Source organism: Malania oleifera, chromosome 2 (assembly GCF_029873635.1).
Source record: "Malania oleifera isolate guangnan ecotype guangnan chromosome 2, ASM2987363v1, whole genome shotgun sequence".
Lineage (NCBI taxonomy): Eukaryota > Viridiplantae > Streptophyta > Magnoliopsida > Santalales > Ximeniaceae > Malania > Malania oleifera.
This window is the reverse complement of record NC_080418.1, coordinates 70474668-70618846: the sequence shown is the minus strand read 5'-3', so window position 1 is coordinate 70618846 and position 144179 is coordinate 70474668. Positions and strand designations below refer to the sequence as shown.

At 36.0% G+C, this 144179-nt stretch overlaps 1 protein-coding gene across 8 annotated transcripts; it reads right to left on the bottom strand.

The window, feature by feature from the left end:
- Positions 1-52358: 52358 nt before the first annotated feature.
- LOC131148516 (uncharacterized) lies at positions 52359-141735 on the bottom strand. 8 transcript variants are annotated; one of them, XM_058098253.1, is made up of 5 exons: positions 141412-141735; positions 110963-111121; positions 108143-108361; positions 84468-84672; positions 79797-80389 (listed from the first exon to the last, which is right to left on the bottom strand). In XM_058098253.1, exons 1-5 carry the CDS (start codon positions 141586-141588, stop codon positions 80028-80030), a joined length of 1122 nt encoding a protein of 373 aa, XP_057954236.1. In that variant the 5' UTR covers positions 141589-141735; the 3' UTR covers positions 79797-80027. The 8 variants fall into 8 exon arrangements, with proteins under 8 accessions (XP_057954241.1, XP_057954236.1, XP_057954240.1 ...); XM_058098257.1 differs by lacking the exon at positions 141412-141735 and adding an exon at positions 109329-109721 and having other exon boundaries at positions 110963-111061; XM_058098259.1 differs by lacking the exon at positions 79797-80389 and adding an exon at positions 81693-83649.
- Between the last annotated feature and the right edge of the window lie 2444 nt (positions 141736-144179).

The following is a 144179-nucleotide window of genomic DNA, read 5'->3' as shown; positions in this document are numbered from 1 at the left end:
AATGCACAAATAAATATAATATGAGGAAATTTAAATCATGCGTGGCATTCAAAATATAACATGCACGTGCGGAAATATAAATTGTAGAAATATTAACAGTGCACACATGATATGTTATCGGGGTTTGGCCAACTGTTCGTATGTCCCAACCTTAGCTCACTAGTACAAGGATTCCATTAATGCTCACTTAACGGGTGGAGCGGCACTTGTTGCAACCAGGTCAATTCATGGGACTAACCTCAACCTAGACCTTACTAGGATGGTGCACCTAACTTTCCTAACTGGGTCTAAGCCAATCTAGGACTATTCCACAAGGCTAGTCTCCCTCTTCAGGCCCACACCTAGACTACAACTGATGTAAAATTTTATATACAAACAAATGCTTCTTACATAAGCAGATATGTACCACTACGCACAATATAATCAATGTACCTCAAGTATGTATGAACTATAAGCTCGGTGCTCTACATGTGCAATCAACACTCAAAGTTATGTTTATAAACAATCAAGCACAAGAGTGTTCTAACAAGATATTTCTTTGAAACTAGATATAATAAATCTCAATAGTTGATAAGGGTTTCAAAGATTCTGATCAAATATTCAAACTAACTCAAAATATTTTCCTTCAATGAAATAAGCACAAGAGTAGTTTGAAGTATATAACTTGTAAAAAATATTTTGAACACAAAAGATTATTGCTATAGGAATCTTTGCAATGACAAAGCAAAGATCCTTAAGCTAATGAGTTTTTCCCAACACTAGATTTATCAAATAAAAATATGTGGGAAAACTCTTGCTTGACTCCCCAAAAACAATAACAATCAATCAATAAAAACAATGGAAGTATAAGCAATTTATAACAAGCAATAGCACAATAAGAAACTCTCACAAAGCTAGGATTAATCAAGGAAATGGATGTATGAGAGTATTTGAAGTAAAAAAAGGCAAGATAAGCTTTTATAAATTGAGAGGATTTTTGACTAATTATCTTTCTAATATCTACTTAATCTACACAAATGAGGCTCTATATATAGACAAAGGTCAAATTATAATCGTTGGGGACATAGGTGTAACGACCTCAAAATTTACATCATCATCGTCATCATTTTTTTCCCTTATTATATATATATATATATATATATATATTAACTATTCTAATACCCTCTGCTATGAAACTCGGGCCTTAGCAGGCACTGGGGTAATCCTGTATACAGTATTCATACCTAGGCAGTAGAAACATAAACGATACATTCATACATACTATACAATACCAGAGTTCAATACATTCAGACCATAGTCATATAAAACAACTCCCTCCAATATCGCCTAACCCAAAATACAAAACTCAGTCACAAACTCATCCTAAAACCAGGGCTATCAAGAAATCACTCTATCTGCGAGCCTGATCTGCTCGCCTAGCTGGCTCACCTGAAAAATGGTAAAATAATAGGGTGAGATGACGCTCAGTAAGTGGAAATATGCTATTACTAGTGTGTGGCGACCGAGTTGTAAAACTATAATAATAGTATATAAAATTGCATGATCTAGTAAATCTTTAAAAACACATATATCACATGTATAGTAGCTTAAAATATATGTATCATCTGAACTTTCTATCATTCATACTGCTAATATCATACTATATACAAAAAAGCTGTAAAATTGTATACATATACATAACTGTGTTTTATCCCTATAACTGTGTATGTCATGATTTGATCCCTTATGACAGGGTTGTGCAGCCCGTAGGCGGGACTTAACCTAGTCGGCCCTCCAAGTAAGTCACTATACTCTACACTACCTCAGCCCAGCCAAATTGCATACTCTCCTAGGCATGGGACTGGCTGCTACCTCGTCAAACCGGCCCCCTCAACCCAGTGAACTAGGGAGCTGCATACTCTTCGAGCATGGTTGACGGTACCCACACACTATCTGAGATATGTGGTTGCACTCTATCTGTATTAGAAACAGTACCGTGCTTTGTATTCTTTATTTGTATATGTCTGTAATCATTCCTCGGGGATCTAATACTATATATATACATATATACTCTTTTACTGTTTTCATCATGTTTCCAAAATTACCATAACGCTATCTTTCTATACTATAAATTATGTAATCTCTGTATTCTATATCAGTAGCATCTTGATGCTATCTTTGTATATCTGTCTATAAAATATATATCTATATACTCTGTCAGTATATTCTGAATGTTATGGTAATAGGAAACATGGCATACTGTAAATGTTATATATGCTGATCTGAGTAAAATTGTAATATACTATTCTAGATAAACATCTGTAATATACTGATCTGTATAAAACTATAACATACTGATCTGAGTAAACATCTGTATACATATATATATATATATATATGTATGTATATTTGTTTTGTGAAACTATTTGAATAAAAGTTGTATATGTACGTATATCTGTCTGTACAATCCCTGTGAATATCTGCCTATATCTGTATGTTCTGTATAACTTCATATACTAGAAAAACTATATAAAGTTCTACATCAAATATTATCTACTCAGGCCACACATACTTTAAGAACACATATTTTGAAAAACTACATAAAATTGGTATACATACATGTTGGTAAAATTTCAATTAACATAGTCAAATTTCCTAGCATAACATATTTCCCTTACCTTATCTCTGAAAAGTCCCTACTATACTCTAGCCCTATACCCACAGGGTTATCCACTTAACATCCTAAAAACAACATCCCCCAGAGAAGGAGAGGGGTGTGTTTTAGAGAGAGAAAGGAAAGATTTGCGCTGGAAGTTTGTCAAAAATCTGAGTTTTAGCAATTTATAGAGCCGGATTTGTTGACGAGACATGTCATCTCGTCGATGAGTCTTTTAAGGAATTTTGTCGACGAACTTCCTCCCTCGTCGATAAATTTCAGACTGCAATAAAAACCTCTATCGGTATTTTCTCGTCGACAAGGCGTGGCTTCGTCGATGAGGCCTACTTATGCGCTCGTCGACGAACTCCCTGTGCTCATCGACAAGGCCCTGTGTAAAAATCTTCTGAGTTATTACATCTAAAGTGCAATGTCTCCTTCTATTTCTGTTTCCAATGCTCTCCCTCTTTATTATTTAAATACCATTATTCTTCGGGTAGTTAAAAAAGGGTCATTATTAGGAATGTTTTAAAACCAATTAGGAAAATTAACCCCATTTAATTAAATTTAACCCCGGTAACTCAAGAGGTTTCAGGTGGCTGAACCTTAGCTCAGTCACCCGAATAGACTTAGTTTAAAAATCTATTTTTAAACATTCGGGGGCCCGAGTCTTAGTTTGGTTGGCTAAACCAAGGCGATTTTCCTACAGTCCATGGTTCAGGTGCCCATTCTAATATTCAATTAATCGAACTAACGAGTTTGGTTGCCCGAGACCATTTTGAACGCAAAGGTTCGGTCACTCAGGCTGGTGAAAAGTACCCTAACACAAGTTCGGCCGCTTGAGGGAGATACGTTCATTACAGGTTCAGTCACTGGAAACTTGGTCAACCAGTTGACTTCTCAGCGGTTCGGGCACCCGAGGTGTTTTGAACACCAAGGGTTCGATCGCCCAACCTCTCACAGTGTTTTTCATTTTAAGTCCAATTTTGCCTCAATTCATTCCCCTGATATGATAAGTGATGTTGGGGACTATGTCCACTAAGTGTTGGGACCTAGGGTCTTTTCTAAGGTCTTTTTACCCTACTGAAAAAATCTGGCATTGGTCGATTATTCCCTAAGGTCATTTGGTCTTGCTGAACTTATAGATCCTACATGCATGTCATGCATTAATAATTATGGACCGTTCCTATATTACTATTACAAACCCAATATTAAACTTATAAAATTACAACAAAGAATCTTCTGGGTCTTCTTTTGTTTCAAGCCACTGTGTGCCGCATGTCATCAATATGATCTAGTTAGTATGTTCCTGCACACAAACTTGAAAGCCATAAAATACAAAGAGTATTTGTCATTATCAAAATCGGGTATGACCAATAGAGTCAACAGGTCAACTGAGCAGATTTGATCATGAAGGGCTCGGTCGACTGAGCTCAGTGAAAGCCTAAATTTTTGCCCAAAAGTTGACCCTAAAGTTTTTTAAAACCTTTGTATGATTTTAACTTTTATGAAAAAGATTTTCTATGAAAGTTTGGGTCTCCTAAGGTCAGTCTATGGCCTTTGATTCCCTATGGTCAGTCTATGGTTTGTCCTATCTGAGCATACGAGCATATCATGCAGATGCATACATTATTACAGATCAAAGATAAAAACTAAAGTGCATATACACATTAAATCAAATATATCTTATTCTTCTTCTTTGCTCTTCTGACTTCCATTTTCCCTTTGTCTTATGTGCATGCCAAAAGATAAACATGTTCAAGCACTTAAAACACAAATAAGACACTTGTGCTTTGTCGGCATCAAAATAGGGATTAGACTAAAAAAGTCAACAGATCCCACCTTTGTTTCAAGCTCCTTTCAACTTGTGTCATTTAGGTCGTCTAACTTCTTTTCGTATAACACCTTCACCATCCCTTGCTGCACTAGTAAGTCCTTCACCCTTCGTTGCCAAAGCTCGAAATTACCTGTTCCATCAAACTTGTTCACATCAAACTTAATCGAAGAGACCCCAGCCATTGTAGAACCAATAGCTCTGATACCACTTGTTGATGTTCGTTCAACTTAAACATGAGCAGCAAACACACACAATTAATCACAAAACAATCAACAACCACTAATGCAATCACTCAATGATGAAATATACTCAAGAAGCAATCAAATAATAAGAAGAAGAATAAAAAAAAAAGCTAGAACAAACAAGATTTATGTGGTTCAGCAATGACCTGCGTCCACGAGAGCAGCAACCTCGGTTTCACTATGATCAATCTCAAAGCTTGCACTTTTGCATTACAAATATTGTTTATATAGCAATCCTATGTGCACAGAAGAGTTCTAGTAAACCTAAACTACATTTGTATCAATCTCCCAGAGGAAAAACCTCCAGATAATCCCAATCTACAAGCCCCCGATTTGAAAATACATAATCTGCGTCGATGGTTTAGCCAAACCATTAATGGTTTTGTGCTGAGCAAAGGTCCTCCTGCATACTGCGTGAAACCTCTTCTCATGCAATTGTTCCTCACTTCACGTAGCTCTCTCTGGTACATATGATTCGCTCTAAATATGAGTCACATCTCCTACACTTTGTATATAGAATTTTTCAAGTACTTAAAACCTTTCTTCTCTCTTAATCTTTCTTGTGCCTTAACTTGCTCACGCATGAGAGAACTCTCCAAAAGTCTTGTGTCATCTCTTGCATATTTCTTTGGGAGTAATAAACTTGTTCTTCAATATGTAAAACCATCCATCTAAAGATAGGAATAAGATGGTTGAAAGAATATTAAATTTTTCATATTTAGGATTGATAGTTAGATTAGGAACAGTTTACATTGATTTTATCTCATTTATTTTCTAATTTATCTAACTAATCGGGAGTGGATATTATTTTGTCTTAATTTTTAATATGATTTTGATCTTATATTTGTGAAGTCCCTAATAGGTTAGGACTCTAGGAAAACTAGTATAAATAAAGGATAAGGGGTCTCATTTGTGAAGTATCTTCCTCTGAACACATTAATCAACAATTTAAAAGTGGTGGTCCTATGTCATTTCATCCTTGTTCTCTATCACCTCCACTCTAATTGTTTCACACAATCTCACCCTCAATCTCTCATTCTCTCCTTTCTTATCCCTTGTAATTTGGAAGTGACTACCTTCTTTCATCTTCCTTCATTATATAAATTTTATCTTTCTATGATTCTCATTATCTATGTCCCATCGCATAAGGAAGACCCCTTACTTCGTAGAGTACCCCACACCTTAGAGGAGTCGGTGTGAGTTCCCATTTCTATCGCTTACCACTTCTTGATACCCTTCACCTTTTAACAAGCATTTATTTTTTTATAAAAAGATGGTTATAAATTTAAAAATTTTAAATTTAAGATAAATAAAAACTAGCATTGAAATTTTGAAGGTAAAAGAGAACTAACCCTCAGTTTTTATATATAGAATTATATTTACTTATTTATTTTTCGGCATGGTGCATGCCTATTGTAAATTTTTTCTAGAATTTTGTAACTTTTAGATTTTTTAAATTATATGAAATAGCTTTTAAAATATTAAGAATAATACTTTTTGACTTTTTAAAGTGATCTTTTTAGCTACAAAAAATCTCTTTATTGACTATCTTACCAATAACAATGAAAAAAAAAAAGGGATAGGCTCTTGTTTGTTATTACAAAGTGGACAGGAAATTGTGAAGAAGTGCAATCATTTTATTTTGGTTAAAAATGCTTTCGGTTGCTAATTTGATGTAGTAGGTTAGATATATTAAAGACCTACAAGTCTTTTAACTAACAAGAAATGTACTTTAATTCATATTCCGTTGACAACTACAAATTAAATTAATGCGAGCTTTGCCTTCTCTTTTTCTTTATTTTTTGGTTATTGAAAACACCAGGATGACTTTGTGAAATGAAATTCAATCTACATTTGCAATATTAATTTGTCATATTTACTAATTATTCCTTATAAAAGGGACAACTTCTGATATATATATATATATATATATATATTCAAAAGTCAAAATATTTTTATAATAAAGAGAAGGCTATGGACACTTGCAATGAAGGAAATGGTTTAAGGGGTAAAGTGATTTTTAAAATTTTCTAATTTATTTTTTTTATTAAGTTCAAACGTTATTTGTGGCTCTTATACTTCTGTTTTGATAAGTAAAGAAGGAAGAAAGAAAAACATGAAGGCGACAACACAACAAGACTCGTTGACGAAAGGTGTATGCTTGTCGACGTGGGAACAACAGAGATTCGTCGACGAAGGCTCTGAAACTCGTCGACGAATAATTATTGAGAGTAGGAAATTTCATATGTCTGCCTTCCTCAACGAAAGCCCTGTATTCTTCGACGAAGGTTCTTCTTGGTCTCATCAACAAAGTCTTGTGTTTGTTGATAAGAGACGCCTGGGTTGCGGTAGTTTTCTGAAATTTTGAATTTTTGAATGTTGGGTGGTTGGGAAAATGGGGGAAACCTCCAAAGAAACTCTATATATGAAATCTGAGCATATTTTGAGAGAAAGAGTGATGATTAGAGAAGTGTATTGTGTACATTTTAATTTTCTTAGTGAAATTTGTATGTCATTGCTTCCGTGGATGTAGGTTTTTCCGAACCACATAAATCTTTGTGTTGATCTTGTTTTGATTGTGTGTGTTATTTACATTCACTTTTTGTTGTTTATTCCACTGTGCATCTTCATTATATGATCCATATCACAACAAATTGGTATCAGAGTGATTGTTGTTATGGCATCGGGATCGTCTTCTATAAGAATTGACATTGTCAAATTTGATGGAAATGGAAACTTCGGTTTATAGCAGAGGAGAGTGAAAGATATTCTTGTGCAACAAGGAATGGCTAAGGCTATGATTGATACTCAACCGGAAGAAATGGATGAGGCAACATGTTTAGATTTGAAAGTAAAGGCAGCATTAACAATACGCTTGTGTTTGACCGACGAAGTTCTCTATCGGGTGATGGAGGAGGATTCTCCAACAGCTATCTGGCGAACATTAGAAAGTCGGTACATGTCTAAATCCCTCAGAAACAAACTTTTTGCTTAAGCAGTGTTTATATTTGCTTAAGATGGTAGAAGGATCTAGTCTAGATCAACACATGAATGCATTTAATCAAATCATAAGTGATCTTATGAGAGTTGATGTGAAGTTTGATGAGGATGATAAGGCTTTGATGTTGTTAAAATCTTTACCCTCAACTCATACCTATGAAAATCTTGTGACCACTCTTACATGGGAAAAAAAAACACTTGATTTGGAAGAAGTAACAAGTACTTTGTTAAATTTTCATCAAAGGCTAAAAATATGTGATGAAAGGGAAGGACTTGTGGTAAAAGTTGTAATGAGTGAGGCAAAGGAAAGTTTAAAATGGGCCTAATCAGAAATCCCGGAATCAATCCAAGAAGAAGAAGAAAATTTGGTGCTATAAATGTGGTAAAAAAGGGCATGTGAAACCGGAGTGTAACGCCCTGGCCCTTTATGCGGCCCCGGAGTGCTACTACACCTGTATAATATACTTGTCTTTGATAAACATACATACATAACCCGCCCTAAATTGGGACATACAGGTGTTTTATATTGATCTATAATCTCATGCATAGTAAAAAACATAAACATTCATATGGAATCTATAAGACAAACCAAAGTTTATAACTGTATTCTCACATACATACAATCGTACTTAAAACATAACCTGTTCTTACAATCCCCAAAAATACATTCTAAACTAAGTTTATTACATATTAAAAACACTTATGTAATCAAACACAATACGACGCTCCAAGTCCCTCTAACAATTAGGACCGACGTCCTATAGGACCTGAAACAAAGGTTGTATGTTCGGGTGAAACACTTCTCAGTAAGGTGGAAGATATTACATCAGTGTGTGACAACATGTGTTTATTTTAGTTGAAAGCAATTGCATATAAAGCATATTCTCAATACTGTAATATAGGAGATATTTATATATTTCCTACGATAGATAGTTTAGCATCATTGCAAGTGAGAGTTCCCAAGGTTAGGGTAGGATACAGGTCCATACATTGTACAATCGCTCCGCCCGGTACTCAAACCTGTGACTTTGCCTATTTTAGTTTTTAAATCATGTATATGCATATTTAGAACACCGTCTAGCTTAAAAACTTCATAACTAATGCCAACACTACCCCGTGGCGCGTGTTGTGCGATTTACTATAGTCCGACTAAATCCACCTAGTCGATTAATCCACCAATGGCACACACTTACCCAGCCAACTATCTCGATACCCACACTGAAAATTAGATGTATGGTTGCACTGTATCCAAAGTTTAGCATCGGAACCGTGCTTAAGCTTTTTAAGGCTTCATATAACATTGAGCTTTTTAAGGCTCTCATAGTAACAAGTTGCGGTCCCAATATCATATATATAATTTATAATAAAATAAATTAACTTGTTTCAAATTCACAAATCACTTGTACAGTTCGAGTATTTTCACAAACTCATTCATTCATACGATGGTATAAACCAGCACACACACACACACACTCTCAGTTTAAACCTTTTTACATATAAAGCTCGATATATAACCAGAACCTGTTTTTCCATATTTTTAGATAGCAAAATGGAACTCCAGTTCCCATAGTTCATATACGTAATTAAACAAATTCACATATTCCATTTCATATCATATGTCTCACTCGTTTGGTCAAAATCTGCTATATAGTATATAACTCGAAAAAATAACATTTAAACGGAAAACAAAAGGGGTCCAAGCATCTCCTATGTAAGTTTAATGCAAATTAAGAAATTTTGAAAAGTTTGGAGATCATATGCCAAAACCCTCATTTTTACTAAAATCGTAAGATCGTAAAACTGGCATTTTTACCCGGTGAAACTTTGCAAATAAGCAGTCAATACGTGCATATAAACATAAGCTAACTTTTTAGTAGTTTAGTTTTCTAAAATGACTAATGTAAAAAAATCCCTTTACCTCTCCTCGAACTTCAAACATGAACCATACGGCTCCCAAAACAGCAAATTGAGTTCTCAGAACCTATAAACCACAGAATAGTACTTCAACACAATCCTATTTACTACAGATCTACCGAACCAAAAACAAACTTAGACCCTTACCTCGATTTCGGGATGAAACCCAAAAATCCTAAAAACAAAGATTTGATCTGCTATAATCATAGAGGTTTTCCTCCTATCCACGTGGTAATGTCGGATCGTGGATTTGGATGACAAACAGCGGAGGATCGAAGAAAGAGAGAGAGAGAGAGAGAGAGAGTTTCATAACCATGAAGCTATGAAATAGATATTTATAATTTAGTTGACCCAGCCAGACTCTTCGATGAAGTGGAGCACTCGTCGACGATCAAAAGAAGGGCATTCGTCGACGACGGAGTTGGCCTCATCGAGGAGCCTGAGATTACAAAATTTCATAAATCTCTCGGCATCCACTCGTCGACGATCCTTTAAACCTCGCTGACAAGCCACAGAAGAGACTTCACTGACGAGAGAAGGAGCCTCGTCGACGAACCCCGTTGTTTTCACCATTTTAAATTCCTTCCCCTTTTCTTATTTGTTTAATTCACATTTCTTGGGTCGGGTCCTTAGAACCTCCCCTCTTTATAATAATTTAGTCCTCGAAATTTGTTAACTGTTTCTAAGCATAACCTTACCTTATAACTTAGTTCTACAGAAGAGTCGGAAGTCACCCACATAGCAGCTCCGACCCAAGTTTATTACATACCCTCACATATGGCGGAGGAATACCGTGGTTACAACGTGGTGCTTCAGAAGATTACAATACACAAACAAAACTCTCTTGAAGACCATAACTAAAATAATCTGAACCACCTATTCTACCATACATACATACCTTCTTACTTACCTTTCTAACTCCATCTATCTCTAAATAACTGAGGGTACTTCTGGCATATCTCTAACTCTAATTCCCCTGAAGCTTCCTCCACTACGTGATTACACCATAATACCTTCACTAACGATATCTCCTTAGTCCATAAATGCTGCCCCTTTTGATCTAATATCTGTACTAGAACCTCTTTGTATGCTAATGCATCACTAATCTCCAAAGGTTCGTAACTCAGTACATGCAAAGGATCTGGAACATACTTCCTCAACACTGACACATGAAACACGTCATGAACTCTAGATAGTGTTGGGGGTAATGCCACTCGATAAGCAACCGGACCTACCCTTTCCAGGATCTTGAATGGTCCAATGTACTAAGGGCTTAGTTGAAGCAATCTTCAAGAATACCATATCTCCTTCCTCGAACTCTAGCTCTCGTCGGTGAGTATTTGTATAACTCTTCTACTGACTCTGAGCTGCCCTAATTCTCTCTCTAATCAACTCGACCTTTGCAGAGGTCTGTTGAATCAATTCCGTTCCTAGTATCTGCCACTCGCCTACTTGATCCCAGTACAACGAAGATTGACACCAATGACCATACAATGCCTCATATGGTGTCATCTCAATGCTAGCATGGTAGCTATTATTATACGAAAATTCCACAAACGGTAGATACCGTATTCAACTGTCCCCAAAATCTAGTACAATGCTTGCAGTATATCCTCTAAGGTATGAATAGTTCTTTCAGACTGTCCATCCGTCCGTTTGTGGGTGAAATGACGTACTGAATGTAAGTTGCGATCCCAAGGCATTCTATAGACTCTTCCATAATTGAGAAGTAAAACGTGAGTCTCGATCTAAACCGATAGAAACCGGGATACCATAGAGTCGTGCTATCCCTTGTATATATAGCTCTTCCAGCCTATTCAAAGAATAGCTGACTCTGATTGGAATGAAATGTGTAGTCTTTATCAGTCGATCTACTACAACCCATATAGCATTCTACCCATGCACTTCCGTAGGTAACCCCGATACGAAATCCATCAAGATATGCTCCCATTTCCACTTGGGAATGTCAAGTAACTAAAGGGGTGCTATTGGCCTTTGGTGCTCTGCCTTGCCCTGCTGACATGTCAAGTACTATTCTATGAAACGGGAAATTTCTCTTTTCATGTTAGACCACCAAAAAAGATTTCCTCAGGTTTCGGAACATCTTCATACTTCCTGGATGTATGATGTAGAGTGAACGGTGTGCCTCCTCTAGAATGACCTGTTTAATCACGGCGTCATTCGGTACACAAACCCTACTGTGGAATCTCAATATCCCATTATCAAAGATATTGAAATCCGGCTTTAAACCACTCTGTGCCCCTTCCACAACCTCTACCAGCTCTTCATCCTCCTTCTGAGTTATTCTGATCCTCTCCTGTAAAGTCAGTTGTACCACAAAGCTAGCAAGAAGAGCCTGGTGATTTCCTTCTACGACCTCTAAGCCCAACCTTTCCAGGTTCATATAGGTCTGATGTTGAACTTCCACTACTGAGACTAACGCATCATTATCAGAGCATCAACTACCACATTTGCTTTTCCTAGGTGATAGCTAATGGTACAGTTGTGGTCCTTTATCAACTAAAGCCATCTACCCTTCCTCATATTCAACTTTTTCTGGGTGAAAATGTACTTAAAACTTTTATGGTCGGTAAAAATCTCACACCTTTCAACTTACAAGTAGTGCCTCTAGATTTTCAATGCAAACACTACTGCTGCTAATTCCATATCATGTGTCGGGTAGTTCTTCTCATACTCTTTGAGTTGACGAGAAGCATAAGCAATCACTCTTCCATGCTGCATTAGAACACACCCGAGATCTTTCTTAGAGGCGTCACTAAAGATAAAAGATCCACCATCCCCAGATGGAATGGTCAAAACTAGATCAGAAGCCAACTGCTATTTCAGCTCTTGGAAACTCAGCTCGCACTCATCAGTCCCATCATACTTCATGTTCTTCCTTGTGAGTCGCATCAATGGACCTACTAAACTAGAGAACCCCTCTATGTACCGCCGATAGTATCCTGCAAGGCCTAGAAAACTTCTGACCTCTTGAATATTCTTCAACCTCGCCCAGTCCACTACCACTTCTATTTTACTTGGAGCCACTGATACCCCTTCTTTGGTCACTACATGCTCTATAAATGCAATATGTTCCAGCCAGAACTCGCATTTCTTCAATTTAGCATATAACCTCTGTTCCCTGTGCATTTACAGTACTAATCTCAAATGAACTTCATGTTCTACAGCACTCCTAGAATACACTAGGGTGTCATCTATAAATACCACGACGAACAGGTCTAAGTATTCATGAAAGACACTATTCATCGGATCCATAAATGCCACAGGTGCATTCATCAAACTGAAAGGCAAAACCATAAATTTGTAATGGCTATACCGAGTTCGAAAAGCTGTCTTCGGAACGTCCTCCACTTTCACCTTCAGCTGGTGATACCCAGATCGTAGATCGATCTTAGAGAAAATTTGTGTGCCCTGTAGCTGGTCAAACGAATCATCAATTCTGGGTAGAGGGTATCTATTCTTTATCGTCACCTTGTTAAGCTCTCTGTAGTGGATACACATCCTCATCGACCCATCCTTCTTCTTAACAAATAACACCGGTGCTTCCCAGGGTGAAACATTCGGTCGAATATACCCCTTGTCTAATAGCTTCTATAGCTGCTCCTTCAACTTTCTCAATTCTGCTAGAACCATATGATATGGAGCTTTTGATATTGGTGCCATACCTGGAACCAACTCTATAACAAATTCCACCTCTCGATATGGAGGTAATCTTGGAAAGTCCTCTAAAAACATGTCTAGGAACTCGCACACTATAGGAATCCCCTCCAGTTTACGTTCTTCTTCCGGCCTGTCTTTCAAAAATGCCAGGTACCCTTGGCATGCCTCCAGGAGTAACCTCCTAACCTACATAACAAAAAGGATCCGTAGTGCTAAATGCACACACGACCCAAAGAACTTGAATTCCTACTCCCTTAGCGGTCTAAACACGACCTCTCTCTTATGGCAATCGATACTGGCATAACTGGTAGATAACCAGTCCATCCCTAGGATGATATCGAAGTCATGCATGTCAAACACAATAAGACTGTCTGGTAGTACCCTCTCCTGAATTTCTATTGGAAAATCATAAATCACTTTACTACATACGACTACCGACCCTGATGGCATAGCCATTACCAGTTCATAATGTAGCTATTAAACCTCTAGTCCACACAGTTTAACGAATCCCCGGGAGATAAAGGAATGTTTTTCCCCTGAATTGAATAATATATACAACTTTATGACAAATCATGTAAATGATACTTATGACTACATCATCAGCGTTCTCTGTGTCGTCTGGAGTTAGGGAATACACCCTCGCCTGGGCTATACCCCCTTGTTGACCACCATGCTGTGCCTACGTACCTCCTTTGTATGGCTGTGGTGAGGCTTTGTTGTTCCCTGCATACGACAATATCTTATCCAATGTCCCATCTTACCACATCAAAAGCAAGCCCCTATACCCCGCCTACACTCTCCAGTGTGTCTAATACTACACGTAGCACAAACAGGAGTGGATGAGGTACTCTAAGATGTACCACCGCTACCCTTATTCCAGGTGCCCTACTTCGCACCAAAGTAAGAACTATGAGGCACTGGCCTCTTCTTCAGAACTTGGACCTCTGCGTCCTCATGTAAGCTCTCCTCTACTACAGTGGCTTTGTCTACCAAAGTAGCAAAGTCTTACAACTGTAAGATCGTTGTCTGCCTCCGAATCTCCTTCTTTAGACCCATCTGAAACTTTCAGGCCTTCATTACCTCATCCAGTATCATGAATGGATCAAATTAGTATAGCTCCTAGAATCTGGCAGCGTACTGCTGAAATGTCAATGACTCCTGCGTTAGGGTCATGAATTCCTCCATCTTTGAGTTTTTAACCGTGGTAAAAAAGTATCGTTCAAATAATAATTCTCTGAAATGGGCTCACGTCATTGCTACTAGTATTGGTCGGTGCTCCTTTATTATATTTACCGACACCCACTATCTCTCTGCCTCCCCTGACAACTTGAACATTGTAAAGATTACTTTCTGCTTCTCTGAGCAGTTCAGAACATCTAGGATCTTCTCGATCTCCTGGATCCAATTCTTAGCTCGAATTGGATCTACACTTCCTATGAAAACAGAAGACTTCAGTCTTGTGAACTAGTCAATAGAGCATCCCATCTCAACTGTGGGATGGTCCTGCCCTCTATTCGTTCGCACCACCTTAGCCATAAGCTGCTGTGCCAAATCCCGTAGTACACTCATGGAGTCACTGCTAGCCTCATGGTTGGCTCCCTCGCTACTACTGCCTCCCACATTGACAATATTATCCCTGGACTCCATCCTGAAGAAGCAATTTTAAGAAAATCGATTAGAATCTTAATAACTTATGTATCAACATATGCTAAAATGCTATAAACTCATTTCCCAAAATCCACATTCCTAACACCGACGTACTCCAATAATTTAACATTCCCTTTCTAACTCAAGTTCCGCCCCTCCACTCGAAAAAAAAAATCGTCGATGGATTGCCGTGATTTTCTAAACCTTTCGATTATTCCAGAAAATACACAGAAGTCTATCAATGGAGTTCCATCTCCAAGTCTACAAAGCAAAACTCAAGATCTTATTCTCATCCTAATCTCTGGTATAGTCTAATCTATAGAACCTAACAACCTAAGCTCTGAGCATTTCCATAACGAGGCAGTGTAATTCAGATCACAGTTCCGACTGGTCAAGGCTCTGATACCAAGTGTAAAGCCACGACCCTTTATACGGCCCTAGAGTACTACTACACCTGTACAATACACCTGTCTCTGATAAACATATATACATAACCCGCCCTGAATAGGGACATACGGGTGTTTCATACTGATCTGTAATCTCATGCACAGCGGAAAACATAAACATTCATATGGAATCTATAAGACAAACTATAATGTCTAACTGTATTCTCACATACATACGATCATGCTTAAAACATAACCTATTCTTACAAACCCCAAAAAGACATTCTAAACTAAGTCTATTACATATACAAAACACTTGTGTAATCTAACACAATACAACATTCCAAGTCCCTCTAGCAACTAGGACCGACGTCTTGTTAGACCTAAAACAAAGGTTGTATGTTAGGGTGAGACACTTCTTAGTAAGGTGGGAGATATTACATCAATGTGTGACAGCATGTGTTTATTTCAGTTGAAAGCAGTTATATATAAAGCATATTCTCAATACTGTAATATAAGAGATATTTATATATTTCCTACGATAGATAGTTCAGCATTGTTGTAAGCGAGAGTTCCCGAGGTTAGGATAGGATACAGACCCATACATTGTACAATCCCTCCACCCGGTACTTAAACCGATGACTTTGCCTATTTTAGTTTTTAAATAATATATATGCATATTTTAAACACCGTCCATCTTAGAAACTTCATAACTAATGCCAACACTCCCTCGTGGCGCAGGTTATGCAATTTACTATAGTCCGACTGAATCCACCTAGTCCATTAATCCACTAGTGGCACACACTTACCCAGCCGACTATCTCGATACCCACACCGAAAATTAGATGTGTGGTTGCACTGCATCCAGAGTATAGCAACAGAACTGCGCTTAAGCTTTTTAAGGCTTCATATAACGTTGAGCTTTTTAAAGCTCTCATAGTAACAAGTCACGATCCCAATATCATATATACAATTTATAAAAAAACGAATTAACTTGTTTTAAATTCACAAATCACCTGTATAGTTCCAGTATTTTCCCAAACTCATTCATTCATACGATGGTATAAACCAGCACACACACTCTCAATTTAACCCTTTTTACATATAAAGTTCAGTATATTACCGGCACCTGTTTTTCCACATTTTCAGATAGAAAAATGGAACTCCAGTTCCCATAGTTCATATACGTACTTAAACATATTCACATATTCCATTTTATATCATATGTCACACTCGTTTGGTCAAAATCCGCTATATAGTATATAACTCGAAAAATAACGTTTAAACAGAAAAAGAAAGGGGTCCAAGAATCTCCTATGTAAGTTTAATGTAAATTAAGAAATTTTGAAAAGTTTGGAGATCATACGCCAAAACCCACATTTTTACGAAAACCGTAAAATCGTAAAACTGAAATTTTTACCCGATGAAACTTTGCAAATAAGCAATCAATACGTGCATATAAACATAAGCTAACTTTTTTGACAGTTTAGTTTTCTAAAATGAATGATGTAAACAAATCCCCTTACCTTTCCTCGAACTCCGAAACAAGAACTATACGACTCCCAAAATAGCTAACCAAGTTCTCAAAACCTATAAACCAAAGAATAGTACTTCAACACAATCATATTTACTACAGATCTACCAAACCAAAAACAAACTTAAACCCTTATCTCAATTTCAAGATGAAACTTGAAAATCCTAAAAACGAAGATTCAGTCCGCTATAATCATAGATGTTTCCCCCCTAATCCACGTAGTAATGTCGGATTATGGATTCAGGTGACGAACAGCGAAGGATTGAAGAGAGAGAGAGAGAGAGAGAGTTTTAAGTTTCTTAACCATGAAACAATGGAATAGATATTTATAATTTAGTTGACCTGGGCAGACTCATCGCTCATTGACAATCAGAAGAAGAGTGTTCGTCGATGACGGAGTTGGCCTCGTCGACAAGCCTGAGATTCCAAAATTCCAAAAATCTCTCAGCATCCACTCATCGATAGTCCTTTGAACCTCATCGATGAGCCCTATAAGAGACTTCGTCGACGAGAGAAAGAGCCTCGTCGACGAACCCTGATGTTTTCACCTTTTTAAATTCCTTCCCCTTTTCTTATTTGTTTAATTCACATTTCTCGGGTCGGGTCCTTACACGGAGTGTCTGGATTGGAAGAAGGGAAATGCTAATAAGCATGAGGGGATTTCTAAATCTATGAATGTTGTTCAAGAAGAGGATTCAGCAAATGGTGATGTTCTATCAGTTTCAGTGGAGTCAGATAATCTAACAGACTCTTGGATACTTGACTCACCATGTTCTTATCACATGACTCCAAACAAGGAGTGGTTCAGCACTTACAGGTTAGTAAATTCCGGAACAGTTCTTATGGGTAATGATGCTTCTTGCAAGATCGTTGGCATAGGAAATGTAATGATAAAAATGTTTGATGGTGCTGTAAGAATATTGTGTAATGTAAGACATATACCTGAGTTGAGAAAAAGTTTAATATCTCTTGGCACTTTGGATTGTAATGGCTACAATTACATGTCCAAAGGTGGAGTCTTGATGGTATGAAAAGGTAATTTGACTATGATGAAAGGGTAGAAACTGGATGGGAATATTTACACGTTGCTGGGAACTACCATTGTAGGTGGAGTTGCAACTGTGGATGCTGAATCAGATGAGAACGTCTTGTGGCATATGCAACTTGGACATATGGAAGAGCATGACATGAGAGAACTACACAAGAGAAAATTGTTGAAAGGTTTAAAATTATGTCAGTTGGAATTCTACAGATTCTGTGTTCTTGGAAAATAGAATAGAGCAAAATTCAGTTTAGCTACTCCCAAGATGAAAGGAATTCTTAACTATGTACACTCAGATGCTTGAGGCCTAGTAAGAGTTGCATCAAAGGGTGGACATATGTACTATGTAAGTTTCATTGATGATTACTCACAGAAGGTTTGGGTTTACTTCTTGCGTCACAAATCTAGTATGTTTGCCAAGTTTAAGATTTGGAAGGCTAAAGTGGAAAACCTAATAAGGAGGAGAATCAAATACTTAAGGTCGGATAATGGGACCGAGTATGCTGATTCTCGATTTATGGAGTTTTGTGCGGATTAGGGCATCAAGAGACATTTTATAGTTCTCCAAACACCTCAGCAAAATGGTGTGGCGGAACAGATGAACCGGACTCTAGTTGATAGGGCTCGGTGTCTCAGATTGAATGCAGGGCTACCGAAGAACTTCTGGGTCAAGGTAGTTAGTATGGTTTGTTTTCCAATTAACTGATCACCAAGGGAATCACTAGTAGGTAAAGTGGTGCAAGAGGTTTGGACGAGAAATGCAGTAGACTACTCTGAATTGAAGGTATTTGGGTGTCCAACCTATGTCCACGTGTCTAGTAAGGAGAGTTCTAAGCTTGATCTGAAGTCTCATTATTGCATCTTCTTGGGATATCCAGAAGGTGTGAAGGGGTATAAGCTGTGGGACCCAGTGGCAAACAAGGTGGTGATCAGTAGAGATGTAGTCTTTGATGAGAAGGCTTTGGTGAAACGCACTCAAGAGTTTGATGAACAGAAACATGAGCTAGAAAGCTAGGGCAATGTTGTGCATATTGTGCAGGTGGAGTTGAAAGCCGAGGGCAATGGAAATGATCATATCCCCGCGTTTGCAGGGAGCTCTAACTTGTAAAGCCAGTAAGTCGATGATATTCCTTTAAGAAGATCTAGACGCACTATTTGGCCTCCTCCAAGGTTTGGGTTTGAAGAGTTAGTGTCTTATGCTTTTCTTACTAGCTGCAACGATCCAATTACATTTCAAGAGGCAATGCACAGCCAGGAGAAAGATAGACGGATGGGAGCAATAATTGAGGAAATGGAGTCACTACATAAAAATCAAACTTGGGATTTGGTGGAGCTTCCAGATGGGAAGAGAATGATTGGGTGCAAGTGGATGTACAAGAAGAAGGAGGCAATATCAGAAAAGGAATGTGAGAAATTCAAGGCATGGTTGGTGGCAAAAGGATACTCACAGAAGAAGGGGATATATTATGATGAGATCCTTTCGCCAGTAGTTCGACATACTTCTATCAGAATTATGTTGGGGTTGGTAGCTTATTTCGAGCTTCATTTGGAACAAATGGACATGAAGACAACATTTCTTCACGGTGACTTGGAGGAACAAATTTACATGGTACAACCGGAGGGATTCATTGAACCACGAAAATAAAATTTTGTTTGCAAATTGAAGAAATCTTTTTATGGATTGAAACAGTCTCTTAGGCAATGGTATAAACGGTTTGATTCATACATGATGAAGATGGGCTACAAACGGTGTGAGTATGATTGTTGTGTATATGTGAATAAACTTGATGAGGACTCACTTATTTTCTTGTTATTGTATGTCGATGATATGTTGATAGCTACAAGAGATTTAACTAAGGTGAATCAGTTAAAGGACCTGTTGCATAAGTAATTTGACATGAAGGATCTTGGTTCAGCCAAGAAAATACTTAGGATGGAGATTCGCTGAGACAGGATTACAGGGAGATTATGGCTATCTCAGGGTGGTTATGTGCAAAAGGTGTTCTAGAGGTTTAGCATGGCTGATGCAAGACCGATGTGTACACCTCTAGTGAATCATTTCAAGTTATCTACTACAGATTGCCCAAGTTCGGATGAGAAAATCTAGGACATGTCAAAGGTCCCCTATGCTAGTGCTGTGGGGAGTTTGATGTATGCCATGGTATGTACGAGACCAGATTTAGCTGCAGTGAGCATGGTGAGCAAGTTCCTCTCTAATCCAGGAAGGCAGCATTGGGAAGCCATAAAATGGATACTCAGATACTTGCAGGGTACATCGGGATATGGCATCATGTTCGGAAAGCAATAGGGTTGTCCTTCAGTTATGGGGTTTGTTGATGCAAATTATGCTGGAGATATGGATGACAAAAGGTCTACAACGGGATATGTGTTTACCCTTGTAGGAGGATCGATATGTTGGAGATCCATGGTATAGTCTCTAGTTGCATTGTCCACGACTGAGGCGGAATATATGGCAGTTGCCGAAGCTGCAAAGGAGGTTTTATGGCTTACTAGTTTAGTCAGAGAGATGGGGTTATAGCCAGATGGTGTGGTGCTTCATTGTAATAGTCAGAGTGCCATTTACTTGGCGAAGAATCAGATATATCATGCTAGGACCAAGAACATTGATGTGAAGTTCCGCAGGGTTCGAGAATTGATTGCTTCAAGTGAACTTATGTTAGATAAAGTTCACACATCTGATAATGCAACAGATATTCTGACAAAATCAGTCACTTCAGAGAAGTTCAAGCATTGTTTGGACTTACTTCATGTCTCCAAGTGATAGAAGGGAGACATACCCAACCAAGCGTTTTTAAGTTCAAAGTGAAGCAGTTCATGTTTTTGAGATTATAATTGCCAAGGTAGAGATTATTATTTTTGGCTCTTATACTTTTATTTTGATAAGCAAAGAAGGAAGGCGCAAAAACTTGAAGGGGGTAGCACAGCAAGACTCATTGACGAAGGGTCTATGCTTATCGACAAGGGAATAGCAGAGATTCATTGACAAAGGCTCTGAAGCTCGTCGACGAATAATTACCAAGATAAGGAAATTTCAAACTTTTGGCTTCATTGACGAGAGCCCTGTATTCATTGATGAAGGTTCTTCTTAGTCTCGTCGACAAAGCCTTGTGTTCGTCGATGAGAGGCGCCTAGGCTGCGACAGTTTTCTGAGAATTTGAATTGTTGAACGTTAGGTGGTTAGGCAAACGGGAGGAAACCTCCAAGGAAACTCTATACATGTCATCTGGGCATATTTTGAGATAGAGGGTGATCATTAGAGAAGTGTATTGTGTACATTTTAATTTCCTTAGTGAAATTTGCGTGTCATTGTTTCTGTGGATGTAGGCTTTGCCGAACCACGTAAATCTTTGGGTTGATCTTGTTCTGGTTGTGTGTGTTATTTACATTCACTTGTTGTTATTTATTCCACTGTGCATCTTCATTACACGATCCATATCACAACATCAAATTAATTAAAGTCACTAACTTTTTGTTATGCATCAATTAGTAGTCTATTATTAACTTTGTCCAACTAACTGCTATAATTAACTGAGTCAATTTTTTTGTCAAAATTTTGTTAGAACCATAATGGGTTAAATTCATCAAAAAACAATTTTTCCCTTAAAATTTAATACCTTAATTTTAATTCAATAATAAAAATATCAATATAGTGTTTGGGAGCAAGACAAGTCTTGGATTTGGATTTGTGCCGATTTGGAAGAAACTCAAAATAATTTTATATTATATTTGTAGACACTCCATTTTGTTCGGGGCTTATATAACACAAATTGGGAAAAAAATAAATAATTCAATAAATTAGAAAATATAGGAAAATTTCTGAATACATGGAAAAAATTGAATACATTAAAAATAAAAATAAAATAGAAAAATAATGAAGCAGAATATCTAGTGGGTCGATAGCTTCAAACTTGAAAATATAAAAGGAAAATAAAATTAGGCATATGGGAATTTACATGAGGAACAAGTGGGTGAAATTATGGTTTAACACAAGCATAAACTAATCAATTGAATTTAATTTTGATTGATCAAATTAGGTGCTAATTGATCAAAATAGAATTGAACGAATAGATCCCCCAAGCCTATAAATAGTGGGCTTCTGAGGAAGAGAGGGGACAAACATTGAGATTGGAACACAAACAGATAAAAACTGTGATCCAGAGTAAAGAAAAGAATTATTTGTTTAAGAATAGGGAGTTCTAAGAGTCAGAAAGAAGAGTTGGAGGTTCAAAGGAGGAGCAAAAAGATAAAGGGTTCATAAGCTTGAATTGTGGAGGTAGTGAAGAAACAACAGTGGAAGAGTTCAAGAAGACTCGGATAATAAGAATATTTGAAAAGTAAAGAATTTAAAACAAGTTGGTAGTTAATTTTGCATTGTTTTCTTTTCAAATTATTAGCAGATGCTGAGTTTCAAATTCTATAGTTAGTATTTTTAGAATGAAATTTTTTTTTCCTAGGAATATATCAAATAAGAATCAGGAATTTGACTTGAATATTCAGACCCGAAATGTTGACCCAGATCCAAGTACCCATACTCGATTACCCAAGATCCAAGCCAAACCAAGTCAACTTAACTCAGGTCCTAAATGGTTGACCCGAAGACCCAAGACCCATATCCAATCTAGACTTGGTTCCATTGATCTTTAACCCCAACCCAACATCCCAGTCATTTAGCCCAAAAACCTAACATTTCATAACCCAAACCCATGCTCCTGACCCATTAGCCAGCTAACTAACCTAACCCAGCCTTCAGCCCAAAACCAACTTAGGCCCAAACACTTAAGCCCAATTAAACCCAACATGTTTCAACCCAAACAACATTTAACCCTAGCTAGCTTAACCTAGCTCAAGCCCCTCCTAAATCTACCTATTTGTTTTCCTAGGAAATTCGAGAAACTTTCCAATGAAAAATCAAATTGAAAAAGAAAAAAAGAAAAATAGAAGTAAGGAAAAAGCGAATTCACCATAGGGTTCGGGTCTATGCTCAAGAAAGTAGGATTGATTGGTAGAGATCATGAAGCTCTCTGCCACTGAACTTCATTTTAGAATCTACAAAAGAATAAAGGGAAAGGGTTAGAAAGAGATCCAAGAAGAAGAAAGAAATAAAAAAAATAAAAAATAAAGAGTTGAAGAAAGAAAAAGAAGAGAGAGAGAGAGAGAGAGAGAGAGAGAGAGAGAGAGAGCAATTAGAATATGAATATATTTAGATAGAAGCTAGATGACGCACTAATACAACTCTCACGAGTAAAAAATGCATACAATCGAAAAGAAAAAAAAAAAACGAGCCAAAGGCTCCTAAGTTAGAATCATAGGAAGAAAAATAACAACTCGAAATAGAGTTTTAAGTGCCCAAGCCATAGAATATGTGTAGACACCCGAAGAATATTTGTAATTAAATAATAAGAGAAAAGGGAATTCTAAGGGATTTCTGTAGGGTCTCATCGACGAGCGCAGTGCGTTCGTCGACGAACAGGCTTATTGGGATCGTCGACGAAGACATGTGTCTCATCGATGAGGAATAACCGAGAGGGGTGTTTCAGGGCCTGAAATTCATCGACGAGGAGTAAGTGCTCATCGATGAACCTCCTTCTTGAGCTCGTCAACGAGATGATGTGGCTCGTCGACAAGTCTGCACTTTATAAATATGCTAAACCCGGGTTTGTAGTGAGGAATTTTTGCATGTAAGGTTTCTCACTCTAGGAAATTCGCCCTCCTCACCTTCTCTCTAGCTTTTCAGCCCGATTATTTGCTAGAGCCGCCACGCTACTCCTGGGAAGTTTCTCTTCATTTATGCAAGAGTAGATCGTTGGTTAGGCCAACTTGGGCACAATCCTAAAATTTGGGTATGTTAGTTAATCCCAGTTTTATTGGGTATTTGGTGTTTCTAGACTGAGGAGAATATGTTAGGTAAGATAATACTGAAGTTTGTTGGGGGGAAAATGTGAATTTCAGGGTGTTGCGCTGGGAACACTGTAGGTGTAGGATTGGGTGATTTGTGGGCTTCTCAGTAGCCAAGTAAGGGGATAAACTAAGTTAGAATTTTTCATGAAATTATTATTATTCTACAGCATTAAATTTCAAGAAAATATGTATATTATAGAATTATGTTTGGGAAATACTGCTATGAACAGGGATATGATTTAAACATGTTTTATCAGAAATTATGATTTTGGAACAGATTTTACATTCAGAATGTTACCCATTTCTATGTGGCATGATTTTAAATTTCCATGTAATTATGTATATTAGAATAATATGTTTTTCCCATATCAAGCATGATATGATAGTTTTCAGGGCAATTATAAAATAATATAGGAGCTATGATTTTATGAATATAATGTAAAACAGTACAGAGAAATCATGTTCATTATATTACGTTATACCGGCACAGATGCCGTGATTCATGTTGGCACAGATGTCGTGATTCATGTTGGCGCAGATGCTATAATCATGTATGATGAGATAGAATTCATGAAATATTACCATGTCAGATATTATTATGCAATATGAAATAGTTATGTTCAGTATATGAAACATACTATATGTTATCAGAAGCCGAATAGTGTGGTTTAGTTCAGTTTTCAGAAGCACAGTATCGCAACTATATGTTCATAATTATGATAGTACTACCACACGACCAGTAGTGTGGGAGATGGCAATTGATGTGGCTTCAGTGTAGAGTGGAGTTGTTCCCCTGGCAGTCCAGGACCAGGAGGGGCGGGCTCATCGTACTTACAGACTTATGATTGATCTAGCATGGTCGGCCAGCCATTGCTAGGTCCCGCCTTCGAGTTGCACAACCAAATTATGTAGGGGTAAAACATGACATCAGCTAACTATCCATCCTGCGTATTATTTCAGTATTGTATATAAGATGATTTTTTTATTGCAAGAAATCTAGTATGCCTTATTATGATATGACAAATTATGTTTTACTCAATTTTGCTACAGACAGGTTTTACCAAATATGCTTATTATATTGTTTATATGTATAACACGACTCCTGATGCCACACACTAAGTTTAGTTTATTTCCTTTACTGAGAGGTGTCTCACCCTAACTTTTCAAACATTTCAGGAAATCTAGGTAGAGGAGCAGATAGAGCTCCGCGATGGTAGAGTCTAATCGAGCTACCCTGTCAGAAGGGTGAATTGTTGAGCTAGGGTTAAATTTATTTTTGGGAAGTGACCCTAGGTTACTTTTTGATCTTTTGGTGGATGATTATATATATATAACAGATTTAGTAGGACTCTGGTGTTGTGGTTGGTTGGATGACATGCTTATAAATTACGTTTCCTGCTGCTTAGGTATCAAAGTTTTATGACAGGTTTATCCCTGGTACCCATGGTTCCAGGTTGATAATGATTACATCAATTTAGTAGGTGCTAGAGTTACTATGAGTATTTATTATGGGAAAAAAATATGGTAAATTAGGCAGGTCGTTACAGTTTGGTATTAGAGCCTAGGTTGCTAGGTTCTGTAGACTTTAGAATGCAGCAGAAACAATACCAGAGTATAGGAAAAGGATTTGAGGTTGTGTTCTATAGTTTAAAGGTAGGATTTCCATGATGATTTCTGTGCCTTTCCTGGGGTGACGATTTCACGAAAGTCATAGTAAACTATTGTCGAGTTATGTTTCTAAAGTGTAGGACTAAATCTTGAGTTAAGATATGGATGTTAAGATAGAGAGATAATATGAGTTTTGGATTAGAGACGTAAATTATAAGGACAGGGTTTCTAAGCCATGTTCTTGTCTTTTCAAGATGGACCCTAGAGGTAGTAGTGCTCATGCGAGTGGCAGTAATGAAGCTAGACCTTCGGGTGCAGGTGAAGGTGATCCAGATGCCATATTACGCAGTGTAGCTTAGCAGAACATGGCTGAGATTTCATGAAGCTTCATAGAATAGGGAGGTTCATCTGTAGTCCATGGGTGCACGATAGAGAAGTTCACCAAGATGAAGCCTCCGGCATTTTCAAGGGAAATTGATTCTGCAGTTGCCGAGAACTGGATGTAGAAAATAGAGAAGGTTTTGGCGGTGCTACAATGCACTGAAGAGCAGAGAGATTTATACGCCACTTATAAACTAATAGGGGAGGCTGAAAGATGGTGGACTGTGGTAAAATTATTGGAGAATCAGAGGGCAGTGCCGATAGAAATGACTTGGCACCATTTTAAGGATTTATTCTTCGACAAATACTTCCCAGCAATTGTCAGGGAAGCCAAAGTGGAGGAGTTCCTAAATCTGAAGTAGGGATAGCAGACAGTCCAGTAGTATGCGGCGAGATTTATCAAGTTGTCCCGGTTCGCTCCATTTGTCATACCCGACAAAGCAAAGAAAGTAAGACAGTTTGAAAGGGGTTTAAGGCGTCAGATCTACAACAAGTTATGGTGTTGAAAATACAGAACTTTGCTGAGTTAATTAATAGAGCAGCTTTGGGTACGGTCGGTGAGCGGATGGGTGCAGAGGAGCAGGGACAAAAGAAGAGGTCCACATCTTTAGCCTTCCAGCAGGGCTTTTTTCGGGGTCAGTGGAGGAAAGGAAACTATGGCAGAGGTCAAAGGTAGAAGACTTGGGATCATGAGGTTCGGGGTGCTCAGACCTACACTGTATGTCAGATATGGGTGAAGAGGCATCTGGGGGAGTGCCAAGCAGGGAGAGGTCTATGTTATCATTGTGGAGGATTTGGGCATCTGGAACGAGATTTTCCTACACCATTTGGTATCGCTCCTACTCCTAAGCAGTTTAGGGGAGGTTACCAGGCACCTTGTGGAGGTCAGCAGAGGAATGTAGCCCCAGCGTGAGTTTATGCTCTGATGCCAGGAGACGCTGAGACTTCCGCAAACATCGTGACAGGTACCCTTACTGTTTTATCATGCCAGGCTATTGTTTTATTTGATTTGGGTGCTACTCATTCCTTTGTGTCAGCTTCCTATATTAGAAACGAGACCCAATTATTATATATAGAGTTGTCGGTTGCTACTCCGACTGAGACAGTGAAGTAATGTTGTAAGGTGCTTAGAGGTTATCTAATAAAAATTCAAGGGAGAGTACTACCTACCAATCTAATTGTACTTGACATGCATGGGTTCGATGTAATACTGGGTATGGATTGGCTGGCAACTAACTATGCTAATATTGACTGTCATCCGAAAAAGGTGATTTTCAAACCACCAAGCAAGCAAGAATTCAGGTTTATGGGGTCACAAGTGTGTTCTCCACCTCAGTTAGTGTCAACTATGCAAGTGATAAGACTACTCCTGGATGGATGTTAGGGGTTTATGGCTTTTGTAAAAGAGGTGTCAAAAAATGAATTGAAGCTTGCCAGCACACCAGTGGTTAAGGAGTTTCTAGATATTTTCTTAGAAGAATTTCTAGGGTTGCCTCCCGACCGTGAGGTAGATTTCACTATCGATTTATTTCCCGAGATGGCACCGATCTCTAAAGCTCCTTATCGGTTGGCTCCAGCAGAATTGGGGGAATTAAAGGACCAACTGCAAGATCTATTGAATAAAGGGTTTATTAGACCTAGTGTATCACCTTGGGGAGCTTTTGTGTTATTCGTGAAAAAGAAAGACGGGTCTATGAGGATGTGCATAGATTACAGGGAAATAAACAAAGTACCAATTAAGAACAGATATCCTCTACCCTGTATAGATGATTTATTTGATCAGCTCCAAGGTACACGGGTTTATTCTAGGATCAACCACAAATCAAGTTATCACCAAGTAAAAGTTAAAACAAAATACGTCTCGAAGACAGCTTTTAGGACCAAGTATGGGCATTATGAATTCCTTGTTATGCCTTTTGGTTTGACGAATGCTTCTGCAGTATTCATGGATTTGATGAATAGAATCTTTCATCAGTATTTAGACTAGTTCGTTGTAGTTTTCATTGATGACATATTGGTCTACTCGAGGAATTTTGAGGAGCATGAGGCACACTTACGGCTGGTACTTCAGACGCTCAGGGAAAAGAGATTGTATGCTAAGTTCAGTAAATGTGAATTTTGGCTAGAGAAAGTTTCGTTTATGGGGCATGTTATTTTAGGGGATGGTATTTCAATGGATCCCAACAAGATTGAAGTAGTAGTGAATTGGGTTAGGCCGAAGAACGTTTAGGAAATAGAAGTTTCTTGGGGCTGGCAAGTTATTACCGTCGATTTGTTAATGGATTCTCAACATTATTAGGATCTCTGATGCGTCTGATCAAGAAGAATGTCAAGTTTGAATGGGATGACAATTGTAAGCAGAGCTTCCAGGAATTGAAGTAGAGGCTTGTCATTGCACCAGTGTTGATCATCCCATCAAGGGGTGATGGTTATGTTATTTACAGCGATGCATCCTTAAAAGGGCTTGGATGTGTATTGATGCAGCAAGGGAGGGTAGTAGCGTATGCTTCCAGGCAATTGAAAGAATATGAAAAGAATTATCCCACTCACGATCTAGAATTGGCTGCAGTGTTACACGCGTTAAAGATTTGGAGACATTACTTGTATGGTGAAAGATGTGAGAAATTCTCAGATCACAAAAGTTTGAAGTACTTTTTCATTCAAAAGGAGCTGAACATAAGACAGATGAGGTGGTTGGAACTTATTAAAGATTATCATTGCACTATCAGCTACAATCTAAGTAAAGCAAATGTGGTGGTCGATGCAATGAACCGTAAATCAAGGGGTGGAGCACAGTTAACAATAGTAATTCAGCACCTGATTCAGTTGGACTTGGAGAGGCTCGGTGTGGAATTAGTAGAAAGTGATCACCAGGCTTTTACTGCTAACCTGGTGGTGTAGCGTACGCTATATGAAAAGATTAAAGCAACCCAGAAGAATGACGTGGAGTTGGTGGAGTTGATCGAGAAGGTGCAGGACGGACAGGGGGAGGAATTTAGTATTTCTGATGACGGGGCCTTAAGGTTCCATTTCAGGTTGTGCGTGCCTGCAGATATAGACATCAAGAAGACGATCTTAGAGGAGGCTCATAGGTCCTTGTACACGGTTCATCCAGGTAGTACTAAAATGTATAGGGATCTGAGAGAGTTTTACTAGTGGAGCGGCATAAAGAGGAAAATTGTTGAGTTTGTGCAGTAGCGTCTAACGTGCCAGTAGGTAAAGGCTAAGCACCAGAGGCCAGCGGGCCAGTTGAAGCCGCTTTACATCTTAGAGTGGAAGTGGGATCATGTATCTATGGACTTTTTGATAGGTTTACTGCCAGCACCGTATGGTCAGAATGTTATTTGGGTGGTCGTTGATAGATTGACAAAGACTGCTCACTTCATTCCACTTAAATTCAACTACTCCATGGATAGACTGGCAGAATTATATATTTAGGAGGTAGCACGATCACATGGTGTGCTAGTGTCTATAGTATCATACCGAGACCCACGTTTCATGTCATGATTTTGGAGGAGCTTGCATAAAGCTTTGGGGTCTCAGTTATCTTTCAGCACAGCGTTTCATCCTCAGACAGACGTTCAAAATGATAGGGTGATTCAGATATTAGAAGATATACCATGGGCGTGCGTGCTGGATTTTGGGGGTAGTTGGACCCAGTATATGTCGTTGGTAGAGTTTACATACAATAACAACTATCAGGTCAACATTGGCATGGCACCTTATGAGGTGCTTTATGGTAGGAGATGTCGTTCTTCTCTATACTGAGATGAGATAGGTGAGAGATGAGTGTTGGGACCAAAAACAGTGCAGCAAGCCTATGACAAAGTTTGGCTCATTAAAGAAAGAATTTGTGTAGCTCAGAGTCGGCAAAAGAGTTACGCCGATCTTCACCGCCTGAAGTTGGAATTTGAAGTTGGGAATCATGTGTTTTTGAAGATAGCGCCATTGAAGGGAGTTATGAGATTTGCGAGGAAGGGTAAGTTTAGCCCTAGGTTCATTGGCCCTTTTGAGAAACTTGAAAGAGTGGGGTCAGTTTCCTACCAGCTAACTTTACCACCAGCCTTGTTCAGAATGCACGACATATTTCATGTCTCCATGTTGAGGAAATACATCTCAGATCCCTCCCACATGGTCAATTATATAGAGTTAGAGTTCGGAGATTCATTGGCTTATGAGGAGATACCAGTGCAAGTTTTGGACAAAAAAGAACAGGAATTGCGCAGTAAGAAGATTCCTTTACTAAAAGTCTTGTGGAGAAATCATGTGGTAGAGGAAGCCTCATGGGAGATCGAGGAGCAGATACGACAGAAATACCCACACTTACCGAGAGGGGTGTTTTAGGGTCTGAAATTCATTGACGAGGAGTAAGTGCTCATCGACGAACCTCCTTCTTGCGCTCGTTGACAAGATGACATGGCTCGTCGACAAGTCTGCACTTTATAAATATGCTAAACCCAGGTTTGTAGCAAGGAATTTTTGTATGTAAGGTTCCTCTCTCTAAGAAATTCTCCCTTCTCACCTTTTCTCTAGCTTTTCGACTCGATTCTTCGCCGAATTGATGATCCAAAGCCGCCACGCTACTCCTGGGAAGTTTCTCTTCATTTCTGCAAGAGTAGCTCGTTGGTTAGGCCAACTTGGGCACCATCCCAAAATTTGGGTAAGTTAGTTAATCCCAGTTTTATTGGGTATTTGGTATTTCCAGACTGAGGAGAATATGTTAGGTAAGATAATACTGAAGTTTGTTGGGGAAAAATGTGAATTTCAGGGTGTTGCACTAGGAACACTGCAGGTGTAGGATTGGGTGATTTGTGGGCTTCTCAGTAGCTAGGTAAGGGGTTAAACTAAGTCAGTATTTTTCATGAAATTATTATTATTCTACAGCATTAAATTTTAGGAAAATATGTATATTATAGAATTATGTTTAGGAAATACTGCTATGAACAGGGATATGATTTAAACGTGTTTTATCAGAAATTATGATTTTGGAACAGATTTTACATTCAGAATGTTACCCATTTCTGTGTGGCATGAGTTTAAATTTCCATGTAATTATATATATCAGAATAATATGTTTTTCCTAGATCAAGCATGATATGATTGTTTTCATGGCAATTATAAAACAGTATAGGAACTATGATTTTATGAATATAATGTTAAACAGTACAAAGAAATCATGTTTAGTATATTATGTTATGCTAGCGCAGATGCTATGATTCATGTTGGCGCAGATGTCATGATTCATGCTGGTGCAGATGCCATAATCATGTATGATAAGATAGAATTCATAAAATATTACCATGTCAGATATTATTATGAAATACGAAACAGTTATGTTCAGTATATGAAACATACTATATGTTATCAAAACTCGGATGGTATGGTTTAGTTCAGTTTTCAAGAGCACGGTACTGTAGTTATATGTTTAGAATTGTGATAGTGCTACCACACGACCAGTAGTGTGGGAGATGGCAGTCGATGTGGCTTCAGTGTAGAGTGGAGTTGTTGCCTTGGTAGTCCGAGACCAGGAAGGGCAGACCCATCATACTAACTAACTTATGATTGATCTAGCATGGTCGGCCAGCCATTGCTACGTCCCGCCTTCGAGCTGCACAACCTAGTCTTGTGGGGGTAAGACATGACATCAGCTAGCTATCCATCCTGGGTGTTATTTCAATATTGTACAATTATATAAGATGATTTTTTTATGTATAGAAATCTAGTATGCCTTATTATGATATGACAAATCATGTTTTACTCAGTTTTTCTACAGACAGATTTTACCAAATATGTTTATTATACGATTTATATGTATAACACGAAAATACTCATAATGTCACACACTAATATTAGTTTATTTCCCTTACTGAGAGGTGTCTCACCCCAACATTTCAAATATTTCAGGAAATCCAGGTAGAGGAGCAGATAGAGCTCTACAACGGTAGAGTCCAATCGAGCTACCCTGTCAAAGGGTGAGTTGTTGAGCTAGGGTTAAATTTATTTTTGGGAAGTGACCCTAGGTTACTTTTTGATCTTTTGGTAGATGATTGTATATATATATATATATAATAGATTTAGTAGGACTCTAGTATTGTGGTTAGTTGAATGATGCTTGTAAATTACGTTTCCTACTGCTTAGGTATCAGAGTTATATGATGAGTCTATCCCTGGTACCCACGGGTCCAAGTTGATCATGATTACATCAATTTAGTAGATGCTAGAGTTACTATGAGTATTTATTATAGGGAAAAAAATATGGTAACCTAAGGTCACTTCCCAAGTTACAACATAAGGAGGGGAGAAACAATTTAAAATGGGGTTTTAAGTGTTTAAAACTTAAGTAAAAAAAAAAAAAAAAAGTATGCATCAACACAGTTTTCATGGGTAAATAATGCGTAGGATCAAGTTGTATGAAAAATAGGCCTATTGTTCTCGAGTTGGAATACAGTTGAGTTTTTTTTTTTTTTTTTTAATGATTTCAGTTTTTTATTGTGTAACTTTTTATGTGTTTTTATTTTTTATTTTTTTGTTTCTTTTTCCATTGTAAATGTGGTAGAGTAATTGCACTTGGGGCAATGGACCTCAACTTATTTTGATTAATTAAGAACTTAAAAAATTTTCAATATTTTTATTAACATTATGGATGTTAACAATATTTTGAATATTTAATTTGATATTTAGATCTTATTTATGAATGTTGATTAAAAATATAAAAATGAGATATTGAATGTATTTTCAACCTTTTTAAAAGAAGGTGTTATATATTTAAGGTTAGTGATTTGAGAAATTTTATAGGAACTATATTTGATTTAGAAATTACCAAAAACAAAAAAAAAAAAAAAAAGATTAATTTGGTGATGACAAATCATTGTTGCTAAAAGTGGCATGAATTTTTCTAACAACTTTTCAATGATGAACTTTTTGTGTCTCTAATCCTATGCCAACAAGTATTTTTTTTTTCTTTTCCCCTTAAAGTTCTTTTGGGAATAAAAATATTTCGTTGCTAAAAGGTTTCTTAAGCTAATTTCATTTTTTTTTTTCATCTTTTTTGTCATTTTTCAATGAATTTTTTATGTTCCTTAAGATTTTTAGAGATAATTTATTTTGTCGCTAAAACTTAAACCTTAAGGGACGGACTTCTTTTGTCACATAAATTGGAAAATTTTGACTCCATTAGCAAATGAAAATATTTGTTCTCTAAAAAGTATCTCTAGCGAAAAAACTAGGAATTCATCGCTGAATACTTTCGGCTACCCAATTTTAGAGATGAATTTTTCAAACTCGTCTCAAAAAGTCTTTAACAATAAAGTTTAGACTTTTCACCCCTAAAATATATTTTTCTTGCAATTCTAATATCGACAAGAAACATCATTTTTAAAATGACAAAAAGTGATGGCTATTGCCATACACTAACAAATCACAACCAATGAGTGGTAATGAGATTTAGAATAAATTGTTACATCGACTATATTTTGCAAACTAATAAAGAGTTTTCAATCACAATAAACTTAATGGGATAGTTTTGCTATACGTGCAATACTCAACGCACCAGCTATTAACATCGTAAATTATGTCTTTCTGAAAAATATCATCATCCAAGGACGCCGGTCTCAATTTCTCCATCGTGCATGGGCTACTTTAGTATTAAAAATTATCAAATCTTATACGTAGGGTATCGTACAAAGAGGTGACACATATAGATGCCCTGCAATCAGAATCATAAATCATGGCTTCAATAAGCTCCATAATTTCACCAATTGGGCTTATGGAGCGGTAAAGGCGGACTTGTGATTTTGGTGATTTCAAGGCCACAGATTCGATTCCCCACTCATAGTTTGTATGATGAATTACCAACAGTGCGTCTATGGACGGGTGGCAACATTTCTACCCCCGTGAGTTTGGTGCCACACTAGAGACATCCAAATGACTCATTGGTGGCTAAAAAAAAAGCCCCATAATTTCTTTCCATATATATATATTAGCTGAAAGCTTTAAAGTGGTATTTATAAAGTCAGCAGGTGCCAGCTTGAATAGGCATACTTAATGGGGCCCTTTCTCTCTACTGGGCGGTTGAACAAAATGTTTCATAATTTTCTCTTTTTTAAAAAAACAAAAGAAAAATCAGAATTAGAATCGAATTACTTATTAATACATTGATTTTTTTTTTCAATGATTGAGTTTGGACAATATAACGTACAGCACATACATCATCTTTCGTCTCAAATACTTCATGATAATTTTGGAAATACAATGAGAAGCCAGCTAAGCGCAGCTGTCATCATCCAACTTGCAGGAGTAGTGTGTGTGTCTCCCGCTGGCCTTGCTGTAAAATATTATGATCGACAGTTGGGAGGTAGGAATTAGCTTAGCTAGTTAATGCGGTGAAAATTATTATGATTAATGGTTGGGAGGTAGCATTATTATTAATGAAGAAGGAATTAGCTAGTTAATGGGATGTAAGATATAATTATGTTTAATAGCATAATTAGTTTGGTGGCTAATGATTGCATGCATGGGGACGTGTATAATTTGGTTTCCCAAAAGGACACATGGCTGACCATTTGCTTCAGTTTGGAAGCATCGTGCATGCCACCTACACTACACGTCGGCTATTCCTCCAAATTTGCTGGAGGAACTGACGTGATCCAGAATGGATTGGACTGGCAACACGCACGCACCCGCCCACTAACCTTTTACTATTTCAATTAATTAATAGTTCAATTCAGAGTTTTTTCTCAATTTATCTTTTTTTTTTTTTTAAATATATTAATATCACGCTCCGAACCCGCGGATGGGTTACAGGTATGATTTTAGTGACTTAATCTATTTATGTATTATTTAAAACAAACATGATATTATACTAAATGAAGATCCGATCCCGTGAGGTACACGTACACCCTATACACATTCACATACATATTCATACTCATTAAATATACAGCGAAAATGTTCTTTCTATATATACATCATATCATACCAAAGTCTATACATAACTAGAAATATACATCCCAAAATATAGTACATACTCCGGGTGTCTACAAAACTCAACACTGACAACCGGTTACAAAACTCATACCTACACAGGTACTAAACGTAGCTAAACGACACCCCCACTTTCGAACGCTAGGATGGTAGTTTCGGCTACCCGAAGAACCTGAAAAACAGTTGTATATTCGAGGTGAGACACCCTTCAGTAAGGAAGAAAGCAGGTTATGTCAGTGTGTGGCATGCAAGTGTTAAACATAAAACATAACACGATACAGTTCCAGTATTTTTCACAATCCGTTCTAGTACAAATGATACCAAACATACAGTCAGTTTCATCACACTCAAGCGCCCGATACCCTGCAATAACCGAAGTCTCACAGCGATATCGTTGTCAATACGGTATAGCTCACACCCATTAGTGACCAACCACAAAGAACAGGTGATATTTCACACCCTCGGATATAGAGTTGGACACTCTCGTGCACGATAATTAGCCGAGACATTGCGTCAGCGTATAGTAATTAGTCACCCCTAGCTGATTCAGTGTACGGTAATTAGTCGCCCCTAACTGATTTACAAAATCTGGAACAATTTTGGAACTCATGTTCCTATACTCATCAGTGTACGGTAATTAGCCGCCCCTAACTATTTTACAAAACCCTGGAACATTTTACATACATCATTTCATTCCACATTTATTTGAGTATACAACAAATCATATCGTTTCAGTTCGAGAAATACAGTTTAATACAAATACAGGTATGGTCATCTCAATACTACAGTTTTATACAACATACAGATTTTCCAACAAAAATAGAGATGATACCCGAAACCCCAAATTTTCCCAAAAACTGTAACCCGAAAATCCCGCATCTTTATCCGATAGATTTTCCTAAATAAGTAACCAAAACATTCATACAATCATAAACTACATGTTTACCGATTTTGATTTCCAAAAATAACTAATATAAACCGAATCCCCTTACCATTTCCCAAATACCAAAATACAAACTCTACGGCTCCAAAACTACGAACAAAGACACCTAAACCTAAACATCCAAGAACTATACTTCACTATAATTCTTACTACTACACATATTCAGAAACGAAACTGAAATCAGACTCTTACCTTGTTTTTGGGTCAAAACTCGAAAATCCTCGAAACGAAATTCTAATCCACTATACTCGAAGAGATTCCTTCCCTGATCCACGCAGTAATGTCAGATCGTCAATTCAAGCGATGAATAGCGAAAAATCAAAGAGAGGGAGAGAGAGAGAGAGAGAGAGAGAGAGAGAGAGAATTTGAGGTTTCTTAGTACCTAAGCAATAAAATAGGATATTTATAGCCCCTTTAACCCAGCCAACCTCGTCGATGAGACGACACCTTTGTCGGCGAATCATTTATACATTTCGTTGGTGAATCAGCTCCTTCGGCGACGAACCCTATTCCGATGTTTTACAACACATTCGGTATTTCTTCGTCGATGAGACTCTAAATTTTGACAACGAAGAGTATGATGGCCTTCTTTGACAAAAACAATGGCTTCGTCGACGAAGCCTGCAAAATTTACCTTTTTACCCTTTCGCTATTTAGTCAATCTATATATCTCAAGTCGAGTTCTTACAACCTCCCCTCTTTACAAAAATTTCATCCTCAAAATTTGTAATCTCTCACTTACTAGTTAAACTACATACTCAAACACATACCCGACTCTAGAAAGAGTTGGCAACCACCCATATAGCAACCTCATCCCAAATACATACATATCCTCACTTATGGTGGAGGAATACCGTGGCTACATACATACACTATCTCGAGAGCTCACAATACTACCAAACTCTCCCAGAGACTAACCACACAACATTACTACAATAGCAGGATATTACATACATACATACATACACACCCATACCAATCCTGCTACTACACTACTACTAAGAACAACTATGGATGTTTTCGACATATTTCCATCTCTAACTCCTAAGAAGTTTCCTCAACCACATGATTCCGTCACAATACCTTCACTAATGATATCTCTTTGGTACGTTGCTTCTGAACTTTACTGTCTAGAATCTAAACTGGTATCTCCTTATATGCCAAAGCATCCCCAATATCTAAGGACTCGTAACTAATCACATGTGATGGATCCGACACGTACCTCCTCAACATGGATACGTGAAACACATCATGGATCCTCAAGAGCGTTGGGAGTAGTGCAATCCTATAGGCCACCAGACCCACTCGTTCCAGTACCTCGAATGGTCCGATATACCTCGGGCTCAACTTGCCCTTCTTCTCGAATCTCATTACCCCTTTCATCAGAGAGATTCTCAGAAATATCTTACCCCCAACCTCGAATTCTAACTCATGACGGTGAACATCCGCATAACTCTTCTACCGACTCTGAGCTAATTTAATCCTATCATTGATCAACCTGACCTTCTCAAAAGCCTGTTGTACGAGTTCGAGGCCCAATATCCACCGTTCATCGACCTCGTCCCAATACAAAGGAGACTGACACCTCCGACCATACAATGCCTTGAACGGTGTCATCCCGATATAAGCCTGAAAGCTATTGTTATAGGCAACTTTCACTAACAGTAGAGCTACCGAAGTCTAATACACAAGCCCGTAACGTATCCTCCAAGATCTATATCATCCTTTCTGACTGTCCATTAGTATGAGGGTGGAACCATGTACTGATAGTAAGCTTCGTCTCCAGTGCTTCCTATAAACTCCTCTAGAATTGAGAAGTGAACCTCAGGTCTCGATCTGAAACAATGGACACTGGTACCTCGTGCATTCCGACTATCTCTTACACATACAAACCTGCTAGCCTACTCAAAGAGTAGCTAACCTTCATCGGTATAAAATGAGCAGATTTTGTCAACCTGTCTATGATTACCTAGATGGCATTCTGCCCATGTAGTGCTGGTGGTAACCCGGTGACAAAGTCTATGGAAATATAATCCCAATTCCACTCCAGAATACTCAATGGCTGCAATGGCCCTATCGGCCTTTGATGTTCAGCCTTTACCTGCTGACACATCAGATATTGCTCCACAAACAGAGCAATCTCCCTCTTCATGCCACTCCATTAGAAAGATTCACACAAATCTCGATACATTTTCGCACTACCCAGATGTACCGTATACAAAAAATGATGCGCCTCCTCCAGGATCATCCTCCTTATCCCCTCGTCATTTGGAACACACAGTCTAGTCCCAAACCTCAGCACACCTCCCTTAGAGATGTTAAAATCTGCAGCCAACCCTTACTGTACCTTTTCTACAACCTCGACTAACTCCATATCTGTGATGACCCAAAAATATATATATGATTAAAGCACAATAATAATAAAATAATAAAAATGGTCATTAAGTTAATATCAATACAGAAGTGTTTTTCTGTAGGATCCTTGATTCCATATTGATGCCTAAGAAAGACCTTGTCTAAGCGAGTGCTCAGAGACCATTGCGGCTCAGTCGCTCCCTGAAGGTCGGCCTGGTCAAAATGGAATTTCATAGGATAAACAGGATAGACACTGTTTGTACACGTAAATAAGTATATATACATAAAATAGTGTTTTGACAGACATAATTTGTAGAAATACATAATAAGATGATAATAATATAGGTATCATATGTGGGGCACACAAGACTATGTGGGGTCCACATGAGTCCCGGAGCCACAAGACACTGTTTATATACGTAAATAAGTACATAAAATAATATTTTGACCGATATAATTTGTAGAAATATATGATAAAATAATAATAATATAGGTATCCTATGCGGGGCCCACAAGACTGTGTGGGGCCCACACGAGTCCCGAAGCCATACGGAGGTTTACACGAGTCTCAAAGTTATGTAGGATGCATAAAATCGTATGAGAGGTATTCGAATTACGTAGGATCCATTTGGGTCTCGAAGTTGTGTGGGGCCCATAAGACCATATGGGGCCCACATGAGTTTTCAAAATTCAAATTTAATTCTTATTCAATAAAATAAAATAAATAAATATTAAAAATAGTTTAAAAGTAATAACAATGATAATAATGATTAAGAAAAATAATGAAATAATAAAATAATTAATTAACTAATTGATTAATTAGGTAAGTAATTAATTAAAAATTTATTTAATGGGAATGGTGGCAAGCACTCTCACATGGCCTCCATCCCCATCCCATACTCAACCCATACCTTGCCTATCCTTTGCCCATTCTTTAATTTAAAAAAAAAAAATTATAATTTCACCCATCTCCCCACACTTTTACAAATTCCATTTATTCCCCAAAATTTTCTTATAAATAGGGAGCTCTCAACCTTCATTTTTCACAACAATTTTTTAAGGAAAAGAAGGATTAGTGAGTGAAAGAAATTATGGTGGAGAGAGAATTTTTGAATAAGTTCTCAATCACCCACTCTTTCCGATCTCATTGCTTAAAGATAGTTTTTGTGTTCATAACACACGGTAAAAGAAGAAGGTAAGTAAATTTTGATTATGTTAGTTTTTTTTTATTTAAAATTCATACCTGAATTTATTTTATAAGTAAATTTCAATTATGTTAATTAGTTCCACAAAATTTTCATGAGTTTATTTTTACACGTATTTAATTATACCAGTTCTATCTTTAATATACTTGTATCTATTTTTTTGGTTAAGAAATATTCTAATCCCCTCGGGTAAATTTTTAGCATTTATTTCTATTCAAAAATAAAATTATATATATTTTTAACACAAAAATTGTGTGGCATGAGTTTATTTTTACGTTACATTTTTTATGAAAATATGAGTAAAGATGAAATTTTCACGATATTATTTTAAATTACATAAATTATAATAAGATGATTTTAAAACCAATTATGGCAACGAAAGTTCAAAGTTACAGATGCTCGGTACCGCAGCTTAAAGTTTATACGGATCAGAGTGCACCCACACTGTTTACAGAGTGGTTATTTATGTTAGTGGATTTCTCCTAAGTGCACACCTGGTTCCGGATCAGGACTTAATAAGAAAAATCTCACTTAAAGTTTACGTACGTTGATTTAGTTTGGTTGGTCAGCCAGCTAAGTCCAGTCTTCAGACCGCACAACCCAGTCATGGGGGTAAACATGACTTACGGCAAACAGGCCTAAGGGTGGTTTTTATAATATATGTTTATACATATTTAATTACGTATACAAAGTTACTGATGATTTGAAGGAAAAATGTAAGTTTACGTGAAAAAGATCATTTTGGTGCTTAAATGACGATCTAAGGAAAACGTATAAGGAAAAGTATATGTATGTTTATCATTAAATATTTTTACAGTTTTAAAGTTAAAAAATTAATTTAACAGTTATAGTATATGATTGTAAAAATTTACTGTTGAAATTGATGACAAAAGTTTTATGCAGAAATTTTTAAATCTATATTTATTCTAAAAGCAGTTTTGAAGTTATAGTATTAAATATTATTTTACGAAATTATTTAAAAGCTCATTTTGGCCACACACTAATAATAATCTTATTTACTTACTGAGCGTCGTCTCACTCCAATCATATTTTTATTTCAGATAACTCTGAAGAGCATGTTGAAAATCAGGCTTAGCAAGCATACGAGTGGGGATAGAAAAATAAAGATTATTTAGAAATATTAGTATGATGCCAGATATTTATGCTTATGTAATTATTCTTCTTTTGAAATAAATGATTGTAATATGGATAATTAGCGCTCTGGTTTAATAATAATTGAGTTTATTTGCTTCCGCTGTAAATCAATGGTAAAAAGTTAATATCCCAGGCCCCTCGGGGTCGGGGTGTTACATTTGGTATCAGAGCAATAGGTTATAGGTTCTGTAGACTTTAAGAAATAATTTACCAGAGCATAGGATATAAGTTCTGCATACTCTAATATATAAATTTTACCAAAACTTAGATAAAACATGATTTGGGTAGGATTGGATAGTTTAGAATATTTATTTTAGTTTGTTATATTATTATACGTTAATAATAGATTTATGATTTTAAAATAACATTTGATCATTATTTAAGAATGGATCCTAAAGATAGTAGCATTGGAGGAAATGAGATTTACGTGAAGGCTCCCAAGGACAGGTAATAATTATAAATTCTCTAAGAAAAATAGTAGTATTATTAAAGACACGTTAATTAATTTAAATATGTTATTTATGTTTGTAAAAACACGTACCCATATTGATGATTCATAATTAATTGTCAAATGCATTAATAATTTAAAATTTTTATATATATAAATATAATAATATAATAATATCTGAGATTTATTTATTTTCTCTGTTATTATTTTCACTAAATATATAAGAAATAACTCATTAGACCCTACTGAGTTTAGAAGTGCTACACATACAAATAGATATGAACAAACGGTCTATTATGAAATCTGAATTTATCCTAAAAATTTCTTTGCATGCAAAAGTTGGATATGAATATGTATTTTTAAGTTACATATTCAGTTATCAACAAAACATTTAAGCTTAATTTAGGAATATATATTTTGACAAAATCTTTAATTTTAATTTTGTATCAGTTTATAAGGAATTAAATATAATTCAAATATTGCTTATTATATTTAAATTCAAATATATATATATATATATATATATATATATATATATATAAGTATAATCTCTTAGTATGTACAAGTTAAATATGTATATCTATTTTTCCCATTACAAATTCAATTTCCATCAAGTATCCAAGTTTGATTTAGGAGTACAAATTTTGACGAAATCTTTAATTTGGTATAAATTTATAAAAGTTAATACAACTTAATTTTTCTATATATAAAAAAAAAAATTCCATTAATGAAAGCGATATAAAAAATAACTAATTTCCTTTAAATAACTAACCAATGTCAAATCATCAATTGGCTAAACATGCCCAACATATATTTAATCATAATAATAATAATAATGTTAATGGAATATATATAAAGGGGTACTCTTGTAGTTAAAAAAAAAAAAAAAAGGCCTCATGGGTGAAAATCATCGGCTATAGCTCACTTACCCCCGAAGCAAGGTCAGGGCATGAGACCACTTGGGCATAGTAGGGACTCGAACCCATGATCACATGGATGCGCGAGCGGTTCCTTACCACTAGGCCACCCACCAAAGTGGTGATCTAAAGATGAAATTAATTATAGTTAAAGCATTAATAAAGATGTAAAAACATAAAAAGAACCTAGAGTCTGCAAATTTTGCAATACGTGTCGCTCGCTCAATTTTCGCGACACATGTCGCTATCCCTCGATTTGTGCAAAACGCGTTGCTCAATATCCGTGACATGCTTCGCTCTCTCTCGATTCTCGTGACATACGTCGTTCTCCCTCGATTTGTGCAAAACGCGTTAATCGATATCTATGACACGCGTCACCCCCTCTCGGTTCTCGTGACACACATCGTTATCCCTCGATTTGTGCAAAATGCATTGCTCGATATCCGTGACACGCATCGCTCTCCCTCGATTCTCGCAGTACACGTCGCTCTCTCTCGATTTCCACAACATGCGGTCATTCCCTTATAAAAAGGGTATGTCCTCCTCAAACTCTAAGCACCACAGTTTTCTACCATCTTGAACAACCACATTTCGGTTGAAGAGATTAGTTCTTCCCAACTTTTCTCTTAGTTGTCTCGTTACTCAAAAATGTTGCCAAATCAGCCAACTCCTCAAGCTGCTGAGAGCAGCACTAGATCGCCAATCCAAAGATGGGAACCTAGCAAGGCACAGCTGGAGATTTTAGAGGAGGCCTTCTGCAGCAGTCAAGGGGAACTCCCTTCTGTGGAGCGAACTATCTTACTTGCAGCACAACTTCGAAGGTATGGTCCAATTGAGCCGAGGAATGTGCACTTTTGGTTTGAGAACCGTAGGCGTAGGCGGGAATCAGTTGGAGAAGCCACTATCTCAACTACCGCCCCATCAATTCTTCATATTACCTCCTCCACCACTACTGACCCGAGCAGTGCCCCTGCCATTCTTCCAACCCTCTTCCCTATCGAGAATATTCCGACTATGAAACTTACAACTAATATCACACCAATGGGCCATACCCCTTACAATGGCAATATCACAGTCACCACACTAAGGGTTTCGGATAATGCTGGCCTACTCCACCATTTCCAGAAAATCCGATTTGCATTGAGACTCATATACGGGCCACCAATAACTTGGAAAGAGAGCAACTCTTCCTCCCTCGCCGAACAAACGGGCGTTCTCTCCCTTTTTCCGACCCAAGCCGGCGACATTCCAAGAGGTCTCTGCCAAGAAAGGACCTCGACGGTTAGCAGTGACACCACTAGTACTTTGATAGATGTTGACGTTGATCTAAGGCTCTAAAGGCCAGATCTCATATATATTTTTTTTAGGACGTGTATAATATATATACATATATATAATTATCCTTTTCCACATCTTCTGAATTTCTTTTCCATTTCAACCTCTATTAGACCGACGATTCACACTTCAATTTCCAAAATAAAATACTTCATCAAATTGACCCTCAATCTATTCTAAGACTTAGTCAAATCGTTAATACATGTACTCTTTTAAATAGCGCAACCAATTATACAGTACTCATTTTAAATTAGCAAATTTCGAGGACGAAATTTTTATGAGGGGAGATTGTGATGACCCAAAAATATATATATGATTAAAGCACAATAATAATAAAATAATAAAAATGGTCATTGAGTTAATATCAATACAGAAGTGTTTTTCTGTAGGATCCTTGATTCCATATTGATGCCTAAGAAAGACCTTGTCTAAGCGAGTGCTCAGAGACCATTGCGGCTTAGTCGCTCCCTGGAGGTCGGCCTGGTCAAAATGGAATTTCATAGGATAAACAGGATAGACACTGTTTGTACACGTAAATAAGTATATATACATAAAATAGTATTTTGACAGACATAATTTGTAGAAATACATAATAAGATGATAATAATATAGGTATCATATGTGGGGCCCACAAGACTATGTGGGGCCCACAAGACTATGTGGGGTCCACATGAGTCCCGGAGCCACAAGATACTATTTATATACGTAAATAAGTACATAAAATAATGTTTTGACCGATATAATTTGTGGAAATATATGATAAAATAATAATAATATAGGTATCCTATGCGGGGCCCACAAGACTGTGTGGGGCCCACATGAGTCCCGAAGCCATACGGAGGTTTACACAAGTCTCAAAGTTATGTAAGATGCATAAAATCGTATGAGAGGTATTCGAATTACGTAGGATCCATTTGGGTCTCGAAGTTGTGTGGGGCCCATAAGACCATACGGGACCCACAAGACCATGTGGGGCCCACATGAGTTTTCAAAATTCAAATTTAATTCTTATTCAATAAAATAAAATAAATAAATACTAAAAATAGTTTAAAAGTAATAACAATGATAATAATGATTAAGAAAAATAATGAAATAATAAAATAATTAATTAACTAATTGATTAATTAGGTAAGTAATTAATTAAAAATTTATTTAATGGGAATGGTGGCAAGCACTCTCACATGGCCTCCATCCCCATCCCATACTCAACCCATACCTTTCCCATCCTTTGCCCATTCTTTAATTTAAAAAAAAAAAAAATTATAATTTCACCCATCTCCCCACACTTTTACAAATTCCATTTATTCCCCAAAATTTTCCTATAAATAGGGAGCTCTCAACCTTCATTTTTCACAACAATTTTCTAAGGAAAAGAAGGATTAGTGAGTGAAAGAAATTGTGATGGAGAGAGAATTTTTGAATAAGTTCTCAATCACCCACTCTTTCCGATCTCATTGCTTAAAGATAGTTTTTGTGTTCATAACACACGGTAAAAGAAGAAGGTAAGTAAATTTTGATTATGTTAGTTTTTTTTTATTTAAAATTCATACCTGAATTTATTTTATAAGTAAATTTCAATTATGTTAATTAGTTCCACAAAATTTTCATGAGTTTATTTTTACACGTATTTAATTATACTAGTTCTATCTTTAATATACTTGTATCTATTTTTTTGGTTAAGAAATATTCTAATCCCCTCGGGTAAATTTTTAGCATTTATTTCTATTCAAAAATAAAATTATATATATTTTTAACACAAAAATTGTGTGGCATGAGTTTATTTCTATGTTACATTTTTTATGAAAATATGAGTAAAGATGAGATTTTCACGATATTATTTTAAATTACATAAATTATAATAAGATAATTTTAAAACCCCTTATGGCAACAAAAGTTCAAAGTTACAGATGTTCGGTACCGCAGCTTAAAGTTTATACGGATCAGAGTGCACCCACACTGTTTACAAAGTGGTTATTTATGTTAGTGGATTTCTCCTGAGTGCACACCTGGTTCCGGATCAGGACTTAATAAGAAAAATCTCACTTAAAGTTTACATACGTTGATTTAGTTTGGTTGGTCAGCCAGCTAAGTTCAGTCTTCAGACCGCACAACCCAGTCATGGGGGTAAACATGACTTACGGCAAATAGGCCTAAGGGTGGTTTTTATAATATATGTTTATACATATTTAATTACGTGTACAAAGTTACTGATGATTTGAAGGAAAAATGTAAGTTTACGTGAAAAGGATCATTTTGGTGCTTAAATGACGATCTAAGGAAAACGTATAAGGAAAAGTATATGTATGTTTATCATTAAATATTTTTACAGTTTTAAAGTTAAAAGATTAATTTAACAGTTATAGTATATGATTGTAAAAATTTACTGTTGAAATTGATGACAAAAGTTTTATGTAGAAATTTTTAAATCTATATTTATTCTAAAAGCAGTCTTGAAGTTATAATATTAAATATTATTTTACGAAATTATTTAAAAGCTCATTTTGGCCACACACTAATAATAATCTTATTTACTTACTGAGCGTCGTCTCACTCCAATCATATTTTTATTTCAGATAACTCTGAAGAGCATGTTGAAAATCAGTAAAGATTATTTAGAAATATTAGTATGATGCCAGATATTTATGCTTATGTAATTATTCTTCTTTTAAAATAAATGATTGTAATATGGATAATTAGCGCTCTGGTTTAATAATAATTGAGTTTATTTGCTTCCGCTGTAAATCAATGGTAAAAAGTTAATATCCCAAGCCCCTCGGGGTCGGGGTGTTACAATATCATTAGTCAACGCGGCTTTAATCCTATCAAATAATGTCGGTTGGATCACCAAGCTAGCAATGAAAGCCTCATGATTACCATCCACCAATTCCACGCCAAGACTCTCTAGATCCTGTCTGATATGATGCTAACCTACCACTGTAGATACTGACGCATACTCAAACTTCCGACTCAATGCATCGGCTACCACATTAGTTTTCTCCGGATGATAGCTAATTGTGCAATCGTAGTCCTTGATCAGTTCCAGCAACCTCTTCTGCCCCATGTTCAACTCCTCTTGTGTGAAAAAGTATCTAAGGCTCTTGTGGTCCGTGAAGATATCACACTGTACACCGTACAAGTAGTGTCTCCAGATCTTCAACGCATATATTACTGCCGCCAACTCTAAATCATACGTGGGGTAATTCTTCTCGTACTCCTTGAGTTGCCGAGAAGCATAAGCAATTACCTTACCCTGTTGCATCAACACACATCTCAACCCTTTCAGCGATGCATCGCTGTAAATCACAAAACCACTGTCCCTATTTGGGATGGTTAAAACCGGAGCAGTGACTAGTCAGTGTTTCAACTCCTGGAAACTCTGCTTGCACTCGTCGGTCCAATCAAATCTCACACCATTCCTCATCAACCATGTCAGAGAGGCAGATAACTTAGAGAATACCTCCACGAACTTCCTGTAATACCTAGCCAATCCTAGGAAACTTTGAACATCTTGCACGTGCTTCGATTTCACCCAGTCAACCACTGTTTCTATCTTACCAGGATCAACTGAGATACCACCCTTCGACACGACATGGCCTAGAAACGCGAGCCGATTCAACCAGAACATGCATTTCTTTAGCTTAGCATACAACTTCTTCTCCCGTAGCACCTGAAGTACCAATCTCAAATGGTTTCCGTGCTCTTCAGAATTCCTAGAGTATACCAGAATGTCGTTGATAAATACCACCACAAACTGATCCAGGTATTCATGGAAAACTTTGTTCATTAGGTCCATAAATACTACCAAGGCGTTAATCAATCCGAAAGGCATGACCAAAAACTCGTAGTGACCATATCTGGTTTGGAAAGCAGTTTTCGCAGCATCCTCAGTCCTAACCCTCACCTGATGATACCCTGACCGTAGATCAATCTTTGAAAATACCTGTGTTCCCTGTAACTGGTCAAACAGATCACCTATACAAGGCAACCAGTGTCAATTCTTCACTGTTACCTTGTTGATCTCACGGTAATCAATGCACATCCGCATCGACCCGTCCTTCTTTTTCACGAACAATATTGGAGCTCCCCAAAGTGAAAAACTAGGTCTAATAAAGCCTTTATCCAGTAGTTCCTGCAACTGCTCCTTCAATTCTCTAAGTTCAACTGGAGCCATTTAATATGGAGCTTTAAAAATCGGTGTCTGTCCTGGCAACAAATCAATAACGAACTCCACCTCACGATCAAGAGGTAAACCAGGTAAGTCTTTCAGGAATACATCCAAAAATTCACAAATCACTCGGATATCTTCAAGTTTCAAATCATCTCGAGGTTGTTCCTTCATGCAAGCTAGATACCCCTGACAACCCTCCAAGAGTAACCTTCTCGCCTATATAGCTGATAGAATCTATGGCCTCGAATGCACACACGATCCCACGAACTCGTACTTCTACACCCCAGGAGGTCTGAACACTACTACCTTCCTACGATAATCCATCCCCAGTATGATGTCAAATCCACACATGTCGTACACTACTAGGTTCCACAGTAGCAGTCTTGAATAACCACTGGGCAGTTTCCCAACATCTTACTACAGATCATTACACTCCTAGTCGGTGTAGCCACGGACAACCACTCATCCATCACTTGGGCTTCAACCCCACACAGCTTCACAAAACTAGTAGATATAAACAAATGGGTTTCTCCCGAATCAAATAAAACAATAGCTATATTCAAAAGCAATAACATGGTACCTGTCACCACGTTCCCAACGTGTTCCGCATCTTCTGGAGTAAGGGAGTACACTCTCACCGAAGCTGTGTTTGCCTCATAGTTTCCCCAAGGCATCTGATTACTCCCACGGTTCTGGCTCTGTACCAACATATCACTCCTCTGTGCCTGACAGTTCTGGGATATGTGACCCGATTTGCCACAGTTGTAGCAGTTACCCCAGAACGGCTAGCATTCACCGTCATGCCATTTACGGCATCTGGTGTATGATGCGAAGGATGGATCCCCTTGAGAACTCTGTCGTTCGGTATTCTTACGATACCCCAAACTATAGTTTTTCTTCTTTTTCCATTGTCTCTGTCGAAGGCCAGTATGAGAACTAGAAGATATTGGCCTCTTCCTCTGCTCCTATACCACCTCATCCCCCTAGAGGTCAGTCTCAACTATGGTTGTTTAATCCACCAAAAAAGAAAACTCTCAGATCTAAAGCATCCTCACAGGCCTGCGGATGTCCTTCCTCAGACCCTTCTCAAACCTCCAAGCCTTCTTATACTCGTTCGAGGCCAAATATGGCGCGAAACGAGATAACTCAATATATCTAGCAGCATATCTCTACATCATCAGTCTTCGCATCACGAGTGGAAGTGGGAAGTATCTCTCGAAAAATACCTCCTTAAAGCAGCTCCACATCATACCAGATGGACCAACTCTCTCCTTCTCAAGCAGACTCACAATCGTCCACCATATTTCCACTTCTCTTGCCATCTAGAAGGTAGAATAGAGAACCTTCTGCTGGTCAGTGCAGTGCGAAACTTCCAATATCTTCTCGGTCTCCTATACCCAGTTCTCTGCCACTATCGAATCGAGTCCTCCCATAAATGTCAGAGGGTGCATGCGGGTGAACCTCTCTATGGTACAACCCGTAACAGTAGGAGAGTGCTCACGTCTCCTAACATTCCACCCGATCTCCTGCATAACCTGCCTCGTTAAACCTCGAGGCACAAAAGGAGACTCATCACTCGCAGTCCCCTCGAAACCACTATCCAAGTTGTTATCCTTGGGCTCCATTCTGAAAGTAAGATAGGAATCGGTTAAAATTCCTATATCGTACACAATTAACACAATCATTTAAAACTAATCATGTCAACTACTACTCTCACGAGTTCAGGTCTGTCCTATTGCACTGAAATGAATCCATCAGTGGTTTGCCATGATTTTACTGAAATCATTATTCTAGGAAAAACACATAACACCACTAACAAGTCCCTGTCTAACAACAAAACAACCCTTGAACTACTCTACCCATTTCCTACATCCTATACTCTAGTATGTACACAAATCTACACCTAACCAATTTTACAAGACCTAATAACCTGGTTAGCTCTGATACCAAGATGTCATGCCCCGAACTCGTAAATGGGTCCCAGGTGTGATTTTAGTAACCTACATTAGACCATACTAGAGTCTATACATAATTGGAAATACACATCCCAAAATACAATACATACTCCAGGTGTCTACAAAACCCAACACTAACAACCCGGTTACAAAGTTCATACCTACACAGGTACTAAACATAGTTAAACAACACCCGCACTTCCGGACGCTAGGATACTAGTTCCGGCTACCTAAAGGACCTGAAAAACTGTTGCATATTCGGAGTGAGACACCTCTTAGTAAAGAAGAAAGCAAGTTATGTCAGTGTGTGGCATACAAGTGTTATTCAACATAAAACATAACACGATACAATTCCAATATTTTTCACAATCTGTTCCAGTACATACGATACCAAACATACGATGTCACACTCAAGCACCCGATACTACTGGGGTGTTAGTCAATCCGAAAGGCATGACCAGAAACTCGTAGTGACCATATCTAGCTCGAAAAGCATTCTTTGCAACATCCTCAGTTCTAACCCTCACCTAATGATACCCTGACCGTAGATTGATCTTCGAAAATACCTGCATTCCCTACAGCTGGTTAAACAGATCATTTATATAAGGCAACAAGTATCGGTTCTTCACTGTTATCTTGTTGATCTCATGGTATCAATGCACATTTGCATCAAACTGTACTTCTTTTTCACAAACAATACTTAAGCTCCCCAAGTCGAAACACTAGGTCTGATAAAGCCCTTATCCAGTAGTTCCTGCAACTGCTCCTTCAACTCTCTAAGTTCAGTAGGAGCCATTCGATATGGAGCTTTAAAAATTGGTGCCTGTCCTGGCAACAAATCAATAGCGAACTCCACCTCACAATCAGGAGGTAAACCAGGTAAGTCTTTCAGGAATACATTCGAAAATTCGTGAACCCCTCGGATATCTTGAAGTTTCAAATCATCCCGAGGTGGTTCCTTCATGCAAGCTAGGTACCCCTGACAACCCTCCAAGAGTAACCTTCTAGCATGTATAGCTGATAGAATTTGTGGCATCGAATGCACACACAATCCCACAAACTCATACTCCTACTCCCTAGGAAGTCTGAACACTACTACCTTCCTACGACAATCAATCACCGCATAACTAGAGAATAACCAATTCATTCCCAGTATGACGTCAAATCCACACATGTCATACACTACTAGGTTCACGGTAGCAGTCTTCCCTGAGTAACCACTGGGCAGTTTCCCAACATCTTACCATAGATCGTTACATTCCCAGTCGGTGTAGCCACGGACAATCACTCATCCATCACTTGGGCTTCAACCCCACACAGTTTCAAAAAACTAGTAGATATAAATGAATGGGTTGCTCCTGAATCAAATAAAACAACAACTATATTCGAAAGCAATAACATGGTACCTATTACCACATTCCCAACGTGTTTCGCATCTGCTAGAGTAAAGGAGTACACCCTCCTCGAGATATCTGATTACTCTCGCAGTTCTGGCTCTGTGCAGGCATATCACTCCTCTCTGCCTGACAGTTTCAAGATATGTGGCCCGATTTGCCAGAGTTGTAGCAGTTATCCCAGAACGGCTAGCATTCACCGTCATGCCATTTACGGCATCTGGTGCATGGTGTGGAGGATGGATCCCCCCTGAGAACTCTGCTTTTCGATATTCTTACAATACCCCGAACTATAGTTCTTCTTCTTTTTCCACTGTCCCTGTCGTAGACCAGTCTGAGAACCAGAAGATACTAGCCTCTTCCTCTGCTCCTATACCACCTTACCCCCCTTGAGGTTAGTCTCAACTATGGTGGCTTAATCCACCAAAACAGAAAACTCTCGGATCTACAGCATCCTCACAAGCCTACGGATGTCCTTCCTCAGACCCTTCTCGAACCTTCAAGCCTTCTCATACTCGTTCGAGACCAAATACGGCACGAAACGAGATAGTTCAATATATCTAGCAGCATATCTCTGCACTATTAGGTTCCCTGCGTTAGGCTTGAGAACTTATCAGCCTTCGTGTCACGAGTGGAAGCTGGTAAGTATCTCTCGAAAAATACCTCCTTGAAACGACTCCACATCATACCAGATGGACCAGCTCTCTCCTTCTCAAGCAGACTCACAGTCATCCACCATCTTCTACTTCTCCTGCTAGCTGGAAGGCAGAATAGAGAACCTTCTGTTGGTCAATGCAGTGTAGAACTTTCAATATCTTCTCAGTCTTCTGTACCCAGTTCTCTGCCACTATCAGATCGGGTCCTCCCATAAATGTCAGAGGGTGCATGTGGGTGAACCTCTCTACGGTACAACCCGTAATAGTAGGAGAGTGCTCACGTCTCCTAACACTCCACCCGATCTCCCGCATAACCTGCTTCGTCAAACCTTGAGGCACGGAAGGAGACTCATCACTCGTAATCCCCTCAAAACCACTATCCAAGTTGTTATCCTTGGGCTCCGTTCAGAAAGTAAGATAGGAATCGGTTAAAATTCCTATATCGTACACAGTTATCACAATCATTGAAAACTAATCATGTCAACTACTACTTTCAAGGGTCCAGGTCTGTCATATCGCACCGACATTAATCCATCAGTGGTTTGCCGTGATTTTACTGAAATTGTCATTCTAGGAAAAACACATAACACCGCTAACAAGTCCCTATCTAGCAACAAAACAACCCTCGACCTACTCTACCCATTTCCTACATCCTATACTCTAGTATGTATACAAATCTACACCTAACCAAGTCAACAAGACCTAACAACCTAGTTAGCTCTAATACCAAGATGTCACGCCCCAAACTCGGGGATGGGTCCCAGGTGTGATTTTAGTAACCTACATCAGACCATACCAGAGTTTATACATAACTGAAAATACACATCCCAAAATACAATACATACTCCAAGTGTCTACAAAACCCAACACTGACAACCCGGTTACAAAACTCATACCTACACAGGTACTAAACATAGTTAAACAACACCCCCTCTTTCGGATGCTAGAATGCTAGTTTTGGCTACCCAAAGGACCTGAAAAACTGTTGCATATTCAGAGTGAGACACCGCTCAGTAAAGAAGAAAACAGATTATGTCAGTGTGCGGCATACAATTGTTATTCAACATAAAACATAACACGATACAATTCCAGTATTTTTCACAATTTGTTCCAGTACATATGATACCAAACATACAGTTAGTGTCGTCACACTCAAGCACCTGATACCCTGCAATAACCGAAGCCCCACAGCGATATCGTGTCCAGTACAGTGTAGCTCACACCCATCAATGACCAAAAGGAAAGAACAGGCGATATTTTACACCCTCGAATATAGAGTCGGACACTCTCAACCACGGTAATTAGCCGAGACATGGTGTCAGCGTACAGTAATTCATGGCCCCTAGCTGATTTACAAAACCTGGAACAATTTTGGAACTCATGTCCCTATACTCATCAACGTACGATAATTAGTCGCCCCTAGCTGTTTTACAAAACCTTGGAACATTTTACATACAACATTTCATTCCATACTTATTTGAGTATACAACAAATCATATCGTTTTTAGTTCGAGAAATACAGTTTAATACAAATACAGGTACGGTCATCTCAATACTATAGTTTTATATAACATACAAATTTTCCAACAGAAGTAGAGATGATACCCGAAACCTCCAATTTTTCCAAAAACTGTAATCCGAAAATCCCATATTTTTACTTGAAAGATTTTCCCAAATAAGAAACCAAAACTTACATACAATCGCAAACTACATGTTTACCGATTCTGATTTTCAAAAATAACTGATATAAATAGAATCCCCTTACCTTTTCTCAAATACCAAAATACAAACTCTATGGCTCCAAAACTATGAACCGAGACACCAAAATCTAAACATCCAAGAACTATACTTCACTACAATTCTTACTACTACACATATTCAGAAATGAAACTGAAATCGGACTCTTACTTTGTTTTTGGGTCAAAACCCAAAAATCCTTGAAACAAAATTCTAATCCACTATACTCGAAGAGATTCCTCCCCTGATCCACGCAGTAATGTCAGATCGTCGAATCAGGCGACAAACAGCGAAGAATCAAAGAGAGAGAGAGAGAGAGATCCCATTGGTTCTAGAGGGAGAGAGAAAGATTTTGAGGTTTCTTAACACTTAAGAAATGAAATGGGATATTTATAGCCCCTTTGAACCAGCCAACCTCGTCGATGAGACGGCGCCTTTCTCGACGAATCATCCATACATTTTGTCGACGAATCGGCTCCTTCGGCAACGAACCTGTTCTCTATGAGTCCAATCCGATTTTGATAATGACAAATCACTTGGTATTTGATTTGTGCATTGAGTTTGTGAACAGGAACCATATTAAGCATGCACGGAATAATAATGAGTCGTGGAAGCCTTAAAGTAAAGCATACATATCTTGGCAAGATCCATGGAACTCAAAGAGTACGATAATCAAGATGCAAGCGGCAAAGTTCAAGATCATCTTGGGAATGGGTACCTAGATCTCATGTATGTACATTTACATATGATTTAATTTGAGGTTCAACATAACCTAGAATGACTTTAGGACTCATGCATTTCATGAACATCATTAGGGTACTTTCATGGACTTAGAAATACTTTCAAAACCCTAGAAAATGTTTTTATAAAAGACCCAAGAAAGTGATCAAAGCAAATTTTTAAATTAGAAATAAAAAAATCAAAAAATGGGCACTTCGGTAGCCTGAACTCAACCTTGGTAGCCTGAAAATTAAGTTCGGTAGCCTGGAGAATTAATGGGAAACACAGAACCTGGCCGAGGCACTTCAGTCGCCTGAACTTAGGACTTCAGGCACCTGAACTTGCCACTTCAGGAACCTGAACTAAACCTTAGGCACCTGACCCTGTATTCCAAGTTAAATTTTCAAAGCTTTTAAGGGACTTCAGTCGCCTGGGCTTCGACCTCGATTGCCTAAACTTGCAAAAAAATTTAAAAATATGATTTTTATCAAAAGGACTCGCGAGATATTTCTTTGATCCAACGGTTGAAATCAATTCTAAAGGTAAGACACTATATATACTGAATATCTAAACCATAGTATGTTAGCAAAACACAAGAAGATCAACGTAAAGCGAATAACACATCTTGTTGAAAAGAGAACTGAGAAACTTGAGCTAATTGATATATGATTGCCTGCTCTCTAGCTTCTACACATCATCTTTGGGCAAATCAACTCAGAAAATCAAAAGGGATCTTGATTCTACATCTTGTGTTTTAACTTGGATTAAGGTTTGATTAATACTTTTTTTTTAATCTCATATCAACATCTGTTTTGAATATCCTTAGAGAAGTTTGATGCTGAGTTTTTCACATTCATATAAAGATTGTTCTTTTGAAAAACTCAATATTTGAGAAAGTTTTTATTTTGGGCATTGATTAAAGAGTGTTCACTCAAGTGTGTTCTTAGTTTATGGCTGATATTTTGAATACATCTAAACTATTTGATTATATATCCTTAGCAGTGCATAACAATATATATATTGAAGGATAGTTTCTGAAAATCAAATATTAAGTTTGTTGATCTTTTGTATTCTCATCATATAGATATATACTTTAATTCAAATATTACCAAGATTGCTTTGAAATTGAAATCTTGAGAAAACTATTGTTTTTAACAAAATGTGTTTAAAATCTTTACAATTTTCAAAGTTTTTTTTTTTTATAAGTTCACATTAGTTATTCATGATTTTTCGTAAAGTGAACTAGAACCCTAATATTCTCCAAAGCGTTTAAATATATCATTTTTGGGAGATTTGATAAAAAGGAATTTGTGTGTTGAAGCATATCATACATAAACGATTGTATCGTTTCATACATTTTGAGCTTCAAGTTATATCATATGTTAATGTATTAGGAATTTGAATTGTACTCATGAGCTTTTGTTTGGAAGCATTTTTGAGTGTTTTTATAGATTCTATTGTATACACGGTTCGGTGTGTGAACTGGTGTTTGAGGAGAGAGTCGTATCTCGTGTAAGTAGCGGAGTAGGAGGGAGTTGTACCTCTTGTAAGTAGCGGATTGTAAGGAAAGCTCCGTCCCAATTTAAGGAGCAGGGATTTTAACGAAATCCTTGAGTGGTTGCTCAAGGCGAGAACGTAGGCCGAGTTGGCTGAACCTCATAAAAACTGCGTTTGTCTTCTCTCTTCCCTTTACTCTTTACTTTCAGCACTAAATTTAAATTGCTCATATTGCATGTGTAGGTTGAATAACATTGCACACAATTAATTAGGTAATAAGAACTCATTGGTAAATTGAATTTGTTTTTGTTATAAATCCCTAAGATTGGTTTGCTAAATATACAAGTTGGGATTAAGTAGTAAATAGATTCAAAGAATTTTAAAATACCCAATTCACCCCTCCCTCATGGGATTACACCTAATTCAACAATTGGTATCAAAGAGGGTGTACGTAGACTTAATAGTTAATTTGTAAAAAGATCATATGTCACATATTGGTGTAACTCCATTTGGTGAGGGACACTCATCCACTAGACCACCCATTTTTCTGTGGTGTAAATTACACCTATTGGAAACGTAAGATGAGCATATATCTACTGAACGTAGATTGGAAGGTTTGGAAAATAGTGACTAAGGGAAATCACATTCCCATGAAAGTAATTGATAGGACTAATATACCTAAAACTGAAGATGAATATACAGAGAAAGACTGGAAATCAATACAAATCAATGCTACTGTCATGAACTTGTTTTTCTATGCACTGGACGTAAATGAATTTAATAGGGTAATGGCATGTAACTTGGCTAAAGAAATTTGGGAAAAATTAGAAGTCACATATAAAGGCACTAAGGAAGTCAAGGATAGTAGGATAGACATGCTCACTTGTGAATATGAAGCATTTAAAATGCATGTTGATGAATCTATACAATCCATGTACACGAGATTCACACACATCACAAATTCTTTGAATGCACTTGGAAAAACTTACCCTACTTATGAGTTGATCAGGAAAATACTTAGGGGATTACCTCAAGTGTGGGAAGCGAAAGCTACAGCAATAGCAGAAGCGAGAAATGTCAAGGAGATGTCAAGTGACGAACTCATTGGATCACTCGTCACCTATGAGCTGGCAATAAACGAGAGGAAGATTGAGCAAAGCAAACCAAAGCAAAGAAGGTCATTGCACTTAAGGCATCATCAAGCTACTCAAGTGAAGGAAGTGATTTCGAAACAGATGATGACATGGCCTTGCTAACAAAGAAGTTCATGAAGTTCTTGAAGAAGAACAAGAAGTTCAACAGAAAATTTCGGAACTCTAAATCAGAAAGAGGAGAGTCTAGCATGAAAAAAAAAAGAGGAGGATCCACCAACATGCTACAACTACCGAGAGGTTGGACACATCAAGCCTGAGTGCCCCAAACTAGTGAAAGCCTAAAAGAAAAAGAAGAGGCGCTGAAAGTTGGTTGGGATACTCATAGCACTAGCAATTCAGAATTTGAATCCAGCAACAACGAAATTGCCAATATGTGTCTAATGGCACATGATGACCTTGAGGTACAATAATCATTTTCATCATATTCGTATTATTCTAGTGAGTCTGAAAATGAAAATGACTTGATTTCATATGATGAACTAAAACAAGAATACCTATACTCTATTAAAATGTTTGAGAAGAAAACAAAGAAAATCTCTAAGTTGAAAAGAAAAGTCAAAGAACTTTCAAATTTGGTTGAACGCCAAAATGAATCTCATGCATCTGTCATAAAAGATAAAGATTTGAAAATTGAAAAATTAGAAAAGGATTTGAAAGATAAATCTGAAATCATTTATAAATTTACTGAGGGACAAAACAATTTTAAAAAGCTTTTAGGATCTCAAAGAAATTCCCTAGAAAATGAAGCGCTTGGCTTTAATGAAAAGGAAAATCTAAAGAATAGACATCTTTACATGGGTTATTTCATGAGAGCCAAAGTCATATGTTCCAACAAATAATTATTATAGAAATACTACATGCTTTAAATATAGAAGGTTGGGTCACATACAATTCGATTGTCCTTTCAAAAATAAAGATGTCCAAATCAAGAAAGAATAGAGAGTCAAAGGAGAACATAGCACTAACCCCCATAGACCCAAGAAAATCTAGGTACCAAAGTTAGTTGTTTGATTGTGTCTTGCAGATATGCTTAAGATCAGCATCCTCAAAAGATAGATGGTATATGGATAGCGGATTGTCACGTCACATGACTGGGGATAAAGCAAAGTTCACATCCATAACACCCAAGGATGAAGGGCTTGTCACTTTGGGAGATAATGCTAAGGGAAGGATCACAGGTGTAGGTAAAGTTGGTAATGATTCCTCACTCATTATAGATGATGTTTTATTAGTTGAATATTTAAAGCATAACTTATTGAGTGTAAGCCAACTGTGTGATAAAGGTTACAAAGTGTCTTTTGAACATGACAAGTGCATAGTTAAACACAAAACTGATAATAGGATACTATTCACTGTTGAACGTCATGAAAATGTATATACCACAAGCTTTGATAACTTAACCTCACAGAGTGTGACATGCTTCTCTACTATGAATGAAATTAACTAGATTTGGCATAGGAGACTAGGACACGCAAACATGGATTTAATCTCAAAACTAGTTAAGAAAGAATTAGTTAAGGGACTACCTAAGACTAAATTTGTGAAAGATAAAATTTGTGATGCATGCCAACTAGAAAAACAAGTAAAAATAAGCTTTAAGAAGAAGAAAGAAATCTCCACTATTAGGCCACTCCAAATGCTACACTTAGACTTATTTGGACCAAACCCAATATAGAGTTTAGGAGGAAAAACATACGCAATTGTTATAGTTGATGATTTTTCAAGATATACATGGTTACTATTCTTAGTTCACAAAGATGAAGCATGTGAACTATTTATAAACCAGTGCAAGAAAATCCAAAATGACAAGGGATATACAATCACTAAAATTCGAAGTGATAGGCGTAGAGAATTCAAAAATCAAGGCATGGAAGACTATTATAATTCATTAGGAATTGCCCATAATTTTTCATCTCCTAGAACACCACAATAGAACGGTGTAGTTGAAAGGAAAAATAGGTCTATACAAGAGATGGCCAGAACTATGCTTAACGAACATAAATTACCTAAGTACTTCTGACTTGAGGCAGTGAATACTGCCTGCTATGTGCTAAATAAAGTTCTGATTAGACTTTCACTTAATAAGACTCCGTATAAGTTATGGAATGGCCATAGACTAAACATATCATATTTTCATGTCTTTGGTTGTAAGCGTTTTGTGCTTAGAGACAATGAGCATTTAGGAAAATTCGAAGTGAAATATGATGAAGGTATCTTCCTAGGGTATGCCTTAGATAGTAAAGCCTATAGAGTATATACCAAACGAACATTGACGGTCATAAAATCTATTCATGTAGTGTTCGATGAGTCAAATCCCTTCTCCAAAAGAACTGATGAAGATGAAATTGAATTAAACAAGGAATTTGAAGAACTATCCATTAAGAATGATTCAGAAAAGAAGAATGAACTTAAGGAACCATCCATTGAAATTGATCAAACTGAAAATGAGGTTAATGAACCACCTAAAGAATGGAAATATATAAAGAATCATCCCATTGGTCAAATAATAGGTGAATCACTACGTGAAGTAGTCACTCGATCCTCTCTTAGGAATATGATGTCCCACTGCATTTCTATCTCAAGAAGAACCTAAGAATGTGGGTGAAGTTATAGAGGATGAATCATGGGTGTTGTCCATGCAAGAAGAGTTAAATTAGTTTGAGAGAAACAAAGTATGGACATTTTTTTCCAGACCGGAGGATAAGTCAATCATTGGAACCAAATGGATATATAAGAATAAGAACGATGAACATGGAGTAGTTGTAAGAAATAAGGCTAGATTAGTAACTTAGGGATATAATCAAGAAGAAGGTATAGATTTGAAGAAACATTTGCACCTGTAGCTAGGATGGAAGTCATACGAATGCTTTTAGTATATGCAGCTTTTAAGGATTTCAAGTTATATCAAATGGACGTCAGAAGCGCATTTTTAAATGGCTACATAAATGAAGAAGTGTATGTAGAACAACCCCCGGATTTTGAAAACCATAAGAATTCATATCATGTTTATAAACTAAAAAAAGCCTTGTATGGTTTAAAGTAAGCTCCTAGAGTTTGGTATGAAAGGCTAAGCGGTTTTCTATTAGAAAATGGGTTCATAAGAGGAAAGATTGATACAACTCTATTCATAAAGACTAAGAAAGAAGATATTCTCTTAGTTCAAGTATATGTAGATGACATTATATTTGGCGCTACAAATAAAGAATTGTGTTGTGAATTTTCCAATACCATACAAAATGAATTTGAGATGAGCATGATGGGTGAATTAAATTTCTTCTTAGGACTTCAGATCAAATAAGCAAAACATGGAATATTCATAAATCAATTAAAGTATATCCGAGACCTACTCAAAAAGTTTAATATGGAAGATGGAAAAATACTAGGTACACCTATGAGCACTTCATTGAAATTAGACAACGATGAACAAGGTATACTAGTAGATGTCAAACTTTATCGTGAAATGATTGGTAGCTTATTATACCTGACTACCAGTAGACCTGATATAATATTTAGCATATGTTTGTGCGCAAGATTTCAGTCTGCACCAAAAGAGTCACATTTGTTTGTCATTAAACAAATACTTAGATACCTAATAGGAACCGTGGAAATTGGATTATGGAATCCTAAGTACACATCTTTTGAGATTATCAGCTATTCATGCTGATTTTGTAGGTAGCAAAGTGGATAGGAAGAACACTAGTGGTACTTGTCATTTCTTAGGACATTCCTTAGTCTCTTGGTTTTCCAAGAAACAAAATTCAGTAGCTCTTTCCACAGCTGAGGCTGAATACATAGTGACAGGTAGTTGTTGTGCTCAAACACTATACATGAAGCAACAACTAAAGGATTTTGAATTAAATTATGAAACAATATTTATAAGATGCGATAATATGAGTGCAATAAACATTTCAAAGAATCTCATATTACATTCACAAAATAAGCATATAGAGATACGACATCACTTTCTTCGTGATCATGTGCAAAAAAGGGATGTGACACTTGAGTTTATATGCACAGATGAACAATGGGCAGATATATTCATGAAACCACTTGTGGAGGATAGGTTTATCCAAATTAGGCGTGAATTAGGCTTGATGTATAATCGAGAGGTTGCTTAGATTTATATTAGATAACATAATTTAAGGGAAGCAATGTCACTTAAGATGTAATCACTTGGTATCAAAGTAATCAAATGTTGGTATCGCATTAATTAATATTTAGTATCAAATCAATTAACATTTGTGCACATTCGACATAACATTAATCTACATTTGGTATCACATCAATCAATTTTTGGTATCCTCACATAATCGTTGAAACTGATGCATTAGCAAGGGGGATGGTTGATGTAAAAAAGGGAGAAGTAAAGTCTGTTAAAAATCTAATGGTTGAACAAGATTAAAACTTTAAGATTTCAAAGGGGAGAATAACATAAAGGTATGTCCATTCATGTCTTATCATTATACATTTTTTTGTTAATGTCAAAAGGGGGAGAAAAATCGGGAGCAAAAATAAAAAATAAAAAAACATATCAGAAGCAAAGAAGAATGAGCCAAAACTGTTATTGATGTTATGCAAAGGGTGAGCATATTCATTATGAGCATATTTTATATTTCATTTGGATTCAAGCTAAACAATTTATGTATGAACATGAGCATATTGTCATTCATTGAATATTTGATGCATTAATTGAGGGGGAGCCTTGTTAGGCGTAACCCATTATACATTTTTTTTCGTGCATTTGTCATCATCAAAAAAGGGAGATTGTTGACTCTATGAGTCCAATCCGGTTTTGATAATGACAAATCACTTGGTATTTAATTTATGCATTGAGTTTGTGAACAGGAACCATATTAAGCATGCACAAAAGAATAACGAGTCGTGGAAGCCTTAAAGTAAAGCATACATATCTTGGCAAGATCCATGGAACTCAAAGAGTACGAGAATCAAGATGCAAGCGGCAAAGTTTAAGATCATCTTGGGAATGGGTACTTAGATCTCGTGTATGTACATTTATATATGATTTAATTTGAGGCTCAACATAACCTAGAATGATTTTAGGACTCATGCATTTCATGAACATCATTAGGGTTCTTTCATGGACTTAGAAATACTTTCAAAACCCTAGAAAATGTTTTTATAAAAGACCTAAGAAAGAGATCAAAGCATATTTTTAAATTAGAAATAAAAAAATCAGAAAATGGGCACTTCGGTAGCCTGAACTCAACCTTGGTAGCCTAAAGAATTTCTTCGGTAGCCTGAAAAATTTCTTCGGTAGCCTGAAGATTAAGTTCGGTAGCCTAAAGAATTAATAGGAAACACAGAACCTGGCTGAGGCACTTCGGTCGCCTGAACTGTACCTTAGGCACCTAACCCTGTATTCCAAGTTAAATTTTCAAAGCTTTAAGGGACTTCGGTCGCCTGGGCTTCAACCTCGATCGCCTGAACTTGCGGGAAAATTTAAAAATATGATTTTTATTAAAAAGGACTCATAGGATGTTTCTTTGATCCAACGGTTGAGATCAATTCTAAGGATAAGACACTATATATACTGAATATCTAAACCCTAGTACATTAGCAAAACACAAGAAAATCAACGTAAAGCGAAGAACACATCTTGTTGAAAAGAGAACTGAGAAACTTGAGCTGATTTATATACGATTGCCTACTCTCTAGCTTCTACACATCGTCTTTAGGCAAATCAACTCAGAAAATCAAAAGGGATCTCGATTATACATCTTGTGTTTCAACTTGGATTGAGGTTTGATTAATACATTTTTTTTAATCTCATATCAACATCTATTTTGAATATCCTTAAAAAAGTTTGATGTTAAGTTTTTCACATTCATATAAAGATTGTTCTTTTGACAAACTCAATACTTGAGAAAGTTTTTATTTGGGCTTTGATTAAAGTGTGTTCACTCAAGTGTGTTCTTAGTTTAAGGCTGATATTTTGAATAGATCTAAACTATTTGATTATATATCCTTAGCAGTGCATAACAATATATATATATATATATATATATATATATATTGAAGGATAGTTTCTGAAAATCAAATATTAAGTTTGTTGATCTTTGGTATTATCATCATATAGATATATAGATATATACTTTAAGTCAAATATTACCAAGATCGCTTTGAGATTGAAATCTTGAGAAAACTATTGTTTTGACAAAGTGTATTTAAAATCTTTGCAATCTTCAAAGTTTTTTTTTTTTGTAAGTTCACATTAGTTATTTGTGATTTTTTGTAAAGTGAACTAGAACCCTAATATTCTCCAAAGTGTTTAAATATATCATTTTTGGGAGATTTGATAAAAAAGAATTTGTGTGTTGAAGCATATCATACATAAACGATTGTATCGTTTCATACATTCTGAGTTTCAAGTTATATTATATATTAATGTATTAGGAATTTGAATTGTACTCACGAGCTTTTGTTTGGAAGTATTTTTGAGTGTTTTTACAAATTTTCATACACAGTTCGGTGTGTGAACCGGTGTTTGAGGAGAGAGTTGTATCTCTTTTAAGCAACGGAGTAGGAGGGAGATGTACCTCTTGTACGCAGCGGATTGTAAGGAAAGTTCCATCCCAATTTAAGGAGTAAGGATTTTAGTGAAATCCTTGAGTGGTTGCTCAAGGCGAAGATGTAGGCCGAGTTGGCTGAACCTCGTAAAAACTACGTTTGTCTTCTCTCTTCTCTTTACTCTTTACTTTCAGCACTACATTTAAATTGCTCATATTACATGTGTAGGTTGAATAACATTGCACACAATTAATTAGGTAATAAGAACTCATTGGTAAATTAAATTTGTTTTTGTCATAAATCCCTAAAATTTGTTTGCTAAATATACAAATTGGGATTAAGTAATAAATAGATTCAAAGAATTTTAAAATACCCAATTCACCCCCCCCCTCTTGGGATTACAACTAATTCAACATAACTCTATTCTGATATTTTACAACGCGTTCGATATTTATTCGTCGACAAGACTCTGAAGTTTGGCAACAAAGAGTACGATGACCTTCGTCGACGAGAACAACGGCTTCGTTGATGAAACCTGCAAAATTTACCTTTTTACCCTTTCATTATTTAGTCAATCTAGATATCTCAAGTCGGGTTCTTACAATTAAATAATACCATTTTTGAAAAAATAATTCCCGAAATGACTCTGACGTAATCTCGCTACTTGGTCCAGCGAAATTTAAACAAATCTCGCTAGACCAAATAGCGAGATTTAAATGGCAAAGGGAATTCATATGTTGACGCGTGACTGCCAAATCTCCCTGGATGGAGTAACGAGATTTAGCAAATCTTGCTACTTGGTCCAGCGAGATTTGCATGGATTAGAAGAATAAGGCATTTCATGGGGTACTTCTTAAGCACCAGCGCCTGCAGCACCAGCCAACCTGACCACGCCCAATCTGGTATATACACCCCAGTGTCCAGTTCTTACCCTTCGCATCTCCCAACGCCAGGAAAAAACTCGTTCAATTCATATATCTTTTTGCTTGAAAGTATATAAGAATTTGCAAAATAACTCCCTTTTATGACTAATAAATATGAAAAAAGCAACCATACATGCAGAGACAAATATTTAAACAAGGTGTTGCCCAATAAATTTAAGAAAGTAAGGAAATGTTTAGTGTCCCTGGTATATGTAATGACACGGATCGAGGATCTCATTATGTACCTAAGGAGGCCCTGCCACATGAGCCTGTGTCATCATGGATCATAGCATAACTCAAGAAATTATTGCATTAGGCAACCTAACCACCTCATATTTTAAACAATCAAATATATTCCAATAATTTACTCCCTAATTACTTAGCTAGCAATTTTATACTTTTATAAACTATTGCGATTAGGGGTGAGCATAATTCGGGGAAACCCGAATTAACCAATTTAACCGACCGAAATTGGTCGATTTGGTTTAGGTAAAAAAATCGATTCGATTAAGTTTCACCAAAATTCGATGAATCGATTTTCAGTTCGGTGAATAGGAAATACAAATTCGGTTAACTAATTAACCAATTTAATAATTAATTAAATTTAAAATATAAATTAATATATGTTAAATAATTAAGTTTCACCAAAATTCAGTTTTTAATAATTAGTTTTAAATAATTTCGGTTAAATTCGGTTAACCGAATTACCCAAACAGGTAATTTGGTCGGGCGAGGTTCGGTTAATACCCCTTATTCGGTTAGTTCGGTTAATGGAAATGATTAGCTGAAATTTTTGGTTAATTCAGTTAATAAAATTTCAGTTAATTAATCGAATTTCACCGAGCCGACCGTTTGCTCACCCCTAATTGCGATAGGCAACCTAACCACCTCATATATTAAACAATCAAATATATATATTCCAATAATTCCCTCCCTAAATGCTTAGCAGGCATGTTTATACTTTTATAATTACACTTACATTGAGATGGCTAATTCTTATTTTTAGTTCGAAGCTCAGTGTTTTTAACTGTATACATTTAAATAAAATGTGATAAAATTCCACACATTTATGCTTCTTGTTGACATCTTTTTTGTTCGGAGTCAATTTAGCCAACTTTGGGATTAATTCAGAATTAATTAAGAACTCAAGGGTGAGTTTGTCTCCAAAATAGTCAATTAGAGTCTTGCTCCCTCTTCCGGTGAAACACTTTGGAGCCTAAATTTCGTCAGTTAAAATTAGGTGCTATCTTGACTTTAATTGGGTTTTCTATTAAGAATAAGGAGATAGGAATGCCCAAATACTCATTTAGGATAGGCAAGGCAAGGGAGTCTTTGTTACTCCTAAAGACGTTCTAGGAAAATAGGTGTATTGAAGTTCTCGTCTTAACTCCCATTCGGGAGCACTTAAAAAAAAATATTTAAAGCACTTATCACTTAAAATAAATACTTTAAAAAACAAACAAACAAAAAATGACGTTTGAATTGTACTACAACAAGTACTTATTGCAATAAGTGCTTTTCTAAAATCACTTTTTTTTTAGAACCATTTAAATGAAATATGAGAAGCAATCCAACATACCTTTCGGCCACTTATAAGTGATATAGTTCATGGACGGTGTCAATTTTGTAAATATAAGAAACTTTAGTAACTATTTTGTAATTTAAAAAACACATTATAAGATAATCATATATTATTTTACCATACATTCATAATTAAATTTTTAAATAAATAAGAAAAAGCATCTATTAGTTTAAATTAATATTAAAAATTAAAAATAATCATCTAATTAATAATATTATTTTAATATAAAGGAATATGATAATCATATATTATAAGTATATATTAAGAATAAGATTATTATTAATCAAAAAATAATATTTTTTACTTAATTAAAATATTTGAATGTTAATTACAAATAATTTTTAATTAACTTTTTAATTAAAAAATAATCATATATTATTTTATCATGCATTATAACCTATTAATTATTAATAAAATATAATTAAATTCTACAATGAATAAAAAGAACTATCTATAAATTTAAACTAATATTAAATAAATTAAAATTTTTAAGTTCGTTATTAATAATATTCTTAACATAAATTTATGTGATAATCATATCTTATAAATATACACTAATAAAAAGATTATTATTAATTAGTTATTATAATTCAATTACGGATTGAACAAGAATTATTTATTAATTTAAATTAACATTAAATAATTTTAAATTTTAAATTTTAATAATACTATTATTTTTATCATAATTTAATGTGATAGTAATATGTTATAAATATACATTAATAACACTATTATTATTTATTAAAAAATAATAATTTTATATTATTTTTAATATAAAATATTTAAATTTTAATTATAAATAAATAAAATAATTATTAATAAAGTTGTTAATTAAAAAATATTAATATTTGATATTTAAAATACATTTAAAAATAATCATATAGTATAAAAATAATCTTACAGTACCCTATAGAAGTAACTATCCAACTACCTCTTATTTTAAACACAATAAAACACCACTTATAACTTTCGGCACTTTTCTAGTTCAGTACTTATTATTATCACTTATTAAATTTAACACTTTTTTTAAAAAGTACATATGTGTAAGTGTTTCAAAATGATCCCTTACTCTATTTTTAAAGAACTTAAAGTTCAATCCAATGGGGAGAGAATTCTACAAGGAGACATGCAAGCTCCCAAGATGCTAGACACATTCAATTGCAAAAGGAGAGAGGTTCAAAATATCACAAAATTACAAGGACATCTACGCTCATTGAAATGGAGAGTCTTGAGAGAGAAAAGAGAAAGAGAGAAAGAAGTACTCCATTAAAGAAAATAAGTTTAAAGCTTGAAGAAGAAATAGTCAAGAAGGAAACCAAAATTTGCTCAAGGTTTTGAAAGATCCAAAATTTTCAAGAAGAATAAGATAAATCTACTAGTTTTACACACCTTTATATGATTTCATAAACTTAGGTTTGAGATTAATGGTATAAATAGGTGAATGATTGGAAAAATCTCTTTCATTACATGTCAAAGTAGAAATTTGTACGATGTTCTTCATGTATGAAGCAAAGACTTAATGAATACTTTAATGAATCTGATGATGACACCCTAAAGTATAGCATGATATTATTTTTCACATAATTCTTGAGGTGAGGGCAGTCTTAGAACTTTGATAGGGTAACGATAGTTGTAAGGTTGAACAATATTTAAATGGAAGGTAAATAAGTCCATTAAACAACATTCATTTCATCTCGAGACTATATCATTCAATGAAAAACAATACTTGTGTACGTATCAAGAGCATGATGAACTTGGTATACCTTGAAAGTCCTAACTCAACCACATTATGACATGTTTTAAATTTCTTTGAATACTTAAGATTGAACCACGTTGAATGAAATCAAAAGCTTTGATCAATAAATCTGACGATGGAATCTCGAAGTGACATGATATTGTTTTTCGTGGGAATCTTGAGGTAAGGAAAACCTTACGGCTCTATAAGGTACCTGATGATTATAAAGTGGAACAATTATTAAAGAAAAGGTAAACTAATTCACTATAAAACTAAAGATTATTCTTAATTAATGCTTGGACATTCTAAGTAAATTATATGGTACCATTCCAAAGAATGGGTGTGTAGAGGAGTACTACTACCTTCCCCTTATATAATTCAACTCCTGAACATGATTATGATACATAGACTATAGATTAGACTCCTTATATACTAAGATTAGTTAGAAATCAAAGATTAGTTAGAAATCAATTAATTAATAGTAAATAGGTGAACTTAACCATACTTAGAATTTTTTTAAAAAAAAAAATTAGTGGTAACTCGTGAACCTATAAAGTACAAGACAAAAATCATGAATGCATTTTTGGATAGCCATTTTTGTTGAGCCCCGTTGGATCCCTATATGCATATGTTGACACTTCCAAATGCAATCTTATGATGAGAGATGGATCATTCCTGTTGTCTATTCCAAAACCATAAACATTCTAATTGACTAAAAAATCGTTTTTGGCTAAACTACTTGAATGATAAATCAATGCTTGTAGTTTCCGAAACAGGAGAGAAGATCAAAAGTTTCAATAGTGGATTGTTTAGTTAAGACAACTTTTTTTAAAAATAAAAATAAAAACTTTAAAAATGATTAGATTTACCTTTCTCTTTTCCTATACTACACTTTTATTTAAAAAGAAAATCTTTTAAAATCTTATAGCTAGTTTTTTTGTTAGGGTTTTGAAATTCTTTCTTTTTTTTTCTAAAGTAGTTGATGTGTAGAAATATGCTAATTAACCATGTCCCACTTCCTTGATTTCAATTTTGCAACTTAATTTTCCAAGAATCAACCTTATTGTTAGTTGGCATTCCATGCTTGTTTCTACCTTAATTTACTACTAGCTCAAGTTTGTGCTCTCCTCTACTCACTATTAAGAATGGGAAAAAAATAAAAATAAAAACAAAACAAAAATGAAAACAGAAGTAACAAAAACTTTTAAACAAAGTTTGAAATCATTTTTAAAATTATCTTTGGAGACATCTAATAAAAATTAGAACACGGTAGAGAAAATTAGAGGTGCAAAAGAATTTTCATTTCCATTTTCAGTTTTCTAGATAACCACAAAAATGCTACCCTATTTTCTAATTTTAGAATATTTATACAGAGAAGTTGGAAAACAATTAAAAAATATTTTCCAACTTTCTTATACAAATATGGTAAAAAAAAAATAGAAATAATGTTGCTTTTTAGTAATAAAAACAAAAAGTGAAAACTATTTTGAGAGAATGTTTCATTAGAATCAATTCCTTCCTTTGAGTGAATCCTTTTGCAATTAGTCTAGCCTTATATAGGTTGATTTCATCTTTAGAGTTTCTTTTAGTAGTAAAAATCCATTTGCATTAAACAGGAATAACTCCATTAGGCAATTCTATCAAATCTCATACTTGATTTTACACATAGATGTCATTTCATCTTCCATTGCATCTATCCACTTTTTAGATTCACCACCTCTTATGGCTTGTGAGGTCTTATTCTTGAGAGGACACAATTTCTCTTTTGTACTTCTTAAACTATCTATCCAATGACTGATTAAGTGCACTTTCTTTTATGGAATCAATAGGTGTAGTATCATGTAATGGTATACTTCCATTATGTTGACCTTCTATTTGACCAATTTGATCAATCATAGGAGAATATGAAATTAATACCACATTTCTCTTATCATGTGTTAGGAACCTGTGAGCATTTAGATCAAAGTGACACCAAAGATTTAACGTGATTCGGTCAATAACGACCTACGTCCACGGAGCACACACCAAGTATTCACTATCGCTCGCTCGGTCTCTCTCTCTCTCTCTCTCTCTCTCTCCCTCCCTCCCTTCTTCCTCTCTGCTCTCTCTCCACTGTACTTTACATCTTCCACAGCCCTCTATTTATTGGGCTTGGAAGTTAAATCATAATTAAATAAAATCAATACAAATGGAAGTTATAATGAAGAGATTAATGGAGAGATAAATCCCACCGCGTTTCTGACTCAGCTCCTAACTTGCAACGCGTCTCCAGCTGTCTCCTGGTTGTCTTCTAGCTCCATCTCTAACAATCTCCCACTTGGAGATAGAGACGCCTCCTCAACCAGTATCATGAATAAATGATGTGCTCATAACATATGTCTTCAGACATGAAGACCAACTGAAGTTGAACACAACTTCAGTTTCTCTGTAATCACCACCTTAGTTAACATATCTGCCGGATTTGTGCTACTTTGGATTTTTTCAAGTATTAACACACCGTCCTCTATCAGAGATCAGACGAAGTGGTAACGCAATCCAATATGCTTAGTTCTGGAATGAAATGCTGAGTTCTTCGCCAAATGTATCGCACTCTGACTATCACTGTATAAAACATTTCCTTCCTGCTTTAATCCAAGCTCCGTTAACAAACCCTGAAGTCAAATCATCTCTTTATTGGCTTCTGTCACTGCTACATATTCAGCTTCTGTAGTGGATAAAACAACAATCTTCTGTATCTGTAACATCCAACTAACAGTTGTTGAGCCAATAGTGAATATGTACCCGATGGTGCTTCTGCAATGATCAATCTCACCAGCAAAATCAGCATCTACGAATCCTCGGATTTTCAGATCACTTTTGCCGAAACATAGGCACTTATCAATAGTGCCACGAAGATATCTCAAAATCCATTTTACTGCTTTCCAGTGTGTCTTCCCTAGATTTGACATATATCTGCTGATAGCTCCCACTGCTTCGCCAATATGGTACCAACCATAGCATACATTAGACTTCCAACGGCTGAAGCATATGAAACCTTAGTCATGAAGTCTTTCTCTTCATCTGTCTGGGGAGACTGATTCTTTGAGAGTTGCAAATGACCTGCCAATGGTGTATTTACAACCTTGGCACTGCTCATATTGAACCTCTGTAAAACACAGCTAATGTACTCTGACTGAGATAACTGCAATGTGTCTTGTTGCTTACCACTGTCTAGGAGCTTGTTTGAGACCATACAAACTCTTTTTCAATTTGCATACAAGATTCTCTTTGCCTTTTTTCTGAAAAGCCTTCTAGCTGTTGCATATAGTTTTCCTCATCAAGATCATCGTGAAGAAATGTCGTCTTCACGTCTAACTATTCAAGATGTAAACCCTCTGAGGCAACAATACTCAGAACAGATCTGATGGTTGTCAGCTTCACAACTAGTACAAAAATGTCGGTGTAGTCAATTCCTTCCTTCTGCTCGAAGCCTTTAACTACCAACTGAGCCTTGTACCTCCTGGAGCCGTCACGCTCCTCTTTGATTCTATAAACCCATTTGTTGTGAAGAGCCTTCTTACCATTAGGCAACTTAGCTAGTTCACATGTTTGTTGGAGTTAAGAGACTTCATCTCGTCTTTTATTGCAAGCTCCCACTTGCTCGCATCTCCTGCCTAACATGCTTCAACATAGCATTCAGGTTCTCCTCCATCTGTAAGAAGTAAATGGTTCACATACCTTCTATTTGGTACGTGCTGCCGAGAAGATCTCCTAAGCTCTGGTGCTGGAGTAGGAGGTGGTGGTGCAACAATCTGCTCCACATGTTCCTCTGGCTGAGGAATCTCGGTAGTCTGCTAAGGATTCTCTGTGTTCTTCTAACGTGTCCTTACACCTTCTAAAACATCATCCACATCTACAAAGGTTGTTTCAAACTCTGTAGACCCGGTTGTGTGTCTATCCTTGCACATCATCTTTTCATCAAAAATTACTTCTCTGCTTCTGATCACCTTTTTGTTTTCATCATCCCAAATGCGATATCCAAATTCATCTCTACCATAACCGATGAAAGTGCATTTCCGGGATTTCGGATTCAGCTTATTCCTGACATGATCATGTACATATACAACACAACCAAAGACTTTCAAATATGAAAGTCTTACCTCTTTATTACTCCAAACTTCTTCAGGTAGATTGTAGTCCAATGGTACTGAAGGACTTCTATTGATCAAATAAGTTGCTGTGTTGACTGCTTCTGCCCAAAACATCTTTGAAAGCCTGACTACATACGCATGCTTCTGGCTTTCTCTGTCAACGTTCTGTTCATCTGCTCTGCTACGCCGTCGTGTTGAGGCGTACCTGGCACAGTTTTTTCCATTCTGATACCATGCTCATAGCAGAATTTCTTGAACTCGATGTCAACATACTCTCCACCATTATCTGTTCTCAGTTTTTTTATTTTCAAACCAGTTTCGTTTTCTACCATCGCTTTCCAAATTCTAAAAGCATCAAAAACATCATATTTAAACTTCAAGAAGTAAACCCATACCTTCCGTGAATGATCATCGATAAACGTGATGAAGTAATGCTTTCCTCCTATAAACGAAATGGTTGTTGGTCCTCATACATCTGAATGGACTAGCTCAAGTCTCTTTTTCTTCGGGGTATTGATATTTGTCTGGAAACTAATTCTCTTCTATTTTCCAAATATGTAATCATCACATGTGTCAATCTGCACCGACTGTAAATCACTCAACTTACCCTTTGAGTGCATTACCTTGAGTCCCTTCTCACTCGGATGTCCGAGTCGTTGATGTCATAAGTTGCTATCATCATTTCCTATAGCAACTGTAATAGACATACATGTATCAAGAGTTACATAAAGAGTACCACTTTTCTTACCTCGAGCAATTGTCAATGCACCCTTCGAAATCTTCCATTCATCACCCATGACAGATGTGCTATAGCCTTCGTCTGCCAACTGACCGACTGAAATCAAATTCTTCCTCAGGTCTGAAATATACCTAACATCTCTCAGTTTCAAAACTGACCCATTCATTTTAATCTTTATAGTCCCCTTACCGGCAATGTCGCATGGTTGATCATTGCCTAGATAAACTTTATCGAAATTACCTTATGTATATCCCTCCAGGCAGTCTCTACTGCAAGTGGCATGGAATGAAGCTCCGATGTCTAACACCCAAGACTCCTACTTGCTCTCCAAAGAGCATATCAACATCTCATCATTTTCGGAAGCAATATTTGCTTCTGTCTTTGCCCTCATCTCGTACTCTTTCTTCTGACTTCTGCACTGGTTCTTGTAATGACCAGTCTTTCCACAGTTCCAGCACTCAATAACTTTTGTGCTCTAGGAACCTGTGTCCTGCGTACCTCTAGGATTTCTGGATTTAGACCGCTTGGGCCTAGATCTGCCGTGGTTGTTTGATCGTCCATGCTTGTTTCCTCTGCCTCGACTCTCCATCTTCAAGGTTGAACTCGAAGTGGAGCCATGGTTCGACTGCATTCTTATTTCCTCCATCAAAATCATGCTAACGACCTCATCGTATACAAGCTTCGATTTTCCTGCGGAGCTACTGATGACAGTAACGACACCATTCCAACTTTCAAGCAACTGACTGAGAATCAGTAGTGCCCGAATCTCATTATCAAACGTTATCCCGACTGAAGCGAGATGATCAGACAACTCATTGAAGTTATTCAAATGTCTACTGAAACTCTCACCTGCAAACATATTCATCGTAAATAGTCTTTTCATGATATGTACCTTATTTGCGGCTAAAGGCTGCTCGTACATATTAGAGAACGCATCCATCAGAGACTTGGTGGATGTTATATGCTTGATATTGAACGTCATAGATTTCGACAACGTCATTCTAATGGCTCTGAGGGCTTTTCGATCAAGCAACGCCCACTCGTCCTCATTCATGGATGCTGGCTTACCCTTCAATGATAAGTGTAATTCTTTCCCAAACAAATAATTTTCTATCTACATCTTCTAGAAACCAAAATTGTTTCCATTGAACATTTCGATTTTTGAGCTCTTTTCATTCGACATCTCGATTCACTAATCTAGAGATGGAATTAGCTCAAATGGATAACACGGTTGGATCTGGAACGATCGAAAACCCTAGAAATGGTTGAAGTCGCTCGAAAAACGGACCCAAAATGACTCTAAAAAGTTCAGTCAAAGTTTGGTCAAACCTAGCCAAACTTATTGACGTTGCACTGCTAACATTGCAGCTAACGTGGCAGGGTGGGGCCCACTGATGCCGTGACAGCTAACGTGGCACCTGTTGACATGGCGCTCACGTGGCAGGGTGGGGCCCATGATGACGTGGTAGCTAACGTGGCAGGGGTGGGGCACACTGATGTCGTGGCAAGCCTGCTGGCATGGCATGCTGACGTGGCACTGAGGCAGAGGTCAGACTCGGGTCAAGAACTGGATCTCGGGTTACCCCGGGTCTGAGTGACTTGCCGGGTTGGGTCGGGACGGATTGGACAAGGAAGACTCATGCAACGCGTGCAGCGCGTGAGGGATAGGTCGTTGGCGCGTGGCGAAGAGTTCTGCTCCAGCGTGGCGCGTGAGGGCGTGTGCAGCTTCTTCTGAACTCCTTTGGAGCTCCGGCTGGCACCCTTCTCTTCATCTCAGCGAGCTGAGTGCGATGATGGCCTCAAAACGCAATTTTGATCTACTGGACAGAGCTCTGAATTTCAAGATCACTTCCAATCTGGATTTTCTGCTCCAACTTGGCTCTAATACCACTTGTTAAGAACCTGTGAGCATCCAGATCAAAGTGACACCAAAGATTTAACATGGTTCGGTCCATAACGACCTACGTCCATAGAGCACACACCAAGTATTCACTATCGCTGGAAAATATTGCAATTCTCTCTCTCTCTCTCTCTCTCTCTCTCTTCCTCCCTTCTTCCTCTCTACTCTCTCTGAGCTTCTCTCTGCTCTCTCTGCACTGTACTTTACATCTTCCACAGCCCTCTATTTATAGGGCCTGGAAGTTAAATCATAATTAAATAAAATCAATACAAATGGAAGTTATAATGAAGAGATTAATGGAGAGATAAATTCCACCGCGTTTCTGACTCAGCTCCTAACTTGCAACGCGTCTCCAGCTGTCTCCTGGCTGTCTTCTGGCTACATCTCTAACATCATGACTCTCATAATCAATTTCATCTTCCAAAACCTTAACCATATTCATCTCCACTATTCTACTGTAATGATTAGGACAATAAAATTTGTACCCTTTATATCTTTCTGGATAACCAATAAAGAAACAACTTATAGTCCCAGGATCTAATTTTCTTTCATGTGAATTGTAAAGTCTTGCTTTAACCTTGTAGCTCCAAACATGTAAATGTTTTAAGCTTGGTTTCCTTCCTACCCATAATTCAAAAGGAGTGGTAGTTTAGCTTGACTAGGAACCTTATTTAAAATATACATGGCAGTTATGATAGCTTCAACCCATAAAAATTTAGGTAGAATAAAGTCACTAATCATGTACCTTATCATTTATATTAGAGTATGATTACGCCTTTTAGCCATACCATTTCACTAGGGCGTTCCCAACTTTATATATCATGTTATTATACCATTTTCTTGTAGAAATCTAGCGAAGGGACCTAAATTACGACCACTTTCATCGTACTTCCCATAATACTCACCAACACTATCAAATCTCACTACTTTAATTTCTAATTTGGTTGATTTTCAACTTCTGCTTTAAATATCTTTAAAACATTTAAAGCTTTGGATTTTTCTTTTAATAGGTTATATATACCCATAACATGAGAAATCATCAATTAAAGTAATAAAGTAATTTTTTTTTTTTCACTACTTATGTAAGGAGTTATTAGTCCATAAATATATGAGTGTATTAACTCAAGTAATTCTTGACTAGAGGTGTAAATGAGTCAAACTTACTCACGAGCTACTCGAACTCGACTCATCTCCTAACTCGACTCGACTCGATTCTACTCGAGTTCAAGCTATTTGAGTATTTTAATGAGCCAAGTTTGAACTTATTAATAGTACTCGAGTCAAGTTTCGAGCTTAATCAAGCTTTTTAATTTTATTAATTTTATATAATGTATATATCATATAATATGTATTTTAGAAATATATTTAATATTATATATACATTATATATATTTATATGTGTATTTAATATTAATTTATAACCGAGTCAAGCTTAATCAAGTCGAACTTGAGTTTTATGAACTTATAGTCGAGTCAAGTTCGAGTTTAACAACTATGAAATCGATCAAATTCGAGTCAAGTTTCGAACTCAACATTTTCGAGTCGAGTCGAGTTTGAATATTTTATTGTGTCGACCCGACTTGACTTGACTCGACTCGACTCAAATAGACCCCTATTCTTAACTTATTGCAGCACTTTTCTTGGTACTTTTAATTTGCTTTCCTTTAAAGCAATCTATGCATGTACCAAAATTCGTGAAATCAAGATTTTATAATACATTTACTTTTATTAGGCCTTTTAAGTCTTTCTTTGGAAATATGACCCAACCGTTTATGTCATAACATAGAAGAGGCTTCATTACTATAAGGACGTTCAGTGCCACTGTAATTATTCACATGATGTGTGGGCAAAGATTGAGAAAATGAAAGGTCAAGATTTAAACTATATAATAACCCATCACACAAGACACCATAGCCAATAATAGCACCATTTTTTTGTATTTCAACAACTTGGCTTGCAAAATGGAAAACATAACATTCAACATTAAGACGAGAAACAAAAACTAAATTATGTTTTGTTATTTTTAGTTTTGATGTCCTAGTTTGATTGGTTGCTAGTGTTAGTTTTTCTGTACTCTCCCTTTTGTTTTATCTTGTAACCACGGTATTCATCTGCCAAAAGTGAGGGTATATTAATAAATAAATGGAGGTGCCACCCTCTTTTAGTTAAAAAAAAAAAAAATTACAAGAAAAAGTGAGTACTTAGAATGTGTAAGGCAAGTCTAATATATACTTAGAATCAAGAATGAGGCGATAGGTTCCAATGGCTACGACTTTGGAAAGGGTCTTGTTCCCTCTACTAATTGTTTCCATTATTTGGATTTCATGTTGTAAGGAATCCCCGCATGGAATTAGAAATGTGAATTTCGGTACAAATATCTACCCACCAAGTATCAAAAGGAACGTCGGTTAAATTTATTTCATAGATAAATGAAAAGAATTGCCTTTCTTTTCAAACCATTGTTTTTTTTTTTTTTTTTTATTTATGACAATCCTTCTTGAAGCTACCCTTCTTTTTAGAGAAGTAACATATCACATTTGCATTATCCACATTGTTTGATGTGGCTAAGTTCTTTTCTTTAGTTAGTAGTAGCTTTTTGTCCCTTCTAACCTTAATAGGTTTCTTTTCATTATGCCCTTGACATAATGTATTAACCAATTGCAATCCTTTTCTTTTTAATTTATATTCATCTTGGACGCACAATGCTATAAGTTCATTTATGGTCCATTTATCTTTGTTTGTTGTAACTTATCTTAAATGGACCATATTAAAAAGGAAGAGAATTAAGAATGAATTGCATCTTTAAGGATTCTAAGATGGCCATACTCAAAGAATTAAATTGTTCAACCAAATTATTCATTTCCATTATACACTCTCGCACACCACTAACCCCATCATATTTGTTAGTAATCAAAGTCACCATTAGTGTACCTGCCAATGCCTTATCAGTAGCTTGAAATTGTTTTCCAACATATTTCAAATCTTCTTTTCAAATATTGAAATATACTTAATTGTGAATATTTATAAAAATTTTACTTTTCATTATCATAAGACTTAATATGTTGAAACGATCTCAGCTTTCATTAAAACTTCTCTTGAACTGAACTTGCATCAGTTGGCTTTTGAGGTTCATCAATACGGCTCCATAGATCTAATTCTAAACATCCTAACATAATGAGTATTTGTTCTTTCCAATCAAGAAAATTAGAACCCTTCAAACTCTAGAATATTAGACATATGACTTGAAAGTGAAATTGGAATAATAGTTCGAAAAACATGTCAAAAGTCACTGACAAAACATAATGTGACATTTAATTATAATTATATTAAGCAATCCAATACATCATAATATCCATCCCTTGGGTTAGATAATGACATACAATAGATTCACTCCACAATAACTTATGGCCTTTAACATAAGATTTTTTTTTGCCCCTTAAAATATATAATCAACCAAATGTACCCAAAAAAAGAAAAAACTCCAATTCATTTTTTTTTTTAAGGAAAAAGAAAAACTATAGGCTTAACCGGTGACAGTCATAGCTTCATTAAACTAGATGTTAGGCACAATATGCCTAGTTACGAGTATCCACTACGAAATTGAAGCCTTTAGCTTCCTATTGAAATTGTGTTATTTGGACTGTCACTTTATTGACTACCAATTCTATCAAAAACATAATGATTGATTATATATCAAGATTTCCTTATACATGAAAACAATTTTATAGGTTCATAAAATAAGCTTTAACCTAATGACTTTGATACCACATGTTAGAAAATTTACATAAGAAAGGATCTTCAACTTATTTAGAAACCATAATCAAGTAGGGATTTAAAAAATGAAGTATGAAATACCTTGTGTCATTTCTGTCAGGTCAATCAAACTTAGATGTTAGCATCTCTTCTACTCTTCTACTCCTATTGATCAAGTTTCAATAATATGGAAACTACTTGATCTTCTCTCCCCTTACTCTAATGTTTGGATTAGTAATGAAAATTATACCAAAGCAAGATAAGTGATGAAAGGGACCAATAGCCCTTTATATATAATTCCTTAAGTGATTCAATCCATCAAAGAGTCATAAATATGGTCTTTCCCTTCCTCCAAGATGGATGTACCTTGATTCATGCACTTGTATCTATGAATTAAAGTACTTAATTTTAATTATTTATATAAACATGCACACACACACACACAGTCACTTATTTGATTATAAAGATCACATGGAATTCCAACATAGTCTACATAAATACGATGTAACTACCCACACCAAATCGAAACTCAAAACAAAAATGAAATAGCCTCAAACCCTAATGCAAATATGTTATCATTTTGTGTTTGAACCTCGATTGCCCCTCTCTATGCTCTTTGCTCCCCACCCTCTTTGCACTCACTACTCTATTGTTTTCTAGCTTACTCTTGGTGTGCCAACATGGGTTTGAACTCCACTAGCAGAAGCACACATAACCATGAGGCATAAGCAAGGATTTGGAACTAAAAGTAAGTGACACCTCCTTACTCTTTGCTCTTAGCATACATAGTTAGGAGATGACCCCCTCCCTTGATAGCATACATAGTTTGTTGTCTCTTACCCAAGATGATGAACTTTTCATTGAGGTTTTAGTTTAGTTTGTCTTAAGAATCTTTCATGTTTGCTAACAATTTCTACATCAAAACGACATGTCTTTTATGGTATTTTGCAAAAGAGTTTTTGATGGATTTCAAGCAAGGGGATCTAAAGAAGAGGACAAGTTTTTCTATAGGGGAAAATGGTCATGGATAGAACATAGAGAAGCTTTGTGAGGAAAAAGAAATGGTTAAGATACGTTCGATTAACTAAGGGAAGTTTGGTATCATTGTCAAAATTATGAAAATGAAAAACTAAAAACCAAAAGCAAAATCTAAAAATTAGAAACCATTAGAAATAAAACAAATTTAAAAGTTGATTAAACAAATGTTCATTTTTATCCCTGAATCAAATAGCAATTACAAAATATGATTAGAATAATTAACTACAAAGTAATATATAAATTTAAGATACTATAATGAAAAAAAAATGTTTACAATTATTTTATTTAATTATTACTTTTCAAAGTTCACTTTAAAAGAACAATTCTACCGTATATGACAATTGAAATATAATAGAATTGTTTTGTAAATTGATTTTATTATTTTTTTTAAAAAAAATTATAAAAATTTATTATTTTAATTACATTTTAAATTCATATGATTATTTTGTTTTAATTTTAATTAAATATTATAAATAAAATGAATGATTTAATTTTAAAAAGTTAATTTTAGATATCAAAATACTTTATCAACCCGTGAAAATAGCTGAAAATTATAAAATCTGATTTTTTATTTTTTTACGGAAACAAAAAAAAAACCGACATAATAAATAAATATGTTTTCATAATCTACTTTTTCACAAACGAAAATAGAAAATACAAAGCAAAAATGATACTAAACAAGTTATAAGTTAACCGATGAATTTAATTCGTTCACAATTTTACAAAAACACTGAACCAATGGACTCAATACGGTCCAACATTCAGCTCAATTTGGGCACACAAGCCATGAACACATCACCGCATCAAAAGGAAGTGGAGGGATAAGAATTCCAAGTTGGGATTAAGGCAAACCTGTGAGTAAGGCATGCACTAATATTGGGTGGGATTTCCTAGAAGCTGTTTTTAAGAAAAGGAAAACGTACAATTTAAAAGAAAAATACAGCATATTACAGAAGAAAGATTCCTAATTTTTCAACAACCTAGGAAATCAATTCCTGCGATCATTTTGAACCCTGGTTCATAGTGATGAAGTTTGAAAATATTAACTCTAAATTTCACACATTACAAATGTTTATATGCAAATATATACAAATATACAAAATCTATTCTAGAAATAAAAGTTAAAAATAAGTCTAACTGTTACAAAACTTTAACTCATGATTCGTCTGACTGTTACAAAGTTTGAACTCTTGATTTGTCTACCTATTACAGAAAGTTTTTGGCCGTTACAATCAGATTTTCAGCCTAATAATCAAGTTATATGATTTTGTACTTGATTTGAGGAGTCCTCCTTTATACGCCCCCGCAAGATGGAGCTACCATCGGCTAAGCCAATCTTGTTTTTGAGAGGATCTCTGCGTTTTCGTGACAAGGACTTTGTCAGTAAATCTGCGAGCTGATCTTGAGTGTTGACGTGATGAACATTGAGAATGTCACGTTGAGTCATATCACAAACAAAATGTAGATCAATCTGAATATGCTTCATCTGAAAATGTTGCACTAGATTAAAACTTAGGTGAGTTGCACCCAAATTATCACATAACAGTTTTGGTGAAGCTTTCATTGGTAAACTGAGTTCTTGGAATAGTGATAGCAACCACACAGTTTCCGAACCTGCATTTGCAAGGGATCTATATTCAGCTTCGATCAATGATCTTGTTATAGTTCTTTCGTTTTTCAACTAAAGATATGGGGTTTGATCCAAGAAAGCTTATGTATGCGGAGGTGGACGTACGATCATCGAGATTGCCCGCCCAATCGACATCAGAATATGTTGTGAGATCAAAACTAGAAATTTTTTTTTTTTTTTTTTTTTTTATGTTGATGCCATGAAAGATTGTTTGCTTCAAGTAGCGGACGAGTCTCTTTGCAGCTGTCCAATGAGTTACTGTGGGTTTGTGCATAAACTGTGAGAGTTTATTTACTGAAAAACAAAACTTCGGACGGGTGAGAGACAAATATTAGAGACCTCCAATAACACTTCGAAACTCAGTACTATCAAAAGATGTTGTCCCATCAACCAACTTTAGAGTTGTGCTGGTAGACAGTAGAGTAGAAACTTCTTTAAGAGGTCCCGAATATATTGGTGTTGAAAGAAAAAGACCAAATTTAGTAGAAATGACTTCCATTCCCAAGAAAAATAAAGCTAGCCCATGTCTTTTAAAGAGAATCGAACTCCAAATTGTTCAATGATATACGACACAAATTTCATGTCACTGTTAGTGATAACTAGATCATCCACATATATCAAGAAATAGCACAAAACAGAATTGTGGTGATATATGAACAAAGAGGAGTCCGCTTTCAAATTTTGAAACCCAAGATTCATGATTGCCATTTTTAGTGTCGAGTACCAGGCTCGATGAGCCTATTTGAGGCCATAGATGGCCTTATTTAACCTGCAAACATGATTAGGTTTCGAGGCATCTTTGAATCCCAAGGGTTGGACCATATATGCTAATGCATTGTCGACATCAAGTTGTCTCAAAGGTCATCCCTGCATCACAGCAACTGTCAAAACAGTTCTAATAGTAACAGGCTTCACAACGGGGCTAAAGGTTTCCTTATAGTCCAATCCAGGACATTGATTATAACCTTTAGCAATAAGCCTCACTTTAAAATGATCAATAGACTCATTAGCTTTGTGTTTTACACGAAATACCCATTTGCAACCCACTGGTTTACAATCATTTAGTGGGGGAACTAGTTTCCATGTACCATGGCGCATGAGTGCAATGAGTTCTTCTGACATTGTTGTTCTGATACCATGATGAAGTTTGAAAATATTGATAGTAAATTTCTTATTACTCTCGTGAAGAATATTTCACACGCCTTACAAATGTTTATATGCAAATATATACAAGTATACAAAATCTATTCTAGAAATAAAAGTTAAAAATAAGTCTTAACTGTTACAAAACTTTAACTCATGATTTGTCTGACTATTACAAAGTTTTAACTCGTAATTTGCCTAACTATTACAAAGTTTTAACTCTTGATTTGTCTAACTGTTACATAAAGTTTCTGGCTGTTACAACCAAATTTTCAGCCTAATAATCAGGTTGTATAATCTTTTTTTTTTTTATCAAAGGTAAAAGTATATTGATCAAATATGAATAATTACAGCTCCACTGGGCATTCCCAGGCCAAAGGGGAACAAGTTCCCGACAAACAATGCAGTGTATGCGTCCAAGATTACATTAGAACCTAGGCATTCCCAAGGGCCATTAATGGCCAATCTAAATGGTTTGAACTCAAAAAACATCCAGAAAGTACAAACATCAAAACCTGGGCATTCCTAAGACAGTTGTATTTCATTTACATCTCAAGAACCTCCTTCATTCTCAACACTTTAAGCATAAGTATTAATACCAAATTTATCAAATGCGACCCTATAAATCTGTTTTTGTATCAACAGGACCATTTCCTGGGCGGTAATAGTATGCCCTTCAAACCTACTTCTATTTCTGAAATGCCAAACAGAATATACTGTAGCCGCCAAACCAACTCTTTTTCCAACCGAGCAAAATCCATTTCCTTTTACCTCTTTATGCAGCCATTTTACAGCAGCCTTTATCGTATTCATTTCCCTCCTTATGCCCAGCCACTCTCTGATTTTCTTCCATACCCCAGCTGTGTAATTGCATCTAAAAAATAAATGTTCAAGGGTCTCAGGACCAACTTTGCAATAAGTACAGTTATGATCCATACCCTCAACAGTTACTTTGTCACAAGTAGGGAGCTTTCCCTTCACTGATAACCAGAGGCAAAATGCATGCTTGGGCAGGATAACACTGTACCAGACCTCTCTAGCCCACGACACAATCTGATTTCTACTTCTCCAGAATTCGTAGCACTTGTGATTGTCGACTTCCCATCTTTCCATCAGTTTAGTGGCATTTCTCTCATCTCCACATTTTTCCAACAATTGATCTCTAATCTCCAGCAATTTCTTAAAGAGATTGGAGTCATCTTTCTTTGTTGTCACTTCCCAGATGGATGCATTGCTCAAATACACATGATGCATCCATTTTGACCTCAAAGAGTCTTTTTTCGAATGAATGTTCCACAAGGTTTTGGTCAGCAATGCCTTGTTCCAAGAGCTCAAATCAACAACTCCCAAGCCCCCTTCTGTTTTGGGGACACAGATATCTTTCCATGCAACCAGAGGCTTTTTCCTCCCACCCCAAAGGAAACCTCTGCAGAGTTTCACAATTTGGTTTAACACATTCAGAGGGATGGGGAAGATGGCCAGCCAAAAACATTCAATCCCTTGTATTATTGAATTTAAAACCTCCAACTTTCCTGCGTAAGATAGTGAATTACCCATCCAGCCTTTCAAAAGGTTTGCTATTCGATTCACCACTGGACCATAGTGAGCTGAATTCAATCTTGATGCCAACAGGGAGACTCCCAAGTATCTGAAGGGAGACTCCCAAGTATCTGAAGGGATACTCCCCAAGGTTCACACTAGTTAGATTCAAAATCTTTTCCAAATCTTCTTGTTTAATTCCTGCCTGATAAATACTCGATTTCATGTTATTAGCTGTCAACCCAGAGCATCTGCTGAATAAATTTAGGCACTCCATAAGGAACTCAACTGAGGCAACATCTCCTCTTGAGAACGGCATTAAGTCATCTGCAAATATTAAGTGAGAGATCTTCAGCACCTCACATCTTGGGTGAAATCTAAAATATAATTCGCCTTCCAGTGTTTTCAATTGGCTCGACAAGTATTCCATGCCTATGACAAAGAGGAGGGGAGAAAGGGGATCTCCTTGCCTTAACCCTTTTTTCCCTTGTATAATCTTGTGCTTGATTTGAGAAGTCCTCCTTTATACATAGTTACCGTTGTGGTGGAAAAAGTTCTAAGGCTAATGCAAATAGAAAAGGAAAAGGAAACAAATTAAAATAGGCAGGATATTTCTATTCAACAACAGCAAAGCAATTTGAGGGAAGAAGGTCCAGAGACCAACTTTGTTGGGGAACGGACAAAGACTACATAAACCAGGAGGAGAAAGTGAATGAAGAAATCCAGTATAACTAATTAGCTAGAAAAATTTGAAAGATAAAAAGATATAAAAATAAATAAATAAATACCAAAAAAAAACTTGTGATCAAGTTTTGATTTCTTTAATATGTATTGATTGGTTCAGAAATCGCTCAAACTAGGATAACAAAAAGGCTTGCTAGGGTTTGTTATTCAGTGAGGAAACAAGAAGCAAGTACTGCTGGAACACATCACTACCAGGAAGAGATCCTCCTAAGCAGTTGGCAGCTAAACTTCTTGCAAGACATTAGATCAAGCAATAGCTAATTTCTATTCCTCTACTCAATGTGTCAAACAAGAAGCATGCTCAGAACATCTCATAAATGTCATGTGGCGTTTGATGTTGGGTTCATTTTCTAAACTCGAGGAGGCCCTCCTTGAGTAACAAATTCAAACTCACCTTCAGAACCTACATATGTGCATGGCAGTGCCAACAACCAAAGAAATGTGAAGGCCAGACTTCCACAGTGAAAATAGCAGTAAAATAAGGCTTACAATTAATTTTTTACGAAACCAAAGTCAGCATTAATGTCACAGCATTGTATAACGAATGCATGACAATGGAAGAACTTAAATTTCCACTCCAACAGTAGGAGCACCCCAGGACACACCCAATGATGAACAATTGTAGAGCATTCTCACCAGAGAAATGACCCAAGCTGAAAATGGCTGAGCTTATGACAACTGCATGCTGCCACTTCATTTTTGAGGCAATAGAAGTTAATAGAAATCCTCTGTAAACAGTTTCTTCCAGCAGAGGAGCGACTATGCAGTAAACAATGAAGCAAGCAATTTCAGAGACGTTGCCACTTAAAAGGATCTCCTTAAGAATTGGATTATTCACCTCCTGCAAGAATGTGGCATATATGCCGAATGAGAAAAATTACTTAATAGAGGAATAATGTCAAAGATCTGATGTTGTTATCAAGGCATATAGTAATCTATAATTTGATTCATAAATTTATAATGCTGTAAACAAGGACCGGGGGGCGGGGGGGGGGGGGTGAGGAATGTGGCAGCCATGCAGGATTTCTAACCTGGCTCATTCTTCCTTGTGGCCCAAGACTGTCTCTCCAATCACCATTATGGAAAAAATATATTATAATAATAATAATAATAATAACAATTGTTGAGATTTTTGGTAAAATGAAAGACCTAACACAATGATAGGTCTCTTCTTTATTTATAATACAAATCAAATACATTCGAATGACCATAATACTCTTACTAACTCTCACTTATTAACATTACACCAACACATTTACTAACAATATTAAATGACCAAAATAACCACTAATACTCCCTCACGCTATAGCATAGATATCATATGCACCTAACTTGTTACAAATAAATTTAACATGAGTACCCTCCCCCCAAAGCTTTGGTGAACAAATCAGCAAGCTGCACATTGAACTTCACATAAGTGGTGATAATGAGCTTCTGCACAAGTTTCTCCCAAACAAAGTGGCAATCAACTTCAATGTGTTTTGTTTGTTCATAACAAACTAGATTGAAGGCAATATGAAGAGCAAGTTGATTATCACACATCAACTCCATAAACTAAGAATGTGGAAAACACAATTTTTCTAAATGTTTTTCAACCAAACAAGCTCACCTTATACTTCGACTCAGCACTTGACCCAACCATGACAACTTGTTTCTTACTCTTCTAGGAAATCAAGTTGCCACCAGCAAAGATACAATAGCCAATCATGCAGAGACAATTCAAAAAATTCAAATTTGTTGCAGGCCCATCGACTGCCTTGAGGGGCTAATCGACCGCTTGCAGGAGGGGCGCAACGGCTAGTTATGGAGGGAGGTCTGGTCGACCGCCCTAAGGAGTCGATGGACCGCCCAGTGAAAATTAGGGCTTTTCTCTTTAATTTTCCTAGATATTTGCATCTTCAATAATTGTGGATCTTCCATCTAAAGATAATTCGGCCCAACTGCATCAATATATCCCTAAATGTAAGTGTGACCCTAATCTCGATATAGGTTGAGATCCATCCCAAGTGCACCTTTGAGATATCTTAAGATGCAAATTATTGTGTTGTGACATAATTCAACTTTCCAACAAGTCTCCAACATCATCCTAAGTTAGGCAACAAATCATCCATGTTTGACTAAGAGTGTCAAACCTATTCGCGAATTACTCTGACTCAATTTGTCTCCTAACTCAACTTGACTCGATTTTACTTGAGTTGGAGTTGAGTTCAAGCTAATCGAACATTTTAACCAGTCGAGTTTGAGCTCAGTAATAGTACTCAAATCGAGTTTTGAGTCCAATCAAGTTTTTTTAATTTTATTATTTTTATATTATATGTCGAGTTTGAGCTCAGTAATAGTACTCGAATCGAGTTTTAAGTCCAATCAAGTTTTTTTAATTTTATTACTTTTATATTATATGCCATATAATATATGGGGGGGGGGGGAAAGGGCAATCCGGTGCACAAAGCTCTCACACATGCGCTACATTTTATAAATATATTTAATATTTTATATACAATATATATATTTATTTATTTATAATCAATTCGTGCTCGAGTTTTAATAACTTGTAACCGAGTCAAGTTTGAGTTTAACAATTCTGCAATTGATCTAGTTTAAGTCGAGTTTTGAGCTTAACATTTTCGAGTCGAGTTGAATTCGAATATTTTACTGCATCAACTCGACTCAAATGCACCCCTATATTCGACACTAACTTCTTGTTAAGATCCATGGGTGTATTAATCAATTTGGATCCCACCAGCCTTGTCTCATCCTAAAGATCTAGAATATACTTTATGACAAAATAGTTCCCATATGAAATTTCGATACTCCTATACCCAAGAAATATTTCATTGGACCCAGTTTGAATCCTAGTCTATAGAAAATATTTTAGGCTCTAAATACCTTGATCATAATCACCTAGAATTACAATATCATCGACATACATAATAAGAAGGATCCTGCTCGATGAAGTATGATGATAAAAAATAAAATGATCCACTGTACACTATCGAAAGCCAAACTCAAGTACTATAGCACCAAATCGACCAAACCATGCTTCAAGAGACTATTTTAAACTATATAATGTCTTCTCAAGCCGACACAGTAAGTTTGATTCCCCCTAAGCAACAAACCCAGGTGGTAGCTCTATATAGACCTCCTCCTCAAGATCACCATGTAGAACGCATTCTTCACATCTAACTAATATAGAGACCAGTGACAAGTGATGGCCAAGGAAATGAATAGACATACTAATGTAATTTTGGCAACCGGGGAAAAGGTGTCAGAGTAATCCAATCCACACACCCAAGTATACCCCTCAACAAAAAGTGCCTTCAGACGAGCCACAAAACCATCAAGATTAACTTTCACAGTATATACCAAGTAATAACCAACCATAGATTTTTCAAGAGGAAGAGATACCGATTCCCAAGTACCATTGTCCTATAAAGCATTCATCTTTTCAACCATTGAATTCCTGCACCTAGAGTGGGCTTAAGCTTCAAAAACAGATTTAGGAAGGGAGCAGTAACAAAACAATAATAGGAGGGTGATAAAAAGTCATTGCAAACAATTTGGAGATGGAATCTTATGTACATGTCGTTTACTTTTCTAGATAGCAATCGGAGGATCAACATCATGGGAGCTATGATGACTAGACGAGAAAACCAAAGGCATCGTAGTAGAAGCTAAAGGGGATTCTTTTCCTTGGAGCCGCCATCATGAATACACCTACAAATTAGGATGATCAAGGCAATGAAGACTCAAACTACATGGAGACACAAGTGGATGATTAGGTAAGGACAACAAACTAAAATTTGGAAGATTAGGCAGAGGAAGAGACTCATTGAGATCAGAAGCACTAATGGACTAAGAGTAGTATGGTGTAGACTCAAAGAAGGTAACATTGATAGAAACAAAGAAGCAATGCAGAGTAGGACTATAACAACAATATCCTTTTTGAGTGCAAGAATAGCCAAAAAAGACACATTTTATAGCATGAGGACCCAACTTATCTACCCTGGGAGTTAGCTAATGATTAAAAGACACACCAGAATATATGAGGAGGTAAAGAGAATAAAGGTGAATTAGGAAAGAGAACGGAGTAAAAAATTTTACCACTAAGAACATAGAATGGCCTCCTCTAGATGAGATAGCGAGCAGTAAGTACAATATCACTCCAAAACACTAGGTACATGCATTTGATAAAGTAAGGTGCAAGTGATTTCAAGGATTTGTCTATTTTCCTATCTGCAACCACATTTTATTGAGTGTAGACACAAGATGATTGATGAACAATACCAGATTGATTCATAGGTACATGCATTTGATATAAGTAAGGTGCAAGTGATTTCAAGGATTTGTCTATTTTCCTATCTGCAACCACATTTTATTGAGTGTAGACGCAAGATGATTGATGAACAATACCAGATTGATTCATATCACTCCAAAGAATTCAAACTGACAAACCAAATTGAGTATTTTATTCAAAATAAAAGGCACAAAATTTATAGAACAACTCAAAATGATCTTTTATTAAATAGATCGAAGTCATCCTCGAATAATCATCCACAAAGGTTACAAAGTATTAGAAACCCAACTTGGACACAACTTGACTAGGATCCCAAACATCAAAATGGACTAAAATGAAAAGGCTTGCTACCCGTTTATTGACTCAAGAGGCAAAAAGGACACAATGCTTTCCTAACTGACAAGACTCACAATCAAGAGTAAACACAAAACTCAAATCAGAAACAAAACGCTTCAACTTTTCCAATAAAGGATGACCAAGGCGACCATGAATTTAGAGATGTGTGGCAGTACCAGTGCAAGAGGAAGGAGATATCGCCTCAAAGTTCTAAAGCATCCCAACTTCACGCCCTCCACCAATTGTCTTCCTCATCTTCAAATCTTGAATGACCACAGAATCAAGGAAAAATGTTACTAAACAATTCATGGATTTGGCAATATTACTAATTGACATAAGATTGAAAGGAAATTAGGGAATATAAAAAACCGAGTGAAGAGCAATAGAGGGATTTACAATCCCAATTTCCTCATGGCAACAATAAATCCATCAGCTAAAATAACACGAGGTAAGTTTCTAGAATATTGGAGAGTAAAGATGAAATTACGTATACGAGTGATATGGTTGGTAGCAGCGAAGTCTATAACCCAGGACAAGGACAGGAAGTATTGGATGATAGGCAAGCTGTGGGGTTACCTGTTTGGAAAAGGAATGCAATAGAAGCTTGCTATGACGCTTGATACTACTAGAACTTGGAATACTCTTCCTCTTAACATAGACATAGTATGTTGCTCCTTACTTGGCCCCAAAGATATGGAGTCGGTGGTAGCTGCATTAGCTACATGTAAAGGTTTACCATGGGGATCCCAATACTACTGAAAACAGAATAGAATTTATGTATTTCTTGAATGATTTTGTACAAATCAATACACAATATTTATAATACAATCGAAAAATCTAAATATGGAAACAATCTCCTAAAAGAATCTCTCTCAATAATATACAATCCTCTACATATATACTTCCCTAAATTACTCCAAGATACTCGGGATTTCTACACTCCCCCTCAAGTTGGATCATAGATATTGATCATATCCAACTTGCAGATAAAATCATCAAAGCTCTGTCGAGCTAACCCTTTGGTAAAGAAGTCTGCAGTTTATTCCTTGGTAGGTACATAAGTCATACAGATGGTTCCTTCTTCAACCTTCTCTTTGATAAAATGTCAGTCCACTTCTATATGCTTAGTCCTATCATGTTGAATTGGATTGAGAGAGATATTAATGGCTGCTTTGTTGTCACAATAGAGTTTGATAGGGAATTTTACCGGGATCTGTAATTCTTCCAAGAGTTTCCGTAACCACAATCCTTCACATATCCCTTGTGCAACTGCCCTAAATTCAGCTTCAGCACTACTTCGAGCCACTACATTCTGTTTTTTGCTCCTCCAAGTTACCAAATTTCCCCATACAAAGGTGCAATACCCAGTAGTAAACCTTCTATCTTCCGCTGATCTTGCCCAATCTGCATTGTGAAAATTTCTACTTTTTTGCTTTCACATTTCTTGAAGAAGAGTCATTTGCCTAGAGAGCCCTTGAGGTACGTGAGGATCTTGTACACAACATCTAGGTGAGTCTTTTTTAGTGAATGCATGTGTTGGCTTACCACACTTACCACAAATGCAATGTAGGGTCAGGTATGTGATAGATAGATTAGTTTACCAACCAATCTCTGATACCTCTCCTTCTAAACTGGTATTCCAGTCTTCGACACTCTTAACCTGCTTCAATCAGGGTTTCACTAGGTTTGTATCCAAGCATGCTAGTTTCAGTTAGGAGATCAAGGATATACTTTCGCTAAGAGACACTGATACCCTTTTTTGATCTAACAACTTCCATTCCCAAGAAGTACCGCATTTGTCCAAGGTCTTTAACTTCAAACTCAGCTGCTAGGACTTTCTTCAATCTTTCCATCTCCACTGTATCATCTCCAGTTAGGATTATATCATCAACATTATTTTCCTACCACTTTAGACTATTGGAAGAACATTGTGTGATCTGATTGCCCTTATTGATATCATTGGTTCTTTATCACCTTCGCAAATCCGTCGAACCATGCTCTCGGAGATTGCTCGAGTCCATACAGGGACTTCTTGAGTTTACATACATTGTTTTCTTCACCTTTCCATCTCCACTGTATCATCTCCAGTTAGGATTATATCATCAACATACACTACCAAAATTGTTTTCTTACCACTTTCAGATTGTTGGAAAAATATAGTGTGATCTGATTGCCCTTGTCGATATCCTTGGTTTTTTATCACCTTCGCAAATTTGTCAAACCATGCTCTAGGAGATTGCTTGAGTCCATACAGGGACTTCTTGAGTTTACATACTCTGTTTTCTTCACCTTTCTTACTAAAACCTGGTGGTATCGTCATGTAAACTTCTTCTTCTAACTCGCCATTTAGAAATGCATTCTTAATGTTAAGTTGCTGTAGTGGCCAATCCAAGTTAGTTGCCAAGGATAGGAGGACCCGAACTGTATTCAATTTTTCCACTGATGCAAATGTCTCGATGTAGTCAAATACCATAGATCTGTGTAAACCTTTTTGCAACAAGTCAGACTTTATACCATTCAACTGTCCTATCAGCTCTATATTTCACTGTGAAGACCCATTTGCAACCTACTGGCTCCTTCCCTCTCGGAAAATTCATAACATCCCATGTTCCATTTTTTTTCCAGGACCCACATTTCCTCCATGACAGCTTCCCTCCATTCAGGAATCTCTAGGGCTTCCTTGATATTATTTAAAATTTTTATCCTATCAAGGTTAGAGGTAAAAACACAATACCCTGTAGACAGAGTGTTATAAGACATGTATTTTGACTAGGGATATAAAGTACATGACCTAGTTTGTTTTCTGACTGCAATGGGTAAGTTGATGTCATCAGGTGCAGACTTATCAGAAGGAAGCTCATGGCCATCCATTACCTGATCAGGATTGAGCGTGGACTCATGGTTGCTCGGAGCTATCACTGGTTCCAACTCTATTGGTGTCTCAGGTATGAGATTCTCCCTGTTCTTTGTTTTTGGCTTTCTTGAGTAAACAAGTATTTCCTTGTTATTTTGTTTTTCTACATCTCCCTCTAAGTTTAAGTGATCTTTGCACATGATAGGTCAAGAAATGATGTAATGGCAGACTCATCAACAGAGAAATCAAAGAACCGATCTTCACTCCACTTCTCCCCCTGAAGAGAGGGCTTTTGGAAATAAGGAGTGGTTTCAAAGAACGTGACATCAAGGCTAACAAACAATTTTTTTGTGACAGGATCATAACATTTGTAGTCTTTCTAAGTAGGAGAGTAACCAATAAAAACGCGCTTAATGGCACGAGGTTCCAATTTATCTCGATTGTGAGCAGGAGCATGAACAAATGCAATACATCCAAAGATTTTCAGAGAGAGATATCAGTACGTAAAATTTGATTGTGAGTTTGGAATTGTGTTTGAATCATGGAGTGGAAACTGAACAAAATAGAACGGACTTCAGTTTTAGCTTTCAACAAGTAAACCCAACAAATACGAGTATGATCATCAATAAAAGTAACAAACCATTTCGTGTGAGTGTGATTAAGAGAGCGTGAGGGCCCCATAAATCACTGTGAATCATAGTAAATGGTCTGGATGGTTTGTATGTGGACCTTAGAAAGGAATTACGTTGGTGTTTTACAAGTTCACAAATCTCACACTGAAATCAGAAGACGTTTTATTTGAACAAATGGAAGTAAATAAATGTCTTAAATATTGAAAATTTGGATGACTCATCCTAAAATGTCATAACAAAATTTCACTATCCCTAGAAACAAATGCAGAATCACAAATAGCAGTTTTACATTATTCACTCGTATTTGCCTCCTCAAAGTAGTAGAGTCCCTCACACGCCTTAGCACTACCAATCGTCTTCCTCGATGATAGGTCCTGGAAAACACAGTGAGAGGAAACAAATTTAGTAGAGCAATTGGAATCTTTTGTCAACTAACTAATGGATAACAAATTGCAAGACAGCTTAGGGACTTGTAGGATAGATTTTAGAATTATAGAATCAGAGATTTGAATACTCCCTTTGCCCGCAAAAGACGAGAGTGATCCATTTGCAATTTTAACTTTCAAATTTCCAGCAAATGGTGAATAAGATGAAAACAAATGATAAGAATCAGTCATATGATCAGAGGCACCAGAATCAATTATCCATGGTGATTTGTAATGAGATATAGTATTTAAGGCTGTCAATAAATTACCTCGATAGGTTAAAGAACCAGAGGGAATACTGGTGGAAGATTGACCCGATGCTTGAATGGTAGAGAACATTTTATAGAGTTGCTCCAACTGCTCTGAAATGAATGCGCCACTTGGAGTGGTATTGTTATTTTTCTCACCTTGTGATTTCTCAGCTGGATTATCAATAGAAGCCTGATAGCCACGATTTTTTTGATTTTGTCTCGGCTTCCAATCTGCTAGCTTCCTATATATTCCCAACAGGTATCTTTTGAATGGCCCGACTTGCGGCAGTGCTCACACCAGGTTCTCCCTTTATGTGTCTTTTGGCCTGTACCCACAGGAGTTCTCGAGATTAGGGCCGACATCTTAGGCCCATTATTACTGGTCAGTGCCTTCAGCATAACATTGCGACGACTTTCCTCACGCCTCACCTCTGCGAAGACTTCTCGAGTCAAAGGTAGAGGACGTCAACCAAGAATCCTTCCTCGCACATCGTTTAGGTCGCGGTTAAATCCGGTCAAGAACTCAAAGACTCATTCATTCTCGAGTCTCTTCTTGTAACGGGTGCTGTCTCGAGGGCATTCCCACTCTTCCTCAATGCTCGAGTCAAGCTCTTGCCAGAGATTCGTCATCTCCATGAAGTAGTCGGTGACGTCTCTCTCTCCTTGCCAGAGATTCATCATCTCCATGAACTAGTCGGGTCAAGCTCTTGCCAGAGATTCTTTCAACCTCTCCACCGAGAGTGGAAAGGACAAGTTGTCTAGCCCATTGTGGCTTCAGTCTCACCGTCGAGAGCTTCAGAGGTGCTCGACCCTCTGCTGTTGAAGGCGCCATCTGCAACTGCTAACTAAGGTTTAGAAAACCTGGCTCTAATACCATGAAAACATAATAGAATTTCTGTATTTCTTAAATGATTTTGTACATTTATAATACAATCGGAAAATCTAAATATGGAAACAATCTCCTAAAAGAATCTCTCTCGATAATATACAATCCTCTACATATATACTTCCCTAAATTACTCCAAGATACTCGGGATTTCTACAACTACTCAATAGTATGACCACCTCATTCACAAAAAGCACACTTGTACCTTATCCATTTCTTCCACCACCGCCGCTTAAACCACCTTAATAATTCCTATGGTATCCTAGTTGAAAACTAGAATCTCCCTACATGACAAAGGTTGTCCTCTAAGAGCAATATACATTAGTAGGAGAATGTGTGTTGAAGGAAGAACAAAAGACACAAAAATAAACATCGGCCAATGACGGCAACTCTGCAATACCAAGTATCTAGGACTAGACCACCTTAAATTCGGGTTTCAAACCCGTTAGAACCCAAAAATTTATCATCTGCTCACTCTGCTTTTGCATCTCATGAACATCGGCATTTATAGGTTACACGATGTTAAGCTCCTATGAATACACTTCATCTCCCAAAATACTCTATAACACTCCTATCTCCCTATTGTAACTAAAAGTACTCCAAGGATAAATCATCGATACTTGTAATGTTACTAAAGTATAGAATCTTGACATAATCCCAAATTTCCTTGATGCATGCAAATTCGTGCAATTTGGGGTATCAAGTTCCAAAAAAGAGGAACAATCAAAGAATCTTCCTCAATCCACACTTCTTTTATCTTCTTATTAGAAGGCCCAGATTGGAACAAGTGGTCAAATTTTCCTAATCATGTTAAACAAACCCTAAAACATAATTCTTTCCATTCAACTTTTCAGTCATAATTTGTTGCATAGATGAAGGAAACATGTTTTTGGGATTCATAGACTCCATCCCAACACTTGTAAACTAGACCACTATCAAACAAGAGGAACAATCAACTAACCGGAGCAACCATGAACCAAGTGAACAACAATCTAATATAACACTACACAGTCTCACACAAAATCAACTCATGAACATTGTCCCTACTCCAAGAGACCCACCAATGGCCCTTACTAACACTAAACAATAACTAATTGCCACGAGTGCATGGTTGAAAAATATTGTACCTTTTAGAAAAACACATGCCCAACAACTTGATATTATGGAATATAGAAGGAATCAAAACATTTTGGAAGAAAAAATTTAGAAAAAGGAGGCTGAAAACAATCTCATGTGTCAGTGTGCGGGCTTGGGATTATTTGCAGTCGGCCGATGCATGGGGATGGGTGGCATGGTCTCCAGCAACGGGATTTTACAGGGTTATAGTCCAAAGGGTTTTGTTGCTTTTGTGAAATATTGAAGTGTTGTGGTGGTTCAAAGAAGGGCAGTGATAGGAGAATGTTTTCCAACGATGGCTAAGTTTAGTATGGTGGTAGGGATTATGTTGGATCTTGCTTTGATACCATGTTGAGATTTTTGATAAAATAAAAGACCTAGCACAATGATAGGTCTCTCCCTCTTTTTATAATACATATCAAATGCATTATAATGACCATAATACCCTTACTAACTCTCACTTATTAACATCATACTAACACACTAACGATACTACAACAACAACAAACCAAGCCTTAAGTCCCACTAGGTGGGATTGGCTACATGAATTCTTTTCCTCCAATTTATGCGATCATGGACAATTTTTTTCGACAAATTTAGGCCTATTAAATCCTTACTCACTATCTCATTCCAAGTTATTTTAGGTCTACTCGTACCCCTTCTACTACCCCTCACAACAACTAACTCACTCTTCCTCATTGGCATTCTATATGGCCTACATTGCAAGTGTCCAAACCATTTGAGTCATCCCTCTTTTATCTTATCTTCTATAGGAGTTACACCTAACTTACTACGAATATGTTCATTTTTTAATTTACCTTTCAATGTTATACCATTCATCCATCTAAACATTCTCATATCGGCAACTTTCACTTTTTAGACATGTTGTTTCTTAGTTGCCCAATATTCTAATCCATATAGCATAGCTAGTCATATAGCCGTCCTATGAAACTTTCCTTTTAATTTTAAGGGTATTCTACAATCACAAAGCACACTTGAAGGACTTATCCATTTTACCCAACTTGCTTTAACTATATGCATTACATCCTCTTCAACTTCTCCTTCATCTTGCATAATAGATCCAAGGTATCGAAATCTACAAGTGTTATTTATTACTACATCATCAAGTTTAACTTTGTCACCAATATTTCTCCTACTATTATTGAAATTACATTTCATATATCCTGTCTTGTTTCTACTTATCCTAAAGTTACTAGATTCTAAAGTTTCTCTCCATAATTCTAACTTAGCCTCTACTCCACCCCTAATTTCATCAATCAATACAATATCATCTGCAAACAACATACACTATGGAACCTCATTTTGGATACTCCTAGTCAATTGATCCATCACTAAAACAAAAAAATTAAGGGCTCAAAGCAGATCCTTGATGTAAACCTATTGTGATTGAAAATTTTCTACTCTCTCCACCTATTGTCCTTACATTAGTCATTAAACCATTGTACATATCCTTAATGACATCAATATACTACATACACCTTATTTTTTTAAAACCCACCATAGAACTTCTCTAGGAGTCTTATCATATGCTTTCTCTAAATCAATAAATAGCATATGCAAATACCTTTTCTTTTCCCTAAACATTTCCATTAATCTTCTTAAAAGATATATAGCTTCTGCAATAGATCTCCCAAACATAAAACCAAATTGATTTTCTGAGACCTTCGTTTCTAGCCTTAATCTTTGTTCAACTACCATTTCCCATAATTTCATCGTATGACTCATAAGTTTAATTCCATGATAGTTATTACAATTTTGATATCTCCTTTATTTTTTGTATATAGGTATTAAAGTATTTTTCCTCCATTCATCTAGCATTTTCTTAATTTTTAAAATTTTTTTAAATAAATTAGTTAACCATATAATTTCATTATCGTCTAAGAATTTCCAAACTATAATTGGGATGTTATGCGGTCCTATAACTTTCCCATTTTTCATCTTTTTTAGTGCAAACTTAACTTCGTTAACTCTGATCTTACGAATCAATCTCATATTTTGTTTTTTCCTCATTTGTCGATTTTAAGTTTAAGTCTTCTATTTGGTTTTCATTAAATAGCTTATTAAAGTAACTTCGTCATCCTTCTTTTATGTCTTCTTCCTTAACCAAAACAATATCATCCTCACTTTTTATACATTTTACAATATCTAAGTCCTAACTTTTTCTTTCTCTAACTCTAGCAAGTTTAAATATATCTCTTTCCCCTTCTTTTATATCTAATCTATCATACAAATTATTAAATGATCCATGTTTAGCTTCACTAACAGTCTTTGTTGTATCTTTTCTTGCCCCTTTATACTTTTCAAAGTTATCCATGTTTCTACATTTTTGCCATGTTTTATATCAAGTTCTTTTTGTCTTTACGGCTTTTTGAACATTTTGATCACACCACCATCTTTGCTATTCGAGAATCTTCCTCTTGACTCAAACCTCGGAAGATTAGCTTTCAGATCAATGATCAGAGACTCAGTTTATCTTTGAAAAATCTCAGCAAGAATATGTGAGCAAGAGGGCTTTGAGAGAGGGTGAGCAATATAGCTTGAAAACTGATTTTCAATTCTTGGTAATTAATTTGATTTGAGAAACCATGTATTTATAGGCTCAAAAAGCATTCAATTCATGTTGATTTGAGAAATCATGTATTTATAGGCTCAAAAAGCATTAAATTCGTGTTGATTTGAGAAACCATGTATTTATAGGCTCAAAAAACATTAAATTTGAGCCTATAAATCATGGTTTCTCAAATCAAATTAATTACCAAGAATTGAAAATCAGTTTTCAAGCTATATTGTTCACCCTCTCTCAAAGCCCTCTTGCTCACATATTCTTGCTGAGAATTTTCAAAGATAAAGATAAACTAAGTCTCTGATCAGTGATCTGAAAGCTAATCTTCTGAGATTTGATATAAATCAAAAGAAGAATCCCGGTGACATACTTCCTTGAGCTTCAATTTCATTCTATTTGATATTTACTTTTGAAGTATTACCTGTGCTTAATCTTGTACTAACCAGCTCTATCTGAGAGCACTTCTTATACACAAGAATTCTTTCTTGTCTCTTTGTTTTCTTGACGGTTCAGGGTTATTGGATCGTTGTACCAAGCATGAGGTATCGCTTGGAGAGGGGGCTCCACCCTAATTGAAGGAGGGATTGTAACGGTTTGTTCAGCCAGTAAAGGAACGTGATAGTGGAATCCTTAGGTGGTCTTACCTAAGGCGAGGACGTAGGCCGGTATAAGCCGAACCTCATAAAAACTCAGTCTCACTCTCAACCCTTACTCTTTTATTTTTTAGCATATAAAAATTGCATGGTTGTCTATCTGAGTGCAGAAAGCTGAAACAATTGAGATTGAAAAAAACTTTTAATTTAAGAACATAAGTTGATTGATCTTTTGCGGAAACCTTAAAGGGAGTACGTTGATCAATCGTTTGTGGAAACCTTGGTTAAAAGGAAGTGCATTAGATTCATAAATATAGGGCTTTAATCAAACTCTACACTAAGTTTTGCAAACGCTGAATCTTGGAGGTGCTGCAGCTCATATATTGGTTAAGTATCTTGTGTTTGATTGATTGGTTGATTGGTTGACAGATTGTCATTATTGAAAGCATTTGGTTTTTGTTGATATTGAGTGTGGATTGTGATTGGTTTAATTAAGTATTAAAAATCAAAACATTCTTGTGTGTTTGCTAAATTTACAAAAGGTTGCGACTTTGTAAAAAAATTTAAAAGAAACTTTTAAAAACCCAATTCACCCCCCTCTTGGGACTATACCTTAGTTTTCAATTGGTATCAGAGCAGGGTTATAGAAAATCCTAATTAGAAGCTATATAAAGATCTAAATTGCACACATAGGCATAACTCCCTTTGGAGAGGGTCAATCCTCAACCAGACCTCCAATCTTTTTTGGACTTAACTATACTTTTTGGAAATAAAGAATGAGAATCTACCTTCAAACCATGGACTGGAAAGCATGGAGGGTTGTCACACATGGTAATCTTATTCCTACCAAACATGTAGATGGAAAAGAAGTTCCCAAAGAAAAAAAAGACATGACCGAAAACGACCATAAGATGTTGCAAGTTAACTCAAGTGCTATGAATGCTTTATATTGTGCTCTTGACATAAATGAATTCAATAGGGTCCTGGCATGCAAAACAGCAAAAGAAATATGGGACAAATTAGAGGTAACCTATGAAGGTACCGTTGATGTGAGAGATAATAGAATTGACATGCTTACTAACGAATATGAAGCTTTTAAGATGAATTCGAATGAATCTATTACAAATATGTACAATAGATTCACTCATATCATAAACTCCCTTAATACTTTAGGGAAAACTTACTCTACTTATGAGATGATCCGAAAAATCCTTAGAGGTCGTTCACTCATTTGGGAACCCAAAGCCACAGCTATAACGGAAGGAAGAACCCTTAAAAATACTTCACTAGATGAACTAATTGGATCCCTTCTCACCTATGAGATGGCTATGAATGAAAGGAATGCTAAAAACAAAAATAAGAAATCTATAGCCCTTAAAGCTGCCAAAGAAAGCTCTAGTGAAGAAGAGGAAGATGCAAGTGAATTAGATAATGAAGAACTTGCCTTCATTACTAAAAGACTTGGAAAATTCTTTAGAAGAAAAAATAAGTTTGCAAAAAATCTTAGAGGTGCAAAAACTAAAAAAGGATAAACAAGCAAAAAGGAAAATAAGAATAAGAATGAACCCCCTAATTGTTATAATTACAAAAAAGTTGGACATATTAAACCTGATTGTCCACAGCTAAAGAAAGACAATAAGAAGAAAAAGAAGGCAATGAAAGCTACATGGGATGATACAAGCTCAAGCGAATCGGAGAACGAATCAAGTGAACAACAGATGGCAAACGTATGCTTCATGACTCATAAGAATGAGGTAAATTCCTACTATAGTTCATCCGAAGAATCAAGTGATGAATCATGTAGTGATTCATGTGATAATATGTCGTCATACAAAGAACTTCAAGCTTAATTATTTGCCTTACACAATAGGTTCATAAAAGTAACTAAAAGGAACATTGCTTTAAAGGAACAAAACGAATCACTTAAAAATCAACTAGATACATTAAAAGCAACTGAAAAGGAAAAAGACTCACACATTGATGAGCTTATGAAGAAAATAAATGACATATCTCAAGATTTAGTTAAATTACAAGTAAATGGTGAAAACAAGAAAGACTTTGAAATAAAAGACCTTAAAAGTAAAATTGAAAGCAAGGAGAAAATCATTTACAATTTTAGTAAAGGAAAGAAACACTTTGAAAAAATGCTTGAAAAATAAAAAATGTCATTAGATAAAGAAGGAATAGGATTTAATGGAATTGAGAACAAAAAGAAGAAGAATCTTTATATGGGATACTTTGTTAAAGAATCAAAATATTATGCAAGCACATCTTCATCTAATATCTATCAGCATACTACATGCTTCTTATGTAAGAAAAAGGGACACATAAATTTGATTGCCCATTTAAAATAAAGAATGTCAAAATCAAGAAAGTTCGGAAAATTAAAGAAAACAAATCTGAAATAAAGAAACCTAAGAAAGTTTGGCTACCTAAGAGTAACGTATTGAACCATTCTTGTAGGTCTGCCTTAGGACAACCTCATCTAAAGACAAATGGTACTTGGATAGTGGGTGCTCTAGGCACATGACCGGGGATAAATCCAAGTCCACCTCATTAAGGCTAAAAGATGGTGGATACGTTACATTCGGAGACAATGCCAAAGGAAGAATCATTGGGATCGGTGAGATAGGTAAAGAATCTTCACTCACCATTGATGACGTATTATTAGTAGAAGGATTAAAACATAACCTATTGAGCATAAGTCAATTAAGTGACAAAGGATTTGATGTAATCTTTAAGCAAGACAAATGTATTGTTGAAAATAGAGAAAAACAAAATTTTCTATTCACCGCTAGAAGAATTGATAATGTATATTGCATAAATTTTGAAAAGTTAAAATCTCAAAACATCACATGCTTAGCAACTATGAATGAGGCAAGTTGGTCATGGCATAGAAGGCTAGGTCATGCAAGTATGGACTTACTATCAAAACTAGTTAAAAAGAACCTAGTTAGAGGACTACCTAGTACAAAGTTTGTTAAAGATAAAATTTGTGATGCTTGTCAGTTAGGAAAACAAACTAAGACCAGCTTTAAGAAAAAGAAACACATCTCCACTAGCAAGCCCTTAGAGCTTATACACTTAGACTTATTTGGTCCCACTAGGACTCAAAGTATAGGAGGAAAGCAATATGCCTTCGTCATTGTAGATGACTACTCCAAGTTTACTTGGGTACTCTTCCTAGCCTCAAAAGATGAAGCATGTAATACCTTGATAAAGTTGTGTAAAATACTTCAAAATGAAAAGGGCTATGGTGTCTTAAGTATAAGAAGTGATCAAGGAAGAGAATTTAATAATAAAGATGTTGAAAAATTTTGCAATGAACATGGAATTAGACATAACTTCTCAGCACCTAGAACTCCACAACAAAATGGAGTTATTGAAAGAAAGAATAGAACCCTTCAAGAAATGGCTAGAACAATGTTAAATGAAAACAAACTACCTAAGTACTTTTGGGCTGAAGTGGTTAACACCGTATGTTATGTAATAAATAGAGTGTCCATTAGATCAAGCCTAAATAAAACTCCCTATGAATTATGAAAAGGAAGAAGGCCTAACATAGCTTACTTTCATGTTTTTGGATGTAAGTGTTTTGTACTTAATGACAAAGATGACTTAGGGAAATTTGGTGCTAAGTCATATGAGGGTATCTTTCTAGGATATGCAGCAAATAGTAAAGCTCTTAGAATCTATAATAAGAGAACACTAACAATTATTGAATCAATCCATGTGACCTTTGATGAATCAAACCCTTTTTCAAAAGAAATTGAGAATGAAGAAAAGGATGATACTTCACTAGAAGAACTAGAAATCAAAGAAGACAAAGAAGAGGAAATTGAAGAGACTCAAAATGATGATCCTATAGAAAATTCTGAGTTGCCAAAGGAATGGAAATATGTAAGAAATCACCCTAAAGATCAAATCATAAGAGAACCTACTAGAGGAGTAGCTACTAGATCATCATTGAAGAACTTATGTAATCACTATGCATTTCTATCACAAGAAGAACCTAAAAACATAGAAAAAGTTTTAAGTGATGATTCTTAGATAATAGCTATGCAAGAAGAATTGAATCAATTTGAAAGAAATAAAGTATGGAAATTAGTTCCTAGACCTGATGACCACTCAATAATTGGAACTAAATGGGTATTTAGGAATAAAAAGGATGAAAATGGCATAGTTGTAAGAAATAAAGAGCAAGACTTGTAGCTCAAGAATACAGTCAAGAAGAAGGAATAGACTACGATGAGACTTTTGCTCCCGTAGCAAGAATGGAAGCTAATAGAATGTTGTTAGCATATGCATCTCATAAAGAATTCAAACAATATCAAATGGATGTAAAAAGTGCTTTTCTAAATGGTTTTATAAATGAAGAAGTTTATGTGGAACAACCTCCTGGTTTTGAGGACATAAACAATCTCAATCATGTATTTAGATTAACAAAAGCATTATACGAGTTAAAACAAGCTCCTAGAGCTGGGTATGAGAGATTGAGCAGATTCTTACTAGAGAAGCTTCTCAAGAGGAAAGGTGGATAGCATCTTATTCATTAAAACCAAAAATAAAGACATGCTAATCATACAAATCTATGTTGATGATATTATATTTGGTGCTACAAATGATGAATTATGTCAGGATTTTTGCAAAGTGTATGCAAAATGAGTTTGAGATGAGTATGATGGGAGAGTTAAATTACTTCCTAAGTTTACAAATCAAGCAAGTTAAAAATTTAATATTTATAAATCAATCAAAATACATAAAAGACATGCTTAAAAAGTTTGACATGGAAGGAAGTAAGCCCATAGCAACCCCCATGAGTAACTCTATAAGCCTAGACAAAGATGAAAAAGGAAAATCAATAGATATGAAGTACTATAGAGGTATGATAGGAAGTTTGTTATATTTGACAGCTAGTAGACCAGACATAATGTTTAGCGTATGTATGTGCGCCCAGTTTCAATCAGCTCCTAAGGAATCCCATCAGATAGCAGTAAAAAGAACCCAAAGATACTTGATAGGAACTATTGATTTAGGACTTTGGTACCCTAAGAACACCGGATTTGAAATGATTAGTTATTCGAATGCTGATTACGCCAGTTGTAAGATTGATAGGAAAAGTACAAGCGGGACTTGTCACTTTCTGGGACGATCTCGTCTCTTGGTTTTCCAAGAAACAAAATTCCGTAACTTTATCAACCACTGAAACTGAGTATGTGGCAGCAAGTAGTTGCTGTGCACAAACACTCTATATAAAACAACAATTAAAAGACTTTAATTTAGAGTACACAGGCATACCAATTAAGTGTGATAATACAAGTGCAATAAACATTTCAAAAAATTCAATATCACATTCAAAAACTTAGCATATTGATATAAGACATCATTTTTTAAGAGATCACATACAAAAAGAAGACATATTACTTGAATTCATAAACACAAACGATCAATGGGCGGACATTTTCGCAAAACCCCTTCCCAAATAGAGATTTATATCAATTAGAAGGAACTAGGTTTATTGCATAGTAGAGAAGTTGTTTAGGAAGAAGTAATGTTAAGTGAAAAGAGAAAATTTTAAAAATTAAGGGTGTCAGGTGACTGAGCTGAGAAGCTCAATCGACCGAGCAGTGCAAATTGAAGGATCGGGCACCTGAGCCATTTGACCTCAGAAGACTGATGTAGCACTGCCTACTGAAATTTAATTTATGTAAATTGTCAAGCAACTGAGCCCAAATCTTCAAGCACCTGAGCTCGCGGATCCTATATATTTTAAGCGCGAAAAACCCTAACTTTTCAAACTCCACGCTACTGACCTCTGTTCCATCACTCACCTGAGGCTCCCACTCTTGGTTTCCCTTGATTCTTAGCTCAAAATCCCTCGAATCAAAGCCTCACAATCACTCTCCTACATCTTTTCCCACGTTTTCTAGGGCTTCACTTGGCTGTTCAGTTGATTGCTCAGTATCACGATGCCTCGCACCAAAACTACGGCAAACCGAGGTGCTTCTTCAGGGAGAGATGAAAATAATATCGAACAATGGCTCATAACTCCTCAATCGAAGCATCGATACTGAACTTATCTTCATTCTACAGAACCTATCTTCGGTAAAATTCTTGATACCTCCTTTCATTCTGAATTTCCCGAAATTCTGCCAATGTTTCAAGAAATTGGCTAGAAGAATTTTGTAGTTTACCAATCAAAAGGGTTGTATCCAAACTTAGTGAAGATCTTCTATGCAAATATGATACATGGAGAAAATGTACTAACCACTGAGGTTAGGGGAAAGAAGATATAGTCTTAACACCAAACACCTTGGCTCCAATTTTGCATATTAGCCCGGGAGAATTTGAATGTCCAACTCTTGCTCAAACTTGGATTATGGAGCAAGGTTTCACTCCCGAGGAATTCTTGTCGCTGATTATGGTAGAGGAACCGGTATACTTTGGCCATCCTCCACTATATAAACAGCTGAACTTAAAAGCTCAAATCCTCCAGAAAATCATCACAATCGATATTCTACCACAAACTGGTTCATATGATCACATCTCCTACGTAGATTGCTTTGTGTTATGGTGTTTGCTGAAAGGGAAGAAACTCGATCTATCTAGCTTAATTCTGAAGGGGATGTGGGCAAAATTAGAAGCTAGACGAGTCACTCTTCCGTATGGTGGTGTTCTAAACCTTCTCTTTGCTCATCTCAATGTCACCACGCCTACTGAACTGTTCATAAAGCGTACACGGTACAACCTTTTCAACTCTACAATCCTAAAGCAAATGGGATACGAAAAACAGGCCAGCAGTTGTACCTCCTCCATAACAGGAACAATGACCTCCATCTGATACTCCTTCTTGGTTTGTACCCTTTCACCATGAGTTCACTACATTCAGCAGAGATATGCGTTCAGGTCTCCAATCACTTCAAGAGAATGTATCCTCACTCCACACTACTTGCTCTTCACTAGACCAGCGCCTTACTCGCATAAAGCAGTATAGGGCTAGCTCATCTCAGAGTGTTGATCTCATGGATACCAACTTTATTCCTCATAGTGATGATTCATCTGATGAAGAATCTGAAGAAGTGAAGAGGGTACTGAAGAAGGTGATGCAGCAGCTGATGATGAAAATGCTTCTAATGATGATTGATTCATTTGTATTTTTGTGTTGTATTGCAGTCTTATCTATGTATTGGCTTAGTCCTTGTGTTGCTTTGTTTTGCTTGTTTTTTCTTTTAGTTTGGCTTGTAACTCTTTTGATTATGACTTTTTGTACTTTTTCATGACTATATGACTATGCTTATTATGTTCTATCCTACAACACCTTGTGACTATGCTCCGTATTTCTTTTTGATTGATGTCAAAGGGTCTTAGAGAGCAAACATGAGAACATATGCTTTTAGAGAGTATCCAAATGAGCATAATGAGAAAGCACAAATGAGAATATAAGCAACATAAGCATAAGCTATAACTATTTGAGATAATACTTTAACTAATACTAGTATGTTGACATGAGCTATATCTTAATACTAAGTATGTTAAAATGCGCTAAATATTTGATTGACTTATTGAAGTTTTTGAAATCATCATTTTTTTTATATATTGTTAAAAGGTATGCTTATTGTAAGAGGGAGCCTTATCAAGGTTCTCTCATCTTTGCTCCTTATTAGTCATAATCAAAAATGGGGAGATTGTTGGCCTAACATGACTTTCGAATCTTCTTTTGATGATAACAAATAAAGGATAAATTAACAAGTTATGGTCTAAGTTATGATATTCCAGGAAACCTAATATGAGAAGTTCAAAAAGTTCAAGAAATTAAAGTCCAAAGATCACAAGAATCATAAATTTATACTTCATTCACAAGGTGATCAAATGAAAGCTCAGAGAGATCCAAGATAGTGAAAACATATGAAGCTTAAAGAATACTCAAGCTCAAAGCATAGATGACTCAAAGCAAAAAAAATTCATGAAGACTTCAAGTTTAAGAGAGTTTTTTTAATGTCTTTAGGAAGTCTTATGTAAGTACTTCACTTTAAATATCATTTTGAATGCTTTGAAGCTCATTAGGGGTTAATACGGACTTAGAGACCTTACTTTGAAAACCCCGAAAAATGCATTTTAAATGTAACAAAGCAAGATGGCTAAGAGTTTTGAAAACTAACCTAAAAAACAGCATTTATAATTGTTCAGGCGACTGACCTGTGTTTGGTCAAGCGACTAATATTTTTCCTGAATTAATTTTGAATAGGCAATGAATGATTAGGCGACTGACCCTGTTTTGAACTGAAAAATTACACTATGTTCAAAGGTCAGGCGACTGACCCTCGTAAACGGCTAGTTTTTTAAAAGATTTTAAATTACAAATTCGAGATGCTTGTGCCCCAAACTTCCTAAAAACTTGGGAAACACTCCAAGTAACTTGAGCAACACAAATTTAATGCTTTTTGAGTCTATAAATACATGGTTTCTCAAATCAAATTAATTACCAAGAATTGAAAATCAGTTTTCAAGCTATATTGCTCGCTCTCTCTCAAAGTCCTCTTGCTCACATATTCTTGCTGAGAATTTTCAAAGATAAATTGATTCTCTGATCACTGATCTGAAAGCTAATCTTCTGAGGTTTGATATAAATCAAAAGAAGAATCCCGCTGACATACTTCCTTGAGCTTCAATTTCATTCTATTTGATATTTACTTTGAAGTATTACCTGTGCTTAATCTTGTACTAACCAACTCTATCTGAGAGCACTTCTTGTACATAAGAATTCTTTCTTGTCTCTTTGTTTTCTTGATGGTTCAGGGTTATTGGATCGTTGTACCGAGCGTGGGGTATCACTTGAAGTGGGAGCTCCACCCTAATTGAAGGAAGGATTATAACGTTTTGTTCCGCCCGTAAAGGAACGTGATAGTGGAATCCTTAGGTGGTCTTGCCTAAGGCGAGGACGTAGGCTGGTATAAGCCGAACCTCGTAAAAACTTGGTCTCACTCTCAACCTTACTCTTTTATTTTTCAACATATATAAATTGCGTGGTCGTGTATCTGAGTGCAAGAAGCTGAAACAATTGAGATTGAGAAAAACTTTTGATTTAAGGAAGTAAGTTGATTGATCTTTTGCAGAAACCTTAAAGGGAGTGCGTTAATCAATCATTTGCGAAAACCTTAGTTGAAAGGAAGTGCATAAGATCCATAAATACAGGGGGCTTTAATCAAACTCTACGCTGAGTTTTGCAAACGCTGAATCTTGGAGGTGCTGCAGCTCATATATTGGTTAAGTATCTTGTGTTTGATTGATTGGTTGATTGGTTGACTGATTGTCATTGTTGAAAGCATTTGGTTTGTGTTGATATTGAGTGTGGATTGTGATTGGTTTAACTAAGTATTAAAAATCAAAACATTCTTGTGTGTTTGCTAAATTTACAAAAGGTTGTGACTTTGTAAAAAGATTTAAAAGAAACTTTTAAAAACCCAATTCAACCCCCCTCTTGGGACTACACCTTAGTTTTCAAGATTTCCACAAAGCATGAACTTACTATCCCACCCACCCCCATGGTTAAGTTCCATAGGAATCCTACTTTTGGGCTAAATTGCCCTCGCACTTTTGGTGTGTTGGACAATAATGCATCTATAATAAAGTGTCATCACACTACTACTATATTTAAAATAATAAACAAGCAATAGACTTCTCAACAATCATAAAAGAAGAGATAGCATGCATCATATGGCAAAGAAAGCTGATAGCAACAGGGGAAAGTAAAAATAAGAGAAAGTGAAAATAAATTGCACAAGATGGGGAGGATCATGATAAGAAACTAGGATGAGTTGGCAACAAGTAATAGTTTTGGGTTTAAACCAAAATACTATAACACACCAATTCTAAAAACTAAGAGTTTCGCAGGACTTGAATTATATGGATTCCTTTAGTTCAAGAAATTACTTTAACCAAACAATTTTTTCCACAATCCCATTAACACAAAAAATATTGGTCAAGGAAAGTATGGTTTAAATATTTTACATTTGCACCATGTATCCTAAACAAGGAACTATCATGGATAGGGACTAGATTGGGATTTTTACTATTCAAGAATATTTTTGTGTATATTTATATCCAAAATCTAAATATCTTAAGCTTATATTTTCTTTTAGAAACACAAGGAAACTTAATCAGCCTAAGCAGCATGCAAATATTTAGCACATTAAAATCTAATTCAACCACCTACAATGTCACATCCCAATAATGAATCTAACCCGACCTCTCAACAAAGGGTTAGCCCAGTAATTTGGACAAGATGTAATAGAATAGACTTTAAACAAGAAAAGCAGAAGCAGAGGTTTATAAAGTCAAACCTTCGGCCCAATTATTATGTCGGCAAGAAGAGATGTGAGGAAAACGAACAGTATAAGGATCCCAAAACCAATTGCAGACGCCATCAACCAATTCCTCTCTTTAGATGATTTGTCAACTTTGAAGAAGCTAACAAGCTTAAACTGAGGCTTTGCAGTGCATTTCAGTAGCAACAGTGCCCCAATGAGCTCCAAAGTCTCAATCACAAGCAAGGATAATGCCTGTGATGAAAATAGATTAAAATAATATAGCATCAGCATGATACTTCATAAATGTAAAATTTAACTAATCTAATTATTGAAAAAATTAAAAAAAAGAAAGAAATTTTCCTAAAGGGTTGATGCAGGACCAAGTCCAGTGACTTAATTCTCAATTCCAGTCTAAATAAAAACTAACATATATATATATATATATAAGCTTATAATGCTTGGAAGATAAGGAAACTAATTAAAAACCTAATTAAGCCAAAATACTAGTTTCCTTGGAAGATAAGGAAACTAATTAAAAACCTAATGAAGCCAAAATACTAGTCTCCTAAATGATAATAACTTAGAATCTTGAAGGTATAATCCTAATATATAGGCTTACACCATTTGGAAGATAAGGAAACTAAGTAATAAACCTAATTAAACCAAAATACTAGTTTCCTGAATGATAATACCCTAGAATCTTGCTTCCTAAATAATATCCTAGGATATTGAAGATATCCCTAATAAAAATGCCCTAAATAAAAGAATTCAACCTCAAATTTAAAAAACTGACGGATGTAGAACCCAAATTGTGGGCCTGCTTGAGAGAACCAATGTAATATTCTTGAATGGTCCAAAATGAAGGCCTCTCTTTTTGTTCACAATAATTTGGGTCAATCTTCAATATAAGACAACAAAGGTTAGAATTAAGTATGCTCATCCTAGAATCTAACATTTTCAAGGCCAGTTCAAGCTTCATTTTTTTTTTTCGTCTTTTCATTTCTCTTTTTTTTTTTTTTCTTTTAATATGTTGCTTGGCTGATTCAGTCCGGTCCAGATTGGCTCTCTGGACTGGTTTGGTTTGGTTTGGTTTGGTTTGACTGACAGGTCTGGCTCAACTTGATGGAATCAAGTCCTTTTCTTCTTTAAGCAAATGTGTAGGGTTTCAAACCTTCTTCAAATGAATGTAGGATCTGATGAAGGAAGATGGGGTCCTAACCTCCACAGATCTAGCTGCTGGCGGTGAGAGGGGCTGCCAACAATGATGATATGGATGAGTGACAACAACAGGGCTCCAATAATAATCTGTTGATGGCGATTGAGGCATTGACAATGATGAAAAGCTTGCAACTGTTGTTTTTGGCAAGGATGGAAGTAGACAACTGGCGTGATTTGCTTTTGGCAATGGATAAGCTCCAGTGAAGTTTCAAAAAACAATCACGAAAACTCCTTGTGCTTGATCTGATGCCAACAACAACAATTGACCTCCATTAGTCTATAAAGAAGATGAAAAGTCTTCAACTCGGCAAGGTTGGATAGGTTCCAGCAAGTGTTTGGTACAGCAAAAGGATCCTCAAGGAATCTTCTACACACTGGACTGCACAATTAAGATCTGAAAATCAAGAAGTTATATCTGACATGGACCATACCAAAAAATAAATAATAACTGTGAAATATGGGAGTGGAGGTAACAGAGGCGGAGTCAGTGGTGTCAGGCAATTTTAAGTTAAAATCACAGTAGCGAGAACTCGCATACTATGCTGTCAAGCAAGAATAGCCATGTCAACCAGAGTTGAGATTGAGAAAAATGTCAAAAACACTTACAGCTGTGTTGGATCAGAATCTGCTCTAATACCACTTGATGCAGGACCAATGTCCAACAATTTTATTTCTCCATTCAAGTATAAATAAAAATTAACACATAGGGGCCTTTTATAGGCTTTCAATGCTTGGAAGATGAGGAAACTAATCAAGAAACCTAATTAGGCCAGAATACTAATTTCCTAAATGATAATGACCAAGAATCTTGAAGATATAATTCTAATCTATATGCTTACAATGCTGAGAAGATAAGGAAACTAATTAAGAAACCCAATTAAACCAAAAAACTAATTTCCTAAATGATCATACGCCAGAGTCTTGAAAATATGACTCTAATAAAAATACCTAAATGAAAGAAACGAAAATGCAATAAAAATTAAGAAATTAAAGTAGCTCTTGTTTTGCATGCTGCATTAAGGGTAAAATTTGACTCCAATTTTCGTTCATTATTTCCATTATCATTATAATATTAAGGATACTACAATTTATCAAATAAAATGTGCTACCTGTGGGAAAACTTATAATCGCCTCAGCCACAAATGGCATTAAATTCTGACTGTGGATATGCATTTCATTCAAATCGAGTTATGCAGAGATGTCCAATCCAAAAGTTGCACATTTTATAGAGACGAGATCTTATGAACTCAGCTTCATAATAAGAAAATGGAATTTTCAAAAACATCACCAATGCAAGGACTAACAGCCTAACAAACAGAATCTCAACTAATGGCAGATCCAGGCTAGTCCGGCTGAAGATTCCCACGAAATTCACATGTTGATAAACACATGTTCATGATTGTGAAAACAACACTAATCATTTTAATTTTTAGAATTCAATCCAAGTTATGTGTATACCATTTGGATTGAAAAGTGTATCCCATTATGGAATCACATTAACTCTCAAGCCTCGGCATAGATCCAAACCTATTCTGAACAGTAATCATAGCATTAACACGTTGGGCTGCTAACATGTAAAGAGATACACACCATTATCTACTAACATTAAGCAGGAAGATCAAGAAATTCACTCACCTCTGTCTGTAAATCAAGAATAGTTTGATGCAACATCCGAGCAACCAGAGACAACGCCCCAAAACTCAAAGGAATGTGCAAACTGAAGAAATACAAAGCCATAGTGCTCCATGTACTCCCATCATCCCAAGGAATATCAGATACCAGCACTGAAAAGCTCTGTTAACCCAAATCAAACAAAACTCCATTCAATTTTTTGTGAACAAGACCCAATTCAACATTCCATTATGTGTGTGTGTGTGCGTGTGTGTGTGTGAAGGTTTAAATGACCTAATGTAAAACTACGTAGTTTACACCACTTTTTTTAGGGCCCATATTGGACTACAAAGGGGGTAGCCACCATAGGGTTTAAAGTTTGCCTTATATTGAACATGCTGATCAAATTTGGGTCCCCTTAAACCAAAAACAGCCAGTCAAAATTAGAAAAACTATTAAATTTTGTCCATTCACCAGATTTTTGCTCTTACCATTCACTAAGAAAACTTTTTTAAAAAATTAAAAATAGAAAATGCTCAAGTGAAAAAAAGAAGGGGGGGCAATTACAAACTCAAGCCATGCAGAACTAATAATGCAAGGACAGTAACAGAAACATAAATAAATAAATAAAATTAAAAAATAAAAAAAGTATGGCTTGTTTGGTTTGCAGAATGGAATCAACCGAGGATGGAACTGGATGAGGAATGGAAAGGAATATGTATTTCCATTCTATTTTTTGGTTACATGGAATCCTCGCTGGAATGGAATGCCAATTTCATTTCATAGGCTTCGGTGGGATCGGAACGAGCTGAGCCTTCAGGGTATAACATGTCTTCCTCCACCAAACTATGTGCTGACAGCCATGGCACTGCTCATGTCGCTGCATTGTCACCCTCCTCTCTATTGCCTGTGAATGTGAAACCCTCGATTTGGGGCAGGCTGTCAGGAGTCTCACTAGAATCGCCATAATTGATTCCAACACCAAGTGGTGCTGTTGAAGCTAGCGGAGTAATAATTCTCCATGCCAGAGATTCTGAATTTGAGGACGAGGCAGATTTCCCAGAGCTTGGAGGAATTGGATTGACATGAAGTTGTTGGAGAGGAAGGCTAATTCGATATCATCAATCCCTCTAGTTAGGAAGGAGTAGAAGCCATTGACAGAGTTGGTGGAAGAAGGATCATCATAGATCAAACAAGAGAATTTAAATATATATATATACATATATATATATATATGCACCAGGAAATGGATGAGCCTCCGATGTCTCATCTCCCGCAAGACACTCTCCACCAAATCTTCTCCTACCTTCCTCCCCTTGGCCCTCAAAAATGCACACCTTCCCAGCGGGATTGGCAAAAGCCAATGCAGGGGTAGTTCTAGAACAGAGGGAGTTTCAGCAGGAGAGAGAAATTAGGAAATGTGGGCAACATTTGTTATCAGGATTGCAAGGAAGTTCAAGGAATAAAATTTTTTTAGGACTTTTTGGTCTTTTGAGAAAAAAGAAATGCCCATTCCCTTGTAGAGTTGGTGGAATGCTCATTCCAAGAAACATTGTAAAGGAATTGGGACTGTAATTATGATTCCTTTCCTTTCCCAATTCCTCCCAACCAAACAAGCCATTAAGAAGAGAAGAAGAATTCCTCCCAACCAAACAAGCCATCAAGGAGAGAAGAAATTTGTTCTTTGAACTTTTCAAGAATATTTATTTTTGAAGAAAATAGTCTGGGTTCTTCAAATTCAGAGATATTTTGCCTAGATTGAATAAAGGATCTTTGACGTGAAAAACTTGGTTTAGTAGTTTGGAAATCTTCTAGAAATTCTATGTCAAAGATTATATTGTTTCTTTGGAATCTTATTCCTAAATCTCCTGTGTCGCACGTAATAAATCCTTCAAAATTTCTTTTTGAGGTTTGAATTTGAGGTCTACTAACTCTTGGTTTGGTCCATTCTTTAGGTAGATTTATTTCTTCCCATCTTAAGACTTTTGGTTCCATTAAATTTGTGTGACCTATGGCCTCATAGCAAATAGTTTGCCTTGGAGGAACATCTGGAGGATTACATGAAGGGGCTATTCCAGATGTAAGGATTCTATAATGAATTTTGTAGATCAATTTGTATGGAGAAGTTCCATGAAGAAATCTATAATTGTGAGTTTGGATATCTAAAACAAGACATTTTTCTTCGTGATCATCTTCAGTAAGACTTATTGTAAAATCTAGGTAACATTTGAAATAAACTGGCCCATTTGTTAGGAAAGTTTCTGCCATCCCTAAGATTGATTCTCTGTTATCTGAAATTCTAGCATCTCTTAAAGAGGGAATTGTTAAGACCTATTTTTTATAATGGTTTGATTCCAGTCTCGACGCATCCTATGTGAAGATTGTTCAATCCCAATTTTGCATAATTTTTCAAAGATTCTTTTCAAAAAATATTTTTTGTATAGAATTTGTCTACAAATCTAACATAAATTTCTTTTATCTATTGCCCAATCTTGGATTTAAAATCTAGAAGTTTACCTTCTCATTGATTATTTTTTTTATCTAATTCTAGTAATTTCCAATTCGCTAATTCTTTATCATCCCAACATGATTCTTGACTTATTATCTCTTGCCAATTTCATAGCCTAGGTGGCTACTAGAACCCAAGACACTTGACATGAGTAAAGGTCAAAATATAATTTCACAAAACTTTTCAGCCGCAACAACCTAGCCATAGCATTCAAAAGCACGCCACTAGGCACGAGGTGGAGTGAGGCGACGAGGCTAGCGCCTCATTCTTGTTGAAGCGACGCGGCCTTAAGAGGCATAAGCAGGCACACTAAAGCGCACTGATGCGCCAGGCACAATGAGTCGTGCCTTGAAGTTTTTGAATCTAATAATAAAGAAAATGTAGCCAGAACAAGCCCTAGCCCTCTTACAGCAATCCAAACTTCAACTCGAACCAGCCTTACTACCCTAGCCCTTTGTCTTTGAGCTTTTGACTCAAAGCAACAAGATTCATCTTCAACCATTTGAACCAACACGAAACCAGTCGTGTGCCCTTCTTCTTTGACCCTCCGAAGCAGCATGACACCAATAGAAGCCCTTCGTTAGTTCATCTTCGAGCCTTCAAACCAGCAGGAGCTTCATGAGTTCATCTTCGAGCCTACGAATCTTCTTTTTCAGTTCTTCTGCTGCCTGCTTCTTCTTCTTCTTATAATATTATATGTAATTAATTATGTAGTTTAATACAAGTTTATAACTAATATATAACATTTTTTACTGAATTTAGCTACTGTTTTCTAATTTGTTTGGAAATGCAGTATACAAACTATACATCTTTCTGAAATATATTATACATTGCTTTTGCATTTAGGATAACAGGTCTTAAATCTTAAATGGATTCTGGCAATAGAAACTCTAGCTCTACAAAGAAAGATCCTACATGGAAGTATGCACATTTGGATGATCTAAAAAATAAAAATAATTGACTTGCAAATTTTGTGGCAAAGTCACAAAGGGAGGAATATTTCGGGCAAAACAACAAATTGTCAAAGGATTTCGAAATGTAAAAGAATGCTCTAAGTGCCCTGCTCATGTCTGTGAGGAGATTAGGGAGTATATGTCGAAGAAAGATATAGAGGAGGAAAATGATTTATTGTTGGACTTTGATGACATGGATTGTAATGGTGAAGATGAAGAGGATGAAGTTCAGGAAATTGACTCGCATGGCAAGAGAGTGCTTAGTAGTCGAAGTCGAAGTCGAAGTCGAAGTTCATACCAATCCACCTTGAAGAAACCAAAACATAAGGGGCCTATAGACTTGTTTTTTACTCCTAATCCAAAGAAAGCAGTTCAAGCTAGGAAAGAAGAAAAGATGAAGCAAACATCAACAAATGAGACGTACAAGAAAGAATTAAGACAAAAGGCAGTGGCAAATTTTGCTAGGTGGATGTATGATGCTGGAATACCATTTAATGTTGTACGTTTGGACAGCTTTGCAGTGGCTCTTGAATCGACTGGGCAATATGGTGAACTCTCCAAGGTGATCAATGTTCATTAAGTCTATTGATGCTTCTAAGATTGTCAAGAATACAAATAGAATGTACCAATTACTTGATGAGATGGTGGAGGAAATTGGAGAATCAAATGTGATTCAAGTAGTAACTGATAATGCTTCAAACTACGTTGCAATAGGTAAGAACTTATTTCTACAACTACATTCTATAGTGTACATTATTGTTTATTTCAATATTTTAATGGCTTCACTCCTTGATTTTTGAACAGGGCGATTGTTGGAAGCAAAGAGGCCACATTTATATTGGACATCATGTGCCGCCCATTGCCTCAATTTAATATTGGAGGATATTGGGAAGATGCCCTCAATTCATACAACTTTGAAAAGAGCAATATTTTTGAATGGTTATATTTATAACCGTGTTGGTGTGGTGAACTTGATGAGACAATTCATTGGAGGTAAGGAGTTACTAAGGCTTGCAGTTACAAGATTTGCAACTGCCTTCATCACTTTTCATTCGATCCACCTTCAAAAGAACAACTTAAGGAAGATGTTTGCTTCTAAAGATTGGAATACCACTAAATAAGCAAAGGAGGCAGCTAGCAAAAGAGTATCTAGTATTGTTTTGATGCCTACCTTTTGGAGTACCGTTGTCTATGCTCTTAAATTGACAAGCCCACTTGTCCGTGCTCCGTTTGGTTGATGGGGAAAAGAAACCTACAATGGGATATATTTATGAAGCAATGGATAGGGCTAAGGAAGTCATAGCTAAGGCTTTCGGTGAGAGAGAGGATAAATTCAAGGAGGCATTTGAAATTATTGATATGAGGTGGGGATGCCAACTCCATCAACCTTTGCATGTACCTACACACTACTTGAACCCGGAATATATCTATTCAAACCCCCACATTTCGCAAGATGAAGAAATCATGGCGGGTTTGTACAAATGTATTGCAAGGTTGGTGCCAATCTTTGAAGTGTGCGATAAAGTTTTACATGAGTTGGAAAATTACACTAGCGCTAGTGGCCTCTTTGGAATTGATTTCGCGGTGCAACAAAGGAAGATAAGAGCACCGGGTAAAGTGGCATGTTTACTACCTCTTTCTATATAAAATTATTTTTGCTATTTCACTAGTAGCCATTCATTTAAAATTTATTTTATTACAGCGCAATGGTGGATATCATTTGAATCATCAGCTCCAAACTTGCAAAAGTTTGCTGTGAAAATCCTTAGCCTCACGTGTAGTGCTACCGGCTGTGAAATAAATTGGAGCATATTCCAACATGTAAGTCAGTAGGATGTCTTGGATTAAAGAACATGAACTACTAGTCTACTGCTTTTTAGAATCGCTATTTACTACATTACTTTAAACTTCTTGCGGCTTCATAGCAAAAGGAGAAATAGACTAGACCAACAAAACTTGAATGATTTGGTATTTGTGAAATATAATCGAACTTTGAGGCGTCGATAAAACAAGCATGACACCACTGATCCCATCCTTCTAAAGGACATTAATGATAGTAATGAGTGGTTGATTGGTAGGATGGATGGTGATTCCAATGAGGAGGATTAACTTGTGTTTGAAGATGATATTTTGAATTGGGGTTCTGTTGCTAGAGCTACTAGAGTAAATAACCCCCTGCATCATACTAGATGGAGAGTAAGTGCAAATATGTCATCATCTTCTAGAGGAAGAGCTTCATCTAGCAGTGCAAGGGCCGGACTGCAATGTTGCAACTTGTAGATGAGGATGAGATCCAAGGGGATAGGGTAGAGGAAACAAGGGTAAAAAGATGTTGGAGAAGAATATTTTGATGATGATGAAGAAGAAGAAGAAGAAGAAGAAGAAGAAGAAGAAGATGATATCTTGGCAAACTTAGTTGATGGTGAGTGATGACTAATGATTGAAAAGGATTTTTAGATTCTAGACTAGAAATCTTTTATTGTACTCTTTTCTTTTATTTGGGTAATATGAATGGAATGTAATGCCATTTTGTGAGGAATGGTGTAATCCCAAGAGGGGGGTGAATTGGATTGTAAAAACTTTTACGGATTAATTTAACCCGATTCACCAACCAATATCCCAATCATAATTTAAACCATGTATGTAAATCAATCATGACAATAAATAAGCAAACATACATGTGCGGAAATATAAATAAGATAAGGGAGAGAGAGAGAGAGAGACATCGAGATTATTAACGAGGTTCGGCTATACCCGCCTACATCCTCGCCTTGGGCAAACCACCTAAGGATTCTATTAACCTGCTCCTTTAACCGAGCGGAGCAAAACCGTTACACACTCCTTCAAATAGGGTGGAGCCCCCCTCTCCAAGCGATACCCCATGCTTGGTACACTCCTTTAAATAGGGCGGAGCCACCCTCTACCACTCCTTCAAATAGGGTGGAGCCCCCCTCTCCAAGTGATACCCCACGCTTGGTCCGCTCCTTCTAGGCGGAGCTACCTCTCCTAGTGATGTACCCTCACTTGGCCATGGTTCACAACCCGAACTGCGAAGGGCTGTTTTAAAAACAATTTGTGTACAATAAAGTGCTTCCACAAAAGCTGATTTGTGCAATTTAAAATCTAAATGCACTCTCAAATGATTTATAAATGAAGCACGGTAGAGTATAGGTTTTCCTCTCAAAAATATTTTTCAAGTAAAATGTGAGAGTATGGAAAATGATTTTCTTTTCAATTTGACCTTTGATAAAATGAAATGTGAGATGCCTTTCAAGCAAGAATATATGAGTGAATATGTTGCTCAAGGCTCTCTTGAATAACCCAAATGATTTTCTCCCAAAAGTATATTCAAAGATAAGGATAGGAGAAACTAGGGTTTTCTTTCATAAAATGATTGACCTTTTGAATGCAAGAAGGGTTTCAAGCAATATATATATAAATATGAATATAAGTTCAAGCCTTACTTGTAAAAACTCAAAATATTTTCTCCAAAAATGATTTTCAAAATAAAGAGTATAGAAGAAATAAAACTTTGATCTTCAAAAGAATAAGGAAGCTTTCAAGCTATATACATGAAAGTGAATATAAGCTCAAGCCCTCCAATAAACCCTTAAAAAATATTTTCTCCAAAAAATATTTTCAAAAGAAGAATGAAGGAGAAATATAACTTTGATCTTCAAAGGGAGTATAAAAATGAGAGAGAAATAAAATATACTTTCAAAATAATTCTTTCAACCTTCTCCAAGTGTTTTGGGTTGATATTTATAGGCAAAACCAAGATATAGCCGTTATATGACCGTTGGGGATTTAAATAGTACTTTATTTTTAAAAAATATGACCATTGGAGGCTCAAAATGCCCTGAACCCAAGAGGTCCGGTCGATTGGCCCAAGGTCCGGTCGACCGACCAAAGGCAATTTTCCATATTCGCGAGGTTCGGTCTGCTGGGCTCAAGATCCGGTCTGCCGGATCATTAATCTTTGAAGGCTGGTCGACTGGGCCAAATAGGCTCTCAAGAAACCAGTCGACTGGGCCCTTAACAAAATTTAAATTCTGGCCAAATGATATGTCCGGTCAATTGGGCCTAAAAGGCCGGTCTGTCAGACCTTTGTAATACTGGTCATTTGCACCATCTGGTCGACTGAGCTTTAACAGCCGGTCGACTAACCCCTATATATTTTTGAGTTTTGCCTTCTTTTAAGTTCGAAACCACTTCAAACCTTTAGTGTAAGTTTAGCATTTTAAATAAAAGGTTTTTCACGATAAACTTGGAGGTCCTAAGGTCAATCTAAGGTCCATGATGAGCTTCAATTTAAATCATGAGATGCATGTACAAATTAAACCTATAATTCTTACAACTGAAAAATGAATAAAGTCTTCACGCTTTGCTTGTCTTAATTCCCATGGAACACGTCGAGGTATGTTCGTTTAGGTACTTTCATGGCTTCCATTAGGCATCTGTCATTTGTGCTTCCAGAAACATAAATATATTCAAACACTAAGCACACAAATGAGATGCTGTGATTTGTCATTATCAAAACAGGGATAGGACTCAAAAAGTCAAGACATTTGGCTTAAAAAAAGCCCAAAGCGAGTTTCAAAGTATCATGAATGATATTTTCAATCCTTACTCACAATTTATCATTGTCTATATAGATGATGTGTTAATATTTTCTGAAACTCTTCATCAACATTCCAAACATATTAAAACTTTTATCAATATTGTCCAAACGAAAGGATTAGTTGTTTCGGAAAAAAAGATTATCTTATTCCAAACAAAGATTAGATTTCTTGGGCACAATATTGAAAATGATCAATCATTCCAATTAACAGAAGCATTGACTTTGCAAACAAATTTCCAAACGAGATTAATGACAAAAAGAAACTTCAAAGATTTTTAGGATGTTTAAATTATATCTCTGATTTCTATCAAAATCTCAGAAAAGATTGCAGGGTCCTATATGACAGATTAAAAAAGAATCTACCTCCATGGAGCCAAATCCATACTGAGGCGGTAAGAAAAATTAAATCTCACGTCAAAAGTTTACCTTGTATGGCAATATCAGACCCGTCTGCTTCCAAAATAGTAGAAACAAATGCCTCTAACTTAGGCTGTGGAGGTATTTTGAAACAGGTTTAGAATGACAAATAACAATTAATAAGATTTCATTCCGGGGGGTGGAATGATACTCAGAAGCATCACTCCATCGTAAAAAAGGAAATCTTATCAATTGTCCTTTCTGTTTCCAAATTTCAAGATGATATACTCAACTAAAAATTTTTACTTTGAGTAGATTGTCAATCGGCAAAATTTGTTTTCAATAAAGATGTTAAAAAAATTTAGCCCATAAACAAGTATTTGCAAGATAACAAGTTTTATTATCAATTTTTTTTTATTTCGACATAGAACCCATCAAGGGTGATACAAATTATTTACCAAGAGTTTCTAACTAGAGATTTTTTGCAGGGAGCAAAATGAGTGAGTTTTCCCCCATAGAAGACAAACCAAAATTAAAAATGCAAAATTGGGAGTTCCTGAAGGATCTTCGTCAAAGGCAATTCCTTCAAGTTCTCCTTCAAAAATGGCAATTTTTGGCAATATTTCCCCTGCAAATATCCCCAAGGCAATTTCTTCCCCCAAGAAGAAGACTTCATCGGAAATTTCAATAACAAATAGATTTTCTCCATTGAAAGGAGAATTTATAGCAATATCGTCAAATTTGGTCTCTTCTAAAATTTCTTATAAGGCGAGACTAGCAAATTCCCCGAGGCGTCATCCTCCTCGGGATCAAAGCCAAATACAAATGCAAATACTCTCTTTGGCAAAATATTTTGAAAGTTTTCCATATATTAACAAAGATTACTTTCAAATTTTCTTTACTATTGAAGAGTCTTTCTTTGACACAAATCTAGATCCAAAAAAATTTGCTAACAAATTTGTTGATGACAAATTTCACAAGATCTATGAAGATCCTAAGAAAAACCACTTATTCTATGAATATATTCTTGTAGACACAAAGTCTATGGATATATTTGAGAAAATTGACAAAAATGATCTGACAAAAATTGATTTTTAAAAGTTTAAAATTAACGAAGTTATCTACCCGTCCAAATGGGGTCATCTGGCAAAATTAAGAAATTTTCGCAAAATTGTGATCCTAGCCATTTTAATTACTGGGATTATAGAGATGTTTGGTTCAAGGCAATTTTGTATCAAAATAAATCTTTTTCCTTCTCTTGATTTATTTACTTTGACGAAGATTTTTCTGGCCAACTTCCATTCTAGTTTCACAAATGGTGGGACGAATTTGGTCCCTCAAAAGAAATTTTCCCGGCAAATTTAAAATCCATATACACTTATTGGGTTGAAAATCTTTCGCTTCTCGATGAGTGGATTGATTTTTCAGACTTATTTTTATTCTTCAAATTTTTCAATCTGACCTGGGTCTTGATGCTGCAATATAATTTTCCAAACCAACTCATCCGCAAACATCAAGTTCTCTATTTTGGAAGGCAAGCTCAAATCAAATGGTGGAGCAGTATGAAAACTGACCACTTCACAAAAGAATTTTTTTATCAATGGTTCAAGAAAAATCCAAATTTTTCCAAGTCCCTAAAGTCATCTGACCACTTCTGAATTTCTTCTCACAAGTAAACATCTTCCTCAAGTTATTCTTTTGAAGATGGATTGAACGAAGAGTGATGAAGGCAGTTGCAAATCTTGTAACTGCAGGTCTTAGCAACTCCTTTCCTCCAGTGAATTGTCTCATCAAGTTGACAACGCCAACACGATTATAGATATAGCCATTCAAAAAAATTGCCCTTTTCAAAGTTGCATGAATTGAAGGCATCTTCCCAATATCCTCCAAAATTAAATCAATGCAATGAGCAGCACACGGTGTCCAATATAAATGTGGCCTCTTTGCTTCCAACAATCTCCCTGTTGAAAAATCAAGGAATGAAGCCATTAAAATATTAAAATAAACAATATATACACTATAGAAAGTAGTTCTAAAAATAAGTTCTTACCTGCTGCAACATAGTTTGACGCATTGTCAGTTACCACTTGAATCACATTTGATTCTCCAATTTCTTCGACCATCTCATCAAGTAATCTATACATTCTATCTGCATTCTTGACAATATTAGAAGCATCAATAGACTTGATGAATACTGATCCCCTTGGAGAGTTCACTAAAAAGTTGATTATGTCTTTATTAGCAACTGAATCTCTCCAACCATCAGACATAATTGAGCAGCCATATTTTGTCCATTCCTCCTTATGGACCTTCAACAACTCTTTCATTCGACTGACTTCCTCCTTTAGGTAAGGAACTCTCACTTCATGATAGCTAAGTGGCTTTATTCCAGGACCATATTGTCCAATCGATTCAAGTGCCACTGCAAAGCTGCTCAAACGTACAGCATTAAATGGTATCCCAGCATCATACATCCACCTAGCAAAATCTCCCATTGCCTTTTTTCTAAGTTCTTTTTTGCACGCTTCATTTATTGATGTATGCTTCATCTTCCCTTCTTTCCTAGCTTGAATCGCTTTCTTTGGATCGGGAGTAAAAAACAAGTCTATAGGCCCCTTCTGTTTTGGTTTCTTCAAGTTGGATTGGTATGATCTTTTACTTCCATCACTAGTAAACACTCTCTTGCCACGAATGTCAATTTCTTGAACTTCATCTTCTTCATCTTCACCGTAATGATCTATATCATCAAAGTCGGGCAATAACTCATTTTCCTCCTTTTCCATATCTTTCTTCAACATATACTCTTTAATCTCCTCACGTACATGAGTAGGGCACTTAGAGCATTCTTTCACATTTCGAAATCCTCCGACAATGTGTTGTTTTGCTCGAAATATTCCTCCCCTTGTGACTTTAGCACAAAAATTGCAAGTCAAATTATTTCTATTTTTTTGATCCTCCAAATGTGCATACTTCCATGCGGGATCTTTCTTTGAGGAGGCCTCACATCCAGAACTAGAATCCATTTAAGATTTTAGACTTGGTATCCCGTATCCTAACTGAAAAAACAATGCATCATATATTTATAATTTAAGACTTACATAATGCATTTCCAAATAAATTAAAAAACAGTACCTAAATTTCAATAAAAAGAATAAATATTATGTATCAGTTATAATTTATAAACTTACATTAATTAAACTAAATATTATAAATTAAAAAACAGTAGCTAAATTTCTGTAAAAAAAATAAATATTATGTATTAGTTATAATTTGTAAGCTTACATTAATTAAATTTAATATTATAAATTAAAAAACAGTAGCTAAATTTCTATAAAAAATATACATATTATGTATTAGTTATAAATTGTAAGCTTACATTAATTGAAGTTAATATTATAAATTAAAAAACAGTAGCTAAATTTCTGTGAAAAAAATAAATATTATGTTATTAGTTATAATTTATAAGCTTACATTAATTAAACTAAATATTATAAATTAAAAAACAGTAAGCTTACATATAAAGAAGAAGAAGAAGAAAAAAAGCAGGCAGCCGTCAGCAGCACGCAGCAAGCATGCAGCAGGAAGAAGAAGAAGAAGAAGAAGAAGAAGAGAAGAGAAGCAGCAGGCAGCGGGACGCAAGCAACAGCAGCAGCAGAAGAAGAAGAAGAAGAAGAAGACTTACAAAGGTTCGAAGTGTTGAAGGCGACGTGACGAACTCACGTCGTGCTCGAAGGCAGTCAGACAAACTCACGACTGCTTCGAAGGCAGGCAGACGAACTCGCGAGGGCTCCGGCTGGTTCGAAACGAAGTTGCGCAGGTCGTGCTTCTTCAAAATGTCGAAGATGAACTCACGATCCTGGTCGAAGCTCGAAGACGAAGTCGCGAAGGCTTCCGGCTGGTTCAAAGGCTCGCAAACGAACTCACGAAGGGCTTCGAAGGGTCGAAAGGGGCTAGGGCTCTGTTCGTTTGTCTCCTTTAAATGGCTTAAAAATACCCAAGGCGCGCCTCACTGCGCTTCGCGCTTCACTGCGCCTCGTCTCGCCTCGTCTCGCCTCTTGCAGGTCGCCTCGCCTCACCTGATATGAGGCGGCGAACTCATCGCCTCACTGCGCCTTGCGCCTAGGCGCGCCTCAGGCGCGCTTTTAACTACTATGATTAGCGTAGGCAAGACTCCTAAAGATTTCAAGACAATTTTAAAAGCAATGGCAGATTATTCTTCTAATTCTGAGACGAGCTTGGTCATGATTTTGACTTCATGATATAAAAAGCTTAAAATTTTTAAGATAAAGCCAGTCGACAGCAATATTATTACAAGAAGACACTTTGGAAAGGCTACAAAACGAATCTATTCAAGCAAGAAGCTTCTCAGCAATTTCCAAGTTCTTTTATCACAAGAATACAAGGCAATCTCATCTTCCTTGAAGCTTCCAAGCAATTTCTTAAAGCAATTATTAGATTCCTTATCTTGAAAGACGAGATCGGCAACGATCCCTTCATCTTTCAGCAAGATGCTTTACACGTGTTCGTCTACAACAAATTGGGCCATTTCTCAACATTCATTTTAAGTCTCTTTCAAATTTTCTTTTGTAAATATCAAATTTTCTTTAGTCTAAATCAAAATTTGCGGTGGGTCCATGTTTGGAAGACGTTCAAATTTGTCCACCATGCACTAATACTATTGTAAAACTATTTTCAAATTTTGTTTCAAATTCAAGCCTATATAAGGCTCTTATGTCTTAACTTAAGGGCATCACTTCCTTCACTCGCTACTTCGATTATGAAGAAAAGTTGTGAAGTGGTGATCTTAAAGATCAAATTTTCAACTGTTCAAAGTTTGTATAAATCTTGTAAGTTTGTGTCAAACCCTGTATTAAAGTTTGCAATAGTATTGTATCAAGTTTGAATTCATGCAATTATATTCCTTTGCTCATAACTCTACTGCGATTTCATTTCCTTGTTTCTAAATTTGATTAATTTCTAATTTGATTGTCTTTATTTTCCCATTTTGATACAAGATTTTATTATTGAATTCAAGTCCTGGGTTAGCCTAAAGGCTGCTCCTTGGCCCCACGATAGGAAATCGGATTATCACAAGTTGCAGTGGTTGGGCCCACAAAGTGTGGTGGGGTTTATACAGAATTCTGGGCTTGGATGGACAGGTTAACCTTTTCAACTCAAGTGGCATCAGAGCACCTACAATGGGGGTTCGCTTCTCTGCATAATCCGTCCTGAACTTAAACAGGAGCTGGACAGATGGAGCTTGAGCCTAAGGGCTGTACGTTGGCCCCAAAAATGGAAATCAAGGGTGTCACAGGTTGCAGTGGTTGAGCCCACGAAGCGATGTGGGGTTTATATGGAATTTTGAGCCTTGGATGGACAAGTTAACCTTTTCAGCTCAAGTTAATTCTTGTATCAAAATGGAAAAATGAAGACACGGTCAAATTAGAAATTAATGATTTAGAAACAATGAAATGAAATTGCAGTAGAGTTATGAACAAAGAAATATAATTGCAGGAATTCAAACTTGATATAGAAGTTGATACAATATTATTGCAAAATTTAATACAGGGTTTGACACAAACTTACAAGATTTATATAAACTTTGAACAGTTGAAAATTTGATCCTTAAGAGCACCGCTTCACAACTTCTCTTCATAGTCGAAGTAGTGAGTGAAGGAAGTGATGCCCTTAAACTGAGACATAAGAGTCTCATATATGCCCAAACTTGAAACAAAATTTGAAAATAGTTTTACAACAGTATCAATGCATGGCTGATAGACTTGGATGTCTTCTAAACATGAGCCCACCACAAATTTTGCTTTAGACTAAAGAAAATTGGATATTGACAAAAGAAAATTTGAAAGAGACTTAAAAAGAATGCTGAGAAATGGCCTAATTTGCTACAGACGAACATGTGTAAAGCGTCTTGCCGAAAGATCATGGGATTGCTGCCAACCTTATCTTTTGAAGATAAGGAATCTAATAATTGCTTTAAGAAATTGCTTGGAAGCTTCAAGGAAGATGAGATTGCCTTGTCTTCTTATAAAAGAACTTGGAAAGCTTCTTGCTTGAACAGATTGCTTTTATAGCCTTTCCAAAGTATGTTCTTACAATAATATTGCTGTAGATTGGCTTTATCTTGAAAATTTGAGCTTTTATACCATGAAGTCAAAATCATGACCAAACTTGTCTTCAGAACTAGAAGAATAATCTGCCATTGCTTTTAAAAGTGCCTTGAAATCTTCAGGAGTCTTTGCCTGAGCTAATTTTTCTTGGAGTTGATACTTTGTGAGGAGAAATTTAGTTTGGCTGGATAACTCTAGGGACTTGGAAAATTTTGGATTTTTCTTGAACCATTGATCAAAAAATTCTTTTGTGAAGTGGTCAGATTTCATACAGCTCCACCATTTGATTTGAGTTTGCCTTCCAAAATAAAGAACTTAATGTTTGCCAATGAGCTTGTTTGAAAAATTATATTGCAGCATCAAGATCCAAGTCGGATTGAAAATTTTGAAGAATTAAAATAAGGCTGGAAAATCAATCCACTCATCAGGAAGCGAAAGATTATCTACCCAATAAATGTTTATGGATTTTAAATTTGCCAGGAAAATTTCTTCTGAGAGACCAAATTTGTCCCACCATTCATGAAACCAGAATGGAACTTTGCTAAAAAAAATCTTTGTCGAAATAAATAAACCAAGAGAAGGAAAAAAAATTATTTTGATACAAAATTGCCTTGAACCAAGCATCTCTATAATCCCAGTAATTAAAATGACTAGGATCACAATTTTGCGAAAACTTTCTTAATTTTTGTCGGATCATTTTTGTCGATTTGCTCAAATATATCCACAAACTTTGTGTCTACAAGAATAAATTCATAGAATAATTGGTCTTTCTTAGAATCTTCATAGATCCTGTGAAATTTGTCATCAACAAATTTGTCAGCAAATTTCTTTGGATCTAGATTTGTGTCAAAGAAATACACTTCAACAATTAAGAAATTTTGAAAGTAATTTTTGTTAATATATGTAAAACTATCAAAAGATTTTGCCAAAGATGCTCTTCAACAATAATGTTGGCCTGACAAGGTTTAATCTCGTTTTGATGATAACAAATCAAGGTTACTTAACATGTCTATGCAAGTTTGAGTTTCAGGACTTAAGTGATCTTAAGGTTTCAAGTGGATATGCTTGAAGAGTTTGAATGGATTATCACACTTAAGGCTATGAGGCATGATAAACATGAAAGTTCAAGTCATGTGAGACATGAAGCTCGTTGAAGCAATGCACAAAGCTTAGAAGACATATTGGAAGCTTCACAACATGAAGACTTAAGCACTTAGATAGAATAGTCAAATGGAAGTCTCATGTAAGTACTTCAAAACTCAATATTGATTTATTGAAGCTCCTAGGATATGTCATTGGACTTAGATACCTAATTTTATTCATGGAAAATGGTTTCTCAAAGTCCAAATTAAGTTTTCCAATATATGAATTAAGTTTGGAACAAAAAATATTGAGAAACAAGTTTTTCCGAAAAAATAGGCAACTGATGTTAAGTCATCAGGCAACTGTGGTGCTTATGTGTTTGAAAATATACAAACAAAATAGGCACAATCGACTGACCTCATTCTGACTTTCAGAATGCAATTTTAATAGAGCACAGGAGACTGACCCCTCGAGGACAGGTGACTGATACTTATGTTTAAACATTTAACAGTGCTGATTTTGTTTCCAAATCTTGCGTGATTGGTTTCCAAATTAAGAGAAAATTCAAAGGAAAGTTTTTGAAACCCTAGTGTACTATTAAAACATATTATTCTCGCACATTAGGTTAAGAGAGTACATGAACGGCGCAAAAACTCTAAAAATTCTTTTGGCTATATCTTCTAAAAAGCTGCGGTGTTCTTGCTGAGTTCTCTCAGAAAACTGATCTAATCTTTCGAATTTCACACGTTTGAATCAGTTCTGGTGATATACTTTCGAGCTTCAACTTTCATATTGTTTATTTTAAGTATTATTTTTGGATCTAACGTGTACTAATCTGCTCATTTGAGGAGCTTTTCATTGTACAAGCAATTCCTTGCTGTTTGTTGCATTGTTTGACGGTTCAGGTATTGAATCGTTGCCTAGCGAGAGGAGATTCTCGTTAGAGAGGCAAACTCCACCTTTAAGGGAGAGGTTGTAACTTCACCTGGTAACGAAGTTGGTAAAGGAAATCCTCACAGCGGGTTGCTTGGGGCAAGGACGTAGGCTGCGGCCGAACATTGTAAAAACAACGGTGTTCGGTTTCTTCTTCCTTACTCTCTTTACTTTCTGCAAGATAACCTGCATGCTTGAATATATATTCTTTATCATCTTGCTGAATATTGAATAGTTCTGAATATCGAATTATATTAAATATTTAATCTTGTTGAATATTAAATACTTGTGAATATTGGATACTTTCATCATCAACTTGCTGAATATAAAAAAAAAAAAATCGGCTGAATATCCATTCCTGTTGAACATCATATTGTGCTGCAATTCTGAACTTGGTAAATACTGAGTCTTGCTTAATATTGGCTGGTTGTAATTGAACTTGTATCTGCTATATGGTTGAGTTGTTGGATTAAAATTTCAGATAAACATATAATTCTAAATCTGCAAGTAATATATCTGAGGAGGAACAAGTTGTAAATTGATTTTCAGATTAAGGCATAAGAGCTGAAGCTAAACAAGTGATTTACAAAATCTGTTTTGGAAGAAAAATTATTTGTTGATGAAAATTAGTTCTTAATCTCTATCACATCATTGAGACATAAATTGAATCACTAAATTTATTCTTGAATACATTATTGCTCATAGTTGGAAATCATATTCCAAACAAAGGGCTTATCTGATTGTATTAATTTTTATTTCACTTTATAAATTCAGATTGTGCATTGATATTCATATTCATACTTAGGACTTCTTACCTGTATAGCTTGTATAGCTAACTAGAAATCTTGGTCGAATTGGAAGATAATATAGTTAAGGGTTGAAGTATTTAAAATTCCGCAAATCAATTTTTAAATAACCCAATTCACCCCCCCCCCCCTCCTCTCGGGAATACATCCTAATTTCAAATAAAGAAATTTTGAAAGTAATCTTTGTTAATATATGGAAAAATATCAAAAGATTTTGCCAAAGATGGAGTATTTGCCTTTGTATTTGGCTTTGATCCTGAGGAGGATGACGCCTCATGGGAATTTGCGAGTCTCGCCTTATAAGAAATTTGAGGAGAGACTCAATTTGGCAAAATTGCCAGAAATTCTCCTTTTAATGGAGAAAATCTATTTATTATTGAATTGCTAATTTTACAAATCCTGGGTGAGCTGTAAACCCAAACACAGTTGTGGATGACATCCAAAGGAACTCTCAGTTGTGACCTTGCAGATTGCTCGTGCGAAGCATTGCTCTCCACCCTTGGATGTAGAAAGGCTCTGGTAGGTACCTAGCTATGCACGTCACCAAGTAGGGTTGGCTAAAGACGTGGTCCTTGGGCAGGTTTGGACCATACTGCATGTAGATTTATTTCTTCCCATCTTAAGACTTTTTGTACCATTAAATTTGTGTGACCTATGGCCTCAAAACAAATAGTTTGCCATGGAGAAACATCCGAAGGATTATACGAAAGGGTTATTCCAGATGTAAGGATTCTATAATGAATTTTGTAGATCGATTTGTATGGAGAAGTTCTATGAAGAAATCTGTAATTGTGAGTTTGGATATCTAAAAGAAGAAATTTTTCTTTATGATCATCTACAATAAGACTAATTGTAAATTTGGGTAACATTTGAAATAAACTAGCCTATTTGTCAGGGAAGTTTCCACCATCCCTAAAATTGATTCTCTGTAATCTGAAATTCTAGCATCTCTTAAACAGACTAAGAGGGAATTAACAGACCTATTTTTTATAATGGTTTGATTCCAATTTCGACGCATCCTATGTGAAGATTGATAAATCCTAATTTTGCATAATTTTTCAAAGATGCTTTTGAAAGAAGATTTTTTGTATAGAATTTGTCTACAAATCTAACATCAAATTCTTTTATCTTTTACCCGATCTTGGATTTAAAATCTAGAAGTTTTCCTTTTTTATAAATTATATTTTTATCTAATTCTGTTAATTTCCAATTTGCTAATTCTTTGTCATCCGAACATGTTCTTGACTAATTATTGTATTGCCAATTTCACAGCCTAGATGGCTACTCGAACCCGAGACACTTGACATGAGTAAAGATCAAAATCTAATTTCACAACTTTTTAGCCGCAACAACCTAGCACTCTGGCTTTATTGCCTTTGCTCATTCTCAACATACGGGACTTACTACATCCAGAAGAAGAAGAAGAAGAAGAAGAAGAAGAAGAAACTCTTTACTAGGAAGAAGATCCACCAAGTCCCTTGTCCCTCGAGTGGTCAAGGCATCCATTTCTACATCCATTGCATGCTTCCACCTAGGGTTAACAAGTTCTTCAACATGCAAGGAAAGGATAGAAACTAAGTGCTTCAACGAAGGAAATAGACAAAGCAAGAGAACACAAAGGACAAGAAAGGTGAAAACTGAAACATAATAAGTGACTGGATAAGCAACTAAGGATTGCTAAGCACAAGTTCGAGTACCTTTCCAATGAGCAATGGGTAAATCCAAGTCCCGTTGAGATGGATCTCTAAAACCAAAAGTCAAAATAGTGATGGGCAAAGTAGGTGCTTGCATGGTGGTAGCGATGTTCGTGTTTTCTTTCCCTTCATAAAACTTCAATTGTTTCTCTAGATCGATAACAAACAAATTTGTAAGAGGCGCAGAAGATTTCAAGAAAGGGATAAGGATAGGAATAGGAGGATCAACACAAGAGTGGGGACCATAAAACATTGATGGAAATAATCATGGAATCAAAATAGATTCATCCAAGGGCGACCCAACACTAGAAAAATAGGGTGTCCCCTCAAAAAAGATGACATCAGCACTAACGTATTTCCTACGAGTGTGGGGATCATAACATCTATATCCATTCTGAGTTATCAAGTATCCAACAGAGACACATTTAATAGCACACCAATATATGGAACATGAACAAAACATGTGCTCCCAAAGACACGAGGCACGACAAAGCACATGGGTGTTTGTGGGTATACGATGGAAAAGGGAGTTTGTCCCCCTAGAACACTTGAGGGCATCCTATTGAGCAAAAAATATCCAAAAGGTTTAAGGAACATGCATATGAAGCAGTAAAGACCATACTATGTCAAGTAAAGTCTATTTTTTTCATTTAGATAATCCATTCTGTTGAGGGGCATGTATACATGATTTTTGATGAATAATCCCTTTGGCAAATCAAAAAGGCTGATGCTCATTTTGAACAAATTCAAGTGCATTATCAAATCAAAAAATTTGACTACCGATGCCAAACTAAGTTTGTATTTCCTAGTAGAATTGAGTAAAAATTCGGACCTATCTTTTAACAAATAAATCCAGGTAATACACAAAAAATCATCTAAAAAGGACACAAAATATTGATGAACAATCAAATTCTTGACTCTACACAGACCCCAAATATCCAAATGAAAAGGAGAAACGATGATTTACCACAAGACTCAACTCTAGACAGAAATGATGTCCTAATATGTTTTCCCAACTGACATGCAAAACACTCAAAACGAGAAACAAACATGAACAGAGGAAAAACCCATTGTTGTTTTTGAAGTGATGGATGACCTAAATGAGCGTCCCACTAATCAAGAGAAACACCATGAGTAGAAAAAGAGGAAGTCATATAAGAATTAGACCCACCATGACCATCATTAAAATAGCACAGACCATCCCTCTCAAGCCCTCCACCAATCTTCTTCATCCAAAGATCTTGAATAACACAATGAGAAAGAAAGGTCATAGAACAATTATGAGACTTAGTTAATTGACTAACTGATGGTAGGTTCAAGGGAAATTTAGGCACACATAGCACAAATAAAAGAGGAATAGAAGGAATTAACCACCCATTTGGTTTGCAGAATCAGAGCAGGAATTGAATCAAATTTTAGGAATGTAATCGCATTCATGCGTTTGGTTTGCGGAATCAAGTGCAGAATCACATTCCGCCCAAAACACTAATCCCATCACTTGGGAGAATTGTGATTCCTGCCCAAATGGACTAGAATCATTACTCATTCCATAGATTCAAAGACATTCCCATAATATCCCCAGTCTCAATTCTTCTTCTCTTCCTCCTCCTCCTTCTCTGCTTTGGTGACCTCTGCTCCGCCACCACTAATGCTACCACCACCATCCACGGCCTCGCCATCCTTCACCATCATCCATGTCCTTGCTATCCTTCGCCGCCATCTATGCCCCGCCGTCCACTCCATCGCCATCAAGGTCAAGGTTGTTGAAGTTGTGCCCTAGGTTGCAGATCAACCCTCATTGTTTGAGAACTTAGCCCTCGATGCCGCGCTGCCACTGCTGCCACAAGCTATCACCGCCCTTGCTGTCGTGGTCTCTCACAGCCAAAGCTTGCATCATCACCATGGTCGATCCATCCTTGATGCTAAAGTTCCATCATCTTCTTCAACAAAAGAAGATTTTTGTTTAAAACGGATTTTAAAATCAAATATATTGTTTTATTTTATTTAAAAACAAATTTATTTATTTATTTTAAAATAATGAAAGATGATTTTATTTTAAAATAGATTTTTTTATTTTAAAAAAAAAATTAAAATAAAAAAAAAATCAAAACGTAGTATTAAAATTTTGATTGTAAAAGGGTATTTTTGGAAACTACCATATTTTCATTCCATCCCCGTAGACATTCCATGTGAGTATCCAAACATAGTAATGGTGTTCCGACGTTGATTCTATTCCAGTCTCAATTCCATTCCAATGTTGATTCCATTCGACGTTAAATTCATTCTACAAATCAAACGGGGGGGCAAGTGAACATTGCAAGAACCAAAAATAGGTGTAACCAAACCATTAGCAAGAGTAACCTTAAGAGTGTAAAGTAGTGCGGTTCAAAGACTCAAAACAAATTAGGATTACCTGTCATACAAGAGGAGGCAACAGAATCTAAAACCAAGGTGAGGAGGATGAAGAGGCATGAAGCCGAGTTGTACCTAAATGGGCCACGGTAGCATTAGATGTAAAAGACTCGAGTTTGGAGTTGTTGAACCATGCAAAAAGATTGTTAAACTCTTCTCGGGACATAGTGGATGATGTACTCAACTTCCCAATGGAGTGACTAGGTGCGTTTGAAGTGTTAAATAGTTAAATCGCATTTTGCAAGACTTACGGGCCTAGGCTGGTTTCTCAAGGAGATCCCAACAGAGATAATGATATGATTTTCCTCATCACAATGTGTGCAAATGTGAGAATTGCCACGACGAACTCCTCATTGTATTACACAATCACAGCCTTAACCACAATCCAAACCTCGTCCTCGTCCTCCAAAACTTTCCTACGACAGTTAGAGTTACTATCCATGGCAAACTTATCGTAAGAAGTAGCTTGAGTAGTCAGGCAGCACACACTAACACAAACAACATTTTTAGGACTTCAAAAAAACCAGAACTTACAACACTTCGAACTCTCCAAAATCCAGAAAATCCAATACTTCAATAGGCAGCTATGACTACAGAACTGAGCTTACAATATCCTAGGAGGAATTACTTAACCACCATGAACATTGCAGACCACAGCAAAGTACTGCAGGCATTTAATAAACAACCTGGCAGCAGCTCCAGGCATTTCAGCTGGCAGCAACTGGAAACAAATACAGAGAAGAGCAGGAAATAAATAGTTTCAGAACACCAATCGAAACCAACCAGCAATCGGTACAAGATCTCAAGCTATCAATCACAAATTCACGTCATCAAAACAGCATCATTAGCAAACCTGCCAAACCACAGTGTGACAGATGAACAACAGCAGTGATATCATTCGTATGGGGCCTCATGATTGTGGCCCCTTCCTCACAGGCATTTTTCACCTAGGAGGCTACTTTAGGGAAGATCCTCACCCTTGACAACTTTCAAAGTATATCTTGAATTGGTGTTTTTTGTGCCTTAAGGAAGTGGAATCAGTGGACCACATCATTCTTCACTGCTCCTGGACCAAGAATCTTTGGAGCTTGGCCATTTCCATGATCAATCAGAAATGGGTCATTGTAGCTTCTGTTGAGGGTTAGATTTGGGCTTGGAAAGGGGTCAACTCCAACAATTTCAAAAGGAGAGCTCTTTCCCTTATTCCCCTTGCTATTTTTTGGGCAGTTTGGAAAGAAACAAACAAAAAGGCTTTTGATGGTGTGCTCTCTTCTTTGCAGGCTGTCATGGATAACTGGATTTCTATGATCTCTAGTTGGCATAATGGGATGCCTGTGAGGAAATTCTCTATCATTCTTGATTTCCTTGATGTACTTCAGTGACCGGTGTATTGTTTTTGTCATGTGCTGTTTTTGTTGTACTTGAATGGCATCTTCTTGATGTCCAGTTTTTTTTTTTCCCCTAATAATGGAATGGGGTAGTGAGGAAAGATCTAATGGCCTTCAATCTAATAGAGGAAAATGCTCTCAATCGGGTGAATTGGCGGAAAAGGATCCATGTAACCAACCCCACCTAGTGGGACTAAAGGCTTTGTTGACTTTTTGAGTCCGATCCCTCTTTTGATGCTGACAAAGCACATGTTTCTTATGTGTGTATTTAGTGATTAAACAGGTTATAATTCAACACACACATAAAGAGACTGGCAATGGAAGCCTTGAAGGACATAAAGACTATACACTCAAGCGCATTCCAGGATGTCAAAGAGCAAAGGAGAAGAAGAAGGCACAATATTTCTTTTGTAATTGCATTTATTTTTATTATTTGGTCTATAATAATGCATGCATCTGCATGATATGGTTATTTGCTCAGACAAGACCATAGATTGACCATAGGGAGCCACGAGACGTAAAGTGATCTTAGGGATCATCTTTGGTCAACCAACGTCATATTTTTTGGGTTAACTCAAAGCCATAGGTTGACCTTAGGACACATCATAAAAATTCCCTTAAGCCTAAATTGCACAAGAGACCAAATAGGACATAAAGGCCATTTTTGTGATGTTTCAGGCGACCGAAACCTTGCAATATAAAATGCCTCAGTCGACCGAACTAGCTGGAGGTCAACAGTTGACCATGGCTCGGGCGACCGAACCTAATTTGAACTAATTGTCCACGGTCGACCGAACGGTCAAACTAACTTTTCCCACTATCTTCAGGCGACCAAACTTCAAGTTCAAAATAGGCCGGGGCGACCGAATAGTGAAGTTTGGCAGACTGAACCGTTCACCGGGAGACCGAACCTCAAGCGTTTGGAAAATCGCCTATGCCCAGGCACCTGAACCTTCCCTCGGGCACCCGAACTTGAAAAAGTACCTTTTCTCTTTGTCTCTATTCGGGGGACCGTCCCTAAGGACCGGGCGACCGAACCTCTCAAATTGCCAATTTTTTACCAGGGTAATTAGGGTAAAATCTTAATTTAAACATTTCCAAAATTCCTTATTTGTCCCCAACGGTCATATTTTGTTGAAAAACTATAAATACCCCTTTCATAACTTAGATTAGCAACTTTGATTAACCAACTTTTCCCTCTAATTTTATCCTAATCAAAGTTCCCCCAAAATACGTTTTTTATTGTAAAACTCTTTTCTTAAGACAAATCTTTTACTCTCCAAAACTCTCTTTCATTTATTATTGTAAATCATTTTTACAAGAGTATTTTTATTTAGGCATTTATTTCATTCAAGTGTTTTCAACTCTCTCTTAGCTTGCATTTTTGAAAAACATTTTTGAGAGCTAAGCATTGAATTTCTCCCAACTAATCCTTTGATAAGTATTGTTGGAGAAATATTTTATAAGGTTAAATCTTTGAAGTGTTTTATAATATATATCATCTTTCAAAGATTGGATATCTATTTTAAGAAAAACACCCTTACTCTATTGACCATTAATTTCATATCATTAGAGAGTGCATCTGTTAGATCTTAAACGTGTACATTTTTGCTTGTATTTTCAGAAGCATATTATATGTACAAAAATGTTTTCATTGTATCGGTTGGGTTCATCCCATTAATTGAATTGGGAAGTCTCAGCCCCATAAGTGAGACCGGTTGGGTTCAACCCGGAAATTGAACTAGAGAGTCTTAGCCCCGTAAGTGAGACCGATTCGGTTCAGCTTGGAAATTGAACTGGGGTTTTTCTTGCCCTGTAAGGAGAGGATGTAAACGGCTTCTGCTCCGCCTGTTTAAGTGAGCAAGAATAGTGTAATCCTTGAGGGATATACCCAAGGTGGGGACATAAGCTAGTTTGGCCGAACCTCAATAACAAATATTGTGTCGCTCTCTCTCTATCTCGTTTAATTACTGTACTTTAATTTTCGCACGTGTATGCTTGTTTATTCATAGTTCTTATTATTTGCATGCACACCTTTATTTAAATGAGATATGCTGCACATGTATGTTCACACTTATAGCTTAATCATTTTACATACACAACCATTATTAAAATGGGATATGATATGTGGTGAATTGGCATAATTGTTTAAATTAGTGAAAAAGTTTTAAATATCCAACTCACCCCCCCCCCCCTCTTGGGATCACACCAATTCCGAGTGTACAATGTATTTGGTTTTGTTGATTAAATTATCATGCTTATGATTAATGAAAAAGGTTTTTTGAAAAAATACAATTTTTATGTTAATAGCAGTTTAAATAAAATTTACTGCTGATGCAGGGGCAGCATCAAGGTTTTGCAGTCATGAGAGAGATTAGAAGAAATAGATGAGAGGAAAGGAGGGGAAGGGACGAGAGAGAAGATACCAGGGGTGAACTCATGTTCAAGCAACAATTCAAATTCATCAACAACTGCCTACAACATGGTTTTCACAAACTATTTATAAGAAAGCCTCTAAACACATGAACTTGCACACATAACCATAAAACTACATTGCATAACAAACACACCTAACACCCCTACTTTAAATATTACAAACAACTCCCAAATACACATAATCCTATACTAATTAATAGTAAACACACATAATAAACTACTAACTAAACCCAACAAGTAACAATCCAATTCTTCTTAAGTAATCTCCAACTTGGATCTTCCCATGGTCTTGCTTCTTGTCCTATATCAATTGCCCTTACTAAACAACATAAATTGAACAAAAAGATCCACAATGAAGTTGTTTTCTTAATGAAATTGTTTTCATTATCAAAAGTAAGGATCCAAAATTCACTAAAACTCCTTTTAAGAAGGGTTGAAAGCTTAAAACATGCAAATAACCAATGTACATAAGATTTTGTGTCCTTGAGAATTCATGGCCATTACACTCACTTCTTGTTATGTAATCCTGCTTCCAGCTATACTCACTACCATTATGCTACACTACCTGCTACTGCCATTCAAAACTATGGTTGGAAGGACTTCAAAGGAGATTCTAGGGCGGTAGCTTGGGAGAGGAATTCAAGTATCCTCTTGTTGTCTCTAAAGACATAACAGTTATACCATGAAAGAAGTGAGAGGTGCTTATGGCACCGAAGTATGGAAATTTATTAGGGATGGTTTGGGATAAATTTTTCTCCTATGTCAGCTTCCAAGCTGGGAATGGGACACTGTTTTCTGTTAACATGATATTTGGTGTAGCTAATCTCCTCTCCTCTCATCTCTAAGTCCCTTCCATTTTTTAGTCTAACCTGCAACAAAGAAGCCTTAATCAGTGATCACCTTCAGGGTTCTCATGGAATGTTCCATTGGCTAGAACTTAGAAATGCCCTTGATTGGGAATTTTTGACTCCATCCCATAATCTTATGGAAACTTGTACAAAACTCAATATCAGAACATGTCAAATGATACCAAATGGATCCTGGACAAAAATGGTCAAATCCGATTACAATCTCACTCTTCCGGCTGCGAGCAGCAATTTCTCTTGGAAGCCCATATGGGAAAAGCAACCCCACAAGGTCGCTTTTTTGCAGGGAGGCAACTTTTAGGAAGATTATCACTCTTGACAACTTCCTTTGCATGCTTACTTGTGTTTGAATGATGCTAACAAAGTCCAGCACATCCTCAAAGACTGCACATTGACTAGACATTTTTGGAAGTTGGCCACTAAAGGCGAGTTAATGGGCTTGGAAAGGAATCCACTCATGTAAGGAAAGGACTAAGGAGGAAGGCTTTGTCCCTCATTCCTTGCCATCTTTTGGGCTATGTGGAGAGAAAGAAACAAGAAAGCCTTCAAAGGAACAGTTACCCCCTTTCATGCTGTTAAAGACCGATGGATTGTGACAGTACACTTAGTAGTTAGCAGAGTTGTTTGGTTGGGAGTTACACTTTACCTAATGCTTGACTTTTCTGACCCCCTGCAGTTTGGATTATTCCCTTTCTGATGTTTGTTCTGGGCAGCATTCTCTTGATGCCCTCTAATGAATTTTTTTTTTAATAAAAAATATAATACATAAACCAAGTACTTATATACACCCAACATTACAACTAAAGCAAATAATTACAAAATAACATCAAAAGATTACATAAAATACACAAAATAACATTAAATTAATTAAATTTCAAAAATAACCAAAACAACCAAATTTTTTTTTGAAAAAAAATCCTAATTCTAAAGCTATAGCTACAATATGAGCATCTAAAGTTCAGCATTGGTGGTTCTATGTCAAACTCCTCTCCTTCAAGAAAACTCAAATCTTGAGTTCTATAATGGCTCAACAAGAGCGAGGAATATATATCCATAAGCCATTCAACTTAGAATTTCATATTGTCCATTTTCAATTGATATGTAAATATCATTGACAAATAATTGATATTCTTTTCAAGAATATCAACGGTAAGGTTGTCCCTGTGTGACCTAGAGGTCACGGGTTCAAGGCGTGAAAACAGCCTCTTGCAAAAATGCAAGGTAAGGCTGCGTACTATAGATCCCTTGTGGTCTGCCCCTTCCCTGGACCCCGCATACGCAGGAGCTTTGTGCACTGGGCTGCCCTTTCCTCAAGATTTTCCAATCCCAATAAAGTTGATAGGTGGAAAAGTGTCACAGTTTGGCTATGTATCACAAACTTAACACAAGATCCAACAGTTTCACTCCTCTAAAAAGCTCTTGCTTTCAATTGAATTCCAATTTTAACATTGAATTTTGCTGCTTGCTCCTTTGGACTCTTATACAACTTGAACACTTTGTTCCATTGCATATGTTTGCTCTTCGAGAATCCCATATGTGGTCTAACATCCACACAACCAATGGAGCTTTCATTTCCACATTGATAATCCATGACAACAATGAATTCAAGTTCACTTGCAATTTCCTCTTTTATGTGATCATAAATGCATTCCATAACAACTACATTTATGTTTCATCCTTGATAGAGTGTTTCAAGATTGGAAGCTCAGGTTGTCCTAGATAAGAACTCTTCCTTCTCTTGAGATGAATGATAATCATGTTATAACAACTGAGGACACTCTAATATTAACAAGCTTTTCATTGTAAACCAAAAGCAGATTTGAGTTTTACCTCGCTGTCATCAATAGTATGCATTCCATCCCACCACTTAGCCTCATAGCCCACAAGCTCATAAGATGCAAATCTTGTTCTTCCCGTTCCTGATATCTCATTGTAGTCAAAATTAAGATAAGATCAAATATCTAATTAACTCTCTCTTGGAAAATAACCATTGAAACAAGCAATGTCTTCAATGCAAAGCATGGAAGCCCGTGTAACATTTTCCATATCCATTTCTTCCAAAATATTAAAAATGCCAGCTTCCCAATTCTAGGCTCTCCAATTTGACAGTAATAATTGTGAATATCCAGCATAAACTCCAACAAAAACTTAAGCTGGAATTTGGGTTAATGACCATATTGGATTTCACTCCAAAATGTAAATAGTACATAACTGCAAAATAAACCCAAAATATATAATCCCTAAATTAATCGAAGTTTTAAAATAACCAAAAATTAACAAATTTTTTCAAAAATCCAATTTCTAAAGCAATAATTACAATATAAGCGTCTAAAGTTCTCCATTGGAGGTCCTCCATCAAACTAAGCTTAAGGTTGGCTTAAAATTGCCACAGAGTAAAATATTGCACCATGTATTTCTTAGTGCGGAACTGTCTATATGATCATTATTTCAACAATTTATAGCAAAGAAAGGTTAATATTCAAACAGATGACCTCATAAAATACATACATACAACACATAATTAGATGCAGTGTCATGTTCCATAAATAAATGATCTTTATTCATTCAATAATAAATTTTAAGACTTTAAAAAAGGAAACGGAGAAGATGCACCATCAGATGCAAGCAAAACCAACAACCATAAATTGGTGATCAGCTTTGACGAGCATTAACTAAAAATATGATTAAATATGTGCTTTCATAAAAAATTAAAATAAAAATAAGGGCAACCCGGCACACAAAGCTCCCGCGTATGCGGGTCTAGGGAAGGGATGGGGACCATGATGGATCTATAGTACGCAGCCTTACCTTGCATTTTTGCAAGAGCAAGGACATTGCACAAAATCATTGAGAATAATTTTTAAATTTCCATGAATGAAGAGTAGGAAATCTTTTTAAATATATTTTAATCTGACCAAACCTAATTTCTCTGACAATGCCTTATCTTCAAAAGATAATGATATTTTTGCACATAAAATGCTTCAAACAATTTGTAAACACGACACGGTCCAATCCTATACACTGACAATATTATTTTTATAAATTTTTATAATAACCTTACAAATAGTTTTAATACACTTTTGCATAACATAAAAACTAAATCCCATAGTTACTCATTGGCTTGAATAATTAACAATTGCAACTAGCACAAAGATTGTTAAAAGAGAGTTTGAAGGAATATTTTTTCAAGAAATAATTTAGCAAAATAATTTTGAATAGTATTCCTCAATAAAGCTTAATATTCTTCCAAAATGCTAATAAGATACCAGCTTTGTATGGTTTACAAATCAGGCTTCTTTGGTATTAAATTCAAAATTTTTACAATATATACATAATTAATTTTTAGTTTGAACATCTTTTAATGCCAGAAAATTTTCTTTTAATGCATAAAATAAATTTTCTTTTAATGCATAACATGTTAATATAAAAGGGCAACATATTTTTCGGAATTTTCTACTACAATGTAATTTTTTGAAAGTAGGTGCAATTCTTTTCAAAAGAATAACATCTAGCTTGAGAACTGAAAATATGAAAGCAATTTATTCTCAAAAGAAGCATTGACTAGATTAGAATAAGAAATTGTGGTTTTACCAACTCTCTATAAAAGGAGGAGAACAATATTAGAATTTATGAATCTTTATTTGCAAATAATTGGTGTGTATTAGCTGGCACAAATTTCAAGTGACATAGAATCATAACAAACGAGCTGATTATATTATTTTGAAAATAATTGCACATATTTATTTTTTTTATGGATAATTATGGTAAATAAAAATAAATGTTCATTTATTTCTAAAAAAAAATATTAGAGAAATTTAGGGAAAACAACAAACATGTTTCTTTTTGTTTACAAAAATAGGGGATGTGGATTTTTAGTTTGAAGTCACGTATCTTCTTGGTCCACACTAATTTAACAATTTTTTAGTTTGAAAAAACACCAAAAATTAGGATTAGCCTTTTGCAAATGCATTCTCAAGCGCCCCCTCCCCCACCCCCTCAAAAAGTAGAACTACCTTTCCATGATCCATGTAATCTGAGGAGGGATCAAATGGCATGCTGTAAAGCCAGATATTAGACAGTTTTACAAAAATTGGTGCCGCTGTGTGTGTGTGTGTGTGCGTATGTGTGTACTCAGAAACATGTTATAAAAAATTTAGAAATAAAAGAGATTTCTGGGTTTAATAAAGGCAATTGATGCATGTTAATATTGAGAAATTTGTATTAAAAAACAGTCGATAGGAAGAAATGATAATTCAAAGAAATATAAATAAATGTTTTATACAATTTCACCTCAAAGTCGTCGCCAGATTTTCCATTTTTTTTGCAAGAACACTTGAAAGAAGCTTTGGCGCTACATTCCGGCTTGGTAATGGAGGAACATCGAACAGCAGCTGAGGTTAAAAATGGCCGCCTGCTACTTAATTTAGCGGGCGTAGTAAATATAATGGGGGGTTCCAAAAGTATCATCGCTTTGCTTCCTTCTTTTCCCCTAGCGCTCACGATTCGCGTCTGGCTTTATCCTGATCTTCCATCCGAGTAGTCTGGCCAGCGGTTTTAAAATCCGACCCGTGAAGTGACTCGGTTGGTCGGACCGATTAAATCGGCAGGCCAATCTGACCATAATGTCGTAAAACTAAGTATGTTTCACATAAAATTTATATTTATTATTAAGACATAAATGTGTAAAATTACTTTAGAGTTTCTTGAAGTAAAATATTTATAATTACAAAAGACATAAAAACTAATTCTACCAAGAATGTGCAATTTTATGCAATAAAATACAAGTGTAAAATTATTGTTCGCTGTTAAATTAAAAAAATTTAATTAAGTGTCAAATACATCTATGACATTTTAAAATCTTATAACATAATTCACATATAAGAATTTAAGTGTACAATTAAATAAAGTTCTTATATATAATTAAAAATAAATATGTAAAAATAATTTAGAGTTACATTGAGTAAAATGTTTATAATTAGCCCATAACTATATAAGACACACAACAAAAAATTTAAGGAAAATAAAATATAAAAACTAATTATACCAAGAATCTTGTGTAATAAATTAGAAACATAAATTTATTATTAACTGTTAAATTAATTTTTTTTAATTAAGTATCAAGTACAATTATGTAATTTTAAAATTGCATGATAGAGTTCACGTAAAAGAATTTAATTAACATGCAATCAAATTAAATAATATGCAATTACATAAAGATCCAAATATCCAAAATTTTATATATAATTTTAATGAATTGGGGAACCTAGGGGCACGCATGCAAGGCTCGCAATAATAAATAATCAACGGAACAAGGGAATAATAAGAATACAAATAATGGTTTGGAAGATAATTTGTATTGAACTTACTCAATTGTCAAAATGACAATAGACGGTAGTTCTTGTACCCTTAAGTTTCCATTCATGTGAAGATAGAAATTTTGAAGGAAGAAGAGAGTGATATGCAAATATTTAGTAAGAGGAGGGAGAAGAGAAGGTGATATATTGGTATTAATTGGAGATTTCTACCAAATCCAATCTGTCTTATCTTCTGAATTTGTTACCTTTAAATAGAAGGGAGTGAAAGGCTCTAGAGTGTTTTTAGTTGTTGAGGAGCTATAACGAACATTCTTTCTTCTCTGTCTTCTTTTGTTAATGGAGCATATTTTGAAAGTAATTTTATTAAAATAATTTTTTAAAAATATTTTTATTAAAAAAATTTCACCTTATTGGAAAACTTTTACTTTTTTTTTTTTTACTTTTCTTACTAAATTTGTCTTTTCTTATCAAAAAAAAATCTAATCATATTTTAAAAATTGATTCCATAACAGTCATCTTCATTGTCTTGAAGTAGAGATTTGTTAAATGAATAATTTGTCATTGATTCTTTCAATATTTTCATCAATTTTTTTGGAGATTTTGTTTGTGCTAATTTTATTCGAGTCTATCCCTTGGATAGTTGAAAATTTGTTTAGCCAGTATTTTTGCAATAAGAAGGATTTTGTCATCTATATTAATTTCTTTTACATACATAATTAGACTAGACTTTGTTGCAGATGAGGAGGACGAAGAAACGGATTCATCAATTTGTAATAAATCATCGTCTTATTCATTGTCTTATTCTTCTGTTTCATTGACTTGTTAGGACCCTGGGTGAGGGACATTATAAAAAGTCGAAACGTCAATTTAATTCTCCTGACGTAGAGGTAGGATTGGTTTGGAGGCACGTGAAATACAATCCGACGCACGTAAGGCGCCAGTAGTAAGGCCTACTTGAGCAACTGTTGGAGAATTGGGCTTACTCCCAGAAGGGAGACGATTTCCATTCAATGGGGAGCAGTTGGAAGTCACAAGTGAGGGAGAGATTGTTGAGAATTCCACTTGTGAGCTTGTCCCACATTGGAAAATTAGAATAGATGATGGGTACTTATATACATGATTAGGCCCAAGACTCAATAGGCTTAAGCTTTTGGGTCAAATTAGTGTTCACCAATGTGTATCAAGCCCACTTATGAGCTCCTCTAGTCCTAGCATGACTAAGACACTAATGAGTTTGTCTATTAATTCTTTCTCTATGTTAAGGAGATTTATTTTATTAGCTAATGTCCTTTTTCTCCACAAAACATTTGTCGTCATTCTTCTTTTCTTTACATTTTCTTTTATTTTGTTTTCTTCCTTTGTTTGGTTATTTATATTTTTTCATATATATGGTATTTTTAGGAAATTTATGATATTTATTTTTCGTTTTCCCTAAAGACCAAAGTTCCTTCCTTATTTTCTGCTTCATCTATTTTATACCATTTTATTTTTCTATTTTTTCTAATTATTTTCCTATAATTGTCAATTATTTATTTGTATAATTGTTTTTTCTAACCAAAATTTGGATTTTTTGTTGTGTTACTAGTTGTGTTGGGTCTGTATTTTCTGCTACAACAAAGGGAACACATTGAGAGTTCTTTATTTTCCCAACAAGATTCATGACTTATAATTGTTCAAATTTATTTTGAGGCAAGATTTTGACATCATTCGTTCAAACATATTTGACTGACTTGCAATTAATCC

What these genes read in the sequence shown, in the direction of transcription:
- LOC131148516 (XM_058098253.1), bottom strand. Translation starts at nt 141,588, where the DNA reads ATGATACTTTTGGAACCCCCCATTATATTTACTACGCCCGCTAAATTA. An exon ending in AATCTGGCGACGACTTTGAG is followed by an intron (nt 111,122 to 141,411) that starts GTGAAATTGTAT and finishes TTGGGTTAACAG; the next exon opens with AGCTTTTCAGTGCTGGTATC. An exon ending in ACATAATAATTGGGCCGAAG is followed by an intron (nt 84,673 to 108,142) that starts GTTTGACTTTAT and finishes ACATTCTTGCAG; the next exon opens with GAGGTGAATAATCCAATTCT.